The following is a 144,179-nucleotide window of genomic DNA, read 5'->3' as shown; positions in this document are numbered from 1 at the left end:
TCATCTTTTAGCAGGATGGTCCTTAACCTCCACGTGTTTGAAAACCTTTTGAACTTCTTCTTGTGGTTTAGTTCTCGTTTCAAAGCATTATGGTCTGAAAATATGCAGGGGACAATCTCAATCCTTTGGTATCAGTTAAGACCTGATTTGTGACCCAGTATGTGGTCTATTCTGGAGAAAGTTCCATGTGGACTTGAGAAGATTTTGTATTCAGTTGCGTTTGGATGTAAAGTTCTGTAAATATCTGTGAAATCCATCTGGTCCAGTGTATCATTTAAAGCTCTTGTTTCTTTGGAGATGTTGTGCTTAGAAGAACTGTCGACTGTAGAAAGCACTATATTCAGTCACCCAGTATAAGTCTATTATTATCTAAGTATGTCTTAACGTTGGTTATTAATTGATTGATATACTTGGCAACTCCCACATTCGGAGCATAAATATTCATGATTGTTAGGTCCTCTTGTTGGATACATCCTTTAAGTATGATATAGTGTCCCTCTTCATCTCTCACTACAGTCTTCGGGGTAAATTTTAGTTTATCTGATATAAAGATGGCTACCCCTGCTTTCTTTTGAGGACTTTTTGAATGGTCAATGGTTCTCCAACCTTTTATTTTCAGGCTGTAGGTGTCCTTATGTCTAAAATGAGTCTCTTGTAGACAGCATATAGATGGGTCTTGCTTTTTTATCCATTCTGAAACCCTGCACATTTTGATGGGGTCATTAAGCCCATTCACGTTCAGAGTTACTATTGAAAGATATGAATTTAGTTTCATCATGATACCTATTCAGTCCCTGTTTTTGTGGATTGTTTCCTTGTACTTCCTCTTTATAGTACAGAGTCCCCCTTAGTATTTTTTGCAGATCAGGTTTGGTGGTGACATATTCTTTCAGTTTCTGCCTATCTTGGAAGCTCTTTATCTCTCCTTCTATTCTGAATGAGAGCCTTGCTGGGTAAAGTATTCTTGGTTGCAGGTTTTTCTCATTTAGGACCCTGAATATATCCTGCCACCCCTTTCTGGCCTGCCAGGTCGCTGTGGAGAGGTCTGCTGTTATCCTAATGCTTCTTGTCTCTTGCTGCTTTAAGGATCTTCTCTTTATCTTTGGAATTTGCAAATTTCACTATTAAATATCGAGGTGTTGAGTGTTTTTTATTGATTTTAGGTGGGGATCTCTCTATTTCCTGGATCTGCATGCCTGTTTCCCTTCCCAAGTTAGGGTAGTTCTCAGCTATGACTTGTTCAAATACATATTCTGGATCTCTGTCCCTTTCGGCGCCGTCACGAACCCCAATTAAACGTAGGTTTTTCTTTCTGAGGCTGTCTTTTATTTCCCTTAACCTATCCTCATGATCTTTTTATGGTTTTTCTCTTTTTTCCTCAGTTTCCCTCCTTGCCATCAACTTGTCTTCTATGTCACTACTCTTTCTTCTACCTTGTTAACCCTCATCTTTAGGACCTCCAATTTGGATTGCATCTCATTTAATTGATTTTTAATTTCTGCCTGATTAGATCTAAATTCTGCAGTCATGATGTCTCTTGAATCCTCTATGCTTTTTTCTAGAGCCACCAGTAGCTTTATAATTGTGCTTCTGAATTAGTTTTCTGACATTGAATTGTAATCCAAATTTTGTAACTCTGTGGGAGAGAGGACTGTTTCTGATTCTTTCTTTTGTGGTGAGTTTTTCCTTCTAGTAATTTTGCTCAGTGCAGAGTGGCCAAAAACAAGTTGTACTGGAAAAAGGAGAAAAAGAGTGAAAAAAAAAAGAAGAAGAAAAGAGAAAAAAAGGGAGAGGGAAGCAAACAGAAAACAAAATCAAGGGGAATATCCTCTGATTCTATATACTGTAAATCCCTCGACTTACCCTGGAACTTTCCAGCGCTGATTGGTCAATAACTTTTTTTCCTCCTGTCCTTCTAGCTTGTCTTTGGGGAGGGGCCTGCTGTGCTGATTCTCAGATGTGTGTACCTGGGGGAGCTGCTCAGCCCCCTGCCAGGTGCACGGCTCAGTGGGAGTTGTTTATCCTGTGAGGCCTCTGCTCAGTCCCTGGTACAAGGTGACACCAGGAGGAACAACAACAGTGGTGGCGGCCAGCTCTCCAGCTCTGGAGTCAGCTCCCGCAGTAACTACTGCAGCTCTTAGTCTGCAGGGGCCTGGATGCTCTGGGGGCGGGGAGTGCGGATCTGCACAGTTCAGGGTTACCCAGCGGCAGGTGCGTCCTTGCTGTCCTGTGTCCTCCCAAGCCTCTGCCTGTCCCGGGGGGGAGTGCCGGATCTTGGGCTGTGTTCCCCAGCGCCCTGGGATCCAGGCCTGCACCGCTGGAATCGCCCTCAGAGGGCAAGCAGCCCCTTTTGCGTGAAGCCACCACGGGAGACGCTGCTCGAGCTGCTCCTGGGACCCTGCCAGGCGCGTGCTCCAGGCCTTTAGGGAGCTCGCCAGTGTGTGGCGCTCTCCCCTGCAGCGCTGTTCCCCTGTTAGTGCCCCTGGGAGCCTGAGGGCATCACTGCCCCTCCTAGGATCCTGCCCGAGCTCCCTGGGAGTGCCTTTCTGTCGGGGAAGATTGGTAATACTCCTGCTTCTCTGGGAGGGGGCTTTCCTGTCCTGGGGCACTCGCCAAGCGGCCTTAGCCCGGCTCCTCACGGCGGCCCCTCCCCCTTGGATTCTTTTTTATTTATTATTTTTTTCCGTCTTCCTACCTTGATAGAAGTGCAAACTCTTCTCACTGTTGCATTTCAGCTGTTTTCTCTTTAAATCTCAGACAGAATTCATAGGTTTTCAGGATGATTTGAAAGTTACCTAGGTAAGTTGGTGGGGACAGGTGACTTGGGGACCGTACTCTTCCATGATCTTGCCTCAGTCTGTTCCCTCTTTAAATCTCAGTTCAAATTCTTAGGTGTTTAGGATGGTTTGAAATTAAAAAAATAAAAGGATGGTTTGAAATTTATCTAGGTAAGTTGGTGGGGCCAGGTGAATTGAGGACCCCTACTCCGCCATCTTGCCCTGCCTCTCGAGTTGTGGATTTCTAAGAATATACTTTTAATATTTATTTTTTAATTTTAATTTTTTTCTTAAACTAATTTAAAGATTTTCTTTATTTATTGAGACAGAGAGAGAGAGAGAGAGAGAGAGAGAACACACCCACATGAGCAGTGGTAGGGACAAAAGGAGAGGGAGCGGGATAATATCCCAAGCAGACTCTGTGCTGAGCCCCACCCAGGGCTAATCGGACCCTGAGCTGGAACCAAGAGTCGGACACTTAACCAACTGAGCCACCCAGGTGCCCCTATCTTTAAGTTTTAGATATGCATTCTGAAGTATTTGGATATGAAATATCAGGAAGCCTAGGCTTTTTTTTAAAGTCCGTTAGGGGTCCTATCCCTCTACTTCCAGATCATTTTGGCCCTTTCTTTACTTCCTTTTCACTCTCAGGAGATCCTGTATTTCTAGTTTTTGCCTCCACAGGCTATTCCAACTCAAAGAAGATAGAAGAGTTTCGGAGATGGTGCAAAAGCTGTAGCAAGGTCATGTATCCTCTTGTGTCTGAGTCTGTGTTTGAGGACATGATTCGGATCCCTCACAATGAAAACCTCAGGAAATTATCCCATTTTGCTTTTTCACTTTAAAATGTAACTATCTGAACCAACAATACGACATCATCATTCAGAATTAAGTAGATAGGCTAGATGACAAGTGACTTCCGTAAACTCTTTCATTTGCCTTCCCCATCGGCAGGTAAGTAACAACTATTATTAGAAAGTTTATATATCCTTCCAGAGACATTTTACATATACATGGGTAGGGAGATATATATATACTTTCCCTTATTTTTTTAAAACACAAGTGGCCAAAAGCAGTATAGATGGCTTTGCATCTTCTTTTTTTGTTGTTGTGTTGTATCATAAAGATGGCATGAGCCCAGAGCCCACAGCAGAACTGAGGGAAAGGGATTCTGCTGAGCCCATTCTCAGTTTAAATTGCTATGGTCACTCAAAACCAGGTAAGTAGGATCTTTGACTTTTCTTCCTAAGATGATAAATCAGGCCTGCTGCTTAGGCAAAACATATTTTAAAAAACTTTTTAAGGGGCACCTGGATGGTTCAGTCTCGTAAGCATCTCCCTTCAGCTCAGGTCATGATCCCAGGGTTTTCGGATCCAGCCCCAAGTCAGGCTCCCTGCTTGGCGGGGAGTCTGCTTCTTCCTCTGCCTACCCCCTCCTCCACTTGTGCTCTCTCTCTCTCTCTCCCTTGCTCTTTCTCTCCCTCTCAAATAAATAAATAAAATCATTAAAAAATACAAAATGTTTTAAGACATAAAGTATTTTTTAAAGAGATGGATAGAATGTTTTACCTTGTATTTCCATGTTTTGTCTTTGTTTTTTTTTTTTTTTTTTAAATTCCATCCCAGAGATAGAATCTGTGTCCCAAAGGCAGAACCCTGGTTTACAGAAGGAACTGAGTACCTGGGGCCCAGAAGTTCTTAGGAATTGGTGGAGGACCCAAGGACATTTGAAATAGTTTTCCTGAATGCTTCTAAATTCAGGTCATTGAATTTAGGAGACTAAGTTAAAGAAGGTTGTAGCAAAATTCTCCAAGAGGCAGTGTGCTCCCTTTCACTGGAAGGTTTACAAGCTGCCATCTGGCAATGTAAGGTGACAGAATTTTTTCATTTTGTCTAATTAGGCTATCCCTTACTCACAGATTTATCATGTCCTTCTCCAACCATTAACCTTTGATTTTAATAGGATGAAACTGTAGCGAAATCTCTATTAGCTTCTCAGCACTCAGAGTAAAATCCAGAAGCACTTACCTTGGTTCACAAGATGTTATGGAATCTCCCTTATCTTTTCACTCCACCTCCTGCTACTCTCTACTTGCTTACTGAGTATCCTCCCCATACCCTAGAACATGTGCTTTCTGCCTCCCGACCTTGAGGTGTTTGCATTTGCTATTCCCTCTGCCTGAAAATGTCTGCAACCCTCTGCTCCTTGAGAACTGTAGAGCTTGCTCATCTTCCTCATTTGGGGCCCAGGGTGTTCTCCCTATACTTAAAGAAACACCATCCATCCCTTTGCTCTCTATCTCCCCATGCCTTATGTTATTATTATTATTATTTTTTACAATTCAGTGACCAACATGATGTCAAATTTTGTGATCTGTTTTTCTGTTCACTCTTTTTCTGCCACTCATAACAGAAGCCCACAGGTTCATGCATATCTTTTGTGATGCAGCAGACACTCAGTAAATTCATGTTGAATGAAAGCAGGATAGACACTGTATCAGTGTATGGTACACACTTACCCTGTTACACACCTCATCTCCACCTGCTTTGAATGGCTGTCTGTCTCCAATTCAATCTCCCTTTTCCTCTACAGCAGGAGTCCTTGATCCACAGAATGAGGACCTTGTTAACCGGGTTAAGGAACGGGGCAGCCCAGGTGGTTCAGCGGTTTAGCGCCTGCCTTCAGCCCAGGGCCTGATCCTGGAGACCCAGGATTGAGTCCCATGTTCGGGCTCCTTGCATGGAGCCTGATTCTCCCTCTGCCTGTGCCTCTTCCTCTCTCTCTCTCCCTCTTTCTGTGTGTGTGTGTCTCATAAATAAATAAAATCTTTTTTAAAAACTGGGTTAAGGAACTTAAAAATGTGAGCTCAGGGTCTTTGCTGGCTAGCTTAACTCAAAGAGAAGGGCCTGGGCTTTGAAGCTTCTGTTTCTTCATCTATATAATCTGGGAATGCTTGTTGAGCAATTTGAAATGAAACATTTTAAGAGGGAGTAGAGCCAAGTACTTTGCTTACTCAACATCTGTCTTCTATTCTCTGGCTTTGGGAAACAGAAAGCCAGTGAGGAGGTGAGAGAGGCATGTGCCCTGTGGAGACCAAACAGAAAGAAATAGATTCGTGTAAGTGGTGCAAAACGAACACAGAGAAGTTCCATGACATCTCTAAATCATAAATCCCCCTGTCCTCTCTAAACAGTTGGTTCCAGATACAGATTTTTCAGTGTAGTCCCCCAAACCCACTTAGGTATCCTGTCACCTCTCTGGATTCAGCTTCTCTCGCTCCCCTTCCACTCTGATGACAATGAAACACTCACAGGGTATACTCTCACCTTAAGGACTTTTCACTATCTGTCCTCTCTGCCTGTAGTGCTCTTCACCCTTGATAATCTAGATGTCCTCCTATTGCCTCTAATAATTCAGCTTTCAGCTCAAACCTCAGCTCCTTATAGAGGTCTTATCTTCCCATCTAAGCATCTGCCCTGACCTGATCATTCTCATTTCCCTTACCTTGCTTTTTTCTCTATAACCCTTATCCCCACCTAAATTGATATATTTACATCTTTGTTATCATATCTCTCCAATGAGATGTAAGGTTTGGGTAAAACCATGTTAATTCTCTACCATACTCATATGGCCATTTGTAAATGCCATGGCCTTTTAGGACTCACAAATATGGGCACACACAGAGGGGAAGGTTGGTTTTAGAGTGATCTTTACTAGGTAAAGGAGATGGGATAGAAGGAAGAAACTCAGGTATCTCCTGGGTCTGTACAAGACCTTTAATGTTACATCAAGTAAGTCCCTTTCCTGAAGTTGGAGTTATGGGGGGGCAGGGCAGCTTGTAATCCCTAGAGGCTAAAAGTGTCACTCTTTTTTCCAGTGAATCTAGAACAACTATGCCTAGAAAAGGTCTTGAGGGAAAAGCAAGGTATTTAATAGCTGTTCTTTCTTTCAATTCCTATGTGCATGTGTGTGTGCATGTGCATGCATGTACATGTGTACATGCTTCCAGCTAAGTTATGCCACAAGTTACTCTTCCCATAGTAGACAAATGAATCCTGTTGAAACATAAATCACATCCCTCCTGTAATGAAACGCTTTCCTACCTACAATCTCAGTCTTAGTAAACAGATATATCCTGCCAATGAGCTGCAAATTAGATGTTATCTGGGCCCTTTACCTCTCCATTTCACCTTTTACCACTTCCCTTGGTTGAGTTCACTCTAGTCATGCTAGCCTCTTCACTACCCAGACAGACATTCACTAGGCACATTCAAAAACTTCAGAGTCTTTGAATTAGTCATTCCTTTTGCATGAAATAATCACTGATAATAATTTCCATTAGTAATGACAGAGTTATTTGTATGTTAATGAACCTAATACCTGCTCCCCCATTAGTCTGTTGATTCCTTACTGATAATTAATCACCCCTTATAAAAGGGGTTCATTGAATTTTTACCAACCCAAGCCCAAAGTCTGACACATATATAGGCATCAAATAAATGTTTATGGAAATGAATTTGAATCAGTTCCTAGCAGGATAAAGGATTATTCTTTTTTTAACCCAGCCTCTCTGGAAGAAACAGCAAGAGGAAACCAAGGTAAGAAAGAAAATACATAGGGAGCCAGACAAGCCAAATCCCTGCAGGAATATAAGCAGCAGTATCCAATTCAGCTAACTATCCCTCCATCCATTTAACAATCCAGTCATCTACCAGCCATCTATTCACCCAATTTTCCATCCACACAACTATCTATCTATCCAAATTATCCAGTATATCCACTCTTCTATTTCTTCACCCTTTGCAACTAACCATCCATCTTTTCAACTATTTACCCATTCATCTTTTCATCTAACCAACAGTTGACCCTACCATCTATTCATCCACCCACCCATTCATCTATTTCATTATCCATCTACCTACCATTTATCAATTTAGTCATCCACACAGCTGTTTGTCTACCTATATATGTGTGTGTATATATATATATAAACATCATCCAATTATCCATCCATCTATTCATACATACAAAAATTCATACCATCATCCAACCAGCTACCTCCTTTTCCATCAACTATTCATTTATCCAATCATTAACTTGCTTTTTCACTAATCCATTTTTATATCTATCTATTCAATGGTCTGACATTCCCTTCATTCATCCAACCATTTATTCATCCATCTGTACATTCACAAATCCATTCGACAACCATTTGCCAACCCCAGACTTTTCTCAGAAGCTCACTTTCTCTCTCTCTCTCTCTCTCTCTGTATATATGTTTATGTGTGTGTGTGTGTGTGTGTGTGTGTCTGGTGTGTAAAACCTGGTGCCTCAGTGGCCAGGGTAAATGACTGTAGAACAAACTGCCCATTTCATAAACACTTATGGAGCTCTTGCTCTGTACCAGCCCATGGAAGAGAGCAACACCTATAGATACATACAGTCTATTCTGGCACCTGATGATTCTGTTCAGTTCATGCAAATATGTGGCAGTTGTACCAGGACCCTTACCATGTGCCAAGGCCAATAAGATGAATGAATAAAATACACGCTTGTTTTCTAGGGCCCCAATCTGAGCAATAGGGACTTTCAAGGAGGGATATAGGGTCAGAGGACCAGAATTCTTTTAAATTAGTTTGGCATCTTCCACCTAATAATATCCCCAAACCCAGTTCCTTCTGTGAACTCTCACAGGGCCTCCTTGGTTCCTCTCCCCATAGACACACTGAGGATCTTCCTAATTCAATGCAAAGGAAAAGAAAGTGAGGCCCAAAGGTAAGAGGTCTCCATCCTGCCGTGCTTACTTCCACAGAAAATCTGATACAGGTACAGAAGGAAAACTTGCAGCATCAACTGAGCCAAGTGTTTTATGAGAAGCACTATTCTGCACTCAGCAAAAGTCTCTTCTTCCACAGCAGAATGGAGGGAAGTTGAAGGAGGAAGTTGGGGAATGGACTGATGACCCCCAACCCTTGTGGCTGGCCTTCTAGGAAGCTATTCAAAGAGGAGAACAGGAAGGCAAAGGCATTACTGGAGGCAGCTTCCAGGCAAAACCAGCAACTGCAGCACAAGTGCAAGAGGTGGGCAGTGAGCATCCTTATAAAGGGCTATCTGTAAGGAAAGCAGAAAAGAGTCAGACTCAGACCTCTCCTGGGAAAAATGTCCTTGGGGAGCATGGACTGAGGTCCTCAGACATACAAAACCCATACCTTCAACCAGCCTTCTTCCTTCCCTTCTCTTTATTCTTCCTTTCCTCCTCTCTTATCTTTCTTTTCATCTCCACCCTGAGATTTTTTTCTCCATCCCTCTCCTTCTTCCCTTCCCCCTCAATATAGAATCCTTCCTTTCCTCTTCCCCCCTTCCATCACCTGTTCCCCCTTCTCCTCTATCTCCTTATACTCCCCCCTTCACTCCTAATCCTCTTCTATGATATTTTCCCTCCCACATTCCCTCACTTCTCTTCTCCTTTTCTCCTCACCTCCTATTCTCTCCTCTTTCTCTCTTCTTTCTTTTTCTTCTTTGTATAACCTTTATCTCCCTTTTACTCCTCCCCTATCTCACTATGTGTGCAGGATGATGGCAGAGATAAAGAAGCTGGGTATGCAATTCCTCAGAAACTTATATTGCCTCAGAAGGAGCCAACAAAGAGGTAGGGAGGCCAGGGAAGGAGGAGGAGGGCAAAGAAAGAAACAGGGAAATGGAAAGAATATGGTTTTGTGCCCCTAAGTGCATGGATCCCTGTGAAGGGACAAGCAGGCAAGCATGGAACTGCTACATAGGAGCAGAAGAGTTCATGAAAGCCTATCTGAGCACTTTGTGCAGGAAGGGCGTCCCTACAAGAGGACATACTGGTGCATAGGTACTGGAATCACTGAGGCACTGGAAATACAGAGAGGTGCTAATTTAAGGGTGTGAGTGCCAGGGTTCTAGGAGACTGCACACCCCAGAGCTCAAGGTCCCCACCTCACAACCCTCTAATTCCTTAGGTACAGTGCTTTCCACAGAAAATCCAGAAGCTCCCTTCAGGACCAAGGAGACCAATTCAGAACTGATCCCAGGAAGGGCCACTTACTTTCCTAGGAAGGGAGTAAAATAACCTCGAGTAAATGTAGTCAGGAAATTAATGACCTTTAAGCTGATCTGTAATGTAAATTAATGGCATTTTTCATGTAAATGACAATGCACTAATAAACAATCTTTTACTTGCATATTTGTACACATGTCCATTTATTTCCTTTAGAATAAATTGTTGAAAGGACACTGCTGATTCAGTGATTCTGCATATTTAATATTTGATGAACCTTGACTTCCATAAAGATTGAATCACCTCACAGTACAATCAGCAGTTTATAAGAGTGATTGTTTCACCACATTTACATCATTTTAGGATTTTCATATAGGTGTCATCATCACCTCCTTTCTACAGGTGAAGAAAGTATGGATTCCAGAGGTTTGGTAGCAATAACCAGATCACTCACAGGTTAGTGGAGGAGCCATACTTTTCACCATAGAAATGTTTGTGTCCAGAGCCTCTGAACTTCATTGAAATTCTGGGTGTCATTAATCATTGCTACTCTGAAGACCTAGGTTCACTCGCTCTTTATTTCAATGCGTCATCTCTTTTTTCATGATCTATCAACCAGGATTGGGATTAAAAGAGCAAAAGAAAACATAAGTAAAAGGTTAAGCAGTTTTCAGCCTTTGTGTGGGTTTTTCTGTACTGATAGTAATTCTCTCCTTATTAAAATGACCAAAACAAGAAATCCAAGGCCATCTTTCTGATCAGAGATGAGTCCTCTTTAAAATAATTTGATTTGATGAATCAGGTCTGCTAGAGATGGTTCAGCTACTACTTTCCCTGTGATATGAAAAAGTTCCCTCGCGTCTTTCTGACTACTCTGGACTTCTTGCCCTGATGTCACACCACTCTACCTCCACCATTTCTGAGCCTCCTGATGTTCTTCCCATAGGGCATTTTGGTTCCAGCCTAGTGAGCCTCAGCCATCAGCACTCAGGCCTCAACGGAGGGGATCCTGCTCTCTTACCTCCACCTCTTTACTCCAGGCATGGATTGGGACTTTTCCAGATCTCCCACTTCACAGCAGATACCAGGTTGTGATATTTAATGAGATGTTATTCACACTTCTTGCACTGTGGGGGAGAAGTGTAAAATAAATACTAGGACTTAAAAACCAACTTTTCATAGACCTCATGTCAATGGACCTGTTCAGACAGGTCCATTCTGGGATCTCTCACTAGGCCTGTTTCTTGCCTGGATGCCAGCTTGCCTCCAAATGGCCAGGGGCAGTTTACTACCCCACCACCAAGATGTTCTATGAGACTTTATACCTGGGAATCATGACCAAGCTTGCTAACAGCCCAAAAGAGAATGTTGGAAAAATTTCCTTATCTTGTATAAGAAGGGGGAATTTATAATACCCTCATTTTAGGCTTCAGGACTCACCTTCATCTAAAATGTGTAACAATAGACCATTCTTTTTCAGAAGAAACCCCATCCAGACACCTAACAGGTGGTCTGAGAAGATATTTACAAAATGATCTGACATATATTTTCCCATAGTTAGGTTATTACTGCTCTTAAATAACACAAAAGAGGTTGTTTCCTTCTTTTGTCTTTTTTCTCTATACCCCACTTATCATTCACTGAGCTTCTATATAAATGCCAGGTGCTAAGCATGATATTTTCTCTTATTCATTTTCAGGGAAAATCAGAAGGCACATTATTATTAATATTCTCTATGCCTTTTGTACCAGGTCGCATTAACCTTTCCAAAATAATAAAATAATCTGAGCATCTCTCCTATTCTAGCCATTGCAGTAGAAGCAGTGTGCCACAGTGGTTACAAGATTGGGCTTTGAAGGGAGACTGGAGGAAAATCCTGCTTTTGTTATTTGTGTGAATGACTATCAGTATATCATTGAACCTATCAATACCTTTATTGAGGAAATTGGAACTAATAGGGACTTTACTTTGATCATTAATTTATATAATTAAATATAATTTATTAATATAATTGAAGAATTTCGAAGTGTTTGTCCTATGGTTAAACATTAGCTATCACTGTACCACTGGTAAATATGTCTCAAATGTGTTATATTTCAGAGAATTCAACATTGCAGCACCATCTCCATGCCTCTTGGAATTTATGTGATAATGACCACTACTTTATTCAGTCCTTACCCTTGAAATGTGAAGCCAGAATTACCCCATGTGAAAAAGCTCCTTATATGAACATGTGCAGATGTGGAAGTCTGAGAGAAAACCCCAGAATGTAAAATCTTTCCAATGGGTGTTCTTAGGGAGGTGGCAACACTGAGACCTCAGGTAAATGTATTTTTTTCTCCAAATTTGAACTACAAAACCAGGGAAAATATTTTCAAAGTCTTTAAAACTTAAGAATAAAACTATTATCTTGATGAAGTCCCAATAGTTCATTTTTGCTGTGTCCAACGAAAGATGAATGGATAAAGAAGATGTGGTTTATGTATACAATGGAATATTACTCAGCTATTAGAAATGACAAATACCCACCATTTGCTTCAACGTGGATGGAACTGGAGGGTATTATGCTGAGTGAAGTAAGTCAGTCGGAGAAGGACAAACATTATATGTTCTCATTCATTTGGGGAATATAAATAATAGTGAAAGGGAAAATAAGGGAAGGGAGAAGAAATGTGTGGGAAATATCAGAAAGGGAGACAGAACGTAAAGACTGCTAACTCTGGGAAACGAACTAGGGGTGGTAGAAGGGGAGGAGGGCGGGGGGAGGGAGTGAATGGGTGACGGGCACTGGGTGTTATTCGGTATGTTAGTAAATTGAACACCAATAAAAAAAAATAAAAAAAAATAAAGAATAAAACTATTAAAATATTATAATAATTACAGAAAAAAATGATCAATCCCAAAGGTAAATATTTGAGCAACCATGGAAACAATTACTATCAGTATCAGTACCCATTCCAGAACTGTCCAGGGTATAAAAAGTCTTACCAAGGGGATTATGCATATGTCAGATCCCATTTGCAAGGCTTTAACAATTGCTAGATAAAAACAATGGGCTATTTTATCCTGATGCCATAAAAAAGGTAAATTATATGCAAATTTCATGTCAGCTGTCCCCTGGTCCTTGAAATCTGAACTATGGGATCATTTTCACTCTGCATCATTTTGATGGACCCAGGAATCAGCCATTTGTTAGGCATGGACACATACATATGCATGCACAGCTGCATTTCCCCTGCCCAAACACACCCACACATATACGCATACCTCCTTTCTCATAAGATCTTCTTTGGCTTTGACTGATTTAGGATTGAGCTTGCGTGGCCCAGTGCTGGACAATGCAAGCTGAAGGGAAGTCTGCTGAGGTGATTTCTGAATATATTTCTGTGATTTAAAAAAAAAAAAAGAAAAGAAAAGATGCTGTAAGAGACCAAATCTTTCAGCCTTTGTATACTGCCCTGTCTGGATTTAGGACCAGAAATACTGCAATCAAACCCTTAGTCCCATACAACTCAACAGCACAAATAAAATCATCATGGAAAGAGAGTGATATGCAGCAATATTTTACTTTGTGCATAACAGAAATATATCAACACTGGCATGGGAAGGTAGTTTATACACTATAAAATATCAGAATTGATAAGCTCATTTGTTTTTCAGATGAAAAAAAAAAAGCCTGGTCAGCTGTGTTCCAAAACCTTCACTGACACTTTATTTTAAATGCTGTGCTAGGAGTATGAAGGACACAGAGATGATACATAATGTGAGAAACAAAGGGAGAAAGAAAAATTAAATTTCCTTACTACTCACAGCCTATTGACAAGTCCTTGAAACAGGAGAGTGACATTCCTCTAGGAACTCAGCTGCCCCATGTTAATACTTTGCTAAGGGCAAAAGGCAATCTTAGCCCAACCTCAAGGATCCTGTAGGTCTTCTTTAACATATAAAAATTCCTTTCGAAACTTCCTTTATCTCTACTTCCCAAAATACATATTGGTAATCATCCCCCCAGCATATGGCCCACTGATATATGTCTGAAGGGTCTCATGACTATGGTTTTATTAGACAGTAATAAATAACCTTTCCCAACAATAGCTAGCCCTGTTGAGGTCCCGGAAACCTTGCTTCCAAAATTCCTTAGAGACTCATGCTATCCCCAACTCCCCTCTCAACTTGAAAGTATATAATGGGCCACTCCTCAGGATTCAGATGCATTTCCTTCTGCCCACGTGTCCTGTCTCTGTGCTTTAATAAAACCACCTTGCACCAAACACATCTCAAGAATTTTTCTTGGCTGTTGGCTCCAAACCCAACATCTTTCCTACATCAGTGCACACAGGATGTTTCTCAGGGAGCTCAATAATATGGAGGCATAACATAAATATCATTTCTATAATTTATAATGAATATTAATTGTGTGTTTAACTCTTTATGTTTGTTATTTCCCAAAGACCTAAGAGAAACATGTTATTATTCCCCTTCTACAGTTGAAGAAATAGGCTGAAATGAGTTAGGTAAATTAGGTAGTTAAGCAGTAGAACTTGGATTCATATTCAGACCTATTGAACTCCAAAGGCAGGCTTTTATTCATTCACCAGGGAAACACTACTTATGATATAGTTGTTGAGATGTAGATGTCATTTCTGAAGACAGAGTCATCTTCCTACCAACACTAAAAAGTTGTGGCATCCCTCAAAAGACCTGTGGAACTTGGGGACAGTTAAACTCCTGCTACCATACTAATGCTCTTGCTGTTTCCTTTGCAGTGTATAATAAACATGATTCATTAAGTTTGATTATCTACTTTTGGCACTTACCAATCTCTGGCAAGCCAATGTGATTTGTTGCTTGGCTATCTCCACTGGAATTTTGGTACTCCATGCTACTTTCTATAGGGTTAAGTGTATTCCCTGAAACTAACACTCTGTAACAAAAAACTTTGCTTTCAAGTATTTTTGAGATAAAGAGATAATTGCTATAATCTCATACTATTTACTAAGAATGATGGCTTCTGAGGGGATTTTTTGGTTCAAAGCTGGTAACTTAGTAAGAGAATGTAGATAGGAGATGAGAAAGAAAGCAGATTGTCATCTTTTAAAACAATATGAAGGATGATGTCTAGTAGGAGGATATTGGAGAGGCAACTGGAGTTAGAGGTGGTCAACGGGCAATGGAAGCTTTGGAACCAAATATGGGGTGGTGGACACCCAACAGAAGATCTTTATGAAAGAGATTAATTAGTCTGTTGCAGTTTTTTTTTAAAGAGATATACTTGCCTGGTGTTCACCAAATCTCAAGCACTATTCTAAGGACCTTAAGTCATTTAGACCTAATTACAATCCATTGTGTTAGCTTCCACTATTATCTTCATTATATAGATGAGGGAACTGAGGAGAGAGAGATTAGTACAATGGAAAATACACATTTAGTAATTGATGGGAAGAGAGAAGAGACTGAGGGATGCTGTGTGGAGGTGTGGAGTGTCAGAGCATGGAGGACTTTGTGGACAGCTGTTGCTTCATGAGGAATATTAGAAAGAGCAGCATTATGTTTAGAGGGGATTTTATGGAGGTTCTCCCATGGGTTATGTTCTGGAAATGCTCTTGTTCATTTCACTATAAAAGCCTACATGTGGATTAAATCTTATTTTTAAAATAATAAACAAATATATTGGTATTAAACAATAAACACAACAATTTTGTTCATGACCTGCTGGGCACCAATCATGGCTCACATGCTACCCTTTAAGCAGCACTGACTTTGTGAAAAGATAGCAGCTTTTGATATTAGGTAGAGTTGGGCTGGAATTTCAAGTCTCACATCTAATGCATTCAATTTTGTAATATCTATAAAAATGCTCATTCAGGCTAATGAAAATTTAGTGAAGGAAATGCATATACATCTATTAGCATACTTCCCAACATACATTAAATGTTTATATATCTTACTGTCTCTCTCTCCACTCCCTTATTTTCCATCTCACCTAAACCTATTTTTTCCTTTTCTCTCTTAGCTATATTGAACTACTCTGTAGGATTCCTAAATCAGATGCACTTTCTTTTATCTTTGTATTTTTGCATATGCTGTTCCCCTTCCAAGAACTCCTTCTTGCTATCTGCCACTTCTTCACTTGTCAATATTCCATATTCACCTTGCAGAACCAAATTTTTTTCTCTCCATTTAAGCTTTCCCTGATTCCTTCAAGCAGTGTGAGATGACTCCCATCTGTGCACTAATCCCTGTGTTTCTCATGTCTCTTCCTTGGGTATGAACCCTGACTCTAGTTATTTTACCTACGACCTACCCTGTCCAAACTCCCTTTCTTTTTTTTAAATTTATTTTTTATTGGTGTTCAATTTACTAACATACAGAATAACCCCCAGTGCCCGTCACCCATTCACTCCCATCCCCCGCCCTCCTCCCCTTCTACCACCCCTAGTTCGTTTCCCAGAGTTAGCAGTCTTTACATTCTGTCTCCCTTTCTGATATTTCCCACACATTTCTTCTCCCTTCCCTTATATTCCCTTTCACTATTATTTCTAGGGATGTGAAAGTGTAACTGGGCTAGGGTATCTGAAACCAAAACTGAGTCTGGGAAGGGGTAGACAGATTTTGGAGATTTTACTACTAGTTCCAGAGCATGCATATTGGGAGAATCTTAGGTGAATCTTAAGTTCAACAGCAATGCTGTGTTGATACCAAATAATTCCATCAATGATTGGTTTGAAGGGTCAGGACATAGAGGTGGGAGAATTAAGATTGAGCACTATAGTAGGCTAAATAATGGGCCACCAAAGATATCCACGTCCAATTGCCAAAACTTGGGAATATATTTCCTTACATGACAACAGGGATATTGCAGGTATAGTTTAGTGGGGAGATTATCCCGAATTATCCATGTAGGCCCAATGTAATCATATGAGTCCTTTTGAGAGGGAGGCAAGAGGCTCATAGTTAGATTCAGAAAAGGAGACCACAGAAGCAAAGGTCAGAGAAGAGATAGAATTGAATATGCTATACTACTGGCTATGGAGAAATGGCCCATGAGCCAAGGAATGTATAAGGTCCCTAGAAGATGAAAAAGAGAAAGGAATAGTTTGCCTCTTAGAGCCTCCAGAAGGAACACATCCCTACTGACACTTTGATTTTTATCCCAATAAGAGCATTTCTGAGTTCTGACCTCCAAAAATGAAGCAAAATAAACTTGTGGATTTTTTAAGCCATTAAGTTTGTGGAAATTCACCATGGTGACAATGGGAAACTAATTCAGGAAGGAACAATTGGGCACAGAATATAGGGTCTAAAAGTTAAAGGTAGAATCTGGGATGGGTCTCTGGAACTCTGTAGGTAGCAAAGTAGCTGTAGCTACTTTGTTTGTATGCTACAACTTGAACTGACCCAGTCCATCCAAGGTCACTTGAATGTGGAAAATAAGGGCATACACACAGACACACAGAGTATATGAAAACCATGGAAAATGCCAAAATGTGGCAGGTTCTCTTACATCAACTACCTAAGAGTCACACTATAAGAAGCAACAAACTCTCCTCTTCTCTGCCATCTGCCCAGCAGCTGCAAAGCAGCAACCATGCGTGAATGCATCTCCATCCACGTTGGCCAAGCTGGTGTCCAGATTGGCAATGCCTGGTGGGAGCTCTATTGCCTGGAACACGGCATTCAGCCCAGTGGCCAGATGCCAAGTGACAGGACCATTGGGGGAGGAGATCACTCCTTTAACACCTTCTTCAGTGAGACAGGTGCTGGCAAGCATGTGCCCAGGGCAGTGTTTGTAGACCTTGAGCCCACAGTAATTGATGAAGTTCACACTGGCACCTACCGCCAGCTCTTCCATCCTGAGCAGCTCATCACAGGCAAGGAAGATGCTGCCAATAACTATGCCTGAGGGCACTACACCATTGGCAAGGAGATCATTGACCTTGTCTTGGACCAAATTTGGAAACTGGGTGACCAGTGTATGGGTCTTCAGGGCTTCTTGATTTTCCACAGCTTTGGAGGGGGAACTGGTTCTGGGTTCACCTCCCTGCTGCTGATGGAATGTCTCTCTGTTGATTACGGCAAGAAGTCCAAGCTAGAGTTCTCCATCTACCCCACCCCCTAGGTGTCCACAACTGTAGTAGAGCCCTACAACTCCATCCTCACCACCCACACCACCCTGGAGCACTCTGATTGTGCCTTTATGGTAGACAATAAGGCCAACTATGATATTTGTCATGGAAATCTCGATATTGAATGCCCAACCTACACTAATCTAAATAGGTTGATAGGTCAAATTGTGTCCTCCATCACAATTTTCTTCCCTCAGATTTGACAGAGCCCTGAATGTTGATCTGACGGAGTTCCAGACCAATCTGATGCCCTATCCCCATATCCACTTCCCTCTGGCCACATATGCCTCTATCATCTCTGCTGAGAAAGCCTACCATGAACAGCTTTCTGTAGCAGAGATCACCAATGCATGCTTTGAGCCAGCCAACCAGATGGTGAAATGCGATCCTTGCCATGGTAAATACATGGCTTGCTGCCTGTTGTACCATGGTGATGTGGCTCCCAAAGATGTCAATGCTGCCATTGCCACCATCAAGACCAAGCATACCATCCAGTTTATGGACTTGTCCCCACTGGCTTCAAAGTGGGCATTAACTACCAGCCTCCCACTGTGGTACTCAGTGGAGACCTGGCCAAAGTACAGCAAGCTGTGTGCATGCTGAGCAACACCACAGCCATTTCTGAGGCCTGGGCTTGCCTGGACCACAAGTTTGACCTGATGTATGCCAAGCATGCCTTTGTTCACTGGTATGTGGGTGAGAGTATGGAGGAAGGAGAGTTTTCTGAGGCCCATGAGGGCATGGCTGCCCTGGAGAAGGATTATGAGGAGGTTGGTTGTGGATTCTGTTGAAAGAGAGGGTGAAGAAGAAGAGAGGAATACTAAACTTAAAAATGTCACAAAGGTGCTGCTTTTACAGGGAAGCTTATTCTGTTTTGAACATTGAAAAGTTGTGCTCTGATTAGTTAATTTGTATGTAGCAGTGTATACTGTCATAGACAATTACTGACCTATGCTTTAAAACACAATGCTTTGTTACAGACCCAAGCTGTCCATTTCTCTGATGGGTTTGAATAAAGTATTCCCTGTCTTAAATGAAAAAAAGGCCAAAATGTAATAACTGCCTCTATATGGAAAATGTATATTCTAGTAACAATTATAGGTTCCAGCACCACACACATGGAATTTTTGTTATATAGTATCTGTAGAATCCTTATGTATGACAGAAAAGTGATAAAATAAAACTTAAATAAAAAAGAAATATACCTATAATAGAGATTAATGATGGAATTGAACCATGCCACGGCATGTGATGGTGTTGAAGAGTTATGTGTGGGCAAGAATGGCTAGAGACCTCTCTACATTAAAAAGAACTTCCGTAATAGAAGTAATAACATGTAGAATATCCTCCCCAATGTGATGTCTGTCTTTAACGGAGAAAAGGATTTTATTGTATGGTTGTATGGGTGAGTGCTGGTGGTGGGCACTGGATAAGGTGGTGCACAGATAGTGGTTCAAATAACCACCATTTTATTACCTCTTAGATTATCTGCTGGTTATTTCTTTGGCTCCATTTGATATTGACTGAGTCATCAGTCATCCAAGGGCTTGGCCAGTCTGGAAATCTTACAGTTTATGTACACATCTGGGTCATTGGAAGGGCATAGTTGGAAACCTAGACTCAGTTGAGACTGCTAGGCCTTTCTCTTTTCATGTAGTCTCAGAGCCTCTCCCTCACTACTCTGACTCTCCAGTTTTATTTACAATAGAGTAGCAGAACTTCAGGCTCACAATAGTGTGAAATTGGAGGCTTCCAGGCTTTCCTAAAACTTAGACCTAGAAATGGCACAGCATCACTTCTTTATTCTTTAGTCATAAAGCTAGCCCATATTCAATGTAAAAAAATGACTATACAGAGCTGGGAAAACTGCCATAATTCATCAGAGGCTATCTTTGTAAACTAGTTAGCACAAATAGGAGACTGAGAACTAAGAGAAAGAGATATATGAAAGAAAATGAGTTCATTTATGCCTTCACTGAATTTGAGGTGCATCAAAGATATTCCAGTGGAAAAATCTTTGCAGTCAATTGGATATATTGGGCTAGAGTTGGTGGGAAGGGTTTAGCTGCTCAGTCTTCATCAAGGAATACCAAAGAATTGTAGCCTAGAGGAAATAAAAGAAGGATGTGGAGAGTGTCACCAAGTGTCAATGATTGCAGGGATTTTAACTAGGATGAAATGAGAGCTGATGAACATCCATTAGGATTTTTATGTTAGAGGTCATTGGTGGTGACCAAAGATGTATTGGTAACATGGTAGGTCAGAATTTATTTGATTGGGAAGCAGATATGGAATGACTACCAGAAATGTGAATTGAAGCAGGTAGGGTAGCCTGATATCTCAATCTTGAAAGAAATATAGAATAGTAGCAAGGGTGAAATGTGAAGGGCAAGTGAGGATTCTTATACTGGATTACCTATTTTCTTATTTTCTGTCCTTACTGTTAAAATGTTGGCTCATGGCCAACATTACTCTGATACCAAAACAGATAAAGACATCAGTGGGAAAGAGAATTATATGCCAATACCCCTAATGAACATAGATGAAAAATTATTGATAAAATACTAGCAAATTGAGTTCACTACTACATTAAAAAATCATTCACCACATTCAAGTGGGATTTATTCCTAGGTTTTAAGGGCGGCTTAATATTCAAAAATCAATCAATGTGATACATCAATAGGAGAAAGGATAAGAAACATGATCATAGCAATAGATGCAGGAAAAGCATTTGACAAAGTACAACATCCACTTATGATAAAAACTCTCAACCAAGTAGGTTTTTTCTTTTTCAAAAATTTTTAGGTTTTTAAAAAATTCCAGTTAACATACACTGTAATATTAATTTTAGGTGTACATTTTAGTGATTCAACACTTATATATGATACCCAGCACTCATGACAATAAGGGCACTCCTTAACTCCTGTCACCTAAATAACCCATTCCCCTCCCACCACCCCTCTCTATAGTTAGGAGTCTATTTCTTGGTTTTCCTCTCCACTCCCATGATTATTTGTTTTCTTTCTTAAATTGCACCTGTAAATGAAATCATATGGTATTTGTCTTTCTCTGACTTATTTTTCCTAACATAATACTCTCTAGCTCCATCCATATCATTGTAAATGGCAAGATTTCATTCTTTTTTTGGCTGAGTATTATTCCAGTATATCATTAAATATATATATATATATATATATATATATATACACACACACACACACACACATGCACAAGCACAAGCACATACCCCACATCTTCTTTACTAATTCATCAGTTGATGGACACTTGGGTTGTTTCCATAATTTAGCTATTATAGAATGCTGCTATAAACATCAAGGTGAAGTTTCCTTTTGAATTAGTGTTTCTGTACTCTTTGAGTAAACACCCAGCAGTTTAATTGCTGAATGGAAAGGTAGTTCTATTTTTAATTTTTTTTGAGGAAACCCCACAGATTCTCACAGTGGCTGCACGAGTTTGCATTCTCACCAAAAAGTCCTCAACAAAGTAGGTTTACTTTTTTTCTTAATTTTTTTATTGGAGTTCAATTTGCCAACATTTAGCATAACACCCAGTGCTCATCCCACCAAGTGACCCCTCAGTGCCCATCACCCAGTCACCCTAACCCCCCCCACCTACCTTTCCACTACCCCTTGTTCGTTTCCCAGAGTTAGGTGTTTCTCATGTAACAAAGTAGGTTTAAAGGGAACATACCTCAACATAATAAGGCCATATTAGATACATCTAACATCATCCTTAATGTGGAAAAAATGAACTTTTCCTCCAAAGTCATGAACCAGACCGGGATGTCCACTCTTATCACTTTTATAGTACCAAAAGTCCTAGCCACAGCAAGCAGACAACAAAAAGAAATAAAAGGAATCCAAATCAGTAAGAAAGAAGTAAAATTTAAACTGTTTGCAAATGACATGATACTGTATATAGAAAATCAGAAAGACCATAAAAAACTGCTAGAACTGATAAATGAATTCAGTAAAGTCATAGTACACAAAATCAATGCACAGAAATCTGTTGCATTTCTATATACCAATAATAAAGAAGCAGAAAGAGAAATTAATAAAGTAGTCCCATTTACAATTTTGCACCCAAAATAATAAAATATCTAGCAGTAAACCTACCAAAGAGATGAAAGACTTGTACTCTGAAAATTATTCAAAAATACTGAAAGAAACTGAAGATGACACAAAAAAGGACAAGACTTTTCTCATGGATTGGAAGAACCAATATTGTTAAAAGGTCTATACTGCCTGAAGCAACATACACTTTTAATCCAATCCCTATCAAAATACCAACATCATTTTTCACAGAACTAGAACAAACAATTCTAAAATTTGTATGGAACACAAAAGATGCCGAATAGACAAAGCAATCTTGAAAAGCAAAGCAAAGCTAGAGGTATCAAAATTCTGGGCATCAAGTTATATTTCAAAGCTGTAGAGATCAAAATAGTATGGTATTGGCACAAAAATAGACACACTGATCAATGGAACAGAATAGAAAACCCAGAAATGAACCCACACTATATAGTCAATTAATCTTCAATGAAGCACAAAGAATAACCAATGAGGAAAAGAAAATCTTGTCAATAAATTGTGTTGTGAAAACTAAACAGCAACATACAAAAGAATGAAACTGAACCACATTCTTTCACCATACAGAGAAATTCAAAATTTATTAAATACCTAAATGTGAGACCTTGATATCATAAAAATCCTAAAAGAGAACACAGGCAGTAATCTGACTGACATTGGCCATAGCAACATTTTTCTAGACATGTCTCCTAAAGTAAGCTAAAATAAACTATTTGGGGCCACATCAAAATAAAAATCTTCTGCACAGCAAAGGAAACAACCAACAAAAATAAAAGGTAGCCTATGGAATGGGAGAAAATATTTGCAAGTGACATATCTGATAAAGGGCTAGTATCCAAAATATGTAAAGAACTTAACAAAACTCAACACCCAAAAACAAATAACCTATTTAAAAATGGGAAGAAGATATGAGCAGACACTTCTGCAAAGAAGACATACAGATGACCAACAGATGTATGAAAAGATGCTCATCATGACTTATCACTAGGGAAATAAAACTGCAATGAGATAACACCTCACATGAGTCAGTATGGCTAAAATAAGAAACACAGGAAACAACAGGTGTTGGTGAGGATGTGCAGAAAAAGAAATCCTCATGCACTGTCAGCAATAAAAAACAATGAAATCTTGCCATTTGCAATGACATGGATGTAGCTAGTGAGTGTAATGCTAAGCAAAATAAGTCAGACAAAGAAAGACAAATACCATATGATTTCACTCATGTGGCATTTGAGAAACAGAATAAACAAGCAAAGGGGGAAAATGAGAGATTCAAACCAAGAAACAGACTCTTAAATATAGAGAACAAACTGAGGGGAGGTGGGAGTGGGTGAATAAAATATGTTATGGAGATTAAGGAGTGCACTTATCATGATGAGCACCAGATGATGTATGGAATTACTGAATCACTATATTGTACACCTCAAACAAATATAACACTATATGTTAACCACCTGGAATTAAAATAAAAGCTTTTTAAAAAATCAGCTTCATGAGTGGAGGAGTTACGTTTTTCTTATTATTTTCTAAGATATCCAGTGGTGACTGACACATAGTAGGTGCTTAATAGATATGTGCTGACCTCGCCTGCGCCCTCCCTGAGCCCGCGTCCTCCAACTCGCCCCACAGCCAGGGACACGTGCCGCACACCGACGCCGATGGAGCAGACATGGGCAGAGCGATGGTGGCCAGGCTCGGACTGGGGCTGCTGCTCCTGGTGCTGCTCCTACCCACGCAGATTTATTCAAATCAAACAACTGTTGTAACACTTTCAAGTAACTCCTCCCAGAGTACCTCGACTGCCCCAAATCCAGCAAATACTACCACCACACCAACTGGCGGTGCTCTGCTGTCAACAGCCAGTCTCTTCCTGATCTCGTTCTCCCTTCTACATCTCTACTGTTAAAAGACTCAGGCCAAGAAACGTCTATACTTCCCCATCTTCTAAACCCAATCCAAATGGCGTCTAGACATCCAGTGTGACAAGGAAAAAAAAACAGGTCTTCATTGAATTTGCTAATTCCACACCTTATTTTATTGACACAAAATGTTGAGGATCCCAAATTTGATTGGTTTGAAGAACATGTGAAGGGTTTGACTAGATGATGAATGTCTATTAAATCTACTGGAGTTTCATGTACAAGATGAAGAGACAACATCCAAGATTAGATAAGAGATAATTTCTTTAAATGTGGCTTAAGAAGTATGGACATGTAAAATTCTACCTTGAAAGTGAGAATAGATTTTATCTTACCTAGATGTAAAAGATGGGACGTGAACAGATTCAGTTTTCATTCCATTCATTAAATCTTTAAGGCCATAGAACAGTTAATACAAAAAGCTTCCATGATTCTATTTATATGTACATTAGAAGGAACTTCCAGGTGTTACTGTAAATCCTCAATGCATTGTTTCAGCAGTACTAATTTAATGCCTATGTACTCTAGATAAAAGTTTTACATTGTTAAGCTATCACTGTTTCTTGGGAACTGAACTCTTTCCTCTGAGGCTTTGGCTTTGACATTGAATTTGATTTTTTTAAATTTTTATTTATTTGTGATAGTCACACACAGAGAGAGAGAGAGAGAGAGAGAGAGGCAGAGACATAGGCAGAGGGAGAAGCAGGCTCCACGCACCGGGAGCCCGATGTGGGATTCGATCCCGGGTCTCCAGGATCGCACCCTGGGCCAAAGGCAGGCGATAAACCGCTGCGCCACCCAGGGATCCCACATTTGATTTTTTATAAAGTAATTGACATGTGCCAGGGCAATGATGGATTGGAATCTATCCCCAATTGTGAAGCATAACGAATAAATTTTGCTTAAATACTTATCACTTATTCCTATTGAAAAAAAATAGATATGTGCTGAATCAATACCCCCAAAGCAAAGGGGTTCATTAACTATCAAAAACTGTGGAATGTTCTACTATAAAGTGATTAAACAAAATGAGGTAGTTCTATTTGTATTTGAGAGTGATTAAGGCCAAAACTGTACTTTTGAGAAAACAAAAAATCAAACTGCAGAATCATGAGTGTAATTTATTTTTTTAAATTGGAATTCAATTTCCCAACATTTAGCATAACACCCAGTGCTCACCCACCAAGTGCCGCCCTCAGTGCCCATCATCCAGTCACCCTACCCCCACCCATCTCCCTTCCCACTACCCCTTGTTCATTACCCAGAGTTAGATGTCTCAAAAGTTTTGTCACCCTCACTGATATTTTCACTCATTTTCTCTCCCTTCCCTTTATTCCCTTTCACTAATTTTTATATTCTCAAAATGAATGAGACCATATTATGTGTGTCCTTTGCTGACTGACTTATTTCACTCAGAATAATGCCCTCCAGTTCCATCCACGTCGAAGCAAATGGTGGGTATTTGTCATTTCTAATGGCTGAGTAATATTCCATTGTATACATAAACCACATCTTCTTTACACATTCATCTTTTGATGGACACCAAGGCTCCTTCTACAGTTCAGGTACTGTGGACATTGCTGCTATAAACATCGGGGTGCAGGTGTCCTGGCGTTTCACTGCATCTGTATCTTTGGGGTAAATCCCCAGCCCTACAATTGCTGGGTCATAGGGCAGATCTATTTTTCACTCTTTGAGGAACCTCCACACAGTTTTCCAGAGTGGCTGTACCAGTTCACATTCCCACCAACAGTGCAAGAGGATTCCCCTTTCTCCGCATCCTCTCCAACTGTTGTTGTTTCCTGTCTTGTTCATGTTCACCATTCTCACTGGTGTGAGGTGGTATCTCATTGTGGTTTTGATTTGGATTTTGCTGATAACCAGTGATGCGGAGCATTTTCTCATGTGCTAGTGGGCCATGTTGATGTCTTCCTCTGTGAAATTTCTGTTCATGTCTTTTGCCCTTTCATAATTGGATTGTTTTTTTCCTTGCTGTTGAGTTTAATAAGTTCTTTATAGATCTTGGATACAAGCCCTTTATCTGATAGGTCATTTGCAAATATCTTCTCCCTTTTGGTCAGTTGTCTTTTAGTTTAGTTGACTGTATCCTTTGCTGTGCAGAGCTTTTTATCTTGATGAAGCCCCAATAATTCATTTTTGCTTTTGTTTCTATTGCATTCATGGATGTATCTTGCAAGAAGTTTCTGTGGCCAAGTTCCAAAAGGGGGTTTCCTGTGTTCTCCTCTAGGATTTTGATGGATTATGGTCTCGCATTTAGATCTTTCATCCATTTTTAGTTTCTCTCTGTGTATGGTGTAAGAGAATGGTCTAGTTTCATTCTTCTGCATGTGGATGCCCCATTTTCCCAGCACCATTTATTGAAGAGACGGTCTTTTTTCCAGTGGATAGTCTTTCCTGCTTTGTCGAATATTAGTTGACAATAAACTTGAGGGTCCACTTCTGGATTCTCTATTGTGTTCCATTGATCTATGTGTCTGTTTTTGTGCCAGTACCACACTATCTTGATGACCACAGCTTTGTAGTACAACCTGAAATCTGGCCTTGTGATGCCCCCAGCTATGGTTTTCTTTTCAATATTCCCCTGGCTACTCGGGGTCTTTTCTGATTCCACACACATTTTAAGATGATTTGTTCCAGCTGTCTGAAGAAAGTCCATGCTATTTTGATAGGGACTGAATTAAATGTGTAAATTGTCCTGAGTAACATTGACATTTTTTCAGTTATTAATTCTTCCAATCCATGAGCATGGAATATTTTTGCATCTCTTTGTGCCTTCCTCAATTGCTTTCAGAAGTGATCTACAGTTTTTAGGGTGTAGATCACTTACGTTTTGGTTAGGTTTATTCCTAGGTATCTTATGCTTTTGGGTGCCAATGTCAATGGGACTGACTCCTTAATTTCTCTTTCCTCAGTCTCATTGTTAGTGTACAGAAATTCCACTGACTTCTGGGCATTGTTTTTGTATCCTGCCACACTGTTGAATTGCTGTAGGAGTTCTAGCAATCTTGGGGTGGAGTCTTTGGGTTTTCCATGTACAGTATCATGTCATCTGTGAAGAGAGAGAGTTTGACTTCTTCTTTGCCAATTTGAATGCCTTTTATTTCTTTTTGTTGCCTGATTGCTGAGGCTAGGACTTCTAGTACTATGTTGAATAGCAGTGGTGAGAGTGGACATCCCTGTCTTGTTCCTGATCCTAGGGGAAAGGGTCCCAGGGTTTCCCCATTGAGAATGATATTTGCTGTGGGCTTTTCGTAGATGGCTTTTAAGATTCTGAGGAATGTTCCCTCTATCCCTACGCTCTAAAGAGTTTTGATCAGGAGTGGATGCTGTATTTTGTCAAATGCTTTCTCTGCATCTATTGAGAGGATCATATGGTTCTTGTTTTTTCTCTTGCGATATGATCAATCACATTGATTGCTTTATGAGTGTTGAACCAGCCTTGCATCTCAAGACAAATCCCACTTGGTCATGGTGAATAATCTTCTTAATGTACTGTTGGATCCTATTGGCTAGTATCTTGTTGAGAATTTTTGCATCCATAGTCATCAGGGATATTGGTCTATACCTTTTCGGTGGGGTCTTTGTCTGGTTTTGGAATTAAGGTGATGCTGGCCTCATAGAACAAGTTTGGAAGTATTCTGTCTCTTTATATCCTTTGGAACAGCTTTAGTAGAATAAGTATTGTTTCTTCTTAAACGTTTGATAGAATTCCCCTAGAAGCCATCTGGCCCTGGACTTTTGTGTCTTGGGAGGTTTTTGACGACTGCTTCAATTTCCTCCCTGGTTATGAGCCTGTACAGGTTTTCTATTTCTTCCTGTTCCAGTTTTGGTAGTTTCTGGTTTTCCAGAAATGTGTCCATTTCTTCTAGATTGCCTAATTTGTTGGCGCATAGCTGCTCATAAGTGTTTAAAATTGTTTGTATTTCCTTGGTATTGGGTTTGATCTCTCCTTTTTCATTTGTGATTTTATTAATTTGAGTCTATTCTGTTTTCTTTTTAATAAGGCTGGCTAATGGTTTATCTATCTTATTAATTCTTTCAAAGAACCAACTTCTAGTTCTGTTGATCTGTTCTACAGTTCCTCTAGTCTCTATTTCATTGAGTTCTGCTTGAATCTTTATTAACTCTCTTCTTATGCTGGCTGTAGGTTTATTTGCTGTTCTTTCTCCAGAAAATGAATTATTGGGACTTCATCAAGATAAAAGGCTTCTGCACAGCAAAAGAAACAGTCAACAAAAATAAAAGACTACCACTGCTATTCAACATAATACTAGAAGTCCTAGCCTCAGCAATCAGACAACAAAAAGAAATAAAAGGCATTAAAATTGGCAAAGAAGAAGTCAAACTCTCCCTCTTCGCAGATGACATGATACTCTACATGGAAAACCCAAAGAGCTTCTGCACATCAAAAGAAACAGTCAACAAAACTAAAAGACAATCTACAGAATGGGAGAAGATATTTGCAAGTTACATATCACATAAAGGGCTAGTTTCCAAGATCTATAAAAAACGTATTAAACTCAACAGCAAAGAAACAAATAATCCAATCATGAAATTGGCAAAAGACATGAACAGAAATCTCACAGAGGAAGACATAGACATGGCCCACAAGCACAGGAGAAAATGCTCTGCATCACTTGCCATCAGGGAAATATAAATCAAAACCACAATGAGATACCACATCACACCAGTAAGAATGGGGAAAATTAACAAGGCAGGAAACAACAAATGTTGGAGAGGATGTGGAGAAAAGGGAACACTCTTGCACTGGTGGTGGGAATGTGAAGTGGTGCAGCCACTCTGGAAAACTGTGTGGAGGTTCCTCAAAGAGTTAAAAATAGATCTGTCCTACGACCCAGCAATTGCACTGTTGGGGATTTACCTCAAAGATACAGATGCAATGAAATGCCGGGACACCTGCACTCCAATGTTTTTAGCAGCAATGTCCACAATAGCCAAACTGTGGAAGGAGCCTCGGTGTCCATCGAAAGATGAATGGATAAAGAAGATGTGGTTTATGTATACAATGGAATATTACTCAGCCATTAGAAACGACAAATACCCACCATTTGCTTTGACGTGGATGGAACTGGAGGGTATTATGCTGAGTGACATAAGTAAATCGGAGAAAGACAAACATTATATGATCTCATTCATTTGGGGAATATAAAAAATAGTGAAAGGGAATAAAGGGGAAAGGAGAAAAAATAAGTGGGAAATATCAGAAAGGGAGACAGAACATGAGAGACTCCTAACTCTGGGAAAGGAACTAGGGGTGGTGGAAGAGGAAGTGGGCGGGGGGTGGGGGTGACTTGGTGACAGGCACTGAGGTGGGCACTTGATGGGATGAGCACTGGGTGTTATTCTATATGTTGACAAATTGAACACCAATAAAAAATAAATTAAAAAAATAAATAAATAAAACTTTTGAATCTGAAAACAAAATAAATAAATACAAATGGCCCAAACGTATCAGTTAAAAGGCAAAGATCATCAGAAAAAATAAAAGTATGACCCAAATATATGCTGTTTACAAAATACCTATTTCATATATAATATATATCATATATATATATCATATATAATATATATCATATATCATATATAGGCATGATAGGAGCAATATGATAGAACGAAATAACCCATGCAAAAAAATTATCAGAAGATAATGGCAATTATATTAATACCAAAGTAGACTTCCAACAAATTACCAACAATAATGAGGTACATTTCTATCAGTCTAATGATAAAATGATCAATTCACCAAGAGAATATAACAATCTTAAATATATATTCACTGAAAAACAGAGCGTTACAATATATGAAGAAAAAAATGGCAGAATTGAGAAGAGAAATAGATAAATATACAAATACAGTTGGAGATTTCAACACTTTTCCATCATAACATAATTAACAAAGAGAAAATCAACAATAAGAAGAAACAATATGATTACGCAACTAGTTTTCATTAACAATTTTAAACACTACACCCAATAATAATAGAATACACATTCTTTCAAAGTGCATATGGAACATGAAATAAGATAGAACATATTCAGAGTCATAAAATAAGTCTTAATCAACTAAAAATAATTGAAATAACATGCAGAATATTCTTTGACCATAAAAGAACTAAACTAGAAATTAAAGAAGGATAATAGTAAAAATCTCATATAATGGGAAATTAAACAATATATTTACATTTAATTCATTAGTGAAAAAAGAAATCTCAAGGGAAATTAGTAAAATTTTAAAAATGAATGAAAGATACAAAAGAAACTTTGTGAGGCACAGTTAAAGCAGTACTTACAGGGGAGATTCATAGTAGTACATGACTACTGTAAAAAAAAAGTGTCAAATCAATATTCCACATTTCTAGTTTGAGAAGTGAAAGAATGAAGAGTGAAATAAATCCAAATTAAGCAGAACAATAAATGGAAGTGCAAAAAATAAAGAAAAAGATAATAGAAAAGAAATAGGATCAATATAACAAAAAAGTTTTGTAAATATGAATAGAATTGATAAATCTCTAGCAAAAATGACAAAGAGAAAATAAACAATGTATATAATATTAGGAAATGAAAGAGAGGATCTCATTTTAGAACCTTCAGACATTAAGGGGATAATAAGGGAATGCTATGAACAATCCTAAGTATATAATTTAATTGATGTAGATAAAATGGAGAAGTTTAATGAAAAACACAAACTACTAAAACTCACTAAGATAAAATGAATATTCCTATATATCTAAGACATTAAATTCATAGTTTACAACTACTCAAAAAAATTAACTTACAGGCCCAGATCACTTCACTGGTGAATACTACCAAATACTTAAGAAAGAAATAACATCAGTTTGACACGGTATACTAAAGAAAACAGAACCAGAGGAAAACTTCCTCACTCATTTTATAAGGAAAAATTGACATTGATACCAAATCAAAGATAACTGAAAAAAAAGGAAGATCATATCTCTAATAAATACAGAGATAAAAACACTCAATACACTTTTTTAATCTAAATCCAGCAATAACATAAAAATAATAATATAAGAAATACAAATTAAAACTACAATTACATATAATCTCACAAGGGGGAGGCGGGGCAAGATGGTGGAAGAGTAGGGTCCCCAAGCCACCTGTCCCAACCAACTTACTTAGATAACTTTCAAATCATCCTGAAAACCTACGAATATAGCCTGAGAACAGCTGGAATGGTACAGAGAGAAGATTTACCACTTGTATCAAGTACAACTTGTTTTTAGCCACTCTGCACTGAGCAAAATGACTAGAAAGAAGAACCCACCACAAAAGAAAAAAATCGGAAGCAGTACTCTCTCCCACAGAGTTATAAAATTTGGATTACAATTCAATGTCAGAAAGCCAATTCAGAAGCACAATTGCAAAGCTACTAGTGGCTCTAGAAAAAAGCAGAAAGGATTCAAGAGACTTCATGACTGCAGAATTTAGATCAAATCAGGCTGAAATTAAAAATCAATTAAATGAGACGCAATCCAAACTGGAGGTCCTAACGATGAGGGTTAATGAGGTAGAAGAACAGTGAGTGACATAGAAAACAAGCGATGGCAAGGAAAGAAGCTGAGGAAAAAAGAGAAAAACAATTGAAAAACCATGAGGAAAGGTTAAGGGAAATAAATGACAGCCTCAGAAGGAAAAATCGACGTCTAACTGGGATTCCAGAGGGCACCAAAGGGGACAGAGGACCAGAAAGTATATTTGAATAAATCATAGCTGAGAACTTCCCTAACTTGGGAAGGGAAACAGTCATTTAGATCCAAGAGATAGAGAACCCCCCCAAAGTCAATACAAATCATTCAACACCTCAACATTTCATAGTGAAAAGTGCAAATTCCAAAGATAAAGAGAAAATCCTTAAAGCAGCAAGAGACAAGAGATCCCTAACCTTTATGGGGAGAAGTATTAGGTTAACAGCAGAAATCTCCACAGAGACCTGGCAGGCCAGAAAGGGCTGGCAGGATACACTCAGGGTCCTAAATGAGAAGAACATGCAGCCAAGCATACTATATCCAGCAGGGCTCTCATTCAGAATAGAAGGAGAGATAAAGAGCTTCAAAGACAGGCAAGAACTGAAAGAATATGTGACCACCAAACCAGCTCTGCAAGAAATATTAAGGGGGACTCTGTAAAAGAAAGAGCAAGTCCAAGAAATAATCCACAAAAACAGGGACTGAATAGGTATCATGATGACACTAAATTCATATCTTTCAATAGTAACTCTGAACGTGAATGGGCTTAATGATCCCATGAAAAGGCGCAGGGTTTCAGACTGGATAAAAAAGCAAGACCCATCTATTTGCTGTCTACAAGAGACTCATTTTAGACCTAAGGACACCTCCAGCCTGAAAATGAAAGGTTGGAAAACCATTTACCATTCAAATGACCCTCAAAAGAAAGGAGGGGTAGCCATCCTCATATCAGATAAATTAAAAGTTATTCCAAACACTGTAGAAAGAGATGAGAGGGACACTGTATCCTACTTAAAGGATCTATCCAACAAGAGGATTTAACAATCATCAATATGTGGGACCCAGGAAATTTAACAAAATCCCCTACCCCTGAACAAGCAGAGCAGGGCTGACTCTATTTTGTGCTGCACCCACCTTGTGCTGACCTACTTATTACTTAGGGCACTGCCCCGCCCTAATCAAAGACCAGGGCACACCCTAATTGGAAATCCGGCTCAGTGGACCAGCATGACAGTGCAACTTTCTGTGTATCCCATTGGCCACTGGCCCCTATAAAGTTGCTAAGCCTCTTAGTCTCGGGGTCCAAGTCCCTGCTCCCGTACGTCGGGTATACTTGGACCCAGACTCGAGCTTGTAAATAAACCCTCGTGTGTTTGCTCCTTGGTGGTTTCTCGGATTCGCGATCTTGGGCACAAAATTTGGGGGCTCATCCGGGATCCAAGAAACCTCCAGGACCCCATCCGGAGGGTTGACTCAACTTTTTCCACCTTTTGTGGGCATATTTTCTGAGAGCTCTAAACTGTACTTTTACCTGTAGGAATTCCAATCTGTATTGGGTCGGCATTGGCTTAGGTGGACGCGCTGGTGGGCCGTCGACCCAGGGTCTTGAGGAGACGTCCCTTGCCCCTGCCTGGAGGACGGGGTCCTCATCTGTAAGGAGGGCCAGCTGCCATCCTTTCAGGTTACTTTCTGTTTTGTCTCTGCGGCCGCATGGAACGTTTGTTTGTCTGTTACCGTGTTCTTGTTAACTGTTTGCACATTTGTCTGTGTTACTATGTCCTTGTTAACTGTTTATGCGTTTGTCTGTGTTCTTGGGTCCTTGTTAATCATCTTTTTTTTTAAAATAAATTTATTTTTTATTGGTGTTCTATTTACCAACATACAGAATAACACCCAGTGCCATCCCATCAAGTGCCCCCCTCAGAGCCTGTCACCCATTCCCCCACCCTCCGCCCTCCTCCCCTTCCACCACCAGTAGTTCGTATAATTTTCCTTTTTTTTAATAAATTAATTTTTTATTGCTGTTCAATGTACCAACATACAGAATAACACCCAGTGCTCATCCCGTCAAGTGTCCCCCTCAGTGCCTGTCACCCACTCGCCCCCACCACCCGCCCTCCTCCGCTTCCACCACCCCTAGTCCATTTCCCAGAGTTAGGAGTCTTTAAGTTTTGTCTCCCTTTCTGATATTTCCCACACATTTCTTCTCCTTTCCCTTATATTCCCTTTCACTATTATTTATATTCCCGAAATGAATGAGAACATACAATGTTTGTCCTTCTCGATTCACTTACTTCACTCAGCATAATACCCTCCAGTTCCATCCACGTCAAAGCAAATGGTGGGTATTTGTCGTTTCTAATGGCTGAGTAATATTCCATTGTATACATAAACCACATCTTCTTTATCCATTCATCTTTTGATGGACACCGAGGCTCTTCCACAGTTTGGCTATTGTGAACATTGCTGCTATAAACATTGGGGTGCATGTGTCCTGGCGTTTCATTGCATCTGAATCTTTGGGGTAAATCCCCAACAGTGCAATTGCTGAGTTGTAGGGCAGGTCTATTTTTAACTCTTTGAGGAATCTCCACACAGTTTTCCAGAGTGGCTGCACCAGTTCACATTCCCACCAACAGTTTGAGAGGGTTCCGCTTTCTCCACATTCTCACCAACATTTGTTGTTTCCTGCCTTGTTGATTTTCCCCATTCTTACTGGTGTGAGGTGGTATCTCATTGTGGTTTTGATTTGTATTTCCCTGATGGCAAGTGACGCAGAGCATTTTCTCATGTGCATGTTGGCCATGTCTATGACATCCTCTGTGAGATTTCTGTTCATGTCTTTTGCCCATTTCATGATTGGATTGTTTGTTTCCTTGGTGTTGTGTTTAATAAGTTCTTTATAGATCTTGGAAACTAGCCCTTTATCTGATACGTCATTTGCAAATATCTTCTCCCATTCTGTAGGTTGTCTTTTAGTTTTGTTGACTGTATCCTTTGCTGTGCAAAAGCTTCTTATCTTGATGAAGTCCCAATAGTTCATTTTTGCTTTTGTTTCCTTTGCCTTCCTGGATGTATCTTGCAAGAACTTTCTGTGGCCAAGTTCAAAAAGGGTGTTGCCTGTGTTCTCCTCTAGAATTTTGAGGGAATCTTGTCTCACATTTAGATCTTTCATCCATTTTGAGTTTATCTTTCTGTATGGTGAAAGGGAGTGGTCTAGTTTCATTATTCTGCATGTGGATGTCCAATTTTCCCAGCACCATTTATTGAAGAGACTGTCTTTCTTCCAGTGGATAGACTTTCCTCCTTTATCGAATATTAGTTGACCATAAAGTTGAGGGTCCACTTCTGGATTCTCTACTCTGTTCCATTGACCTATGTGTCTGTTTTTGTGCCAGTACCACACTGTCTTGATGACCACAGCTTTGTAGTACAATCTGAAATCTGGCCTTGTGATGCCCCCAGATATGGTTTTCTTTTTTTAAAATTCCCCTGGCTATTCGGGGTCTTTTTTGATTCCACACAAATCTTAAAATACTTTGTTCTAACTCTCTGAAGAAAGTCCATGGTATTTTGATAGGGATTGCATTAAACGTGTAAATTGCCCTGGGTAACATCGATATTTTCACAATATTAATTCTGCCAATCCATGAGCATGGAATATTTTTCCATCTCTTTGTGTCTTCCTCAATTTCTTTCAGAAGTGTTCTATAGTTTTTAGGGGATAGATCCTTTACCTCTTTCGTTAGGTTTATTCCTAGGTATCTTATGCTGTTGGGTGTAATTGTAAATGGGATTGACTCCTTCATTTCTCTTTCTTCAGTCGCATTGTTAGTGTATAGAAATGCCACTGATTTCTGGGCATTGATTTTGTATCCTGCCACGCTGCCAGATTGCTGTATGAGTTCTAGGAATCATGGGTTGGAGGCTTTTGGGTTTTCCATGTAGAGGATCATGTCATTGACGAAGAGGGAGAGTTTGACTTCTTCTTTGCTAATTTAAATGCCTTTAGTGTCTTTTTGTTGTCTGATTGCTGAGGCTAAAACTTCCAATACTATGTTGAATAGCAGTGGTCAGAATGGACATCCCTGTCTTGTTCCTGATCCTAGGGGAAAGGCTCCCAGTGATTCCCCATTGAGAATGATATTTGCTGTGAGCTTTTCGTAGATGGCTTTTAACATGTCGAGGAAAGTTCCCTCTATCCCTACACTCTGAAGAGTTTTGATCAGGAATGGATGCTGTATTTTGTCAAATTCTTTCTCTGCATCTAATGAGAGGATCCTATAGTTCTTGGTTTTTCTCTTGCTGATATGATGAATCACATTGATTGTTTTACGAGTATTGAACCAGCCCTGTGTCCCGGGGATAAATCCTACTTGGTCATGGTGAATAAATTTCTTAATGTACTGTTGGATCCTATTGCTTAGTATCTTGTTGAGAATTTTTGCATCTTTGTTCATTACGGATATTGGTCTGTAATTCTCGTTTTTGGTGGGGTTTTTGTCTGGTTTTGGAAATAAGGTGATACTGGCCTCAAAGAACGAATTTGGAAGTACTCCATCTCTTTCTATCTTTCCAAACAGCTTTAGTAGAATAGGCATGATTTCTTCTTGAAACGTTTGATAGAATTCCCCTGGGAAGCCATCTGGCCCTGGACTCTTGTGTCTTGGGAGGTTTTTGATGACTGCTTCAATTTCCTCCCTTTCCTGGTTATTGGCCTGTTCAGGTTTTCTATTTCTTCCTGTCCCAGTTTTGGTAGTTTGTGGCTTTCCAAGAATGTGTCCGTTTCTTCTAGATTGCTTAATTTATTGGCATATAGCTGTTCATAACATGTTTTTAAAATCGTTTGTATTTCCTTGGTGTTGGTAGTGATCTCTCCTTTCTCATTCATGATTTTATTAATTTGAGTCTTCTCTCTCTTCTTTTTAATAAGGCTGGCTAATGGTTTATCTATCTTATTAATTCTTTCAAAGAACCAACTCCTGGTTCTGTTGATCTGTTCCACAGTTCTTCTGGTCTCGATTTCATTGAGTTCTGCTCGAATTTTAATTAACTCTCTTCTTCTGTTGGGTGTAGGGTCCATCTGCTGTTTTTTCTCTAGCTCCTTTATGTGTAATGTTAGCTTTTGTATTTGAGTTCTTTCAGCTTTTGAATGGATGCTTGTATTGCGATGTATTTCCCCCTCAGGACTGCTTTTGCTGCATACCAAAGATTTTGAATGGTTGTATCTTCATTCTCATTAGTTTCCATGAATCTTTTTAATTCTTCCTTAATTTCCTGGTTGACCCTTTCATCTTTTAGCAGGATGGTCCTTAACCTCCACGTGTTTGAGGTCCTTCCATACTTCTTGTTGTGATTTAGTTCTAATTTCAAGGCATTATGGTCTGAGAATATGCGGGGACGATCCCAATCTTTTGGTATCGGTTCATACCCAATTTGTGACCCAGTATGTGGTCTATTCTGGAGAAAGTTGCATGTGCACTTGAGAAAAATGTGTATTCAGTTGCGTTTGGATGTAAAGTTCTGTAGATATCTGTGAAATCCATCTGGTCCAGTGTATCTTTTAAAGCTCTAATTTCTTGGGAGATGTTGTGCTTAGAAGAACTATCGAGGGTAGAAAGCACTAGATTGAGTCACCAAGTATAAGTGTATTATTATCTAAGTATTTCTTCACTTTGGTTATTAATTGGTTTAAATATTTGACAGCTCCCACATTCGGGGCATATATATTGAGGATTGTTAAGTCCTCTTGTTGGATAGATCCTTTAAGTATGATATAGTGTCCCTCTTCATCTCTCACTACAGTCTTCGGGGTAAATTTTAGTTTATCTGATATAAAGATGGCTACCCCTGCTTTCTTTTGAGGACCATTTGAATGGTAAATGGTTCTCCAACCTTTTATTTTCAGGTTGTAGGTGTCCTTTTGTCTAAAATGAGTCTCTTGTAGACAGCAAATGGATGGGTCCTGCTTTTTTTATCCAGTCTGAAACCCTGCGCCTTTTGATGGGGTCATTAAGCCCGTTCACATTCAGAATTACTATTGACAGATATGAGTTTAGTTTCATCATGATATCTACTCAGTCCTTGTTTTTGTGGATTGTTCCACTGGACTTCTTCTTAAAGGGCAATTTTAAGAGTCCCCCTTAAAATTTCTTGCAGAGCTGGTTTGGAGGTCACATATTCTTTCAGTTCCTGCCTGTCTTGGAAGCTCTTTATCTCTCCTTCCATTTTGAATGAGAGCCTTGCTGGATAAAGTATTCTTGGTTGCATGTTCTTCTCATTTAGGACCCTGAATATATCTTGCCAGCCCTTTCTGGCCTGCCAGGTCTCTGTGGAGAGGTCTGCTGTTACCCTAATACTCCTCCCCATAAAAGTCAGGGATTTCTTGTCTCTTGCTGCTTTAAGGATCTTCTCTTTATCTTTGGAATTTGCAAGCTTCACTATTAAATGTCACGTTTTTGAACGGTTTTTATTGATTTTAGGAGGGATCTCTCTATTTCCTGGATCTGAATGCCTGTTTCCCTTCCCAGATCAGGAAAGTTTTCAGCTAGGATTTGTTCAAATACATATTCTGTACCTCTGTCCCTTTCGGCGTCCTTGGGAACCCCAATTAAACGTAGGTTTTTCTTCCTCTGGCTGTCGTTTATTTCTCTTAATCAGTCTTCATGGTCTTTTAATTGTCTGTCTCCTTTTTCCTCAGTTTCCCTCTTTGCCATCAACTTGTCTTCTATGTCACTCACTTGTTCTTCCACCTCGTTAACCCTCGTTGTTAGGACTTCTAGTTTGTTTTTTTTTTTTTTTTTTTTGTTTTTCTTTTTCTTTTTTTTATTGGTGTTCAATTTACTAACATACAGAATAACACCCAGTGCCCGTCACCCATTCACTCCCACCCCCCGCCCTCCTCCCCTTCTACCACCCCTAGTTCGTTTCCCAGAGTTAGCAGTCTTTATGTTCTGTCTCCCTTTCTGATATTTCCCACACATTTCTTCTCCCTTCCCTTATTTTCCCTTTCACTATTATTTATATTCCCCAAATGAATGAGAACATATAATGTTTGTCCTTCTCCGACTGACTTACTTCACTCAGCATAATACCCTCCAGTTCCATCCACGTTGAAGCAAATGGTGGATATTTGTCATTTCTAATAGCTGAGTAATATTCCATTGTATACATAAACCACATCTTCTTTATCCATTCATCTTTCGTTGGACACCGAGGCTCCTTCCACAGTTTGGCTATCGTGGCCATTGCTGCTAGAAACATCGGGGTGCAGGTGTCCCAGCGTTTCATTGCATTTGTATCTTTGGGGTAAATCCCCAACAGTGCAATTGCTGGGTCGTAGGGCAGGTATATTTTTAACTGTTTGAGGAACCTCCACACAGTTTTCCACAGTGGCTGCACCAGTTCACATTCCCACCAACAGTGTAAGAGGGTTCCCTTTTCTCCACATCCTCTCCAACATTTGTTGTTTCCTGCCTTGTTAATTTTTCCCATTCTCACTGGTGTGAGGTGGTATCTCATTGTGGTTTTGATTTGTATTTCCCTGATGGCAAGTGATGCAGAGCATTTTCTCATGTGCATGTTGGCCATGTCTATGTCTTCCTCTGTGAGATTTCTGTTCATGTCTTTTGCCCATTTCATGATTGGATTGTTTGTTTCTTTGGTGTTGAGTTTAATAAGTTCTTTATAGATCTTGGAAACTAGCCCTTTATCTGATATGTCATTTGCAAATATCTTCTCCCATTCTGTAGGTTGTCTTTGAGTTTTGTTGACTGTATCCTTTGCTGTGCAAAAGCTTCTTATCTTGATGAAGTCCCAATAGTTCATTTTTGCTTTTGTTTCTTTTGCCTTCGTGGATGTATCTTGCAAGAAGTTACTATGGCCGAGTTCAAAAAGGGTGTTGCCTGTGTTCTTCTCTAGGATTTTGATGGAATCTTGTCTCACATTTAGATCTTTCATCCATTTTGAGTTTATCTTTGTGTATGGTGAAAGAGAGTGGTCTAGTTTCATTCTTCTGCATGTGGATGTCCAATTTTCCCAGCACCATTTATTGAAGAGACTGTCTTTCTTCCAATGGATAGTCTTTCCTCCTTTATCGAATATTAGCTGCCCATAAAGTTCAGGGTCCACTTCTGGATTCTCTATTCTGTTCCACTGATCTATGTGTCTGTTTTTGTGCCAGTACCACACTGTCTTGATGACCACAGCTTTGTAGTACAACCTGAAATCTGGCATTGTGATGCCCCCAGATATGGTTTTCTTTTTTAAAATTCCCCTGGCTATTCGGGGTCTTTTCTGATTCCACACAAATCTTAAAATAATTTGTTCTAACTCTCTGAAGAAAGTCCATGGTATTTTGATAGGGATTGCATTAAACGTGTATATTGCCCTGGGTAACATTGACATTTTCACAATATTAATTCTGCCAATCCATGAGCATGGAATATTTTTCCATCTCTTTGTGTCTTCCTCAATTTCTTTCAGAAGTGTTCTATAGTTTTGAGGGTATAGATCCTTTACATCTTTGGTGAGGTTTATTCCTAGGTATCTTATGCTTTTGGGTGCAATTGTAAATGGGATTGACTCCTTAATTTCTCTTTCTTCAGTCTCATTGTTAGTGTATAGAAATGCCACTGACTTCTGGGCATTGATTTTGTATCCTGCCACGCTACCGAATTGCTGTATGAGTTCTAGCAATCTTGGGGTGGAGACTTTTGGGTTTTCTATGTAGAGTATCATGTCATCGGCGAAGAGGGAGAGTTTGACTTCTTCTTTGCCAATTTGAATGCCTTTAATGTCTTTTTGTTGTCTGATTGCTGAGGCTAGGACTTCCAGTACTATGTTGAATAGCAGTGGTGAGAGTGGACATCCCTGTCTTGTTCCTGATCTTAGGGGAAAGGCTCCCAGTGCTTCCCCATTGAGAATGATATTTGCTGTGGGCTTTTCATAGATGGCTTTTAAGATGTCAAGGAATGTTCCCTCTATCCCTACACTCTGAAGAGTTTTGATCAGGAATGGATGCTGTATTTTGTCAAATGCTTTCTCTGCATCCAATGAGAGGATCATATGGTTCTTGGTTTTTCTCTTGCTGATATGATGAATCACATTGATTGTTTTACGGGTGTTGAACCAGCCTTGTGTCCCAGGGATAAATCCGACTTGGTCATGGTGAATAATTTTCTTAATGTACTGTTGGATCCTATTGGCCAGTATCTTGTTGAGAATTTTTGCATCCATGTTCATCAGGGATATTGGTCTGTAATTCTCCTTTTTGGCGGGGTCTTTGTCTGGCTTTGGAATTAAGGTGATGCTGGCTTCATAGAACGAATTTGGAAGTACTCCATCTCTTTCTATCTTTCCAAACAGCTTTAGGAGAATAGGTATGATTTCTTCTTTAAACGTTTGATAAAATTCTCCTGGGAAGCCATCTGGCCCTGGACTCTTGTGTCTTGGGAGGTTTTTGATGACTGCTTCAATTTCCTCCCTGGTTATTGGCCTGTTCAGGTTTTCTATTTCTTCCTGTTCCAGTTTTGGTAGTTTGTGGCTTTCCAGGAATGCGTCCATTTCTTCTAGATTGCCTAATTTATTGGCGTATAGCTGTTCATAATAGGTTTTTAAAATCGTTTGTATTTCCTTGGTGTTGGTAGTGATCTCTCCTTTCTCATTCATGATTTTATTAATTTGAGTCTTCTCTCTCTTCTTTTTAATAAGGCTGGCTAATGGTTTATCTATCTTATTAATTCTTTCAAAGAACCAACTCCTGGTTCTGTTGATCTGTTCCACAGTTCTTCTGGTCTCGATTTCGTTGAGTTCTGCTCGAATCTTTATTAGCTCCCTTCTTCTCTTGGGTGTAGGATCTATTTGCTGTTTTTTCTCTAGCTCCTTTATGTGTAAGGTTAGCTTTTGTATTTGAGTTCTTTCCAGTTTTTGAATGGATGCTTGTATTGCGATGTATTTCCCCCTTAGGACTGCTTTTGCTGCATCCCAAAGATTTTGAACGGTTGTATCTTCATTCTCATTAGTTTCCATGAATCTTTTTAATTCTTCCTTAATTTCCTGGTTGACCCTTTTATCTTTTAGCAGGATGGTCCTTAACCTCCATGTGTTTGAGGTCCTTCCAAACTTCTTGTTGTGATTTAGTTCTAATTTCAAGGCATTATGGTCCGAGAATATGCAGGGGACAATCCCAATCTTTTGGTATCGGTTCAGACCCGATTTGTGACCCAATATGTGGTCTATTCTGGAGAAAGTTCCATGTGCGCTTGAGAAGAATGTGTATTCAGTTGAGTTTGGATGTAAAGTTCTGTAGATATCTGTGAAATCCATCTGGTCCAGTGTATCATTTAAAGCTCTCGTTTCTTTGGAGATGTTTTGCTTAGAAGACCTATCGAGTATAGAAAGAGCTAGATTGAAGTCACCAAGTATAAGTGTATTATTATCTAAGTATTTCTTCACTTTGGTTAATAATTGATTTATATATTTGGCAGCTCCCACATTTGGAGCATATATATTGAGGATTGTTAAGTCCTCTTGTTGAATAGATCCTTTAAGTATGATATAGTGTCCCTCTTCATCTCTCACTACAGTCTTTGGGGTAAATTTTAGTTTATCTGATATAAGGATGGCTACCCCTGCTTTCTTTTGAGGACCATTCGAATGGTAAATGGTTCTCCAACCTTTTATTTTCAGGCTGTAGGTGTCCTTCTGTCTAAAATGAGTCTCTTGTAGACAGCAAATAGATGGGTCCTGCTTTTTTATCCAGTCTGAAACCCTGCGCCTTTTGATGGGGTCATTAAGCCCGTTCACATTCAGAGTTACTATTGAGAGATATGAGTTTAGTGTCATCATGATATCTATTCAGTCTTTGTTTTTGTGGACTGTTCCACTGAACTTCTTCTTAAAGGGGAATTTTAAGAGGCCCCCTTAAAATTTCTTGCAGAGCTGGTTTGGAGGTCACATATTCTTTTAGTTGCTGCCTGTCTTGGAAGCTCTTTATCTCTCCTTCCATTTTGAATGAGAGCCTTGCTGGATAAAGTATTCTTGGTTGCATGTTCTTTTCATTTAGGACCCTGAATATATCCTGCCAGCCCTTTCTGGCCTGCCAGGTCTCTGTGGAGAGGTCTGCTGTTACCCTAATACTCCTCCCCATAAAAGTCAGGGATTTCTTGTCTCTTGCTGCTTTAAGGATCTTCTCCTTATCTTTGGAATTTGCAAGCTTCACAATTAAATGTCGAGGTGTTGAACGGTTTTTATTGATTTTAGGGGGGGATCTCTCTATTTCCTGGATCTGAATGCCTGTTTCCCTTCCCAGATTAGGAAAGTTTTCAGCTAGAATTTGTTCAAATACATATTCTGGCCCTCTGTCCCTTTCGGCGCCCTCGGGAACCCCAATTAAACGTAGGTTTTTCTTCCTCAGGCTGTCGTTTATTTCCCTTAATCTATCTTCATGGTCTTTTAATTGTTTGTCTCTTTTTTCCTCAGTTTCCCTCTTTGCTGTCAACTTGTCTTCTAGGTCACTCACTCGTTCTTCCACCTCGTTAACCCTCGTCGTTAGGACTTCTAGTTTGGATTGCATCTCATTCAATTGGTTTTTAATTTCTGCCTGATTAGCTCTAAATTCTGCAGTCATGAAGTCTCTTGAGTCCTTTATACTTTTTTCTAGAGCCACCAGTAGCTGTATAATAGTGCTTCTGAATTGGCTTTCTGACATTGAATTGTAATCCAGATTTTGTAACTCTGTGGGAGAGAGGACTGTTTCTGATTCTTTCTTTTGAGGTGAGGTTTTCCTTCTAGTCATTTTGCTCAGTGCAGAGTGGCCAAAAGCAAGTTGTATTGGGAAAAAGAGAAAAAGAGAGGAGAGAAAGAAGGAAAGAAAAGAGAAAGAGAAAAAAAAAGGGAAGAAAAAGAAAAAAAAACGAAAAAAGAAAAAAAAAAAGAAGAAAAAGAGAAAGAAAAAGAAAGGAGAAAAAAAGGGGGTGGGGGAAGGAAACAAATCAAAAAGCAAAACAAAACAAAAAAAACCAAAAAAAAAAAAAGAACCACAGGGGAGTATCTTCTGATTCTGTGTACTTTAAGTCCCTTGGCTTCTCCTGGAAGTTGTCAGTCTAGCTGGTGTTCTGGGGGAGGGGCCTGTTGTGCTGATTTTCAGGTGTTAGCAGTTGGGGGAGCTGCTGTGCCCCAGCCTGGTGCAGGGCTCAGTGGGGGTTGTTTACCCCGTGAGGCCGCAGGAGGAACAGCCCCAGTGGCGGGGCAGCTCTGGAAACCTGGATTCAGCTCCGGCAGGAACTCCGTCTGCAGGGCCTGGAGGCTCCGGGGCGGGGCCGCTGATCTGCTCAGCTCGGGGCAGGAGCGTCCTCGCTGTCCTGGGCCCTCCCGGCCTCTGCCTGTCCCGGGGGAGGCCGGATCCCGGGCTGTGTCCCGGCGCCCTGTGCTCCGGAGCCTGCGCTGGTGGATTCGCGCTCCCGGGCCGCGCAACCCCCTCCGCGGAGCCGCCGCCCGAGCCCCTCCGAGCTGCTCCTGGAACCGCGCAGCCCCCTCCGCACGGAGCCTCTTCCTCTGCCCGAGCCCCTCCGAGCTGCTCCCGGGGCCGCGCAGCCCCCTCCGCGGAGCCGCCGCCCGAGCCCCTTCTGCTGCTCCGGGTCCCGCCGGGTCCCGCCGTGCGCGCTGCAGCCCTTAGGGAGCTCGGCGCACTCTCCTGGGCGCGCAGTTGCTCTGTTACTGTCCCCGGGAGCCCGAGGGCCTCCTCGCCCTCCTGGTCCTGCTCCAACTCCCCACGAGCCCCTTTCCGCCCGGGAAGGTCGGTGCAGCTCCTGCGTCTCCGGGACGGGGCTCTCCTGTCCTGGGGACACTCGCCCCGGCCTCAGCCCGGCTCCTCGCGGGCCCCTCCCCCTTGGAGGCCTTTGTTCCTTTATTCCTTTTTCCCCGTCTTCCTACCTTGATAGATGCGCGAACTCTTCTCACTGTAGCATTCCAGCTGGTCTCTCTTTAAATCTCAGGCCGAATTCATAGATTTTCAGGATAATTTGAAGGTTTTCTAGGTAGTTTGGTGGAGACAGGTGATTTGGGGACCCTACTCCTCCGCCATCTTGCTCCTCCCCCCCCAGGACTTCTAGTTTGGATTGCATCTCATTCAATTGATTTTTAATTTCTCCCTGATTAGATCTAAATTCTGCAGTCATGAAGTCTCTTGAGTCCTCTATGCTTTTTTCTAGAGCCACCAGTAGCTGTATAATAGTGCTTCTGAATTGGCTTTCTGACATTGAATTGTAATACATATTTTGTAACTCTGTGGAAGAGAGGACTGTTTCTGATTCTTTCTTTTGAGGTGAGGTTTTCCTTTAGTCATTTTGTTCAGTGCAGAGTGGCCAAAAACAAGTTGTATTGGGAAAAGGAGAAAAAGAGAGAGAGAGAAAGAAAGAAAAGAGAAAATGAAAAAAGAAAAAAGGAAGAAAAAATGGAAAAAAGAGAAGAAAAAGAGAAAGAAAAAGAAAGAAAGGTGAAAAATAGGGTGGGGGAAGCAATCAGAAATAAAAAAGAAAAAAAACACGGTGGAGTATCTTCTGATTCTGTATACTTTAAGTCCCTTGACTTCCCCTGGAACTTGTCCATCTAGCTGGTCTTCTGGGGGAGGGGCCTGTTGTGCTGATTTTCAGGTGTTAGCACTTGGGCAAGCTGCTCTGCCCCTGCTTTGTGCAAGGCTCAGTGGAGGTTGTTTACCCCGTGAGTCCCCTGCAGGAACAACACCAGTGGTTGCTGCAGCTCTGGAAACCTGGATTCAGCCCCGGCAGTAACTCCGGAGCTCTCTGTCTGCAGGGCCTGGAGGCTCCGGGGTGGGGCCACTGATCTGCTCAGCTCCGGGCAGGAGTGTCCTTGCTGTCCTGTCCCCTCCCGGCCTCTGCCTTTTCCGGGGGGAGGTCGGATCCTGGGCTGTGTCCTGGCGCCCTGTGCTCCCGGTCTGTGATGTTGGATTCGCGCTCCTGGCCGCACAGCCGCCTCTCCGCGGAGCCTCTGCTCGAGCCCCTCCGAGCTGCTCCCGGGTCCAGTCGTGTGCGTGCTGCAGCCCATCCGGGAGATCCGCGCACTCTCCCCGGGGCGCAGGTGTCTGTTAGTGTCTCAGGGAGCCTGAGGGCATCCCCGCCCTCCTGGGGTCCTGCTCTAACTCCCTGCTGGTGCTTTTCCCCCCGGGAAGGTTGGTGCAGCTCCTGCTTCTCCGGGATGGAGCTTTCCTGTCCTGGGGACACTCGTCCTGGCCTTAGCCCGGCTCCTAGCGGGGCCCCTCCCCCTTGGATGCCTTTTGTTTCTTTATTTATTTTTCCCGGTCTTCCTACCTTGATAGAAGCGTGAACTCTTCTCACTGTAGCGTTCCAGCTGTTCTCTCTTTAAATCTCAGGCCGAATTCATAGATTTTCAGGATGATTTGAAGGTTATCTAGGTAATTTGGTGGGGACAAGTGATTTGGGGATCCTACTCTTCCGCCATCTTGCCCCTCCTCCCCCTTGTTAATCGTCTTTACTGTCTGTGTCTTGGTGTGGATTGGGGACATAATGGGGGAGACAGAAACCACTCCCTTATCTCTTATGCTCTCTCACTTCTCGGATGTTAGGGAAAGAGCTCGTATTCTGAGCATAGACATATGGAGACAGAGATTCCAAATTTATTGTATATCAGAATGGCCAACCTTTGATGTGGGATGGCCCCAGGAGGGAACTTGTCACCTACCTATTATCTTACAGGTTAAGACCATGATCTTCAGGGACAAACCGGACGGCCACTCTGACCAGGTTCCCTACATCCTGATCTGGCAGGCCATGATCGAGAATCCTCCTCCTTGGCTAAAACCATTTTTACCCCCCAAAGCAGGACCCACGGAGATTCTAGCCCTGCGGAAAGCCAAAAAGGAGACTGACTCTATGCCCGAAGCACCCCTTCATCTGGTCTTCCAGGATTCCTCCCCAGAGGACCTGATCCTCCCGCCGCCCTACTGGGCATCACCCCCCCCCTACCTTCCGCCCCTCCATTGGAGGCATCAGGGGCTGCAGAAGTGGCGCCACCCCTCCCTGACGAGGGAGTCCCTGTGTGCGGGCTAGCAGTAGGGACATGCGGTCGGACCCACCAGACGGCCCCACCTCTGAATGCGGCCGGCCAACTCCACCGCCTTTCCTCTCCAGGCCATGCCCCCCACCCCCATGAGACTGGCGAACAGCTAATGTTATATTGGCCATTCTCCAACAGTGATTTATATCATTGGAAAACCCAAAATGCAAAGTTCTCTGATAATCCGAGAGATCTAATTGGGCTTTTAGATACTGTTCTCTTTACCCACCAGCCTACTTGGGATGACTGCCAACAGCTCTTGCAGGTTCTCTTCACCACCGAGGAAAGAGAACGAATTCAGGTGGAAGCCCGGAAGTCTGTCCTGGGAGAGGACAGCCGACTCAAAACCCAGACCTCATAAATGCTGCCTTCCCTTTATCCCGCCCCGCCTGGGACTACAACTCAGCTGAAGGTAAGGAGAGACTCTGGGTTTACCGCCAGACTCTAATGGCAGGTCTCAAGGCTGCCACACACAAGCCTACCAATCTGGCCAAGGTCTATGATGTGAGGCAGGGTAAGGATGAGAGTCCAGCAGCCTTCTTAGAGTCATTCATAGAGGCTTTTAGGCAGTACACCCCTATGAACCCAGAAGCCCCGGAAACAAAGACCACAATTATCATGGCTTTTGTTAACCAGGCCGCTCCGGACATTAAAAAGAAGTTGCAAAGAGTAGAGAAACTGGGAGAGAAGAGCTTGCAGGACTTAGTGATAGTGGCAGAATGAGTCTATAATAATAGAGACAGTCTGGAAGAACAACAAACCAAGCTAAGTGACCGCAGACCTGAAAGCTGGCCAAGATCCTGCTGGCCACAACCATGGATGACCCACAGGAAAGACAGAGGCACCTCAAGAAGCTGGCTTCAGGGACAGGTAAGGAGGATGGCCCTAGTCCCCATCGGGAGCACCCTAAGCTGAACAAAAACCAATGTGCTTATTGCAAAGAGGAGGGCCATTGGGTGAAAAGCTGCCCTAATAAAAGATCTAAGGCCCCTGTCAAGATCTTAGAAATGGAGGGCCTGGACAGTTAGGGGAGTCAGGGTTCGGCACCCCTCCCCAAGCCCTGGGTAACTCTTAAAGTGGAGGGGCAACCTGTTGAATTCCTAGTGAACACTGGGGCACAACTTCGGTTTTATTACAACCCCAAGGGAAATTGGCAAACAAAACTTCATGGGTGCAAGGGGCCACGGGCACCAAACAATACTCATGGACTACCCAAACTGTGGATCTTGGCACGGGCCGGGTATCCCACTCCTTCTTGGTCATCCCTGAGTGTCCCTACCTGTTGTTAGGTCGGGATTTGCTCACCAAGATGGGGGCACAAATTTGCTTCCACCTCAAAGGGGCAAAAGTCCTAAACAAGAAGGGGCACCCAATTCAGGTGCTTGTCCTGAGTTTAGAAGACGAATATTGTCTCCACCAAATGCCCTCAGCCCCAGTGACTGACATTGACCGTTGGCTGAGGGAATTTCCCCAAGCGTGGGCAGAAACTGGGGGAATCAGGCTGGCCCAGCATCGACCAGCCATATACATAGAACTAAAGCCGGGGGCAGACCCTGTCAGGGTCTGCCAATACCCCATGCCTCTAGTAGCACGAAAGGGAATCACACCCCACATACGGCGACTACTGGACTCAGGCATATTAAGGCCCTGCCAATCGGCATGGAACACTCCCTTGCTGCTGGTTCAGAAACCGCACTCTAACGATTACAGGCCAGTCCAGGAATTGAGGGAAGTCAACCGGTGAGTAGAGGATATGCACCCTAGGGTCCCAAACTCATACACCCTCCTCTCCACCTTGCCTCCAGACAAAACTTGGTATACGGTATTAGATTTAAAAGACGCCCTTTTCAGCCTGCCTTTAGCACCCAAGAGCCAAGACCTCTTTGCCTTTGAATGGACGGACCCTGAAAAAGGCATCAATGGCAAGCTTACCTGGACTCGACTACCACAAGGATTCAAAAATTCACCGACCATCTTCGATGAGGTCTTACAGGAAGACTTGGGTGAATTCTGTTCTGAGCACCCTCATTTGACTTTATTACAATATGTAGATATCCTGTTGGTGGCAGAGGACCAGGACACATGCCTGCGAGGCACCAGGGACTTGCTCCAGACCATAGCAGCCCTAGGATACCGGGCCTCAGCTAAAAAAGCCGGGATCTGCAGAACAGAGGTGAGCTACCTTCGGTACAAATTAAAAGATGGACAAAGATGGTTGACAGATGCACGGAAGGAAACTGTCTTAAGAATCCCACAACCGCAAACCGTCCGCCAGGTACGTGAATTCCTGGGGTCAGCAGGGTTCTGTCGCCTATGGATTCCGGGTTTTGCCGAGATGGCCAGACCCCTCTATGAGGCCACCAGGCACCAGCAAATTTTTGAATGGACAGAGGCCATTAACAGAGCCTTTAATGACCTTAAAAAGGCCTTGCTGTCTGCCCCAGCCCTTGGGTTGCCCGTCTAGCCAAGCCCTTTTACCTGTATGTGGACAAGAAAGACGGGGTGGCAAAAGGGGTCCTTGTCCAGTACTTAGGTCCCTGGAAGAGACCCAGAGCCTATCTCTCCAAAAAGCTGGACACGGTGGCCGCTGGATGGCCCCCATGCTTAAAAATTATTGCTGCGGTGGCCACTATGGTCAAGGACGCAGCCAAACTGGGGGCAAGAACTGCATGTTACCACCCCACATGTTATTGAAGGGGTACTCAAACAGCCCCCAGACCGCTGGATCTGCAATGCCCGTCTGACCCATTATCAGAGCCTACGGCTAAACCCTACCATAATTTTATTTGAGCCACCAACAACCCTGAATCCGGCAACACTACTCCCTAACCCAGACTGGGACCCCCCTCTGCATGACTGTCAAGAAATTTTGGCACAGGTGCATGGAATCAGAGCTGATCTCCAGGACCAGCCACTGCCGAATGCGGACGTCACCTGATACACGGACAGCAGCAGCTTTGTCCAAGAAGGACTCAGATATGCGGGGGCAGACGTAACCATGGAGACGGAGACTGTCTGGGCAGAGGCACTGGCAGCCGGACTGTCAGCTCAATGGGCAGAACTGATCGCACTGGCCAAGGCACTGACCATGGGGGAAGGTAAACGAATAAACATCTACACCAAGAGCAGGTACGCCTTTGCCACCGCTCACATCCACGGAGCCCTTATTATAGGGAGAGAGGGCTTCTGACAGCAGAGGGAAAGACTGTTAAAAACAAAACGGAGATTCTTGAACTCCTAAAGGCCCTCTGGCTGCCCAAGGCCCTAGCCATCATCCATTGTCCGGGGCACCAAAAGGCAGACACACCAGTAGCCAGGGGAAACCGGTGAGCCGATTTAAAAGCAAAAGAGTTCTTCTGCATGTGGATGTAGCTTTTCCCAATATCATTTATTGAAAACTATCCTTTCCCCACTGTATATTCTTGGCTCCTTTGTCATAAATCATAATTCAATTGAAAAAAAAAAAAGCAAAAGAGGCAGCCCTTCTGGTGACCGAGGTCTTAGCTACCATGCTAAGATCCGGGGGCACCGACCCTGCCTGACACCCCCAACTATACTGATGCTGATTTACACTGGATCAAACGCTTGCCTATGACCCAGTGCTTGCGTGGCTGGTGGAGGGCCGCAGACTCCAGCATCATCTTGCCAGAGGAACTAGGACGGCGAGTCCTATCCAAAATTCATCGGAGTACTCACATGGGAACAAGGAAGATGGGAGACCTCATACACATGCAAAGATCACTATTAAAGACTCTCGAGCAAAGATCGAACAGATTGTGGCAAGCTGCCACACATGCCAATTAACAAATTCCTCTGCCCATGGATCTAACCCGGGCACCTGGCTCCAAGGGGACTGCCCAGGAGCCTACTGGGAAGTGGACTTCACTGAGGTAAAATCTGGAAAATACGGGTATAGGTATTTACTAGTGTTTGTAGATACTTTTTCAGGATGGACAGACGCATTTCCCACCAAACATGAAACGGCACAGATCGTGACCAAGAAACTGCTGGAAGACAACTTACCGAGGTATGGTTTTCCCATTAGAATTGGGTCAGACAACGGCCCAGGATTCATATCTAAGGTAACAAGGGATTGGCACTAGTACTTGGGGCAGATTGGAAATTACATTGGGCATATAGGCCCCAGAGCTCAGGACAGGTAGAGAGGATAAACAGAACATTAAAGGAGACCTTAACTCAATTAGCCCTGGAGACTGGCAGGGACTAGGTGACTCCCCTCCCATGCGCCCTATATAGGGTGTGGAACTCCCCATATAAGATAGGACTGACTCCCTACGAAATCATGTTCGGTCTTCCTCCACCTGTTATCCCCAATTTAAAACCTGAGGTGCTTGCTGAATTTGATGATCACCAACTTCTTTTCTCCCTCCAAATGTTGCAACAAACCCATGAGCAGGTGTGGCCTCTATGAGACTGGGCCACCCCCGGACTCCCATCGATATTGGCCAGGTGACTGGGTATATGTGTGGAGATACCAACACCAGACACTTCAACCTCATTGGAAAGGACCCTACCTCGTGATCCCGACCACTCCAACCGCTCTCAAGGTCGACGGGATTACTCCCTGGGTCCACAAGACACACGTCCGGCCAGCTGACCCACAGATCATTCTCAAGGACTTTGTTACAGAATAAAAAAGCCAACCAGACAAGGACAATCCCCTAAAGCTAAGACTGCGCCATTCCCACTTATTTCCCACCTCCAAGACTCCCTAGTCTGAGGTTGTCCTTCAAAATAGAAGGGGATTAGGATTACTCTTACAACAAAGGGTGTGTGTGTGTGCGGGGGGGGGGGGTTATGTGCTGCCTTAAATGTAAATGAGAGCGAGAACAGCAGCAAGTTTGGTGAGAATCCTGGTTTAATCATTCACCTGGCTCACTCTGAGAGCAACCTGGACCCATGATTGGGTCCTGCATAGGATCCTCTGAAAAGGGGTGGGATGTGGGACCCAGGAAATTTAACAAAATCCTCTACCCCTGGACAAGCAGAGCAGGACTGACTCTATTTTGTGCTGCACCTGCCTTGTGCTGACCTACTTATTACTTAGGGCACTGCCCCGCCCTAGTCAAAGACCAGGACACACCCTAACCGGAAATCCGGCTCAGTGGACCAGCATGACTGTGCAACTTTCTGTGTATCCCATTGGCCACTGGCCCCTATAAAGTTGCTAAGCCTCTTAGTCTTGGGTTCCAAGTCCCTGCTCCACTGCGTTTGGTCTACTTGGACCCAGGCTCTTGCTTGTAAATAAACCCTCGTGTGTTTGCATCAGTGTCGGCTCCTTGGTGGTGTCGGCTCCTCGATGGTTTCTCCGATTCGAGATCTTGGGCACAACACAATATTTATGCCCAGAATCTGGGAGCTGCCAAGTATATCAATCAATTAATAACCAGAGTTAAGACATAGATAATAATACACTTATACTTGGAGACTTGAACACAGTGCTTTCTATGATCAACAGATCTTCTAAGTACAACATCTCCAAAGAAACAAGAGCATTAAATGATACACTGGACCAGATGTATTTCACAGATATTTACAGAATTTTACATCCAAACGCAACTGAATACACATTCTTCTTAAGTGCACATGGAACTTTATGCAGAATAGACCACATACTGGGTCATAAATCAGGTCTTAACCAATACCAAAAGATTGGGATCATCACCTGCATATATTCAGACCATAATGCTTTGAAACTAGAACTAAATCACAAGAAGAAGCTTGGAAGGATTTCAAACCCTTGGAGTTTAAGGATCATCCTGCTAAAAGATGAAAGGGTCAACCAGGAAATTAGAGAAGAATTAAAAAGATTCATGGAAACTAATGAGAATGAAAATACAACCATTCAAAATCTTTGGGATACAGCAAAAGCAGTCCTGAGGGGGAAATACATCTCAATACAAACATCCACCGAAAAACTGGAAAGAACTCAAATACAAAAGCTAACCTTGCACCTAAAGGAGCTGGAGAAGGAACAGCAAATAAAATCTTCACCCAGCAGAAGAATACAGTTAATAAAGATTCGAGCAGAACTCAAAGAAAGAGAGGCCAGATGAACTATGGAACAGATCAACAAACCCAGGAGTTGGTTCTTTGAAAGAATTAATAACATGGATAAACCATTAGGCAGGATTATTAAACCAAAAGAGAAAAGGCTCCAAATAATAAAATCAAGAATGAGGAAGGAAAGACCACCACCAATACCAAGGAAATACAAATGATTTTAAACACTTATTACGAGCAGCTATACGCCAATAAATTAGGCAATCTAGAAGAAATGGATGCATTTCTGGAAAACCAGAAACTACCAAAACTGGAACAGGAAGAAATAGAAAACCTGAACAGGCCGATGACGAGGGAGGAAATTGAAGCAGTCATCAAAAACCTCCCAAGACACAAGAGTCCAGGGCCAGATGGCTTCCTAGGGGAATTCTATCAAATGTTTAAAGAAGAAATCATACCAATTCTACTAAAGCTGTTCGGAAAGACAGAAAGAGATGGAGTACTTCCAATCTCATTCTATGAGGCCAGCATCACCTTAATTCAAAACTAGACAAAGACCCCAACAAAAAGGAGAATTATAGACCAATATCCCTGATGAACATGGATGCAAAAATTCTCAACAAGATACTAGCCAATAGCATCCAATAATACATTAAGAAGATTATTCACCATGACCCAGTGGGATTTGTCCCTGGAGCAAGGCTGGTTCAACACTCATAAAGCAATCAATGTGATTGATCATATCAACAAGAGAAAAAACAAGAACCATATGATCCTCTCAATAGATGCAGAGAAAGCATTTGACAAAATACAGCATCCACTCCTGATCAAAACTCTTCAGAGTGTAGGGATAGCGGGAACATTCCTCAGAATCTTAAAAGCCATCTACGAAAAGGCCACAGCAAATATCATTCTCAGTAGGGAAACACTGAGAGCCTTTCCCCTAAGATCAGGAACAAGACAGGGATGTCCACTCTCACCACTGCTATTCAACATAGTACTAGAAGTCCTAGCCTCAGCAATCAGGCAACAAAAAGAAATAAAAGGCATTCAAATTGGCAAACAAGAAGTCAAACTCTCTGTCTTCACAGATGACATGATACTGTACATAGAAAACCCAAAAGCCTCCACCCCAAGATTGCTAGAACTCCTACAGCAATTCGGCAGTGTGGCAGGATACAAAATCAATGCCCAGAAGTCAGTGGCATCTCTATACACTAACAATGAGACTGAAGAAAGAGAAATTCAGGAGTCAATCCCATTTACAATTGCACCCAAACTAATAAGATACCTAGGAATAAACCTACCAAAGAGGTAAAGGATCTATACCCTAAAAACTACAGAACACTTCTGAAAGAAATTGAGGAAGACACAAAGAGATGGAAATATATTCCATGTTCAAGGATTGGAAGAATTAATATTGTGAAAATGTCAATGCTACCCAGGGCAATTTACACATTTAATGCAATCCCTATCAAGATACCATCGACTTTCTTCAGAGAGTTGGAACAAATCATTCTAAGATTTGTGTCGAACCAGAGGAGACCCCAAATAGCCAGGAGAATTGTAAAATAGAAAACCAAATCTGGGGGCATCACAATGCCAGATTTCAGGTTGTACTACAAAGCTGTGGTCATCAAGACAGTGTGGTACTGGCGCAAAAACAGTCACATAGATCAATGGAACAGAATAGAGAACCCAGAAGTGGACCCTCAATTTTATGGTCAACTAATATTTGACAAAGGAGGAAACACTATCCACTGGAAAAAAAAGACAGCATCTTCAATAAATGGTGCTGGGAAAATTGCACATCCACATGCAGAAGAATGAAACGGACCATTCTCTTACACCATATGCAAAGATAAACTCAAAATGGATGAAAGATCTAAATGTGAGACAAGAATCCATCAAAATCCTAGAGGAGAACACAGGCAACACCCTTTTTGAACTTGGCCACAGTAACTTCTTGCAAGATACATCCAGGAAGGCAAGAGAAACAAAAGCAAAAATGAACTATTGGTACTTCATCAAGATAAGAAGTTTTTGCACCCCAAAAGAAACAGTCAACAAAACTAAAAGACAACCTACAGAATGGGAGAAGATATTTGCATATGACATATCAGATAAAGGGCTAGTTTCCAAGATCTATAAAGAACTTATTAATTCAACAGCAAAGAAATGAAGAACACAATCATGAAATGGGCAAAAGACATGAACAGAAATTTCACAGAGGAAGACATAGACATGGCCAACAAACACATGAGAAAATGCTCTGCGTCACTGGCTATCAGGGAAATATAAATAAAAACCACAATGAGATATCACCTCACACCAGTGAGAATGGGGAAAACTAACAAGGCAGGAAACAACAAATGTTGGTGAGGATGTGGAGAAAGCGGAACCCTCTTGCACTGTTGGTGAGAATGTGAATTGGTGCAGCCACTCTGGAATAGTGTGTGGAGGTTCCTCAAAGAGTTAAAAATAGAACTACCCAACTACCCAGCAATTGCACTTCTAGGGATTTACCCCAAAGATATAGATGCAGTGAAACGCTGGGACACCTGCACCGCTATGTTTATAGCAGCAATGTCCACAATAGCCAAACTGTGGATGGAGCCTCGGTTTCCATTGAAAGATGAATGAGTAAAGATGTGGTCTTTGTATACAATGGAATATTACTCAGCCATTAGAAACGACAAATACCCACCATTTGCTTCAACGTGGATGGACCTGGAGGGTATTATGCTGAGTGAAATAAGTCAGTCGGAGCAGGACAAACATTATATGGTCTCATTCATTTGGGGAATATAAAAATTAGTGAAAGGGAATAAAGGGGAAAGGAGAGAAAATGAGTGGGAAATTTCAGAGAGGGAGACAGAACATGAGAGACTCCTAACTCTGGGAAATGAACAAGGGGCAGTGGAAAGGGAGGTTGGGGGGGGATGGGATGACTGGGTGACGGGCACTGAGGGGGGCACTTGATGGGATGAGCACTGGGTGTTAATGCTGTATGTTGGCAAATTGAAGTCCAATAAAAAATAAAATTAAATTAAAAAGATGTTAAAAAAAGGAAAGATACAAATGGCTAAGAGACACATGAAAAAATGCTCCACATCACTTGGCATCAGGGAAATACAAAGCAAAACCGCAAGGAGATACCACCTCACATCAGTAAGAATGGCTAAAATTAACAACTCAGGAAACAACAGATGTTGGTGAGGATGCTGAGAAAGGGGATCTCTCATGCACTATTGGTGGGAAATCAAACTGGTGCAGCCACTCTGAAAAACAGTATGGAGGTTCCTCTGAAAGTTAAAAATAGAGCTATCCTATGACCCAGCAGTTGCTCTACTAGATATTTATCCAAAGGCTAAAAAATATCTATTTAAAGTGGCAAATGCACCCCAATGTTTATAGCATCAATGTCCACAATAGCCAAAAGAAGGAAAGAGCCTAGATGTCATCGACAGTTGAATGGATAAAGAGAAGTGGTGTGTGTGTGTGTGTGTGTGTATGTATATATGTATGTGTGTACATATATATATAATTTTTATATATAAAAAGTTTATTTATATATCTATAAATTCAGTCATCAAAAAGAATTAATTCCTGCCATTTGCGATGACATGGATGGAAATAGAGGGTATTATGCTAAACAAAATAAGTCAGTCAGAGAATGACAAGTACCATGATTTCACTCGTATGTGGAATTTAAGAATCAAAACAGATGAACATGGGGGAAGGGAAGGAAAAATAAAATGGGTTGAAAATAGAGAGGGAGGCAAAACATAAGAGACACTGAACTCTAGGAAACAATTGAGGGTTGCTGGAGGGGAGGTGGTTGGGGGGAATGGATAATTAGGTGATGGGCGTTACGGTGGGCACTTTATGTAATGAGCACTGACTGTTATATGCAACTCTTGAATCACTAAATTCTATCCCTGAAACTAATAATACAATATATGTTAACTAAATTGAATTTAAATTAAAAATTTTAATAAATCAATTTTTAAAAGAAACAAAACAAATGGGCATAAGGGAGGGAGAGAGAGAGAGAGAGAGAGAGAGAAACCAAGAATAGACTCTTAACTATAGAGAACAGAGAACAAACTGATGGTGACTAGGGGGGAGTGGATGGGGAGATGGGTTAAATAGGTGAGAGGATTAAGGAGTGCACTTGTGATGAGCACCGAGTGTTGTATGGAAGTGTTGAATCACTATATTGTACACCTGAAACTAATATTACACAGTATGTTAACTAACTAGAATTTAAATAAAAACTAAAAAATGGATCCTAGACCTAACTGTAAAATGCAAAACTATAAAACTCTTAGAAGATAATATAGGAGAAGATCTAGATGCCCTGGTGTATAATGATAACTTTTTAGATACAATACCAAAGTCATTATCTACAAAATAAATAATTGGTCTTAATTAAAACAAAAATGAAAAAGTTCTGCTCTTCAAAAGAAATGTCAAAAGAATGAAAAGATAAGCCACAGACTGGGAGAAAATATTTTTAAAAAAACACACCTGATAAAGAACTATTATCCAGATGTAGTGAAACACCAGGACACCTGCACCCCAATGTCTATAGCAGCAATGTCCACAATAGCCACACTGTGGAAGGAGCCTTGATGTCCTTCGACAGATGAATGGATAAAGAAGATGTGTTGTGTATATATATATATTACTCAACCATTAAAAACAATGAATACCCACCATTTGCTTTGACGTGGATGGAACTGGAGGGTATTATGCTGAGTGAAGTAAGTCAATAGGAGAAGGACAATCATCATATGGTTTCACTCATATGGGGAATATAATAGTGAAAGGGATTATAAGGGAAAGGAGGGAAAATGAGTGGGAAAAATTAGAGAGGGAGACAAACCATGAGAGACTACTAGCTCTGGGAAAGGAACAAAGGCTTGTGGAAGGGGAGGTGGTCAGGGGGTTAGGGTAACTAGTTGACAGGCACTGAGGAGGGCACTTGATGGGATGAGCACCGGGTGTTATACTATATGTTGGCAAATCAAACTTCAATAAAAAAATAATACATACATACATACATACATACATAAAAGAACCGTTATCCCAAACACATAAAGAATTCTTAAAACTCAACAATAAGACATCCATTGTACAATGGATGTTAACCTATAGTTAACAATACAGTATTGTATGCTTTAAAATATAAGAGGATACATCTCATGTTAAATGTTCCTAACACCCCCCCACACACATACACACGAACCTACAAAAGAGCACAAGGATAGTTTTAGTTATGATGTATATATTTAGTACCTTGACTGTGGCAATGATACTATAGTTATATACCTGTACCTAAACTCAGAAAAATGTATAAATTAAGTATGCAAATTTTTCTATGTTAATTATGCCTCCATAAAGCTTAAAAAACAACACCCAACTTAAAAAGAGTAAAGGTCTGGATAGATACCTCATTAAAGAAGATATACAGGTGCTAAATAAGCATAAGAAGATATTCAACAACAATAAGATATAATTACACACCTATTAGAATGGTCAAATCCAAAACACTGGCAATACCAAATGCTGGCAAGAATGTGGAACAACAGAAATTTACATTCATTACTGGTGGTAATAAAAAATGGTACAGTTGGAAGATAGTTTGACAGTTACTTACAAAACTAAATGTGCTCTTAACACATAATCTAGTAATCATGTTCCTTGGTATTTACCCAAATAAATTGAAAATTTATACCCACACACAAATTTGCACACAAAATGTTTGTAGCAGCTCAATTCACAATTGCCAAACTACTGGAAGCAAACAAGATGTCCTTCAGTAGGTGAATAGATAAATAAATTGTGGTATATTCAGACAATGAAACATTATTCAGCCTGTGTGGCTCAGTGGTTTAAGTGCCTGCCTTCTGCCCAGGGTGTGATCCTGGGGCCCCGGGATCGAGTCCCATGTCAGGCTCCCTGTGTGGAGCCTGCTTCTCCCTCTGCCTGTTCTCTGCCTCTCTCTCTCTGTTTCTTTCTATCTCTCTGTGTGTCTATCATTAATAAATAAATAAAATCTTTAAAAAATAAAAGGAAATAAACTATCAACTTATGGAAAGACATGAAATAACTTTAAATGCATATTAATTCATGAAATAAGCCAAACTGAAATGGCTACATACTGTATGGTTCCAGCTAAATGACATTCTGGGAAAGTTAGAATTATGGATACAGTACAAGGATCAGTGGTTGCCAGGGGAAGGAAGGAGGGATAAATAGGCAGAGCACAGAGCATTTGTAGGGCAATGAAACTATTCTGTATGATACTACAATTATGGGTACATGCCATTACGCATTTGTCAAAACCAATAAAGTGCACATCAAGTGTGAACCCTAATGTAAACTATGGACTTTGGGTAATGATGCTGTGTCAATGTAGGTTCATTGATAGTAAAAAAAAAAAAGTAAATATTATGTGTATGTTACCACAATTTTGTAAATGACTGGAAAATTTTTTTCAATACATTAGATTCTTATTCAGGTAATAGGCTAAATTTGCATAAAAACACTGCTAGAAGGGTTGAGTTTTTCTAAGCAGCAATCTTCTTAAGAGTGAGTACACTTATTTATTTCTGAAATCAGAATGTATGAAAGAGAGTGAGCATTTAATATATGCCTTTGAATATGTGAGTAATTCATAACTAATTCATTTGACAAGTCTTTATTGAATACACACTATACTCCAGCCAGCGTGGTAAAAACAATGTTAGCTTTTATAAATGCAATCATATATGTAATTAGAAATAAGATAAATCTAAAAAATAAGAGTCTCCTGCCTGTGGTAAGAAATTAAGAATATAACAATATATATTAGAAAGAGGGAAAAAAACCAAAGTGCCACTGCTCAGAGGTGACTACTGTTAATATTTTATAGTGTAGCCTTCCATACTTCTATGTATAACACACATTCACTCATATCTTCATAAAAATTTCTAGAAATACCATATACTCTTTAAATTGTTATTTATGCTTGACATTAGCTACTAAATATCATTTCATTTCAAATAATGTGCCTACATCATCATCAAAACATTTCATTGTATGGTTTCACTCATACGGGGAATATAAAAATAGTGAAAGGGGTTATAAGGGAAAGGAGAGAAAATGAGTGGGAAAAATCAGAGAGGGTGACAAAACATGAGAGACTCCTAACTCTGGGAAATGAACAAGGGGTAGTGGAAGGGGAGGTGGATGGGGGGATGGGGTGACTGGGTAACGGGCACTGAGGGGGGCACTTAATGGGATGAGCACTGGGTGTTATACAATATGTTGGCAAATCAAACTCCAATAAAAAATATACAAAAATAATTTTTTTAAAAAACATTTCATTGAGGGATGCCTGGGTGGCTCAGCGGTTGGGCAGCTGTCTTTGGATCAGGCTGTGATCCTGGGATCAAGGATCGAGTCCTGCTTTGGGCTCCTGTGAAGAGCCCGCTTCTCCCTCTGCTTATATCTCTGCCTCTCTCTCTCTCTTTCTCTCTCTCTCTCTCTCATGAATAAATAAATCTTTTTTTAAAAACCATTTCATTGAAAAATGGCATCTATGAGAAAAAGCATGCAAATTATAATACATTTCATCAAATTGAACTGACATGTATAATTATTCCCGAGATCAAGAAACAGCACTTTTTATCCCCACTCTTCCAGTCATTATTCCCTCAGTGGTACCCAATATCTTGATTTCTAGCACATTAGATTTCTCTGTTTTTAAAAATTATATAAGTTGAATCTGGCCAAAATAAAGTAGCTCTTTTCTTCCTATGTCTTCCCTTTTACAACTAAAAACATACCATATAAGCATAACAAAAAGCAGACACTGAAAGACTCAGAAAAGTGGAAAGAAAGAAGACAACATAAGGACTTGGGAACTTGAAGAACACAGAAATGAGTTCTCTGAGTTTCCTTATTGCCTTACATATATCCAAAACAGAATGAACAGTATCATGTCATCTGCAAAGAGGGAGAGTTTGACTTCTTGTTTGCCAATTTGAATGCCTTTTATTTCTTTTTGTTGCCTGATTGCTGAGGCTAGGGCTTCTAGTCCTATGTTGAATAGCAGTGGTGAGGGTGGACATCCCTGTCTTGTTCCTGATTAAGGGAAAGGCTCCCAGTGTTTCCCCATTGAGAATGATATTTGCTGTGGCCTTTTTGTAGATGGCTTTTAAGATGCTGAGGAATATTCCCTCTATCCCTACACTCTGAAGAATTTTGATCAGGAATGGATGCTGTATTTTGTCAAATGCTTTCTCTGTATCTATTGAGAGGATCATATGGTTCTTGTTTTTTCTCTTGTTGATATGATCAATCACATTGATTGCTTTACAAATGTTGAACCAGCCTTGCATCCAGGGGATAAATCCCACTTGGTCATGGTGAATAATCTTCTTAATGTACTGTTGGATCCTATTGGCTAGTATCTTGTTGAGAATTTATGCATCCACGTTCATCAGGGATATTGGTCTATAATTCTCCTTTTTGGTGGGGAAAATTAACAAGACAGGAAACAACAAATGTTGGAGAGGATATGGAGAAAGGGGAACCCTCTTTCTCTGTTGGTGGGAATGTGAACTGGTAGAGCCACTCTGGAAAACTGTGTGGAGGTTCCTCAAAGAGTTAAAAATAGATCTGCCTTACGACCCAGCAATTGCACTGCTGGGGACTTATCTCAAAGATACAGATTCAGTGAAATGCCGGGACACCTGCACCCCGATGTTTATAGCAGCAATGTCCACAATAGCCAAACTGTGGAAGGAGCCTCGGTGTCCATTGAAAGATGAATGGATAAAAAAGATGTGGTCTATGTATACAATGGAATATTACTCAGCCATTAGAAACGACAAATACCCACCATTTGCTTCGACATGGAGGGACCGGGAGGGTATTATGCTGAGTGAAATTAGTCAGTAGGAAAAGGACAAACATTATGTGGTCTCATTCATTTGGGGAATATAAAAATTAGTGAAAGGGAATAAAGGGAAAGGAGAGAAAATGAGCGAAAATATCAGTGAGGATGACAAAACATGAGAGACACCTAACTCTGGGAAATAAACTAGGGGTAGTGGAAGGGGAAGTGGGCGGGGGGTTGGGGTGGCTGGGTGACAGGCACTGAGGCGGGCACTTGGCGGGATGAGCACTGGGTGTTATGCTATATGTTGGCAAATTGAAGTCCAATAAAAAATAAATTAAAAAAAATTTTTAAAAAAATTCTAATGGCATTTTTCACCGAAACAGAAAAAACATTCTTAAAATTCACAGGAACCACAAAAGACCTGAATAGGCAAATCAGACTTGAGAAAGGACAAAGCTAGAATATCACATTTCTTAATTTGAAACTGTATCACAAAGCTATAATTAGCAAACTAGTATATTAGTGGCATAAAAACAAATGTATAGATCAATGGAACAGAATACAGAAATAAGCCCTCGCACATGATTAACTGATCTTTGACAAATGCACCAAAAACACACAATGGGGAAAGGATAGTCTCTTCAATAAATACTGATAGGAAAATTGGATGTCCGCATGTAAAAGAATGAAACTGGACCCATACCTTATACCGCACAAAAAATAAATCAAAATTGTTTAAGGATTTAAATCTAAGACAAGAAATTATAAAACTCCTAGAAGAAACATAAGGAGGAGGCTCTTTAACATTCATCTTGACAACATTGTTTTGAATTTGAGAACAAAACCATGAGCACAAAAGCAAAAATAAACAAATGCAACTACTATGTCAAACCAGAAAGTTTCTGCTTAGAAAAGGAAACCATCTACAAAATGAAAAGGCAACCTGTGGAATGGGAGAAAATATTTGCAATATCTGATAAGGGTTTAGTATCCAAAATATATAGGAAAGTCATATTACTCGATAGAAAAAAAAATGATCTGATTAAAAATGGATAAAGGTCCTGAGCAGAAAATTTCCCAAAGAAGATATACAAATGGCCAAGAGGTACATGGGAAGGTGCTCAATATCACTAATCATCAGGGAAATACAAATCAAAACCACAATGAGATATTTCACACCTGTATGAGTAGCTATTACAAAAACTCCTAGAGATAACAAATGTTAACAAGGATTTGGAGAAAATGGAATCATTGTACACTGGTGGTGGGAATGTACATTGGTACAGCCATTATGGAAAACAATCTGAAGATTCCTCAAAACATTAAAAAGAGAACTACCACATGATCCAATAATCCCACTTCTGGGTATATATCCAAAGGGAAAAAAGATCACTATCTCAAAGAGATTTCTGCACTCCTATATTCATTGTAGCATTATTCACAAATGCCAAGAATTGGAAACAAGTAGCCATCAATAGATGAATAAACAAAGAAAATGTTATATATATTTATATTCAGCCATAAGAAAGAAATCATACCATTTATGACAACATGGGTGAACCTAAAGGGCATTATGCTAAGTGAAATAAGCCAGACAGAGAAAGACAAACACTATATGGTGTCACTTATCCTACAATTTGGAATACTTCTTCTCGGTTCATTTCTGCGGTCTATTAATTTATGTCCCTATTTTGGACTCCCATGGTGACCTGTACAGATTTATACTTCAGAGTCTAGAGTTTCTTTTCTATTTTCTCACTTATGTATCTGTCTCCAACCACAAGATTGTGAAATCCATGATTGTGATAGACCATGTTTCATTGGTCTTTGTATATCCAGGGAAATACTTCTGGAAATATGGTGGAAATAACTGAATTTTGCTATCACAAAAATAATATTTTATAGAGACCACACATAGTAAAAGTACCCACTTTTGTAGGCACCATTTGTATGGTTTAGAGATCAGATCCCAAGAAAATGCCTATGCAACTGAGAGGCTTTCTGGGATAATCTCAACAACAGAAAAATTTTAGCAGCTCCACCTTGTACCTAACAAAGTTCTCTTTATAAAGCCTGACTTTGCACAGCATTTTCAACAGCACCTCGGTCATTTATGCAATATAAAAATAAAGTTGACATGACACATGCAAAATCCATGCTAGTTATTCCATAACAATTCATATTGTATCATATTTTTCTTAAATCAGCATATTTCAAATGAAGTCATATAAAATTATTGAAAAAAATCCAGCATGCTTTATTGTGCTAGGTATTTTAAAAAATTAATTCAAGGAAATATAAAAGTTTAAAAACTAAGAATGAAGTATAAATAATAAACTTAATTGATTTCTTTTTAACTGAACACTCCATAAACACTATGTCATTCAATCTTTATAACTGCCCTTTTAAATTCTGTGTGCTGTTCAATTCATCTTGGTTGTCACCATTTGCCTGAATGTCACTCTGGAAAGCACAAACTTAGATGAAGAAACAAGCTCTTTGAAATTAGACAGACAGGATTTAATTCTAATACCGGCCATCTGCTGCTATCCAACATTGTAAACTATAAAAATCTCTGCCACTCTTCATTATAGAGGAATAAATAAATGCACAAAGCAACTAGCACAGTACCTAATAAAGAGCAAACTCAAAAACATCAGCTATGTTGTCATTATTGTTCAATAAAAGAAAAGAATATTAACGGTTTTAGATTTGATCTTTAGACCTTTGCCACACATTTTCTCAGATGCTTACTTCCCTATTTTCTTGCCAAAAACACTTAGTTCCAGAGAAGTTAAGTGACTCATTTTCCTGTGGGTCTTACTTTCTTATTTCTCACTGAACTCCCAGCCTATATTCCAGTCTATCTTCAGCTATCACAAACTACTCCAAATTCCCTGAACTCAGCAAGCTCTCTCTCACCTCCACATTTACTCTTCCTTCCATATACACACACACTGGATGATTCTCTCTCTGTTAATCAAGCTTTAATTTCTCTACCATTCTAAATTTTATAAGTCCCTTTGTTCATTGTCTGTCTCTTCACATTAGAACAAAATATTGATTGCAGCAGGGAATCTGACTGTTGTGCACTCAGCTGTATCCCCAAAGCCTGTAAGACCTATAGTAAGCAATCTACAAATATTCATTGAATTAATTACCTGACTCTTGAACCAATCTAGAATACCATCTGTATATATGGGGCTTCCACTTGAACTCTGGTAAAAATGGAAACTGGGCAGACTTGTCTTTCTAGGAAGGCCCATCATCCAAGGAGAAAACACAATAAAGCTTCAGGCTTTTAGAGTCAGACCAGGATGGAACTCTACCTTTAACTCCTACAAGTGTATGACTTTGGGGATGCTTCTCTACTTTTGTCAGTTTTAGTTTCTTCATTAGTTATCCTAATGAACTATCTGAAATTGCTCAACATATTATTTTTTTATTATTTATGATAGTCACACACAGAGAGAGAGAGAGAGAGAGAGGCAGAAACATAGGCAGAGGGAGAAGCAGGCTCCATGCCCCGGGAGCCCGACGTGGGATTCAATCCCGGGTCTCCAGGATCGCGCCCTGGGCCAAAGGCAGGCGCCAAACCGCTGCGCCACCCAGGGATCCCTTGCTCAACATATTCATTCATTCATTCATTCATTCATTCATTCATTCATTCATCACACACTTATTGGATGTTTCCTATACTGACAGGCACTGTTTTGAGGGTCAAGGGTAAGTCATAAACAAATTATATCTATCAGTTCACATTCTAATAAAGAGCAGACAAATAACTGTTTATAGCACAGTGGTGTTAGGGCCAAGATAAAAAAAAAAGTACTGGGTTCTAGTAGCAGGGCTTGTAGGAGTGGTTGATGTTCTTCATTTCATGTTGTTTGTCCCTAATATTGAAATCTGTCAGTCACAAGTCCGGAGGCCTGCTTCTGGAATCATTCTTCATGTTTCTATTCACATAGGCTCTTCAATGCTTCAGCTGGCTTTGACTTGACAAGACAAATATTGTAATCCTGAGATTTTCCACAGAGGTGGATCTTATCAACATCTAGAAGTATTTTGTTTTTTTGTTTTTTAAAAATTTTGTTTATTTATTCCTGAGACACACACACAGAGAGAGAGAGAGAGAGAGAGAGAGAGAGAGGCAGGCAGAGACACAAGCCGACTCCACGCAGGGAGCCGGACATAGGACTTGATCCCAGGTCTCCAGGATCAGACCCTGGGCTGAAGGTGGCACTAAACCGCTGAGCCACCAGGGCTGCCCCAGAAGTATTTGATAGTAAAAAAAATACTGATAAAAATAGCTACCACTCATATTTCAAATGTACTTACAGAATCTTATCTTATTCGTTGCATTATAATATTATTATTACTCATTGTGATGCTCAAATTGTCCCATTTAAAAAATTACCTGTGTGTCAAGCACTGTACTAAATGCTTTCTTTATTATGTCTAAACCTTGCACCAAACCCATGACAAAAGTCCTATTTTTATGCCAATTCTATATATTGGGTAACTGAAGTTAAGGGAAATGGAGGGAATTGTCAAGTCATAGTGCCAGTAGAAAATGGCAGTTAATATTACAGACTCAGTTCTAAACACCATTCAAGAAAATGGCAGTTAATATTACAGACTCAATTCTAAACACCATTCAATACTAAAAGAACCAGGGCTCCTTGGAAAAAATGGCTGATTCCAGGGCTGGCAAGGGAAAGTACCAAAAGAGTCTGGAACATCTTGCTGCATCAAAAAAGGTCTCAGAAGCACACATCAAACACATCAAAAAGACACAGGAACAGGAATCAAGGGGCTTCAAGTGACCAAATCTAGGCAAATTTGGGCATCAAAATAAATCATGATGGTAATGGGTTATTATCCAGTGAATAAAATATATATCCATGAACCGATACTGAAACAAATGACATGTTAATAAATAAGTGAGGGAGAGAGAAAAGTCCTTCATTGCAGAAGAATCTTCACCAGTAAATGGAGGAGAGTATTGGAGTTGAAAATAAATAATTTTTAAACCATCATCTATTAATGGATTCAGTTGGGAATCATCAATGGATGATAGAAGAGGATATTTCCATAGCTTCCAAGTATCTCCACACAAAATATTTAAGTGCATAATGGGAATACATTACCTTTACATTGCAGTAATCTGATGAATACAAAGATCTCTCTCTAAATCAAGAGATCAAATTTAATATCACCAATGATGGAATAAATGTATCATGTGCCAAATGATATAATATACTGGGAAGGATACAGTAGCATTTTGTGGTCTTCCTTGCAGAAATGTGTAAGCTGAAATTAATCATGGGAATAGAAAATCAAGTAAACCCAAGTTGAGGGACACTATAGTAAATGGTTCATACTTCTCAACACTGTTACAGTTGCATAACATGCAAATATTATTAATTAATTAATAATTGATTAATTAATAATTATTATTAATAATTTATTATTAATAATTATGCCATATATAAATAATTATTCTTAACTCAAATAATAAGTTTGAGAACTTATTCCACAGTGAAGAAGAATAAAGTGAAATAACAACTAAATATAATAAATGAGATCGGAGGGGCAAGATGGCTGAAGAATAGGGTCCCCAAATCACCTCTACCCACCAAATTACCTAGATAACCTTCAAATCATCCTGAAAATCTACGAATTCGGCCTGAGAATTAAAGAGAGACCAGCTGGAATGCTACAGTGAGAAGAGTTCCTGCTTCTATCAAGGAAGGCGGGGGGGGGGGGAGAAATAAAGAAACAAAAGGCATCCAAGGGGGAGGGGCCCCGCAAGGAGCCAGGCTAAGGCCGGGGCGAGTGCCCCAGGACAGGAAAGCTCCGTCCGGGAGAAGCAGGAGCTGCACCAATCTTGCCGGGCGGAAAGGGGCTCACAAGGAGTTAGAGCAGGACCCAGGAGGGGCGGGGATGCCCTCGGGCTCCCTGGGACACTAACAGACACCTGCGCCCCGGGGAGAGCGCGCCGAGCTCCCTAAAGGGCTGCAGCGCACCCACGCATTGACCCGGGAGCAGCTCGGAGGGGGCTCGGGCGGCGGCTCTGTGAGGAGGGGGCTGCGCAGCCGGGAGAAGCTCCGAGGCGGCTCCGGCAAAGGAAGAGGCTCCGTGCGGAGGGGGCTGCGCGGCTCTGAGAGCAGCTCAGAGGGGCTCGGGCGGCCGCACCGCGCGGAAGGGATGCGTGGCCGGGAGCAGCTCAGAGGAGGCTCCGGCAGAGGAAGAGCCTCCGTGCGGAGGGGGCTGCGCGGCTCTGAGAGCAGCTCAGAGGGGCTCGGGCGGCGGCTCCGCGGAGGGGGCTGCACGGCCGGGAGCGCGAATCCAACAGCGCAGACCGTGAGCACAGGGCGGGGGGACACAGCCCAGGATCCGGCCTCCCCCGGGACGGGCAGAGGCCGGGAGGGCCCAGGACAGCAAGGACGCTCCTGCCCCGAGCTGAGCAGATCAGCGGCCACGCCCCGGAGACTCCAGGACCCTGCAGACGGAGAGCTCCGGAGTTACTGCGGGAGCTGAATCCAGGGCTCCAGAGCTGGCCTCACCACTGGTGTTGTTCCTTCAGGGGCCTCACGGGGTAAACAACCCCCACTGAGCCCTGCAACAGGCAGGGGGCAGAGCAGCTCCCCCAAGTGCTAACACCTGAAAATCACAACAGGCCCCTCCCCCAGAAGACCACCTAGAAGGACAAGTTCCAGGGGAAGTCAAGGGACTCAAAGTATACAGAATCAGAAGATACTCCCCCGTGGATTTTTTTTTTCCTGTTTGGTTCCCCTACCCTTTTTTTCCTTTCTTTCTTTTTATTTCTCTTTTTCTTCTCTTTTTTCTTTTTTTCTTCCTTTTTTCTTTTTTCTTTTTCTCTTTTATTTCCTTCTTTCTCTCTCTTTTTCTCCTTTTCCCAATACAACTTGTTTTTGGCCACTCTGCACTGAACAAAATGACTAGAAGGAAAACCTCACCTCAAAAGAAAGAATCAGAAACAGTCCTCTCTCCCACAGAGTTACATTGAATTTGTACAATTCAATGTATAATTTTTGTACAATTCAATGTCAGAAAGCCAATTCAGAAGCACTATTACACAACTACTGGTGGCTCTAGAAAAAAGCATAAAGGACTCAAGAAACTTCATGACTGCAGAATTTAGATCCAATCAGGCAGAAATTAAAAATCAATTGAATGAGATGCAATCCAAACTAGAAGTCCTAACGACGAGGGTTAACGAGGTGGAAGAACGAGTGAGTGACATAGAAGACAAATTGATGGCAAAGAGGGAAACTGAGGAAAAAAGAGACAAACAGGCAAGCCCTGGTGGCGCAGCAGTTTAGCGCTGCCTGCAGCCAGGGGTGTGATCCTGGAGGCCCAGGATGGAGTCCCACATCAGGCTTCCTGCATGGTGCCTGCTTCTCCCTCTACCTGTGTCTCTGCCTCTCTCTTCGCTCTCTCTGAATGAATAAATAAATAAATCTTCAAAAAAAAAGAGACAAACAATTAAAAGACCATGAGGATAGATTAAAGGAAATAAACGACAGCCTGAGGAAGAAAAACCTACGTTTAATTGGGGTTCCCGAGGGCGCCGAAAGGGACAGAGGGCCAGAATATATATTTGAACAAATCATAGCTGAAAACATTCGTAATCTGGGAAGAGAAACACACATTCAGATCCAGGAAATAGAGAGATCCCACCCTAAAATCAATAAAAACCGTTCAACACCTGGACATCTAATAGTTAAGCTTGCAAATTCTAATGATAAAGAGAAGATCCTGAAAGCAGCAAGAGACAAGAAATCCCTGACCTTTATGGGGAGGAATATTAGGGTAACAGCAGACCTCTCCACAGAGAACTGGCAGGCCAGAAAGGGCTGGCAGGATATATTCAGGGTCCTAAATGAGAAGAACATGCAACCAAGAATACTTTATCCAGCAAGGCTCTCATTCAAAATGGAAGGAGAGATAAAGAGCTTCCAAGACAGGCAGGAACTGAAAGAATATGTGACCTCCAAACCAGCTCTGCAAGAAATTTTAAGGGGGACTCTTAAAATTCCCCTTTAAGAAGAAGTCCAGAGGAACAATCCACAAAAACAAGGACTGAATAGATATCATGATGACACTAAACTCATATCTCTCAATAGTAACTCTGAACGTGAACGGGCTTAATGACCCCATCAAAAGGTGCAGGGTTTCAGACTGGATAAAAAAGCAGGACCCATCTATTTGATGTCTACAAGAGACTCATTTTAGACAGAAGGACATCTACAGCCTGAAAATAAAAGGTTGGAGGACCATTCAAATGGTCCTCAAAAGAAAGCGGGGGTAGCCATCTTTATACCAGATAAACTAAAATTTACCCTGAAGACTGTAGTGAGAGATGAAGAGGGACACTATATCATACTTAAACGATCTATCCAACAAGAGGACTTAACAATCCTCAATATGTATGCCCCGAATGTGGGAGCTCCCAAATATTTAAATCAATTAATAACCAAAGTGAAGAAATACTTAGATAATAATACACTTATACTTCGTGACTTCAATGTAGATCTTACTATACTCGATAGGTCTTCTAAACACAACATCTCCAAAGAAACGAGAGCTTTAAAAGATACACTGGACCAGATGGATTTCACAGATATCTACAGAACTTTACATCCAAACGCAACTGAATACACATATTTCTCAAGTGCACATGCAACTTTCTCCAGAATAGACCACATACTGGGTCACAAATTGGGTATGAACCAATACCAAAAGATTGGGATCATCCCCTGCATATTCTCAGACCATAATGCCTTGAAATTAGAACTAAATCACAACAAGAAGTTTGGAAGGACCTCACACAGATGGAGGTTAAGGACCATCCTGCTAAAAAATGAAAGGGTCAACCAGGAAATTAAGGAAGAATTAAAAAGATTCATGGAAAATAATGAGAACGAAGATACAAGCGTTCAAAATATTTGGGATGGAGCAAAAGCAGTCGTGAGGGGGAAATACATCACAATACAAGCATCCATTCAAAAACTGGAAAGAACTCAAATACAAAAGCTAACCTTACACATAAAGGAGTGAGACAAAAAACAGCAGATAGATCCTACACCCAGCAGAAGAGAGTTAATTAAGATTTGAGCAGAACTCAACGAAATCAAGACCAGAAAACTATGGAACAGATCAACCAAACCAGGAGTTGGTTCTTTGAAAGAATTAATAAGATAGATAAACCATTAGCCAGCCTTATTAAAAAGAAGAGAGAGAAGACTCAAATTAATAAAATCATGAATGAGAAAGGAGAGATCACTACCAACACCAGGAAATACAAACGATTTTAAAACAATATTATGAACAGCTATACGCCAAGAAATTAGGCAATCTAGAAGAAATGAACGCATTCCTGGAAAGCCACAAACTACCAACACTGGAACAGGAAGAAATAGAAAACCTGAAGAGGCCAATAACCAGGGAGGAAATTAAAGCAGTCATCAAAAACCTCCCAACACACAAGAGTCCAGGGCCAGATGGCTTCCCAGGGGAATTCTATCAAACGTTTAAAGAAGAAACCATACGTATTCTACTAAAGCTGTAGGAAAGATAGGAAGAGATGGAGTACTTCCAAATTCGATCTATGAGGCCAGCATCACCTTAATTCCAAAACCAAAGACCCCACCCAAAAGGAGAATTACAGACCAATATCCTTGATGAACATGAATGGAAAAATTCTCAACAAGATACTAGCCAATAGGATCCAACAATACATTAAGAAAATTATTCACCATGACCAAGTGGGATTTATCCCCAGACACAAGGCTGTTTCAACACTCGTAAAACAATCAATGTGATTCATCATATCAGCAAGAGAAAAACCAAGAACCATATGATCCTCTCATTAGATGCAGAGAAAGCGTTTGACAAAATACAGCATCCATTCCTGATCAAAACTCTTCAGAGTGTACGGATAGAGGGAACATTCCTCGACATCTTAAAAGCCCTCTACGAAAAGCCCACAGCAAATATCATTCTTAATGGGGAAGCACTGGGAGTTTTTCCCTAATATCAGGAACAAGACAGGGATGTCCACTCCCACCACTGCTATTCAACATAGTATTGGAAGTCCTAGCCTCAGCAATCAGACAACAAAAAGACATTAAAGGCATTCAAACTGGCAAAGAAGAAGCCAAACTCTCCCTCTTCGTCGATGACATGATACTCTACATAGAAAACCCAAAGGCCTCCACCCCAAGATTGCTAGAACTCATACAGCAATTTGGCAGTGTGGCAGGATACAAAATCAATGCCCAGAAATCAGTGGCACTTCTATACACTAACAATGAGACTGAAGAAAGAGAAATTCAGGAGTCAATCCCATTTACAATTGCACCCAAAAGCATAAGATACCTAGGAATAAACCTAACCAAAGAGGTAAAGGATCTAGACCCTCACAACTATAGAACACTTCTGAAAGAAATTGAGGAAGACACAAAGAGATGGAAAAATATTCCATGCTCATGGATTGGCAGAATTAATATTGTGAAAATGTCAATGTTACCAAGGGCAATTTACATGTTTAATGCAATCCCTAACAAAATACCATGGACTTTCTTCAGAGAGTTAGAACAAAATATTTTAAGATTTGTGTGCAATCAGAAAAGACCCCAAATAGCCAGGGGAATTTTAAAAAAGAAAACCATATCTGGGGGCATCACAATGCCAGATTTCAGGTTGTACTACAAAGCTGTGGTCATCAAGACAGTGTGGTACTGGCACAAAGACAGACACATAGATCAATGAAACAGAATAGAGAACCCAGAAGGGGACTCTGAACTTTATGGTCAACTAATATTTGACAAAGGAGGAAAGACTATCCACTGGAAGAAAGACAGTCTCTTCAATAAATGGTGCTGGGAAAATTGGACATCCACATGCAGAAGAATGAAATTAGACCACTCTTTTTCACCATACACAAAGATAAACTCAAAATGGATGAAAGATCTAAATGTGAGACAAGATTCCTTCAAAATCCTAGAGAACACAGGCAACACCCTTTTTGAACTCAGCCACAGAAACTTCTTGCAAGATACATCCACGAAGGCAAAAGAAACAAAAGCAAAAATGAACTATTGGGACTTCATCAAGATAAGAAGCTTTTGCACAGCAAAGGATACAGTCAACAAAACTAAAAGACAATCTACAGAATGGGAGAAGATATTTGCAAATGACCTATCAGATAAAGGGCTAGTTTCCAAGATCTATAAAGAACTTATTCAACTCAACATCAAAGAAACAAACAATCCAATCATGAAATGGACAAAATACATAAAGAGAAATCCCACAGAGGAAGACATAGACATGGCTAACATGCAAATGAGAAAATGCTCTGCATCACTTGCCATCAGGGAAATACAAATCAAAACCACAATGAGATACCACCTCACACCAGTGAGAATGGGGAAAATTAACAAGGCAGGAAACCACAAATGTTGGAGAGGATGCGGAGAAAAGGGAACCCTCTTACACTGTTGGTGGGAATGTGAACTGGTGCAGCCACTCTGGAAAACTGTGTGGAGGTTCCTCAAAGAGTTAAAAAGCCTACGACCCAGCCCTACGACCCAGCAATTGCACAGTTGGGGATTTACCCCAAAGATTCAGATGCAATGAAACGCCGGGACACCTGCACCCCGAAGTTTCTAGCAGCAATGTCCACAATAGCCAAACTGTGAAAGTAGCCTCAGTGTCCATCGAAAGATGAATGGATAAAGAAGATGTGGTTTATGTATACAATGGAATATTACTCAGCCATTAACGACAAAACCCACCATTTGCTTCAACGTGGATGGAATTGGAAGGTATTATGCTGAGTGAAGTAAGTCAGTCGGAGAAGGACAAACATTGTATGTTCTCATTCATTTGGGGAATATAAATAATAGTGAAAGGGCACATAAGGGAAGGGAGAAGAAATGTGTGGGAAATATCAGAAAGGGAGACAGAACATAAAGACTCCTGACTCTGGGAAACGAACTAGGGGTGGTGGAAGTGGAGGAGGGCGGGGGGTGGGGGTGACTGGGTGACGGGCATTGAGGCGGGCACTTGACGGGATGAGCACTGGGTGTTATTCTGTATGTTGGTAAATTGAACACCAATAAAAAATAAATTTATTATATAAAAAAAATAATAAATGATATTAGATTGAAGAGAAAAATTATAAAATTTTCTATGAATGATGTTATTGAGATATTTTGCCACATTTGAATAAGGTCTGTAAATGAGATATATAATAATAGTGTACTATCAATGTTAATTTGTAGATTTTGGTAATTGTAGTGTGTTTATCAAAAGTTACACTAATGTGTTTAGGGGTAAGAGTACATGTCTGCAGCTCACTCTCAAATAGTTTAGAAAGATGTGTATGTATGTGTGTCTCTATGTGGTGTGTTTAAGAAGAAAAAGAAAGAGGAAGGCCCCTCATCCAAGGAGGCAATACAACTAAGGCTTCAGGCTTCTAGATTCAGACCAGGATGGAACTCTACCTCTATCTCTTATAAGTGTATGACTTTGGGGATGCTTCTCTATTTTTGTCAGCCTTAATTTCCTCCTCTTGTTATGCTAATGAGATACTTGAAACTGCTCAATATTTTCATTCATTCATTCATTCATTCATTCAGTCAGTCAGTCACTCACTCAGAACATACTTATTGGATGTCTCCTATACTGAAAGGCACTGTTTTGGGTATCAAGGGTAAGTCATAAACAAGTTACATCTATCAGTTCACGGTCTAATGAATGAGCAGAAAAATAATTGTCTGTTTATAGCACAGTGGTATTAGGGCCACAAAAAGGAAAGTACTGGGTTTTAGTGGCAGGGTTTGTTAGGAGAGGTTGATGTTCTTCATTTCATGTTGTTTGTCCCTAATATTGAAGTCTGTCAGTTAACAAGTCTTGAAGTCCGCTTCTGGAATCATTCTTCATGTTTCTATTCTTACAGGCTCTGCAATGCTTGAACTGGCCTTGACTTGACAAGACAAATATTGTAATCCTGAGGTTTTTCCCAGAGGTGGTAGATCTTACCTATAACCAGAAGTATTTAATAGTAAAAAAATAAAAAGATAAAAATAGTATACTTGTTTTCAAGTATACTTATAGATTCTTATTTTATTCACTGGGTCATAATCTATTATTATTATTACATACTGTGATGCTCAAATTGTCTCATTTTAAAACATCACCTGTGTTCCAAGCACTATACTAAATGCTTTCTTTACTATGTTTAAACCTTGCCACATACCTATGAGAAAATATCCTATTTTTATGCCAATTCCACATATTGGGTAATGAGTTAAAGGAAATGTAGGAGATTGTCAAGTCATAGTGCCAATAGAAAATGATGCTTAAAAGCAAGATTCCATTCCAAACACCATTCTACACTATAAGAAACCAGGGCTTGGGAAAATGGCTGAGTCCAGGGCTGGAACAGCCAAGTACAAAAAGAGCCTGGAACATCTTGTTGCACCAAAAAAGGTTTCAAAGAAAAGTGGACACATATCAAAGGACATGGGAACAGAAATCAAGGGGCTTCCAGTGACCAAATCTGGGCAAATTAAAGCATCGAAATCAATCATGATGGTAGTGGCTTATTACACAGTGAATAAAATATACATTCATGAACCCATACTGAAACAAATTAAGACATGAATAGTTAATAAATGTGGGTGAGAGGAAAGCTCTTCATTGCAGAAGAATCCTTAGTAGTAAACGGGGAAAAATGATAAAGTTGGAAACATATAATTTTTCAAACATCATGTGTTAATGGATTCAGTAGAGAATCATTAATGGATGATAGAAGAGGATATTTCCATAGTCTCCAAGTATCTCCACACAAAATATTTAAGTGCACAAAAGGAAAATATTAATTTTACTTTGGAATAATCTGATGAATACAACCTTAACCAAGAGAACAAATATAGTATCATCAATGATGAAATAAATGGATATCATGTGCTAATTGATATAATGCAATGAGAAGGATATAGTATCACCTTCTGGTCTTCCTTGCAGAAATGCATAAGCTGAATCTAATCATGAAAACAGAAAATCAGGTAAACCCCAAATGAGGGACACTCTAGTAAATGGTTCATACTTCTCAAAACTGTAATGGTTATGCAAGACAGTAAGTTTGAGAACTTGTTCCGGATTGAAGAAAAAAAGTGAAATAATAACTAGATACATTACATTACATTACATTACATTACATTACATTACATTACATTACACTGGAGAGAAGAATGGACAAACCATAAAATTTATAAAATTTTCTATAAATGACATTTTTTCAAAATTTTATTTATATTCTAGTTAACATATAGTGTAGTATTAGTTTCAGGAGTAGAATTTAATGATTCATCACTTACATATGACACCCAGTGCTTATCATAACAAGTGCTCTCCTTAATACTCATCCATCACTCATTTAGCACAACCCACACTAACGTCTCTCCATCAACCCTCAAGTTGTTCTCTATCACTAAGAGTCTCATGGTTTGCTTCCTTCTATCTTTTTTCCTTCTCATATGTTCATCTGTATTGTTTCTTAAATTCCCTGATGTTTATAGAAGTATTATCAACAACAGTCAGACTATGGAAAGAGCCCAAAATGTCCACCGACTGATGAACCTATCTATCTATCTATCTATCTATCTATCTATCTATCTATCTATCTAATGGAATATCACTCAACTATCAAAAAGAATGAAATCTTGCCATTTGTTATGACATGGATGGAGCTACAGTGTACTGTGGTAAGAGAAATAGATCAGTCAGACAAAGACAAAGACCATACAATTTCACTCATATAAATCACTTTGTTAAGATAATTGGCCACATTTGAATAAGGTCTGTAAATGAGATATATAATAATATGGTATCAATGTTAATTTATTGATTTTGATGATTGTAGTGTGCTTACACAAAAGAATATCCTTGTTCTCATGAAGGTACTCTAAGGTATTTAGGGGTAGAAGGACATATTTACAGCTTAATTTCAAATAGTTTGGAAACAATTTGTATGTATATGTATCAGTATACGGTGTGTTTAAGGAGAAGAAAAGGTAAGAGAGAAGACAAAGAGAGAGTCAGAGAGAGGGAAGGAGAGAGAATAAGAGAGCCAAAAATACACAAAATATTAACAACTGAAGTATTGGGGTCAAGTAAAACAGGAATTTTCTGTCCCTGGGTATACCCTTGAGGGTGTAGACGCCATATAAAGACACAATATTAGACACCATAACCAAAGGAATGAGTATAGGCAGAGAAGATAAAGGGACTAAGGGATTGAGTTCCAAGGCAGGTCAATGTCAGGAGGTCACAAGGAGAGGAAGAGAGCCAGCTAAAGGAGATTGAGGAGGTCAGAGAACAACCAGAAAAGTATTGTCCTGGAACCCAGGTGTATATATGTCAACTTGGCTTTGTTTCCCTAGCAAACCCTGAATAATATACCAGGAAAGAAAGTACTTCCAGAAGGAGTGAGTGGTCAACTCTGTCCAAAATTACTGATAAGTCAACTGAGGAGAGGACTGTGAGACAACCACTTGATTTAGAAATACTGATGAAAATGTTACCTTGACCAGAACAGTTTCACTTTAGTAGAAGGTGTGTAAGCTTGATTGGTATATGATTGAGACAGAAAAGGAGAGGAATTGGAGACAGCCAGTGTAGAAAACTCTCTCCCTGTGAGGTTTGATATCAGGGGAGGATACATGGTCTCACAGGTGGTAGAAGCAGTGAGTTTAAAAAAGGCTTTTTGCTTGTTTTGTTTTGGATTTTGTTTTGTTGTATTTCAAATACGAAAACAACACCAGTTTGTATGCTGACAGGAATAATCTAACAGAGGGAGGGAAAGTGATGATGATCTTACAAATGCCCTGAGATCATGGATTTCTTTTTTGGTTTAGCCAGTCTAGGTGAGAATTCTCTGATAGTTGTGACAAAAAGAATTATCACTAACCAAGTAAGCAATGTCTTGACATATCTACAACTTTGCTCTTTTATGCCTATTGAGCAGGTATGATTTTATTTATTTATTTTTAAAGATTTTATTTATTCGAGAGAGAGAGAGAGAGAAAGAGAGAGAGAGAGAGAGACAGGCAGAGGGAGAATCAGGCTCCCCCAGGGAGTCCGATCTGGCACTCAATCCCTGAACTCCAGGATCACACCCTGAGTAGAAAGCAGAGCTCAACCGCTGAGTCATCCAGGCATTGCTGAGCAGGTATAATTTTAAAAAGTGCTCTCATTCTGGCTCGGATAATAAATTTTACGTAGTTTGGATGATAAATTATATAGGCACATGAATTAGTTAGGAACATCAGTTCTGAAGCCATAGATTCCAAACCTGGGCCGGTCACTTACAAGCTGTCACAGTGGAAAGATTACCTAATTTCTGTATTCAAGTTCTTCATATAAAAATGGGGCTGTTAATGACACATATGTCATGGTATTGTGCTGACTAAATGAGGTAAAGCACCTACAGAGCTGACAAAAGAACTTGCCAAATATGGTAAATATTTCATAAATATTAGGTATTGTTAAATTTGCATGCAGCGTGATGCAAATTTCCCCTTTACAGTAAAGAATGTAAACTGCTTGCAGATCTGTTTTCCCTATCAACATATAAACTAAAACGTAAATAGTTAACATGTGACTAAAAGTGAGATCATTCACAGATGCATTTTATCATTGGGAAACATGGAAATAGAGTATTTAAGATACAAAGGAAATTTAAAAATAAATGTTAATCAATGGACTGTCAAGATGCTTGGTGTTATGTATAAATTTATGTGTCACCTTGACTGGGCCAAAGGGTGGCCAGATATTAGGTCAAACATTATTCTGAGTGTGTGTGTCTGTGAAGGTGTTTACGGGCAAGGCTAATATTTGCATAGGTAGACTGAGTAAAACAGACTGCCCTCTCCAGTGTAGGTGTCCTGTATCCAATCAGTTGAAGGCTACGTGGAACAAAAAGGCTGACTTTCCCTCAAGCAGGACGGAATCTATCCTGCCTGGCTGCTTGAGGTAGAACATTGTCTTTTCCTGCCTTTAGACGTGGAGTGAAAGATCAAAACTTCTTGAGAACTGACCCCAGCAGCTGGTGGATTGCAACTTAAAGCATTGCCTCTCCTGGTTCTCAGGCCTTTTGACTTGGGCTGGAACTACACTAGAGTTCTCCTGCCTCTTACCTTGCTGGCATAGATGTTGGTCTTCCTAGCTCCCATACTCATGTGAGCCAGTTCATCACAATAACACACACACAAACACACACACACACACACACACACTCTCTCTCTCTCTGTTTTTCTCTCTCTCTCTACACACACACACACACAAGCACACACGATGCTACTGATTCTGTTCATCTGGAAAACTCTGACTAATACACTTGGGAAGGCACAAGCCACTTGTTAAAAGTACAACTGCATGACAACATGATCTAAGTCCGTAAAGAGTGGGCATTGTGTTCATAGGACTCAGACAACCAGGGTCATAAAAAAAAGGTTTACATAAATAATCAAATGATGGTTATTCGAGGTTGTGGTAGGTAGACTTCTAAAACTGGTCTCCTAACATTTCCCACCACAATCTCAGATACCATGAATAAGATGAATTATCTTGTGCATATTTGTGTTGTTACATGGCTAAAAGGATTTTACAGGTGTACTGAAAGTTACTAAACAATGACCTTAAATAGAGAGATTATACAAAAAAGCCTAATCTAATCACAGGAGCTCTTTAAACCTTTCTCTGGCTGGCAGCAGAAGGGGAAGCAAGAGAGATTTGAAGCAGAAGAAGAACCTGACACACCATTGCTTGTTTGAAGATGGAGAGAACTGCAGGACGAGAACTACAGCCAGCCCCTCTAGAATCTGAGAGCAGCCCCAACAACATCCTGCTCCACAGGAGCTGAATTCCTCTAACCACCTGAAAGAGCTTGGAAATAGTTTCCTTTCCAGAGCCTCCAGGTAAGATCCCAGCCCAGTTGACACCTTGATTTCAGCCCTGTGAGACCCCAAGCAGAGAACTCACTAGATCCATGCCACACAACTGACCCATAGAAACTGTGAACTAATAAATTAGTGGTTAAGATGCTAAATTTGTCACAATTTGTTGTGCAGCCACAGAAAAACTGATATCAGGTATTTAAGTTATTACTGCATTGAACCTGTTGTGGTTAAGGTAATTCTCTGTATTATCCAACTTAATGGAGAGAATGGGACATAATTTCTGTCCCAGCCATAACCACATGTAGCTCTAAGGTGCAAATTAAAATAAGCACAGCCAAAGTCACAGTGCAGAGAATTCTAACTCTTGTGTAGTGAAGATTAGTTGTAATATAGAGGCAAGAATGGATAGCTTGAAGTATGACAGTAACAAGAAGGATATGTCCCAGTAAGATGCGTGCCATACTTAGTGTGAAGGAGTTCCATGCTGGAGCTGCCCACTCAGTCTCTGCCCTTTAGATAAGGCAGAACGTTCAGTTCCAAGGATATCTTATGGGGCAACAACAGACATGCACAGCCAGGGGAATTGTAGATAAGGGCTCTGAATTAAACTTAAATAAATTATTATGAAAAAGGGTCCTGGGGGCTCTTGGGGGGCACAGTTGTTAAGCAGCTGACTCTTGGTTTCAGCTCAGGTCATGAACTCAGGGTCCAGGGATTGAGCCCTGTGATGAGCACCATGATGAGTAAGGAGTCTGCTTTAGGACTCTCTCTCTCTCCCTCTGCTCCTCCCCCATCCTCCTCCTCCTCCTCCTCTTCCTCCTCTTCCTCTTCCTCCTCCTCCTCTTCCTCCTCTTCCTCTTCCTCCTCCTCCTACTACTTCTTCTTCTTCTTCTTCTTCTTCTTCTTCTTCTTCTTCTTCTTCTCTCTCTCTCTCTCTCTCTCTCTCTCTCTCTCTCCCTCTCTCTCTCCCCCCCCCAATTGATCAGTCTTTAAGAAGTAAAAGGGTCTGATGTCATAGACATTCTTTGAGGCTTGAGAGTCAGACAGACTGGCTCCAATACTCTGTGAGCCTAGTTGAGTTCCAGAATTCTAATTTAATGTGTGTGTGTGTGTGTGTGTGTGTGTGTGTGTGTGTGTGTAAAACACTTCCCTGATAAAGAATTTTGACAAATATTTACGGACCACTGGGGTTAAGATCCGCCTGTATGATTTTCTGTACTAAGATAGCTGGATCAGCTTGAATGATCCCTCTAATCCCAGAGCCTACCAAAGTGTGTGGTACATATGGATTATCTGACTTTCATCCCATTCCCTATGTTCAATAGCTTCCAGTACCAGTGTATTGCTGACCTCCTGACTTCATAATCAGTGCTGGCCTTTCTAATAATTTTTCAGTTTCTGAAATGTCCTCACAGTGGAAGAAGTTTTGAAATTCTCCTAGGCTTTTCAAATGCAAAGTGATCGATACACAGTATTCACACCTGTAAAGAAGTTTAACTGGAGAAATAAGTTAATAAATATAAGATTGGTAATGTGATTATTATTTGGTGAAATTTATAAACTTTCAAGAACATGGGATCACGTTGGTGAGTCCCCAAAGAGTGGAATTTTGAGGTACAGACATACGTGTTCATAGTCACGAGGACTCAGTTCTCCTGATCTGACTCCTGCTCCTATTGCGCTATTCTTTCTCAGTCCAATTCTTTGTCTCTTCTTCCTCTTTTCCTCTCGTGCACTGCAAGTGTACCCTATGGAGACCTCTAATTCACAAATTACATTCCGTTTTTTTGTTTGAAAAACAAAAGTACAGGGAAACCTGTGAGGTACTTAAGTGCTGGGACCATGTTTTGTTTGTTTTTTGCATATCCTGTATGAAGCAGACTACATGAAACGTGGTTTGTTGAATTCATCTATTTCATACAGAAACACTGACAACAAAAATGCCCACTTCCAATCTGCAGGTAGTACGGCCGATATTTTTCATAGCAGTGCTGTATGTGTGGCTTTTCAGTCTCAGGTGCCATGCAAGCCCTTCTAGAAGATAGAAGCCCCTCTAGAAGAGGTGTTGGAGGAATGGAAATCTGGTCTGTTTGTCCATGTGCCTCTATATAGCACATAACATTCTTTTCAGCAGCACACAATATGCCTTACAGTAACAACGCCAGGGGCCTTAGTCATGTATATGCCTTTTCATATCTGCCACTCCTGACTATAATGTCATAAACTCAGTATCTCATGTAAAGGAAAAGTATTATTTGCAAGAGCAAGACTCAAAGTAAATAGACTGATAACATAGCAATGGTAGAGAATATTTTAACTGACGTTGGTGACTTTCAAAAACACAGGGATTTATTTGCATTTTGTTTAAACGTCAGAATATGCTGACCAATGCAGGCAATGGTTGTGACAGGAGTCCTAAATCTCAGGTCTGCCACTTTCTAGCCATGCATCAGGGCCAATATATTTATCCTTCTGGGCCTTAATGTCCTCATTTGTGAACTTGGAATAATGGTACTTATGTTATAGGAATATTATGAAGGTGACCAGCAAGATATGCAAAACACCTGAAACACCGTAGGCCCTCAAAGAGCTTTTATTATCTCTTCTGATAGAGCAGTTAAAAAACAAACAAAAAAACCAAGAAGGATTCCTTTATGAGGATTTTGGGAATGACATACACCAGGAAGTTCATCCAGAGCAACAAATCTAGGATACTTCCTTTGACATGTAGGCTGGTAGAAAAAGCTATTTGACCAAAGTTAAAGTGAAGTTTAGAAACTAAGAGTCTAACTGGTGTCCTCTACTAGGAGATACAATATTGTATTTTTGGAATACTTCTAACAAAACCACTAATTTTCAAACTTGCCTTGAAATAGGTAGCCCAAAAGAAGACGGAAAACAAGAGAAGGAAAAGCTGTTTTCCTACCAATCTCAAATTCCAGGGAATGATGGATGCCTGGCTCAGAACCTTTGGTCATAGCTACTGCTTTGGTCATAGCTACATACATACATGGTGCTCACTAATGGTGCATCTTTCCAGAACAGGCTAATTCTGATCAAGGTACTTGAGGCTTTTACTGTGAAAGAAGGATTGCAGTTATTTTCCTTTTCCCAAATTGATACCAAACATCAGCTGTATGCGTCTTTATCTAAGGAGCCCGTGAAATTTGTGGAACAGCTTGGTGACCCTGAGAAACCTGTTTCGCCTCTGAAGGAACTGGTCTCATGGTGCCTGGGCCTGTGGGTGCGCAGCGTCATTGACAAGCAAACTATCTTCCTTCCTGGGCAGGTTGGATGCCTTTGTGGAAGGGAAGGGCATCCTGCCAAACACAGGATTCTCACACAAGGAAACCAGCTCTGCAACAAAGGGCCTTCCTTAGGATCCACAATCATCAAAAGTCACGAAGGAGTGGTAAGTAACAATTATTCTAGTCTTCTACAAGGGCTCAAAACCATCATCTTTCTTCTGTCACAGCCAGAATTAGTGTTGAATATATCAACATTTGGGCCCAAGGAACAGGGAAAAGATTTCTGGGATGAAGGGCTTCTGAAATTTTGGGAGATAGGATGAGATAGTGCAGAGCTGCACCAGCAAATAATGGAAGGGGAACCAGACAGGACTGCTGGGGGCAGGCCTATACTGCAGACTTTCTGGGGTGTCATCATCAATGAGCCCTGAGTTTCCACCTCGTGTACCTACCTACAAGCTTTCAGGTCCTGGGCAATTTCCACTATGTCCTTGATCTCAATATCCTCCCTTGTGAAGTGAAAATGACAGTATACCCCTGAAGTACTTTTATTAGGACTAAATGAAAGATTGATGAAGAGCCTAGTGTAGCGCCCATCATTATGTGCACTATTACTTCACATTAGCCTCAACATTTATTTCAACCATGTCAGCATATTGCTTTCATTTTGTCTGCTTAATTATATGTTTTATTCTCAAGGATACAGTTTTATTTTAAAAGAAATTAGGTAAATTATAGTATACGTCCTGCACAGATAAAATCATCAGGTGATGAATGGCTATCTGAAACACCCCTCTAAATCCTGCTGTGCAGAAAGAATGGTACCAGCCCTTTGAGGGATCCACAAAAAAATGGGTCAGACTTCTAGCCCTCAAATATCTCCCAGCTGCCTAAGATAGTTTGCACGGCAGCTGATACATACATGGTGCTGACACCGATGGCACCTACTAGAATAACTGCGGTTTGGAAACAGAATGTTTTCCCTATTAGTGTCACTTTCAAAAGATTAATTAACGGATTGATTCCACAGATATTCAGCGATGCCTTTCCATTTGAATGAAAAACTGTCCTGGATGGTGGATTGACAAAGACCAATAAAATGTGGCCCTTGCCTCTCAAGGGTGTCACAATGTAGCAAGAGAGACAGATATGCCCATTATATCAATAGATATGATGCAGATGACTAGAGTGTGTGCTCAGCAATGTTCTGGGCTGCTCGAGATATACCAGTGGGCAAGGGACAAGGATCCCTAAGATCAAGGAGCTTCTATTCAAGCAGGAGCTATAGTGGGGGTGGGGAGAGAAATAAGCAATAAGCATAAGAAAGAAGTAAATAACATAGTCTGTTAGGTGATAACTCAGGCCAAGGAAAAGGGGATCAGGAATATGGGGTGGGGTGGAAAAGGTGAGTGCACTTAGCAATATAAAATAGGGGTTGGGGGGTGCTTGTAGATTTTCATTAGCATTTGACTCTGACACATGAACAGAGGAGCACTAGAAAGGCTTAGGTGCTGAATGAGAAGTATGTACAGGGACAATGTCGGTGCAAAGGAGAAACATAGCAGTCAGGGAACTAGAGGGAGTGACCAAAGAAGCAGAAGAAATCAAGAAGTGCTGCCTCTCGGAGAGAATGGAAGCACTCACCTGGACTTGATATCCATTGATCTTTGTGTTCACACCCTTGGTTGCACACTGAGCCATTACTCACAAAACCACAAAAGTAAAAGGCCTGTATTCACCCTGTGATTCACTCATTAATCAAAGGGAAAACTTGGAGAGGTATTTCTTGCTCCAATCACTTTGTATTGGGGAAGATTTTACTGAATTATCTACCATAGACGCACTATGAAGCCAATTCTGTGATCCAGGGAAAAACAGTATCCAAGACAGACAAAGAAGCAACAAAATGGGGAGCATATGGAGAGTGATCTGAAGAACACAACCCATCCAACCTCCCCATGTGAAAAGATATATTGGAGATGCCTATGTTCACTCATCTTTCATTTTATATCGCTAATAATCAATTAACAGGTACACTAATCACTGGCCTTTGATCCATGTAACTTCCGTCAACATTTACACTCAAACAATATATTTTTAATCCTTCCTGGACACCAAGGTCAGGCACTGGCCTGATTCAGAGAGTATAGATATGTGTCAGGTTGGCCCCCAGCCTTTAATTTCTTACAAACATGCAGGCCAATTACAGAGCTCCTTGGGTAGAGCAGTGACAGAATTAAAGTCAAGGAAGCCTCAAAAATTAAAAAAAAAGGGGGGGGGGAGAGGTAATTTAATCTTAGTGTAAGTGGAGGGTGGGTACACATGGTCAGGAAAGCCCTTTCAGGCAAGGTGAGGTTAATGAGGTAGGTACTTTTATAATCCCAGTTTACAGATGAGAAATAATACAGTCAGAGATATTCCCTTGCTTCAGGCTGCAAAACTACTTGAGAGAGCCAGATTTAAATTCTAGGTCATTTGTTTGTAAAACATCATGTTTTCTCTCATTGACTATTGTTTGTAAAACATCATGTTTTCTCTCATTGACTACTACTAAAATCACTTCACCTGACTGTTCGCCTTTACTATCTCCTGAAATCCTCTCAGATATGTTGTGGTCACTCTCCTGAAAGTTGGTTCTGGCTGTGAATGCTAAAGGGCTCTGGGAAGGTCTCTAACATTCTCCCAGGGGAAGACATCTGTATCACAGGAATGGCATGGGCTGTGCATGTCAGCAACTCTCAACATCCATGACATGTGTCATAGAGAAGGGAAGAGGATTGCCTTTGGAGTCACACAGACCAAGGTGTGAATCTCAGCTCCCTCACTTACTGTCTTACTTAAGCGCATGTCAGCTGGTTTCTTAATCTGTTGAAGGGAGATTCTGATACTCATTGTTCAGATTTGTTGGTTGATACATATTAAGTATGTAAAACCAATCAGACCACCAATAGATCAAAATCAATGCCCAGAGTGATGATGAAACAATATCTTCTCTTCTGCATCACTTAATTCCATTTTCTGTGTGCAGAAGTTATTGAACTTCAAGTGGTCAAGTAACATGTCGAGGTGACACACTTGATTGGTGGAAGTGAGGTAGGCACTTAGGTGTTCTTTTCACTAGATTGTGCAGGAGAAGAACATCCAGATGAAAATACCTTTCTTTGAACCCAGTGACTCTTAGCAAAAGAACACCTCATGTAAGAAGTCAATTCTCCACATCATCCAAAAAATGACACAACAAACCATAGCTCCTGATAAAAATAATCTGCTGTAGAGACACGAAGACTTGAATTCAAATACAAACTCCACTCTAAGTCTTCTCTTCTATGAATTGCAAATAGTAATCTCCTCTCTAAGATTTAATGGGCTGTTAAACAGGATACAGGGGTCAACCCAGGGCTTGGCAAACAGATCGTATCCAACAAATGTCACACATCTTAACCTCATCCCTTTCCTTAAGACTCCAGGGAAAGTTCACTGTCAACTTTTGCAAGCAGAGGCTATATTTCTACTATGAAAAGTATTTTATCTATCTCCTATTTTTGGTTGGATTTTGATGGGTGGCAGTTACCAATTGTGCCAGCCAGATTTTGATGTACCACAAACCATCCAAAATTTAGTGACTTTAAACAACCAAATTCTGTTTGTAATTCTGCAGGTCAATAATTTCAGCTGAGCAAAGCTGAGTGGTCCTTTCGCTGTTCTCAGAACGCCTGCTTATGCATCTGTGGTGAGAGCCCCTGGCTCTGCTGGGGGCTAGATGGTCTATCATGGTCTCACCCACATCTGGCAGTTGGTTCACCATCGGCTGTGGTGGAGAGAATACATGGGTCCTGGGCCTCTCATCATCCACCTCACCCACACTTCTTCACATTGTTGTTCTCTGTGCCAAGAGCAGCAAGAGGGGGCAAACCGTGGTGTGCAAGTGCTTTTCAATTCTCTGCTGGCTTCACACTTGCTATGGTTCCATCGGACAAAGCAAATTCCATCGCCAAGGACAAGGGCAATGTGGGAAGAGATACAGGCCTGCATGCACAAATTACAGTCATTACTGTAACAGTCTACTGTTACCATACTTTGTGAAACAACCACGTTCATCATTAGAGAAATCGTTAACTATGGGTGACCCAGACAGTGGAATGCTAGTCTCCCAAAAATGATTTTTAATCTTCTGCAGAAAAATTAATAGCTATCTTGCCCTATTATCGATCTAATACATGAATAATATATTCATTGTATGAAATTTTGCCAAAAAAACAGTTTGAAATTTTCCTGGCAGTGTACCAAACCGTCAATTGGGGATCCCCTTATCCAGAAATGTGCTGTGACTTTGCCAGTAATAATTCTTCCTGAACCTCTTTCCATATTCTAATTTGCTATTCCTCTCCCTTCCAAAAAATATGGCCCCAGCAGAGACCTACTACATAGGCATCCTCTGATGTGGAAGTGATAGACTTAGACTGAAAAGCGGCCCCTCTGGTACAATGAGGAGATAGGATGTGGTAACTATAAAGTAGACTAGTGATGTGGCTAGGGCCTGGTTGGGCCACCCCTCCCCACAGACATCAATCCCACCTCCGGGCTTTGCTGGAATTCCTCTGGATTCATTCATACTATCTTTCAAAGCTGAGTCTAAGCTCTATCATTTTCTACTACAATATCCCAACTATATTGTTCAGGATTCCTTGGTATTTTATTTATTGTGTGATGGTTGATACTGCTACTCTGAATACTATCACTTCCCTATTATATTTTCTATATGATTACTACTGGAATACATGAAAGCATCCATACTTTAAATATTAATATTTCATTCTGCCATTGGAAAGAATTCATTTTTACATCATTTCTTAGGCTTTTTCCAAGAAGATATTCGTATCATTTGGAAAAAATGAAAATTTTGTCTTCTTTACTGTAACAATGCTTTTTTCTCTTTACATTCTCCTTACACTGGAAAGACCATATAAAGCAAAATTTAATCATACTGGTGATAATTTGCCCAGATCCTGATTGTAGTGGAATTTCTTCTAGTTGTTTAACATCGTTTGTGTATTTGTCTATTACACACACTGAAGAATACAGCCTGCTAACATCTATGTTCCTACTTTGTTTTTAATTACAGGATGTCACATTCCTTCAACTGTTCTTTGACCATCCATATAACATTAAAATATGGTCAATAGTAGTAGTATCTCTATTGGTTGAAGTCATTCTCTTTATGTCTCCATTTTATCATTTTCTTCATATGCAACCCACACGTTTAGTCATATTATGCTCTAGATATTGCAGGTGTCTGTTGCCACTGGGAACAGGATCGTTTTTATGAGCTATTCTGGGCATAAATGGAGTAGAACAGAACCTGAGAAGCTGATCCAACTTGTTATTTAAAAATTGAGCTGTAAAAATTGAGCTGGTAAGCGAAATAAGTCACTCGGGAAAGACAATTTTCATATGATCTCACGCATATATAGAATTTGAGAAACAAAACAGGATCATAGGGGAAGGGAGGGAAAATTAAACAAGATGAAATCAGAGAGGGAGACAAATCATAATAGACTCTTAATTATACGAAACAAACAGGGTTGCTGGAGGGGAGGAGGTGGAGGAATGGGGTAACTGGGTGATGGACATTAAGGAGGGCATGTGATATATTGAGCACTAGGTATTATATAAGACTGATGAATCACTGACCTCTACCTCTGATACTAATAATACACTATATGTTAATTAATTTAATTTAAATTTAAAAAGGGAAAATTTTTAAAATAAAAATTGGGCTGTTGGGGAACATAAGTGCCTCAGTCAGTTAAGCGTTCAACTCTTGATTCAGCTCAGGTCATGATCTCAGGGTCCTATCAGGCTCCACACTGGGCGTGTAACCTGCTTAAGATTCTCTCTCTCTCTCTCTCTCTCTCTCTCTCTCTCTCTCTCTTCATCCCTCTGCCCTTCCCCTCCCCATTCACGCACTCCCCTTCTCTCCCTCCCTCCCTCCCTCCCTCTCTCTCTCTTTCTCTAAACAAACAAACAAACAAACAAACAAACAAAAATTCCTTTGCACTTACATTTCAGATTCAATTTCCCTTTGATGAGGGATTATTTCCCTGGAAAAGTGAGTTTCCATGATCCTGGTTGCTTGATGCCAGCAGAGGGATTGTGGGTAAGAGAGAGACAAAGATGCCTAAGCTGCAGTATGGCAAAAGTTGGGGGACATCAGAGGTCTTCTCCATAAGGCTACTGTTAGAGCAGGGAAACAATAAGAAAAAAAAGAAAAAGAAAAGGTGAGGGAAGGCTTTTGGTTGTTAAAGTTTTACTGGGATGGACCACTTCTTGGCCAAGAGGACAGCATGACCAAACAGAGAGGTGGTGAGGGAGCACCAAGTGGCTTTGCTGGAGTCCCACACTAGGAGCCTTGTAAACATCAAACTGAAAACTATTAAGGGCTTTCCATAGGTATGTTTTCCAAAACCCAAAGCAGCACCCATCAGTGAGAAAGAGAGAGAAGGGTAGAGGGTGTGGAGGGTGAAGATTGTTGGGACTTAATAAAAGGAGACTTGGGGTGGTTCTGCAGCTGTTGGGTGAATGGGACTCCAAGTGCCAAGGGCTGATACAAGTAGGCGAGAAGTTTACTGTTAGGAAACTGAGGAACAGAGGTTAGGTAAGAGGTCAATAGGAGTTCAAGAAAAGTGTTAAGTTATGGGCTGTGCCAACATGCCCAGCAAGGCCAAGACCCTGACACCCTGAATAAAGGAGACCTCATTTCAAATGGAGTCGGGAGGCCAGCAGGGAGAGCTCTCATGCCCTACCACTGCAGGCCATTGCAGACCCCAACAAAGACAAACTGCTTGGCATTCCCAACAGGAAGAAGCTTACTTTCCCTACTCCAGCAAGAGAAAAAAAGAATTTCTCCTCGCCCAGCAACAAGCTCAGCCAATAGGAAAATACCACAACTGGGCTAATGAGAAACCGTCAGCACCTAGAACTGTTGCTGTCCTTTGTGTCGACTTTGCCTTCACAGCAGTCCCTCCCAACCACCTCCTTTTCCCCAGAAAGTTCCAAAAATCCAAAGATTCCTCTGGTCTCATCTCCAGACTGGCCTATGGGGTGCCATAGTTTGCATGTCCCGAATTGCAATTCCTCTGCTACACCCAAATAAACCCATTTTGCTGATAAACTATAACCGGCTGTTTTACCTTTTAGGTGGACAAACCTGTTGAAGAACTGAAAGGACTGATATGACTCAGCAAAGATTAGGTACTGCTTTGCCAAGAATACTGAGGACCATTTTGACGACAACGGGCCCTCATAAACCTTAAGTCAGTAGCATTCATTATGGGGCGATGATGATGCCCTTGACCTTATCGTCTGTAAAATAAGTGTAGGTGTTTCATGCAACTTGCTGAGGAGGATGAGGAGAAAGGTCTGGCCGCGCCACAGCCAAGTTCCACGCAAAGGCACACGTGGAAACGATCTCGGCCACAGTCACAGCGCGGGAATTGAACTCCCTGAGGAAAGAGATTCCCAGCCTGGGAGGTGCGGGGCGCCTGCGCAGTGGGCCCGAGGCGCCTCACGCGCTGCGGGAGCAGCGAGACCCCCGCCTCCGCCCCTCGCCCTCCAACGTGAACGCGCACGTGAATGTGGACGTGGACGCGGACGCGCACGCGAATGCGCCTCACCTCACTCAACCCCTGCCGGGCGGCTGAGGAGGGAAAAAGACGCCCACAGGAGCCGCGGGTGGGCTGTGTGCGGAGTGGCAGACCCGCCGCGACGGCGGCGGCAGGCGCGGGGGCGGCGGCGCGGGCGCGGCGGCGCGCGCGGGGGGCGGCGGCGCCTCGTCCACTCAGGCGGCTGCGCTCGGGACCCTCCGGCCCGCACGAGGGACGAGCTAACTGACGTACCTCGCCCGCCCCCGCCCCCGCCCCCGCCCCCGCCCCATCTCTCCTCGGGTTCCTGGGACTCAGGGCTAGAGCGCTTTCTCTCCTTGCACCTCTACTCAGCTCTTTCTCTCCCCGGCACCTCAGGCAGCAGCGGCAGCGAGCGGCGGGAGCGGACGGCCCAGAGGATGAAGTGCAAGCCGAACCAGACGCGCACCTACGACCCGGAGGGGTTCAAGAAGCGAGCGGCGTGCCTGTGCTTCCGGAGCGAGCGCGAGGACGAGGTGCTGTTAGTGAGTAGCAGTCGGTACCCGGACCGCTGGATTGTGCCGGGCGGGGGCATGGAGCCCGAGGAGGAGCCGGGCGGTGCAGCAGTCCGAGAGGTGTACGAAGAGGCGGGAGTGAAGGGGAAGTTAGGCCGGCTCCTGGGCATTTTCGAGCAGAACCAAGACCGCAAGCACAGAACGTACGTGTACGTACTGACTGTCACTGAGATTCTGGAGGATTGGGAAGATTCGGTTAGCATTGGGAGGAAGCGAGAGTGGTTCAAAATCGAAGATGCGATCAAGGTTCTCCAGTGCCACAAGCCCGTGCATGCCGAATATCTGGAAAAACTAAAGCTGGGCGGTTCCCCAACCAATGGAAACTCCGTGGCCGCGTCCCTGCCACAGAGCGATCCCTAGTATGTACGGCTCCTGCACAGACTTCTGCTTTCCGCCTATCTTAGAATACATAGTGCCCGGAGCACCTCTCATTCCTTTGCGGTCTCACGGGGAGGAGGGGGGCTTCTTTTGTTTCCTTGGCAGACCTCTGAATCACGCTTGCAAACTGTCTCGGTTGCCAGACACTGTTTTCAGACAATTTGCACGTTTTTCAGATGCTTTCAAAATTGCTGCTTGGTAGCACTGTAACAGATTTCCTAAATCCTAAACCACATGTTTTTTTTTTTTTTTTTTTTAAGGTGCCTTAACTGCTTGCCCAGCCCTTTGTGTGTGTGTGTTGATGCTGTAGTTTATTACATTGCACACACGTGTGTGTGTGCGCGTGCGTGTTTTTGGTACCAATCTTGTGGTTTGTTTTGGAGTGAAGGCCTTTAAAATCTGAACATCTTGGTTGTGTGGCATCTGTATTTTTTGCTTTCTCATTCGCAGCATTAGACCTTGCTAGCAAGCCCTTTTGTGATGGAAATTGGTTTAAAGATCAGATAGATATAGATCTATATATATATTTAAAGTATTTAAGAAATTTTACATCTTGTGGTCTTTCCACAGTGGGCAACAATTTTCGGTTCAGTAATGTGATCTAATTTGCCCTTTTCAGAAGTTTCTTTACCCATACGTACATGATTTCATTTTCTTTTCCTTTTTTTTTATGATTTCATTTTCAAAAGAATTCTGACCACTGGTCATTTGTTGCTGCATATTTGAAATGGCCATTTCCCATATAGCCCAAATGTAGTTTCAGATTATATTACTTTATACACTGAGTATCTTCTTGGGAAAGTATTGTTAGCCAAACATATCCTGATATGTACATACTGTCATGAAAACTGTATTCATCGAGTGTAATTTAGCGTGTTCAGCTTCCAACTCCATTGCCCATTTCTTAATACTGTAGAGCAACCATGGTTTTCTCAATATAAACTAGTCTTTGAAAGAAAGTTATTTCACATATTTGAATTTTGTGACATTCCAGTTAACCTTCCTGACTACCAGTAACCATAGGAGTGGAATTTATATGGCGATTACATCCCAATCCAGTGAGGAACCCGTCTTGCTACTCAGCTTTTACAGACTTCTTAAACTGTCCAAACCCCTGAACAATCTCTCTTAAAGATTTAGGATAATTTTTTTTGTGTGTCACAGGTCAAACTTTTGGGGGGCATCTAATTAAAAGCTCTTGCATTTGCTTCAGTAGTTGTTTGAAATCAGGAATCTTGTTTAAAATGCATAGGTCTGTCTTCTTAAACTACCTTTATTCTCTTAGCCATGTCAGCAGTTAGGTAGAAGTAAAACCTTTGTGAAGAGGGTATTAGGGATGGAAAGTTAATGCCACATATAACACTAAAACATTTTTAAAACATTCCAGTAGTTATTAATGAATATAAAGTAGAAAATAATGGTCATTTAAAATTTTGTTAGTCAAAATAACCTGTTTTAAACACAATTACTGCTGAAAATTTAAGTTACTTTTTCTTAAAAGTTATTATGCTGTTTTTCAACACACAGAGCGATGCACAAATCTTAACTGTACAGCTTAATCAATTCTTAGATAGTAAATACATGTATGTAACCAGAATTCAGATTAGGAAATTAACATTACCTGTAACTCAAAGGCAATTGCATTTCTCCTCCTAATTAGTATTTGCTTTCTTATCTTTTAAGACTATAGAATAGTTCTATTTTTGAAATTTATCGGTTGAGATTTAGATTATAAACTTTTTTTGTGCTGCCCCCTTGTGTTGTTTGTTTTACTTTTCGAAAGACTCAGTTTTTTCTCCATTTGGTTTGTACTGTAATTCTACAAATTACAATACGTTTATAAATTGGTGTTAAAAAGTGAGTTCTGTTGTACTTTCTTTTTTTGGAACTGTTGTACTGTCTAAAGAAATTTGATGCCACTATTTTGGAAACAAGTCTTGTTACAAATTTAAGCACAGATGAAGTACAGGTTTCAATTCACAAAATATTTTCCGTAGTAAAGCTATCAAAGTAAACTAAAAAATGAGTAAGTTTTTAAAACCAGTGACAGTTTCATCATCTGAATTATATAGTTTGATAAAATATGGCTATTTAATTTTTTTCTATTTTTTTTCTCTTAAAAAGTGTTATGTAGGGATGCCTGGGTGGCTCATCAGTTTAGCGTCTGCCTTCAGCTTAGGGTGTGGTCCGGGGTCCCAGGATGGAGTCCCAGATTAGGCTACCTGCATGGAGCCTGCTTTTCCCTCTGCCAATGTATCTGCCTCTCTCTCTGTGTCTCTCATCAATAAATAAAATCTTTTTTAAAAAGTGGTATGTATTTAATATCTATTTGAGCACGTTTAATTTCAAACAACCTCACATTGACCCTAATATATCTTTCCCCAGCAACCTAGTTATTCAAGAAGATTCTTAAGTTCTACCTTAACAGAGCAGACATGTTGGATTTTTATTTTATATATTTTTGTCAATGAAAACCCCTTCCTCCTGAAATGCTGCCACAAATGTCTTGGAGGCTTACTTAACTTGTACTTGTTTTTCATGGAGGTAATACTGCATTATTTTATTTGGTTCTTAAGTATGTAACAAAGGCAAAAATCCAGTGTTCATATTAACCTAATAGGTTAATAATATTAAGAATTATTAGCCTATAAACATGTTGTGAGCTTTTTTTCCTTCCTTTTTGACAAACATTTAGAATAAGTCATATTTTTCAGGATAGACTGTCAGGTTCATTTAAGTGGTTTTTGTGAAATACTTTCTGGAGCCTAGCCTTGTCAGAATAGTTAAAAGTTCCAAGGAGATTCTTTTTTTCTCTTTAAGACCAAGAATTTCAGGCCAAAACAGGTAACCAGAGTTAGTATATAGAAAATTTCCAACACCTCAGCACTCCAAAAATTGAGGCACAGTTTGGATTTCTTTTCCTTCTAAGATTGTTAAAAATTCACTTGAACATTGTTTGGTTTTTCAGCTCTCCCCTTGATAAAAAAGGGAAAGGAGTACTCCACAGATAATTAAGGCTGCAGACATGCATCAGAAATTTATTTTCTGCATGTTTTATAAATGGCTTACATTTTCAGCAGGTCAAATAGTTTATTCTTGTTAATGTTTTCACATTGGGGGTTAATATAGACACATTGGTGAACTGGAAATACTTGATGCTCTGTATATAAAGTGTACTTTTTTCAAGAAATGATGTGTGTATATATACACACACATGCATACACACACAGTATATTTGGCTAAGCAAGAGCTTTTACTTACAGGCATCCCATGTGGGAGAGCCACCAGGCACCACCAGAGTTTTTAAATATTTTCTTGGCAGCTGTCTCCTGATAAACTGTTATACTGTATTTAGCAGATTTTAAATGTTCCTGGGCAAAGAACACTATGAGAACTGGAAAAGTCACTATGATAACAAGTAAAACATGATATTTTTAGGAGACAGTTTGGTGTGATACAAACTACAGTTGTGGTTTTTAAGTTAGACAGGCTTAGGGTTGGAAACCTGGCTCCAGTTCTTGCTCACCCTAACTTCAACCAAGTTATCTAACTATCTGATGCTCAGGGTTTTTTAAAATGTAAAATTTGAGATAATAAAAATAGATACTTTATAAACTCCAATGGGAAGTCTTTCCTGACCACTGGATTAAGATACTTTCTTCTGTGTGTAATGGTTCATGGTTCTCACAGTTTACTTATTTGCATGGTTGTGTGGCTAGACCACAGACCTTTTGATGGGTGGGGACTAGCCTGAATTATTTCCATAAGCCTATAGTCCAGAACATGGAATTTAAAATTTTTTGTTTTACATGACTACCTATCTTTTCTGCAAAACTTGTAGTAGCATTGCTTTCCTGACTTTTCTGTTTCATAATATAACTTGGAACTCCCTCAGCTACTGATTCAGACTTAAATTGCACCTGCATTAGATTATTCTGTGAAGACTTCCCCAAGGCAAAGTGAGTGATGCAGATAATAGGCCCTTTATAAATTTGTCAATTGGAGGAACTGTTAAATTAGTATATATACCTGCTAATTATATGTTGGTTTGTTTTTCCAGATGAACAGCAAAGATTTCAGTATTGCTTGAAAGAATCATTGATGTGAACCATTGATCAATGGACTTTTCAAGTAGAGGTGAGCGTTTCCAAGGAGACAGCTCATCTGATTTTCCTCCTACATCTTGGGACACTCCTTATCCATCTATTCCACTGACAACTCTTGCCCTGGTTGTTATACTATTGTACATGAACACTCTTACTTCAACACCTATAGCCTTTTGTTGTGCTTTTTTTTTTAATGTGTCTGCCTTCTCCATTAGACTGATATCCTTGAGAGCAAAGACCAGGATTTCTTAATCTTTGCATATTCTGTATATGAAACACTACTTGAAATATGAGTGACATCACCGATTCTTTGATTCAATTCATATTTTGTTATCACCATATGGCAGAACATTCCTGTTTCAATCTGGTGCTAGTAGAATATATGCTGTCTAGGCATCATGTATGTGGCTTTCCTGTATCAGGTGTTTCAGAAACTTTTCAAGCCAGTTGTAAGATGTTCAAGGACAAGAATTATTACTCATATTTCTATGTCATATCACACAGTGGCTAGCACCATTTTGAGATTACCCTATCACATAGGGCAATATTTTGTAGAATCACTCATTTGTGTAACAACTTCAGTATTTTTGTACTGTTGTTACTTTGCTGAAATTTTTATTCGAAAAATAGCACTTGCTATAAAACTGCTATAAAATACAGTGAACACAATATTGTGAATTTTTATAAAAATAAATTTTAAGATAATATACAAATGATTTATTTAATGTTTTTGCAATGCCCTAAGCACTTATTTCATGTAATCTTAACATGCCTTTAGAGAAGATTGTTTTTCTCATTTTATAGGTTTAGTATAGTATACTGTATTATTTGATGCCAGAGCCAACAAAAACTGCAGTACAGGTAGTTTCCAAAGTTAATTATACCACTTATTTGCCTAGGTTTCTTTTGCGTCTCTTACTGATTCTGTTGGCCAATTTTCAACCCCTTTCCAACACACTTAGCTGGGTTCTCGTTCTACCTGGTCTCTGCATGTGAGAATATGGAGGACTGAGAGACAGCTGAATTGTTACCACTTAGAAAAGGCATTGAAGAAAAAAATTCCTGTCAGAGGTGGGAACAGAATATGAAGAATTTATATAGGGAGGACTTGGGTCAGCTGTCTCCAGAGAGCAACTTTAAGAAAAGGACAAAGATGTTTAGGGATAGTCTTATGGAGTTTTGCCATGGGATGTGTAATGTCAGCACTCTTACCCAGCTTCCTGCAAAGGTCTCAAAGTGGCTTTAATATGGTAGTTTTCTTTCCTTTGCATTTATAAAAGCAATTACATCAGAAAAAACATGAGTTCCATTTTAGGTGAGTGTTACACCCTCATGGTACCAGTGAAATATTTCACAAGATCCTCCTGACCAACTTTTTGCCCCAAACTGAGGCCCTGATGAAGGGGAAGTTGACAGAGGAGACCTGGAAGGAGCTGCAGGCGGCAGGAAAGAGTCCAGAGGACTTAGAGAAGCTGTTGCCACACAAGGTCTTTGAAGGAAATCGCCCAACAAACTCTATTGTGTTCACCAAGCTCACGCCATTCATTCTGGGAGCCTTGATTGCCATGTACGAGCACAAGATATTCGTTCAGGGTGTCATCTGGGACATCAACAGCTTTGACCAGTGGGGGGTGGAGCTGGGAAAGCAGCTGGCCAAGAAAATTGAGCCTGAACTTGATGGCAGTAGCCCAGTCACCTCTCACGACTCTTCTACCAACGGGCTAATCAACTTCATCAAGCAGGAGCATGAGGCCAGAAGCCAATAAACTCATGCCCGGCTGCAGTCCCTTTGTAACTGGTCCTTGTCTCTCCTCACCAGAGATGCGCTGCACAGTCTTTCCCAGAGCACCCTCTGGTTGCGGGCTTGGAGCACAAGCCCTTTGGGGGAAGCCGGTCTGGAATTGCCACCCCTGCCCATCCATGTCCGTGTGCCCGCTGTTTTATGATTGGCTGAAGTGTTCCAGTGCAGCTGATTTTTCTGACTGTGTTCGCTTTGTTCGTGTACCAGATAGAAAAATAAAGATGCCACAAAGGAAAAAAAAAGTTAACTAATTGTTAACTCAGTCCTTACAGAATTGAAATCACACATTTCCCAATTTATTGTTTTTTGTTTGTTTTGTTTTGTAGATGTGATATGGTACTCTGGTTATATTTTTTTTTAATCTTTATCTTTTAAAGAAACGTACCATAAATTTTACAGATGAAATGATATGCTACTGGTATTTGCTTCAAAATAATCTGAGGGTGGGGTAGGTGAGCATATAGATGAAATAAGATTGGTGGTAAGTTTATAATTTTTGAAGCCATGTAACAGATATTTGGGAGTTCATTATACTGTTCTCTATACTTTTGTATATATTTGAAATTTTCCATAATAAAAATTGAAAAACAATTCTTCATTGTCTATTTGTAGGCCCTTGCTATCCTTAAAACTTAAAGTAGGGAAGGCTGGTTAGAAGTCGGATCTATAGCCCAGATAGACACACTCACCCCTCCTCTTCAAAAACCTAAGTTTTGTTCCTGAACTAAACATATTGGTAGACTTGCTCTTCCTTTAATATGAATTATTTCCTTGGAAGTCTCCCAGTTCAACTTGCAAAAAGACTTTTAGCCTCATCAACACGCCAAACATGACCAGAAAACTTTGAACCCCAATGGTGGACATGAACTTAGGTTCCAGGTGAGACAGTACTCCCATTGTACAATTTAGCTTTTTTTTAAAAAAAAAAACTATTTTATTTATTTATTCATGAGAGGCACACAGAGAGGCAGAGACATAGGCAGAGGGAGAAGCAGGCTCCCCCCAGGGAGCCTGTTTTGGGACTCGATCCCAGGACCACGGGACCATGCCCTAAGCCAAAGGCAGATGCTCAACCACTGAGCTACCCAGGTACCCCTCTACAATTTAGCTTTAAAAAAACTAAATTTTTTCTGATTAGGAAATTAATTTATCTTAATTTCAGGAAATTTGGAGAATTCCCTCCAGAGCAAATTAATAAAAAATCACACATGATCCCCCTACCCAGAATAGCCATATTTGACAAATATATATCTATATATAAATATATTCCAGCCTTTTTCTCTTCAAATATATGTTACCCAAGCAGATGGCACAAGTGAGCCCCCTTCCCACCAGAATATTTTCAAAAATCCATGACCCCTTTAATTGTTAAGCATGTACCACATAGGTAGTAGCTTGTTCCTCAGAATTTTTTAGGCTAATGCTTAGGGCCATTACACCATTTTTTGCTACTTCTGTGCATGTGCAGCTCAAAACTTGAGTCTGAAATCCAAACCATGCCTTTTACTCCTGATGCATGACAGAATAGCCCTGTTTTGTTTTTGGTTTTTTGTTTCCTAATTTCCACATACACTTTCTGCTCACCAAACTGGTAGGAATGAGAGGCATCGATTCAGAGGTGGTGCCACTTTAATAAATCACACAGTTGCAATATATTGGCTAAAGTAGGCTTGCTACTCTTCTGTTTTCCAGGAAGTTCCTTCTATCTTCTCTGGATCCTCAGCAAGCTACCATATCACTATCTCTCTGTAGCCTCTGATCCTCATTAGGTTGCTGCCCCTCTGGGCACAGTGGTTTTTAACTGTTAAACAAGGACACCACTATTCTGGACTCTGGGAATGGAATCCTGTTCTCCCTCTTCTTTCTACTCCAAGATGTATCCTCATATTTCCCTAATTTCCTGCAACACACAAGAGACCAGATTAAATTTTAATAAGATTTTACTGAAGATTACCAGGTTATGTGAGGAAATGTAATACAAAAGCACAATTTATAACTATTTCATAGGTCATACATTTTCTAGGTTCCAATGCTAGACTAGTTCCCTAGCACTGGCTGACCAAATGGCCTAGGGACATCTTCCATCCCCCATTCCCCATCACTACCAAGAGCTGAGAGTACAATTTCAAATCTTGTACAAAATGATTACCATACCCATGGAGAAGGGAGAGCTTTTCCTGCAACTCAATCTCTAACCAGTACTTAAGGTATGTTAAATATATAGTCCCAGAATCAAAGAAGTGAACCTGAAATTAATGGAATGGATCAAGGAGCTGTGATGGGTTGGGGATGGAAGTTCAGTTTTATATTATTCCAAAGTTCATGTTCTATATTAAGAATAAACAAGACTGGGGAGGCCTGGGTGGCTCAGTGGTTGAGCGTCTGCCTTCAGCTTAGGGCGTGATCCTGGAGTCCTGGGATCGAGTCCCACATTGGGCTACCTGCATGGAGCCTGCTTCTCCCTCTGCCAATGTTTCTGCCTCTCTCTTTGTGTCTCTCATGAATAAATAAATAAAATCTTAAAAAAGATAAGACTGACAATATAGTGAATTTGGTGCTCTACCTTCTGGATGGTAAACATGGGGAACCAAAAAGCCCACCCACAGTACAAGAAGACTTAACACCTTTCCCTGTACAAGCCTACACAGCAGTATGAAGAAGCAGATCAGGACCTCTGGAAGTTTAGATTTATTTGGGGCCAGTGCTGAGGGTATAGAGGATTTAGAACAGGATTGGTAACAATTCTCTTTTCCTTTTGTCTACCCACTCAAACTTAGATCTTGTTTTTTGACTGTTAAAAAGACAAATAGACTGCAGAGTCATTCTTAGTATAGGTATCTTCCACTTTTCAAAAGTTCAGATTAGGCCCTTCTTTTTTATGAAAAACCTACAGTACAGTAGCCCCCCCCCCCATTACCCATGGTTTTGCTTTCTGAAATTTTATTTACCCACAGTCAACCATGATCCAGGAACAGATAATCCTCTGACCTATCATCAGAAAGTCAATAGTAACCTAATACTACATCACAATACCTGTATAAGTCACCTCACTTTATCTCATCATGTAGGCATTATTTTATCATCTCACATCATCACAAGAAGGGTAAGTACAGTACAAGATTATTTTGACCACATTCACATAACTTATGTTATAATTCTTGTATTTTATTATCAGTTATTGTTCATCTCTTACTGTGCCTAATTTACAAATTAAACTTTATCATATGTATGTATAGGAAAAAAACAGTATATGTAGGGTTTGGTACTATGCTTGGTTTCAGGTATCCACTTGGGGGCCTTGGAACATATTCCCTGTGAATAAGGAGGGACTATTGTACCTGTTTTTGCTAAATGAAAGAAATCTGAAGAGAATTCTTGCTTTTACCAAAAAAAAAAAAAGGCAGAAAAAAGCAACAATAGTGTTCAGTGTTTGTTTTGCAGCAACCCCTTATAGGGCAGTGTACACCCCAGCAGTGAGAGTGGCCCCACCAAGTTCCTTCCCTGGGAACTATACTCAACATTTCTGCATGAAGCCACAAATAGCTTTGAAATGTATCTGTGAGCATCTGTACTTTATTTCCATTACATTTATTAGCAAGATGTGTCTTAAGGTATCAGAAAAACCCAAGAGGTTATTTTTGGGTCTGGGAACACTCAAAAATTTTTCCATATAAATGAATGGTAATCTCTTCTCCACTTTCTGCCAGCTTATGAAAGATTTCATAGGAATGCTCTACCGTTGGATAGTGGGGGAAACCTGTATATGGTACCAGCAGTGACATCTATCTCCCTAGTGGACATTTTATGAATTAGCCCAATCCTTGGTGTATTCTATTTAGAGCAAAGAAACCTTTCCCAGGAACACTCTGCTACCTGAGGATACCCCACTGTCCAAATCTATTTTGAATTACCATATTCTAATCCTGAATTAAATATTAATATGTTGTATATAAGAAGAAAGATTCTCTAGCATGTTCCAATCAGTAAATTTTTAGTTCTTTAAGTTGTGTTTTTTTATCTAACCTGGTAGATAAATAGGAAAGTATTTGCATTTATATGGTATCTCCATCCCTACAACTGAGCTTTAGATGTGATAAACTAAACTATTCAGAACTATTAGAACTCTAGGCCAAGAATTCTGTTACTTCTAGAGGTACGTGAATTGGGCAAATCAGACATGGCCCCTGTCTTCATGGAGCTCTCACTGTATTAGAGAGACAGAAATCCCAACAAAATGTACCAAGTGTTTTTATGATAGTGGGGATTCTGTGGGCTCTGCCAGCACATAGTGGGGGAACTAACTTAGTTTGGTAAGAATATTCTCGGAGGAAACGCCATATAATTTGACACCTGAAGGATGAACAGGTCTTAGGAGAAATAGTTGGGGGTGGGGGTGTTCCAGGAAGAAAGAAGAGCAGATGTGAGGTTCTGGAAGCTAGATAAAAATATGGTGCTTTTAGAAATAGGAACTTTCTCATTATGTCTAGAACATAATCTGAAGGTTCAGAGAAGAAGAAAGGATCTTCTAGACATGAAGCCAGTGGGGTAAGGAAAAGCCAGATTATAGAGGGTCTGATGCAACTTTTTCAGGGATTTGGGGAAAGGAGACATGACATCAATTTGCCTGAAGAGTAGAAAATTGTTTGAAAGGGAGAGGAGATTGTGGTGATAGTATGGGTGAGAAATGATGGTGACCTGAACAAGCATGTTGACCACGTTGATAGAAATGACTACATTTTAGGGTTTAAAGGGGCATAAGGTGATTAATTGGATTTTGGAAATGAAAGAGAGGTAGATATCATTGATCTGTCTCACTGGAGGAACAGAGTTAATGATACCATTCCCTGGGGATGAAAAGAACATGGGATTAATTTTATAACTGCTAGTTTCTGGTAACCAAAGGATATTAACTTGGAGATGTCCACAAGGCTGGAAATACACACACACACACACACACACATGCAGCTTAGAAAAGAAGAATGAGTTGGAGATAGAGGTTTTGGAGTCATCAGTAAATGAGCAGTGGGTGAAAAGGTAGGTATATACAATGTCATCTAGGAGAGACTGTAGAGAGGGGACAGTGAAGTTTATGAACATTCAAGGATGGGTGTAGAACTTCCAGAAGGGTTCTGTGAGGATCTTGGTGGACCCATTCCCCTATGAAATACCATTTTATTGGCGACAATTACATACATACACACACACACACACACACACACACACACACACACATACATTTAAAGTCCCAAGAAGTTGCCATAAGGGCACACAGCAAGTGAATAAAGATTTGTTCAAGAAAATCTATTAAATCTCTATAAAAATCATGAGAATCTGTGGCATTTGAGCTATGCCATCTCCCCCAGCTCCATGTGACAAGCTCTACTCCAGATATGGATGTGCCCAAGAAGATGGGGGCTCCCAATCCCCCCAGCTGCTAGTCTAGGGCTATGCCTTCACTCCAGGACAAGGCCATCAGTGTTTCTGTTTCCCCGCAGCAGAAGTGCTGTTGCAGAAGTGATATTCCAAGCAAGCTTGGGCTAGAGGACAAACTCCCAATTACAGAATGATGTCTTACCCTTAGGCATGACATGCCAAGAATAGTGGAATCCCACTCTTCTCTGCCTCAGCACCTTTGTATGGCAAAGTTTCTACATGGAGACAGGCAAGCTGAAATAACCAGGGACTACCTTCTCCCCCTCAGTGTCCAGTGAGCTGTTACTGCAGGAGAAGTGGCCTCCTATAACCACCCTCTGTTCCAGTACAGTTGTCTGGAGTTTCTGCCTAGTTGAAGAGGCAAGTCATGAGAACTAAGCACAGAAGCTTTGCTTGTAGGGACTGAATTTATTTGGGAAAGAGCTTAGAAAAATTCATGCCTAAGAGCATTTTTGAAACAATGGGAATCTTAATGGTGAGTAATTAAGAAGGACCTGGTAGTTCCAGCTTACTAGTTTAAACAAGGGAACAATACTATAAAACAACTAAACTAACATACATCTAAAGACCACTCCACCAACAACAGCAAAATATTCATTCTGTCAAGTAGAGGGAACATTTTCCAAAACAGACCATAATGCTAGGCTATAAACATGCCTCAACAGACTTTAAAAATTGAAATTATACAAATTATGTTCTCTAACAAAAATGGAATTAAATCAGAAATCAACAATAGAGAGAAATGTGGGAAACTCATGAATATGTGGAAAATAGGCAATACATCCTTAAATAACCAATGGATCAAAGAAAAAAGTCACAATGGAAATTAGAAAAAAACTTTGAGATGGATATAATCAAAACACCAAAACTTGAGATTCAGCTAAAGCAGAGAGCTTAAAGGACAATTCATAATTATAAGTTTCTATAAAAAGAAGACCAAAGTAAACACAAAGCAAGCAAAAAAGAAGGTGATATACGGGGTGCCTGGCTGGCTCAGTTGCTAGAGCATGTGACTCCATCTCAGGCTTGTAAGTTCGAGCCCAACACTGAGTGTAGAAACTACTTTTAAAAAAAGAAGGCAATATAAAAGAACAGAATGAAAAATGAAAAATTATAAAAACAATAGAAAAAGTTGGCTCTTTAAAATGATCAATAATCTGGGGCAACTGGGTTGCTCAGTCAAGTTGAGTGATTCACGGTTTTTGGCTCAGGTCGTGATCTTGACCATGAGATCAAGCTCCACATTGGGCTCCACACTCAGTGCAGTCTGCCTGAGATTCTCTGCCTCTCCCTGTCCCTCTGCCCCTCCCCATGCTTGCTCTCTATATCTCTCTCTCAAATAAAATCTTTAAAAGTAAAATGATCAATCTTCTTTGTTTCTTAAATTCCACATGTGAATGAAATCATATCATATATGTCTTTCTCTGACTTATTTCACTTAGCATAATACTCTTTAGCTCCTACCATGCCATTGCAAATGGCAAGATTTTATTTTTTTATGGCCAAGTAATATTCCATCATGTATATATACCACATCTTCTCTATCCATTCATCAGTTAAGACACTTGGGTTGTTTCATAATTTGGCTGTTGTACATAATGCTCCTATAAATATCAGGGTGCATGTATCCTTTTGAATTAGTGTTTTTGTATTTTGTACTAGGTAAATACCTAGTAGTGCAATTGCTGGATCATAGGGTAATTCTTTTTTTGTTTGTTTGTTTGTTTGGGATAATTCTATTTTTAAAGATTATTTATTTATTTATTCATGAGAGACACAGAGACAGAGAGGCAGAGACACAGGCAGAGAGAGAAGCAGGCTCCATGCAGGAAGCCCTATGTGGGACTCGATCCCACGACTCCAGGATCACATCCAGAGCCAAAGGCAGATGCTCAACCGTTGAGCCACCCAGGTGTCCCTCTATTTTTGTTTTTGAGGAACCTCCATGCTGTTTTCCAGAGTGACTTCCTGGTTCGCATTCCCACCAACCATGCAAGAGAGTTCCCCTTTCTCCACATCCTTGCCAAAACCTGTTTTTTCTTATGTTATTGATTTTAGTCATTCTGACAGCTTCCAGCTTTGCTTTGCTTTTTAAAGGTTACTTTGGCTATTTGAGATCTTGTGGTTCCATATAAAATTTAGGATGGTTTGTTCTAGCTCTGTGAAAAGTGCTGTTGGCATATTAATAGGGATTGTGCTACATGTATAAATGTCTTTGGATAGTATAGACATTTTGAAAATATTTGTTCTTCCAATCCATGAGCATGGAATGTCTTTCCAATTCATTGTGCCATCTTCAATTTCTTTCATAAGTGTTTTATACTTCTCAGGGTACAGGTCTTCCACCTCTTTGGTTAGGTTTATTCCTAGGTGTCTTACGTGGTTTTTTCGTGCAATTGAAAATGCGAATGATTCCTTCATTTCTCTTTCTGCTGCTTCATTATTGGCGTATAGAAATGCAACAGATTTCTGTACATTGGCTTTGTATCCTTCAACTTTGCTGAATTCATGTTATGAGTTCTAGCAATATTTTGGTGTAGTCTTTGGGGTTTTCTATATATATAATTGTGTCATAGGCAAAGAGTGAAAGTATTACTTCTTCTTTTCTGATTTGGATGCCTTTTATTTCTTTTTGTTGTCTGATAGGACTTCCAGTACCATGTTAAATAACAGTGATGAGAGTGGACACTCCTGTCTTATTCCTGACCATAAAGAAAAGCTTTCAGTTTGTCCTCATTGAGGATGATATTACCTGTGGGTTTTTCATATATGGCCTTTATTATGTTGAGGTATGTTCCCTATGAACCTACTTTGTTTGGGGTTTTTATCATAAATGGATGTTGTACTTTGTCAAATGCTTTTTCTGCATCTATTGAAATGATCATACAGGGGAAAAAGAAAAAAGAGAGACAAATTAATGAACAGATTTTTAACTATACAGAACAAACTCATGATTACCAGAGGGGATGTGGGTGTGAGGATGGGTTAAATAGGTGATGAAGATTAAGGAGTACACTAGTGATGAGCACTGAGTGTTATAGAGAAGTGTTGAGTCACTATACTGTGCACCTGAAACTGATATTATACTGTGTGTTAACTAACTGGAATTTAAATAAAAACTTTTTTAAAAGATTTTATTTATTTATTTATTTATTGATGAGAGACACAGACACACACACACACACACAGAGGGGGTGGGGGGCAAAGACACAGGCAGAGGGAGAAGCAGGCTCCATGCAGGGTCCTGATGTGGGACTCAATCTCGGATCCCTGGGATCACACCCTGGGCTGAAGGCAGCATTAAACCGCTGAGCCACCTGGGCTGCCCCTAAATAAAAACTTTAAAAAATATATATTTTAGTTCTTTATTCATGAGAGACACAGAAAGAGAGGCAGAGACATAGGCAGTGGGAGAAGCATGATCCCTGCAGGGACCAGATGCAGGACTCAATCCTGTGATCCCAGGATCACACCCCAAGCCAAAGGCAGATGCTCAACCACTGAGCCACCCAGGCATCCCTAAATAAAAACTTTTAAGCGGGGTCAGTGAAGGATCTCAAGATGGCTGGGTGAAAATGTGCTCTAAAAACCATTGACTGGGTAGCATTTAGAGAGCTCACACCCCAAAACCAAAAGGGCATTGTGAACTCTCTGAAATCCTGGAATGACAAGCTTACCTCCAGGTTGACTACTCTTCCTGAGAAACCATCTGCTATCAACTGGGCTTACTACAAGGCCATGTGGCAAAGCCTGGCTTGGTAGATGATTTTGAGAAGCAGTTTAATGCCCTGAAGTTTTTCTGTGCTGGAGGATAAATACGCTATCCCAGTGGATGCTGAGGAAAAAGATGTGACAAGCTCTGCCGAGTTTTTGTTTCTCTCAAAGGCCAGGATTGAAGAATATGAAAAAGAGCTGGAGAAGATGAAGAAAATAATTCCATTTGATCAGATGACAATTGAGGACGTGAATAAAGTCTTCCCAGAAACCAAATTAGACAAGAAGTATCCCTATTGGCTTCAAAGCCAATTGAAAATTTATAAACTTGAGTTGGGTAGAAAGTTCTAGCCCTCATACTATAAATGCTAGACATTAAAAATAATGATATGGTGAAAAAAACACTTAAAAAATTAAATGAAATACAATCTGTACTGTATCCAGAATATTAGTGAACATTTACAAGTCAATAATAATTAAATAATTAAGTAAATTTTAAAAATCGGGAAACGATTTGAAAAGGCAATTCTCCAAGAAATATAGAAGTGGACAATAAGCACATGAAAAGTTGTCCTACAAGAGATACCTAACATTTATGGGGAGCAGACCTGCCAGGACATAAAGGGCTGGCAGGATAAACTCAGGATCCTAAATGTGAAGAACATGCAGCCAAGAATACTTTATCCAGCAAGGCTCTCATTCAGAATAGAAGGAGAGATAAAGAGCTTCCAAGATAGATAGAAACTGAAAGAATGTGTGACCACCAAACCAGCTTTGCAAGAAATATTAAGGGGGACCCTGTAAAAGAAAGAGGAAGCCCAAAGAAATAATCCATAAAACAAGGACTGAATATGTATTACAATGACACTAAATTCATATCTTTCCATAGTAACTCTGAATGTGAATGGGCTAAATGATCCCATCAAAAGATGCAGGGTTTCAGACTGGATAAAAAAGCAAGACCCATCTCTTTGCTGTCTGCAAGAGACTCATTTTAGACCTAAGGACACCTCCAGCCTGAAAATGAAAGGCTCCAGAACCATTTACCATTCAAATGGTCCTCAAAAGAAAGCTGGGATAACATTCCTTATATGAGATAAATTAAAGTTTATCCCAAAGACTGCAGTAAGAGATGAAGAGGGACACTATATCATACTTTAAAAATCTATCCAACAGGAGGACCTAAAAATCATGAATATTTATGCCCCAAATGTGGGAGTTGCCAAGTATATCAATCAATTAATACCCAAAGTTAAGACATACTTAGATAATAATACACTTATACTAGGAGACCTTACACAACACTTTCTACAAATGACAGAGATTCTAAGCAAAACATCTCCAAAGAAACGAGAGCTTTAAATGATACACTGGACCAGATGGATTTCACAGATCTCTACAGAACTTTACATCTGAACGCAACTGAATACACATTCTTCTCAAGTGCACATGGAACTATCTCAAGAATAGACCACATACTGGATGACAAATCAGGCCTTTTTTTTTTAATTTATTTTTTTATTGGTGTTCAATTTACTAACATACAGAATAACACCCAGTGCCCGTCACCCATTCACTCCCACCCCCCGCCCTCCTCCCCTTCTACCACCTCTAGTTCGTTTCCCAGAGTTAGCAGTCTTTACGTTCTGTCTCCCTTTCTGATATTTCCCACACATTTCTTCTCCCTTCCCTTATTTTCCCTTTCACTATTATTTATATTCCCCAAATGAATGAGAACATATAATGTTTGTCCTTCTCCGACTGACTTACTTCACTCAGCATAATACCCTCCAGTTCCATCCACGTTGAAGCAAATGGTGGGTATTTGTCATTTCTAATAGCTGAGTAATATTCCATTGTATACATAAACCACATCTTCTTTATCCATTCCTCTTTCGTTGGACACCGAGGCTCCTTCCACAGTTTGGCTATCGTGGCCATTGCTGCTAGAAACATCCGGGTGCAGGTGTCCCGGCGTTTCATTGCATTTGTATCTTTGGGGTAAATCCCCAACAGTGCAATTGCTGGGTCGTAGGGCAGGTCTATTTTTAACTCTTTGAGGAACCTCCACACAGTTTTCCAGAGTGGCTGCACCAGTTCACATTCCCACCAACAGTGTAAGAGGGTTCCCTTTTCTCCGCATCCTCTCCAACATTGGTTGTTTCCTGCCTTGTTAATTTTCCCCATTCTCACTGGTGTGAGGTGGTATCTCATTGTAGTTTTGATTTGTATTTCCCTGATGGCAAGTGATGCAGAGCATTTTCTCATGTGCATGTTGGCCATGTCTATGTCTTCCTCTGTGAGATTTCTGTTCATGTCTTTTGCCCATTTCATGATTGGATTGTTTGTTTCTTTGGTGTTGAGTTTAATAAGTTCTTTATAGATCTTGGAAACTAGCCCTTTATCTGATATGTCATTTGCAAATATCTTCTCCCATTCTGTAGGTTGTCTTTTAGTTTTGTTGACTGTATCCTTTGCTGTGCAAAAGCTTCTTATCTTGATGAACTCCCAATAGTTCATTTTTGCTTTTGTTTCTTTTGCCTTCGTGGATGTATCTTGCAAGAAGTTACTATGGCCGAGTTCAAAAAGGGTGTTGCCTGTGTTCTTCTCTAGGATTTTGATGGAATCTTGTCTCACATTTAGATCTTTCATCCATTTTGAGTTTATCTTTGTGTATGGTGAAAGAGAATGGTCTAGTTTCATTCTTCTGCATGTGGATGTCCAATTTTCCCAGCACCATTTATTGAAGAGACTGTCTTTCTTCCAATGGATAGTCTTTCCTCCTTTATCGAATATTAGTTGACCATAAAGTTCAGGGTCCACTTCTGGGTTCTCTATTCTGTTCCATTGATCTATGTGTCTGTTTTTGTGCCAGTACCACACTGTCTTGATGACCACAGCTTTGTAGTACAACCTGAAATCTGGCATTGTGATGCCCCCAGATATGGTTTTCTTTTTTAAAATTCCCCTGGCTATTCGGGGTCTTTTCTGATTCCACACAAATCTTAAAATAATTTGTTCTAACTCTCCGAATGTGGGAGCTGCCAAATATATAAATCAATTATTAACCAAAGTGAAGAAATACTTAGATAATAATACACTTATACTTGGTGACTTCAATCTAGCTCTTTCTATACTCGATAGGTCTTCTAAGCACAACATCTCCAAAGAAACGAGAGCTTTAAATGATACACTGGACCAGATGGATTTCACAGATATCTACAGAACTTTACATCCAAACTCAACTGAATACACATTCTTCTCAAGCGCACATGGAACTTTCTCCAGAATAGACCACATATTGGGTCACAAATCGGGTCTGAACCGATACCAAAAGATTGGGATCGTCCCCTGCATATTCTCGGACCATAATGCCTTGAAATTAGAACTAAATCACAACAAGAAGTTTGGAAGGACCTCAAACACATGGAGGTTAAGGACCATCCTGCTAAAAGATAAAAGGGTCAACCAGGAAATTAAGGAAGAATTAAAAAGATTCATGGAAACTAATGAGAATGAAGATACAACCGTTCAAAATCTTTGGGATGCAGCAAAAGCAGTCCTAAGGGGGAAATACATCGCAATACAAGCATCCATTCAAAAACTGGAAAGAACTCAAATACAAAAGCTAACCTTACACATAAAGGAGCTAGAGAAAAAACAGCAAATAGATCCTACACCCAAGAGAAGAAGGGAGTTAATAAAGATTCGAGCAGAACTCAACGAAATCGAGACCAGAAGAACTGTGGAACAGATCAACAGAACCAGGAGTTGGTTCTTTGAAAGAATTAATAAGATAGATAAACCATTAGCCAGCCTTATTAAAAAGAAGAGAGAGAAGACTCAAATTAATAAAATCATGAATGAGAAAGGAGGGATCACTACCAACACCAAGGAAATACAAACGATTTTAAAAACATATTATGAACAGCTATACGCCAATAAATTAGGCAATCTAGAAGAAATGGACGCATTCCTGGAAAGCCACAAACTACCAAAACTGGAACAGGAAGAAATAGAAAACCTGAACAGGCCAATAGCCAGGGAGGAAATTGAAGTAGTCATCAAAAACCTCCCAAGACACAAGAGTCCAGGGCCAGATGGCTTCCCAGGGGAATTTTATCAAACGTTTAAAGAAGAACCCATACCTATTCTCCTAAAGCTGTTTGGAAAGATAGAAAGAGATGGAGTACTTCCAAATTCATTCTATGAAGCCAGCATCACCTTAATTCCAAAGCCAGACAAAGACCCCGCCAAAAAGGAGAATTACAGACCAATATCCCTGATGAACATGGATGCAAAAATTCTCAACAAGATACTGGCCAATAGGATCCAACAGTACATTAAGAAAATTATTCACCATGACCAAGTAGGATTTATCCCTGGGACACAAGGCTGGTTCAACACCCGTAAAACAATCAATGTGATTCATCATATCAGCAAGAGAAAAACCAAGAACCATATGATCCTCTCATTGGATGCAGAGAAAGCATTTGACAAAATACAGCATCCATTCCTGATCAAAACTCTTCAGAGTGTAGGGATAGAGGGAACATTCCTCAACATCTTAAAAGCCATCTATGAAAAGCCCACAGCAAATATCATTCTCAACGGGGAAGCACTAGGAGCCTTTCCCCTAAGATCAGGAACAAGACAGGGATGTCCACTCTCACCACTGCTGTTCAACATAGTACTGGAAGTCCTAGCCTCAGCAATCAGACAACAAAAAGACATTAAAGGCATTCAAATTGGCAAAGAAGAAGTCAAACTCTCCCTCTTCGCTGATGACATGATACTCTACATAGAAAACCCAAAAGTCTCCACCCCAAGATTGCTAGAACTCATACAGCAATTCGGTAGCGTGGCAAGATACAAAATCAATGCCCAGAAGTCAGTGGCATTTCTATACACTAACAATGAGACTGAAGAAAGAGAAATTAAGGAGTCAATCCCATTTACAATTGCACCCAAAAGCATAAGATACCTAGGAATAAACCTCACCAAAGATGTAAAGGATCTATACCCTCAAAACTATAGAACACTTCTGAAAGAAATTGAGGAAGACACAAAGAGATGGAAAAATATTCCATGCTCATGGATTGGCAGAATTAATATTGTGAAAATGTCAATGTTACCCAGGGCAATATACACGTTTAATGCAATCCCTATCAAAATACCATGGACTTTCTTCAGAGAGTTAGGACAAATCAGGTCTTAACCGATACCAAAAGATTGGGACCGTCCCCTGCATATTTTCAGACCATAATGCTTTGAAACAAGAACTCACTCACAAGAAGAAATTTGGAAGAAATTCAAACACGTGGAGATTAAGGACCATCCTGCTAAAGGATGAAAGGGTCAACCAGGAAATTAGAAAATAATTAAAAAGATTCATGAAAACTAATGAGAATGAAGATACAACCATTCAAAATCCTTGGGATACAGCAAAAACAGTCCTGAGAGGGAAATACATCACAATACAAGCATCCCTCAAAAAACTGGAAAAAACTCAAATACAAAAGCTAACCTTGCAACTAAAGAAACTAGAGAAAGAACAGCAAATAAAACCTACACCAAGCAGAAGAACAGAGTCAATAAAGATTCGAGCAGAAGTCAATGAAGTAGAGACCAGAAGAACTGTGGAACAGATCAACAAAACCAGGAGTTGGTTCTTTGAAAGAATTAATAAAATAGATAAACCATTAGCTAGCCTTATTAAAAAGAAGAGAGAGAAGACTCAAATTAATAAAATCACGAATGAAAAAGGAGAGATCACAACCAATTCCAAGGAAATACAAATGATTTTAAAAACATTATGAGCAGCTATACGCCAATAAATTAGGAAATCTAGAAGAAGTGGATGCATTTCTGAAAACTCACAAATTACCAAAACTGGAACAGGAAGAAATAGAAAACCTGAATAGGCCAATAACCAGGGAGGAAATTGAAGCAGTCATCAAAAACCTCCCAAGACACAAAAGTCCAGGACCAGATGGCTTCCCAGGGAAATTCTATCAAATGGTTAAAGAAGAAACAATATCTATTCCACTAAAGCTGTTCCAAAAGTGAGAAGGGCATGTAATGCTTACAAACTCGTTCTATGAGGCCAGCATCACCTTAATTCAAAACCAGAAAAGACCCCACCAAAAAGGAGAATTATAGACCAATATCCCTGATGCACACAGATGCAAAAACTCTCAACAAGATACTAGCCAATTGGATCCAACAGTACATTAAGAAGATTATTCACTATGACCAAGTAGGATTTATCCCTGGGACACAAGGCTGGTTCAACACTCGTAAAACAATCTATTTGATTCATCATATCAGCAAGAGAAAAACCAAGAACCATATGATCCTCTCATTAGACGCAGAGAAAGCATTTGACAAAATACAGCATCCATTCCTGATCAAAACTCTTCAGAGTGTAGGGATAGAGGGAACTTTCCTCGACATCTTAAAAGCCATCTACGAAAAGCCCATAGGAAATATCATTCTCAATGGGGAAGCACTGGGAGCCTTTCCCCTAAGATCAGGAACATGGCAGGGATGTCCACTCTCACCACTGCTATTCAACATAGCATTGGAAGTCCTAGCCTCAGCAATCAGACAACAAAAAGACATTAAAGGCATTCAAATTGGCAAAGAAGAAGTCAAACTCTCCCTCTTCGTCGATGACATGATACTCTACATAGACAACCCAAAAGCCTCCACCCCATGATTGCTAGAACTCATACAGCAATTTGGTAGCATGGCAGGATACAAAATCGATGCCCAGAAATCAGTGGCATTTCTATACACTAACAATGAGACTGAAGAAAGAGAAATTAAGGAGTCAATCCCATTTACAATTGCACCCAAAAGCATAAGATACCTAGGAATGAACCTAACCAGAGAGGTTAAGGATCTAGACCCTAAAAACTATAGAACACTTCTGAAAGAAATTGAGGAAGACACAAAGAGATGGAAAAATATTCCATGCTCATGGATTGGCAGAATTAATATTGTGAAAATGTCAATGTTACCCAGGGCAATTTACACGTTTAATGCAATCCCTATCAAAATACCATGGACTTTCTTCAGAGAGTTAGAACAAATTACTTTAAGATTTGTGCGGAATCAGAAAAGACCCCAAATAGCCAGGGGAATTTTAAAAAAGAAAACCATATCTGGGGGCATCACAATGCCAGATTTCAGGTTGTACTACAAAGCTGTGGTCATCAAGACAGTGTGGTACTGGCACAAAAACAGACACATAGATCAATGGAACAGAATAGAGAACCCAGAAGTGGACCCTGAACTTTATGGTCAACTAATATTCGACAAAGGAGGAAAGATTATCCACTGGAAGAAAGACCGTCTCTTCAATAAATGGTGCTGGGAAAATTGGACATCCACATGCAGAAGAATGAAACTAGACCACTCTCTTGCACCATACACAAAGATAAAATCAAAATGGATGAAAGATCTAAATGTGAGACAAGAGTCCATCAAAATCCTAGAGGAGAACACAGGCAACACCCTTTTTGAACTTGGCCACAGTAACTTCTTGCAAGATACATCCATGAAGGCAAAAGAAACAAAAGCAAAAATGAACTATTGGGACTTCATCAAGATAAGGAGCTTTTGCACAGCAAAGGATACAGTCAACAAAACTAAAAGACAACCTACAGAATGGGAGAAGATATTTGCAAATGACGTATCAGATAAAGGGCTAGTTTCCAAGATCTATAAAGAACTTATTAAACTCAACACCAAAGAAACAAACAACCCAATCATGAAATGGGCAAAAGACATGAAGAGAAATCTCACAGAGGAAGACCTAGACATGGCCAACACGGACATGAGAAAATGCTCTCCATCACTTGCCATCAGGGAAATACAAATCAAAACCACAATGAGATACCACTTCACACCAGTGAGAATGGGGAAAATTAACAAGGCAGGAAACCACAAATGTTGGAGAGGATGCGGAGAAAAGGGAACCCTCTTACACTGTTGGGAATGTGAACTGGTGCAGCCACTCTGGAAAACTGTGTGGAGGTTCCTCAAAGAGTTAAAAATAGACCTGCCCTACGACCCAGCAATTGCACTGTTGGGGATTTACCCCAAAGATTCAGATGCAATGAAACGCCGGGACACCTGCACCCCGATGTTTCTAGCAGCAATGTCCACAATAGCCAAACTGTGGAAGGAGCCTCGGTGTCCATCGAAAGATGAATGGATAAAGAAGATGTGGTTTATGTATACAATGGAATATTACTCAGCCATTAGAAATGACAAATACCCACCATTTGCTTCGACGTGGATGGAACTGGAGGGTATTATGCTGAGTGCAGTAAGTCAATCGGAGAAGGACAAACATTGTATGTTCTCATTCATTTGGGGAATATAAATAATAGTGAAAGGGAATATAAGGGAAGGAAGAAGAAATGTGTGGGAAATATCAGAAATGGAGACAGAACATAAAGACTCCTAACTCTGGGAAACGAACTAGGGGTGGTGGAAGGGGAGGAGGGCGGGGGGTGGTGGTGAATGGGTGACGGGCACTGAGGTGGGCACTTGATGGGATGAGCACTGGGTGTTATTCTGTATGTTGGTAAATTGAACACCAATAAAAAATAAATTTATTATTAAAAAAAAGAATTGTTGCAGTAAAAGTGTCTATCTCTTGTTTTAGTCTTTGGTCATCTGTAGAATTATTCAAGAATAAGTTTGTTGGGGGGCGTCTGGGTGGCCCAGTCGATTAAGTGTCTACCTTGGCTCAGGTTGATCCCTGTGTCAAGGATCTAGCCCTGTGTCAGGCTCCCTGCTCAGTGGAGAGTCTGCTTCTCCCTCTCCTCCTTGCTTGTGCTCTCCTATCAATGTTCCTCTCTTTCTCAAATAAACAAAATCTTAAAAAAATAAGTGTTTTGGAGATCAAGAGACCACTGGCTGACATATGAGGTTGTCCTGGGAAATCAGAGGGTCCTACCCCCCAACCCCTAACCCCCTCTCCATCCTTAGAACACACGTTTTGCCAACCATTCCCACAACTGGAGCTGTTTTCAAGAATGCAGCCTTGAAGACCAAGGAATGTGCTGTCAAGACCATCCCGTCAGCATATGCAACTGAACCCAGTTCAGGACTCTAAATAAACTTTTAAGATTCCTGTGGGTAGGTAAGGAGATTTACTCATCTTGTGGCTGCCCAATACAAGCCTCATATGTAAGTTCCCTTGCTTATTAAGACTGCCACCTACCAATATGGAGTGGTCTTCCCCTTTCTGACGTCTGCTGGCCTTCTGTGTACAGGGTCCAGTTTTGTGAATCAACAAAGTAATGTGAGAAAATAAAAGCCTTAGAAATGTGTTACCCAAAATATTTCCTTTAGTTATAAATATATTTAGTGGAATTCCCAATCCTTTTTGTTCTGATTCCTAAATGTAGTTCTTTTATCCTTTTATTCCAGTTTAGTACAGATGATGGTTCCTGTTGTGTTCCTTTGAGAGCCATGAAAGGGTTGACTGTACACACTGTTATTAATAGATATTGGGACAACACCTAAAGAGGAGGTGGCATGTTTTTCAAGGAGGAAGGACACTTGGTGAAAAAGGTTCTCAGAAGATGGTGGTGGCAGTGGCTATATAATTTTTCAATCTTTCCAAACACATAAAAACAGAACAACTCAAGAGCAAAACCAGAATCCATAGATAATATTTTCAGCAAATCTAGGTTATAAGACATCCCTTAAAACGCCCAAATTCAAGTATATGAGGACAAGTCACCAACAGTCATGTTACCTACATGGTTCCAGTGTCTGTGCAGAAGGAAAAAAGAAGTGCTGGAATAGCATCTGCCTAACTTGCAAATAGAACCACAAAACAACTCACCAGAAAGATCAGCAGAAATTCTCAGAGTTTTTTATATCAGGTGAGTACAGGGGGCCCAGCTCAAGAGGCACTAGAGGTGCTAGAAGCATCAGAGCCTTTGTGAACTCTTAAAACTGGCACCTCAGGCCTCTCTTGACAGGAGCCCACAATTAGGAGAAACTACTGGAGGCAGAATCACAATTCAATAGGAAATGAACAAGAGAGACTAAGGAAGTGAGAAGGTTTAAAACTGCTGTACAGAGATGTCCACATTTGTGGCTATTTTGAGCACTTGAAATGTCCTAGTCAGAATTGAGATATACTGTATGTGTAAATTACATACCAGCTTCTGAAGATTTAGTAAGAAAATAAAATATCTCAATTTTTATATTGATTAAATTTATATTGAAATAATATTTTGGATAGATGGAATTAAGGAAACTATTAATTCCATGTGTTCCTTTATACATTTTTTTAATTTAGCTAGTAGAAAATGATAAATTACATGTGTGGCTAATGTTCTTTCTACTGGACAGAAATCCCTATTACCAATGTTTGTTATGCCTTTTAGACATCTCAAATGGAAAAGTCAATTACGTAGCTGGCTATCCATAACTGGAGTACAAGTGGATGGGTAGGAATAGATATACAATATTTTGATTCACCAGCTTAAAACAATATTTAGAGACATGAAACTAGATGGGATCTCCTAGGAAGTAAATATATATATATTTATAGGCAAAAAACTGAGGCCTTGGATATTCTAATACTTAAGAGGTGTGGAAAATGAGAAAAGTCTAGGAGAAAGTGGGGTGAACACAAAGAGAACACTCTTTAAAGACTAAGGAAGAACATGCATTAAAGAAAAGAGAATGATCAATGGTGTCATATGTTGCCAAAAAAGTAATAAGTGTCTGCCTTTGGCTCAGATGATGATCTCTGGGTCCTGGGATCCATTTGCCAGTTGGGCTCCCTGCTTGCTGGGAGCCTGCTTTCCTCTCCCTTTGCCCTACCCACCCTCCCACACTCCCCTCTCATGTGTACACATACACTGTAATGTATTTTTTAATCTTTTAAAGATTTTATTTATTCATCAGAAACACACACACACAGAGAGAGAGAGAGAGAGAGAGAGAGGCAGAGACACAGGCAGAGGGAGAAGCAGGCTCCATGCAGGGAGCCTGGTGCGGAACTCGATCCCAGGACTCCAGGATCACTCCCTAGGCCGAAGGCAGGCGCTAAACTGCTGGGATCCCATAATAAACATTTTTAAAAATTACCCTTTACATTTTGTAGTACGGAGGTCTACTCTGTGATGGCATTTGGTACTTCCATAAAGAGGGAGCATTAGAAGGACCAAAGGTCAAAAGAAGAGCCTGTAGTCAATAGGGGTATATGGATTTTGGTATGGTGAGCTTGGGTTAAGGACATTGGATTAAGGTCCACTCCCAAGCACACCAACTGCCCAGATATCTCCTAAAACACTAGCATGCAGTATGGTAGTGGCATCTCTTATTTAGCCCACTGAATGCCAGCTCACTATAGGAAGGAACCAGACCTAGTACCTGAACTAATGATTCCCTCAATATCTGAGATAAATAGGGGATGCTGTGTGGTCAGAGCCACCTCCAGGGACAAGGTATGGCTTCCTAGATATGTATCTATGGGGGTCTCTAATTCTCTGGGGCTAGTCTACAGAGCTAATTATATATACAGGCCAGTCACTAACATCTGCAGTGGCTAAAGTACAAATTAAGGCCCATGACCTCCATCTCTTCCCATTGCCAGCTATGTCTTATGACAAGAGGTGTCTTCCACCCAACCCTGAGAACATCTGTCTACATCAAATTTTGCATATCCTTTGCTTTTACAGTTGCCTCCTGGCAACATTTCAGGCCTAAGAGTATATATTCCACAGGCCCAGACCTCCCTTCCCTAGGAGAATAGGGCCTTACAGAATCTGGAAGCAGCCTTGGGGAATAAGGGAACCTAAAATATTTTCCACAAAAATTGCAGGGTGTTGGGACCTGGTGGGCATACCATTGTCTCTGTGGATTCCTAGCTTTGTAGTCCGAATACAGCATGAAGATGGTCTGTTATTAGAGAAGATGGCCACATATTAGAGGCAGAAACGTCTAATATGTGGGGCCCCAGAAAGAGGGCCCTTCTTGGCCAAGTCTATGCCAGACTTGGCCTTATACTAGAAAAGCAAAGAGAAGAGAAATCTGGCAAAGTAAGGAGAGGGAGTTCCTTTTACTGGTTTGGTTTATTTTTTCATTCCATTCCTTTCCTGTAGTCCCCCACTGTGTTTCCACAACTTCTTAAAAAACAGCTGAATTTCATTACAGAACTAGCAATATTATCAAGGTGTAAAATGTAGTACATAAAAGACCATGTCATTAATTATTCCAAAAACTGTATATATCCTATTCACAAAATGATGGTGCATGTCCATCCAGTTCTTGCCAAATAGATCTATACACACATACACAGACACACACACACACACCCTTACATACCTGCTCACAAATTCAGTCACAATTATTTTTTGAGATTATTCATTAACACATTTTTCACTAAAAATCCTATTTCATTAGATTATTAACCTTGAATCACCCTCCCAGACCTTGCTTTCCCTCACACAGACCTCAGGAGTTCCCTTCCCAGTATACAATTTTTTTCCTCTAGAAACTGAAACCTTTCCTCTTGGTACTCTTAACTCTTGCTGTTCTCCTCCTTTCTGAGACTTCTTTCCGGCACTCCCTACTTCCATCTGGGGAGTATTTCCCCAACACACACACACAATCATGTTCTCTTTCCTGACCCTGGATATCTCCATCACCCCTCCTTGGGCTGAATTTTGCTCCCTTTTCTTGTCTAAGTTTGCAAATCACCTATGGTAAGAGGGTATATATCACATAAATGGGAATTTCCTGGACAAAATGCACTTAGATAGTAGAAATAAATGATTGCTAGAATATTTTATTCCCTCTCCCTTCCAAAGAATTCAGCTAGCATGCTAACAACTTTTTTTAATCCTCTAAATCAGATGTAGGATCCAGGTTTTTGGACATAAAAAAAAACACTACATCTTAAAAATGAAGTCAAGATTTTTATTTTATTCATTCAAAAATTTCATTATCTAAAGGTAACATGGAAAAGGGAAATCTCAACTCAGGGGCAAAAGCAGGCCTCTTTGAGGAAAATGTGGGCCTGGAATCAAGGGTCAATAGCAAGTAAGTGCTAGGCAGTGCCATTATGGGAAGGAAAGGCTTTAAAACTGCGTCTCCAAACAATAGCATCAAAATTATGTTGGTTAATAGCTAGAACACTTGTAAACCTCACAGGTAACTGCAGAACAGGCACCCCTTTCAGGTTAGTGGGTGCATGCTAATTCCTATTGCAGCTGTCACACCACAGGACGTGTAGGGGAGGAAGGCATGCTCCCTGTTTCAGCCTGCTCTTCCGCAGAAAGAGGGCTCAGGGCATCAAGCTCTGGCAGCAAGGCACGCCTCAGGCTTGCAGGACTAGGAGTAGAAATGGAGCCCAAGCCACAAAACGTAGGGGAAGAGGGGCTCTGGCCAGAAAAATTAGTGGAGGAAGAGGCGGAGGAAGAAGAGGAAGAGGAAGAAAAGGAGGAGGAAGAGGAGGGGCTCTGGCCAGGAGACCCGGAGGCAGAGGAGGAAGAGGAGGAACTCCCACCACACTGCTCAAAGAAAGGAAAGAGCCTACCAGGAGGTGACGGAGAGGAGGCACGCATACGGACTGCATGCCAATGAGGTTGGGCAGCAAGGCTTGGAGCCTCAGGATTAGGAGAGCTTGACCTACTCTGGCAGACTAGCCTTCGTAAGGCTAACCCAGAGGAAGAAGGAGGACTCAGGCCAGCAGACACAGGTAGAGAGGCGTGGCTTCTAGGGGATGACCTCAGGATGGTGCGGCTCCGCAGGACAAAGCCTGGAGTCGGGAAGCTGTTGCGGAGAGCAAGGCCTATCTGGTTGGCTCGGCTTCGGAGGGCATGGCCGGACCCGGATGCACGGCTGCGGAGAGCAGGGCCTGGTGGGCTGGCGTGATTATTGACGGCAGGGCCTGGCCCAGATGCACGGCTACTGGAAGCAGGGCGGCTGAGAGCAGAGCCTGGAGTGGCTGCACCGCGGCGGTAAGCTGGACCCTGCGCGGCTGCACGGCGGTGGAGAGCAGGGCCCGACGTGGAAGCACGGCGGTGGCGGAGAGCAGGACCGGACTCGGAAGCACGACCTTGGGGAGCTGGGCCCGGCGCGGAAGTACGGCGGCGGAGAGCAGGGCCCGACACGGATGTGTGGCTGCGGCGGTTGCGGAGAGCTGGGCCTGGCGAAGAAGTACGGCGGTGGCTGCGGAGAGCTGGGCCCGGTGAAGAGGCATGGCGGCGGCTGCGGAGAGCTGGGCCCGGCAAAGAAGCATGGAGGCGGCTGCGGAGAGCTGGGCCCGTAGAAGAAGCATGGCGGTGGCTGCGGAGAGCTGGGCCCGTAGAAGAAGCATGGCGGTGGCTGCGGAGAGCTGAGCCCGACCCAGGCACATGGCGATGCTGGAGAGCAGGGCCTGGCGCAGATGCACGGGAGTGAAGAGCGGGGCCTGGTGCGGATGCACTACGGCGACGATAAGCAGGGCCTGGTGCAGATGTACGGTTGCGAAGAGCAGGGCCCAACCCGGAAGCATGGCCATGGAAGGCGGGGCCTGGCGGGGTGCCACGACTATTGACTGCAGGGCCTGGCCTGGCTGCTTGACTGCGGAGAGCTGGGCCTGGTCTGGCCTGACTTCGGAGGGCAGGGCCTGGCTGGGATGCGAGACCGCACAGAGAAGCCTGAGAACGGCGGCGGCCGTGGGGCTGAGACGTCGGAGAAGATGTTGGCACAGGCACGGGGCACTGAGGCCCAGGAAACAGACAGCGCCGCCGCGGAGGCTTCTGAGCTTGAGCAGTCTCCTCGTGGCTGGTCAGCTCCCTCCCATGGCCCTTCCCTGGGCTAATGGCCTGGGTCGGAGGCCCGCTGGCGGGGCCCACACCCCTCATAGCTTGCACCATGGTGGCCACGCTGCCCGCGTGTGAGGTCTGGAGACCTTGGCCTGCCTCAGGCACCACACATTTCAGCTCGGCGCGGGGACTGTGGCCACCCTGGAGGTTAGCTCGCTCCCTCTCTGGCACACAGCCCATAAAGGGCAGCCATGGGCCCTCGCCAGTGATCGAAATAGCACCCACGGCAGCCAGCGCGGAGGCGGAGGAACCTGCTGTGCCGCTGTGCAGGGCGCCACCACCTGATGGAGACAGGTCGCTCGAGACCGAGGGGACCGAAGCACCGGGATCAGGGTTGCTGACCCCGCAGGCATCGCCAGGAGCAAGGGCGACCTCATTCTTTGGCCCTGGGGGCACCTCACCCAGCTGTTGCTTCTGCGCCTTCTCCTTGGACAATGGGGTGGCCATAATGCTAGATTCTCGCTCAGAGACTCGAAAGCGTGGCTGCAGATGGCTGCCTAGGTAGAGTTCTGGCTGAAGCAGTGAGGAGGATGGGCGTGCCCTGGTCGGATTTTTGCTTTTGATTGGCCGGCTGGTTGTCACATGACTGTTGTCTTAAAGGGGGCGAGCCAACCTAGCTCCCGCGCGCCAAACCACAATAGTGCTCCACTATTGTGGGGGGTCGCTACTGCAGGCTCCACGATGTGAATTCCCCATCCATACCTTGACCCCTATGAGAGAGAGAGAGAGAGAGAGAGAGAGTGTGTGTGTGTGTGTGTGTGTGTGTGTGTCGAGGGAAGGGGTGGGGGCGGCAATGCTGTCTGTATAAACAATTTGAGTCACCCCAAATCAGTTCAGCTTGTCAGCATCACTCTGGTGGTTAAACTTTGAAGCAGTGGCTTGAAAGAAAACACCACACTGGCCAACAGGAGATACCTCTGTGCTGAGTGTCCCTCCTGGAATCCAGTCAAGACACTGGGCCCATGTGTGACTCCAGAATCGACAGTCCCAGAACGCCTCCCGGCTGGAGTCTTAAAAGCCGCCTGAAATCCAGAAATGGATGGGGCTCACTCTGTCATGCCTTGGGATGTTCAGCACAGCTGCCATGTACCAGAGGGGGAATTTGAAGTAACATGTTTCCCCCTGCCTTATCTCCTGAGGCTTGAGCTGGAGTTGCCCGAATTAAAGATAACATGGTCCTTAAATATACATCATCATTTGTATGGGCTGTATAGTAATCCACTGATGCATGTATATTAATTTATATGAGCCAGTCTCCATTCTTGGCTACAGTTCTCTATTATGCTGTGATGCACAGACTTAGAGTTTAATATTTAGACACTAATTTTTAGTCACTATTACAAAAATTATTACTGCGTACTCAGAAACCAAAACAGAAAAGCAAAGTGAACCTAAACTAGGATAACTAGAACCTAAATTCCCACATATCCATGGGTAAATATTGGTAATGTTTTAATTATTTTTGGTAGAGTGGCCATTTAAAAATAATTAGTAGTTATTGTTTCATAAAATGGAATTATTTATACATACTATTTTGTAACCTGTTTTTGGGTCTAGACAAGACACTTCCCATAACAAATAGGTTTCCACAAAGCCAGTTAACTACAAAATATTCCTTTTATGGAGGAAGCTTACATTTTCAAATACTGCTGTAATGATCAACACGTCTCCCAACTTTTTACTCTATAAACACATTAGTGTGAGACATATCCTTTTTGCTAAAAATTACCCATATCCTCAAATATGACCTCACTGTGAATAAATTCCTAGAAAATTCTAAAAAAAAAATAAAAAGAAAAAAAAAAGAAAATTCTTGATACAGGCCATACACACCTGTGATTCTTTGATAAAAAATATTGGTAACTGGTTCTCCTGAAACTTGCTGTTATAGCAATTTTCGCAGAGTAGAATGGATACTAAGTGGGACGGATGAGTAACTGGACTGAAACACAACTCAAAAATGGAATGGTATTTGGAATGTTAAATAATATAGAATGGAAAAGATTTGAAAAGGAATGCAGAATGGGACGAAGTGGAGACTGCAGTGGAGGTGAAATGGGAAATTGAATGGGATTGAAATGGAATGAAATATAATGGCAAAATGGAATGGAATGCCCAATAGAAATAAATATATAATAGCATATGGAATAACAGAAAAATATAATGTTATATGAAAAAGGAATGAAAAAAAAAAGAAAAAGGAATGGAGTATCATGTGAAATAAGTAAATAGAAGGAAATTGAAATAGGAAAGACTATAAAATGGAATAAAATAAGCAATGGCCTAAAATAAATGGACTATGAAATACTATAGATTTTGAAATACCATAAAAAGATGGAATGGAATATGGAATACAAGATTATGAAGGATAGAATGGAACTTGAATAAAAACAATGTGGAAAATAATGATGAAGTAAGGATGGACTTAAAATGAAGAATAAATGAATGTGTTCTGGTCATCTACCATTCTATAGTATTGTGGAGCAACATACATTTAATTATATTCATGGATTAAATAAAGCTAGAATTCAGAAAGGGTAGAGCAGGAATGGCTTGTTTCTGCTCTATGATGTCATTATCTGAGACCTCAGCTGGGAAAACTTAAATATCTGTGAGATCATGAGGGAAGGACAGCAATCTGTGATGACTCCTAGATTTTGGCCACAGTATCTGGGCAGACAGTGGTCCCACTTCCTGAAAAGGGAAGGCTTGCAGATTATGGACACAGTGGAGATTGGTGATCCTGTTCTGACCATATTGGCCACTATACCCTCTGTACTTGTCCCAGTCATTTAGGGTTATGAACCAACCTCACCTTATAGCCATTCTCTTAATTCTATAGGTCACCTTTCACTGGTTTCATAAGTCCAGTTTCCTCTTGGGAGTCATTTCAATTTACTCTCTGAGATCTTTTCTTTACTCTTTTCTGGGCTCTCAGGGCCTTAGTCATGATCCTAACTTAGTAATAATTAAAATACTCTCATCTATCCTTGTTTTCTTTATATATCATATATATATATATATATATATATATATATACACACACACACACACATACATATATCCTTTTATATATATCCTTTACATGAAAAATAATGTATACATAGAAAAATATATATAAAGGAGTCATATAATAGACATTCTGTTTATTGATTTGTTCTTCTCTAAAGATCTCAAACTTTATGTTAAGGAAGTCCCTAAATTCTCTTCTTTAGCTCCGTTGGTGTGTCTTCAGGGCCTTATCCTTCTTTCTCTGTGCTCTTGTTTAGAGATAGTGTATGTGTATGTATGTGCTCATAGAAAAAATATCTGGAAGGGTGAGTTTTATTCTCTCAACCTTATCTTCCAAATATTTTCAATGAGCATATTTCTTTAAAAAGTACAGCTGTTTGAACTTTTATTTCTTTTTGCTTGTTTGAACTTTTAAAACAATTTTAATGTTTGTGTTTTAAGCTGACTCTTAATTTCAACTCGGTTTGTGATCTCAGGGTCATGGGGTCTAGCCCCACATTGGGCTCCACACTCGGCACAGAGTTTGCTTGAGATTCTCTCCCTCTCCTCTGCACACACAGTTGCTCTCTCTCTCTAAAAAAATAAATAAATAAATAAATAAATAAACAAACAAACAACAACAAACAAAAAACCTTAAAAAAAGAATTAAAAGTCTTAAACATGTCCATTTAATGTTACAATTTCTCTTCTGGGGATTAATTCTAAAGAAATAACTTAGGGGCACCTGGGTGGCTGTGTCAGTTAAGTGTATGCCTTCGGCTCAGGTCTTGATCCCAGGGTCCTGGGATTGAGCCCTGCATCAGGCTCCCTGCTCAGTGGGGAGCCTACCTCTCCCTTTTCTCCCTGTGTTCTCTTGCTATTTCTGTTTTTCTCCTTCAAATAAATCTTTTTTTAAAAATATTTTATTTATTTATTCATGAGAGACACACACAGAGAAAGAGAGGCAGAGACACAGGCAGAGGGAGAAGCAGGCTCCATGCAGGGAGCCTGATCACGTCCTGGGTCAAAGGCAGGCGCTTAACCACTGAATCACCCAGGGATCTCCTCAAAGAAATATTTTTTAAAAATAAAATATTCATAGACTTACAATGTTATATGCTCAGAGGTGATTCTTATAGTGTTATTTATTTAAAATAATCTGAAACAATCTCACTTTGCAATAGGATATTGGATGTCCATTGAATAAACATACAGCTTTTTTTTAAGATTTTATTTATTTATTCATGAGAGGCAGAGACACAGGCAGAGGGAGAAGCAGGCTCCATGCAGGGAGCCCGACGTGGGACTCGATCCCAGGTCCCCAGGATCACGCCCTGGGCTGAAGGCGGCGCTAAACCACTGAGCCACCCGGGCTGCCCCAAACATACAGCTTTTATAGGATGTTTTTGAAAAAAAAATTTAATACCATGGGAAAATATCTTTGGTATACAAAAAGTACATGGTGTATATCTACTGATCTATATTTACATCTCTGTATTTTTTATCTACCAAGCTCTCTACATATATTAGAATTTCATTCACTATAGTGCAGTTTTTCTCAACCAGAGGCATTTTGCCCCTTGGGGGGAATTTTGAAAATGTCTGGAGAGAGGGAAAGGTACTAGTGGCATCTAGTATGCAGAAGAAAGGGATACTCTCAGTTAATTCAATGCATAGGAGAGTCTCTAACAACGTGCAGTTATCTGATGCAAAATGCCAAAGCTGTCCAGTTTGACAAACTCTGCTGTAGTGCATTTAGATAATTCAGAAAAGTTCAAGACAAAATTTAAATCACAATCTTTCTAGTGATTGATAACTATTATTAAAAATTTGATATGTGTATTTTCTATGATGATCTTATGCTTTTTAAACAGCAAAAAGATGCTTTTTGAAATTAATTCATTAAAAAAATCAAGCTACAGATGTTTTCACATGAAATATTTTAGTCATTGCTTAAGAACTTATATAACTTGGGCAGCCCTGGTGGCTCAGCGGTTTAGTGCCTGCCTTCCGCCCAGGGCATGATCCTGGAGACCCAGGATTGAGTCCCACATCGGGCTCCCTGCATGGAGCCTGCTTCTCCCTCTGCCTGTGTCTCTGCCTCTCTCTCTCTCTCTCATGAATAAATAAATTAAAAATCTTTAAAAAAGAACTTATATAACTTAATTTTAATTTTAATTCCTCGGGATCCCTGGGTGGTGCAGCGGTTTGGCGCCTGCCTTTGGCCCAGGGCATGATCCTGGAGACCCGGGATCGAATCCCACGTCGGGCTCCCGGTGCATGGAGCCTGCTTCTCCCTCTGCCTGTGTCTCTGCCTCTCTCTCTCTGTGTGACTATCATAAATAAATAAAAATTAAAAAATAAAATATTAAAAAAAAAGATTTAATTTCAATTCCTTTACATGGAGGAATATTCTACAAATAACAATCCATCTCCTCTATGACCTGATTCTCAACACTCTACTAAAAGCATTAATTTCTAAATATTTATATATTTTGCTTTAAAAAGTTGTGGGCATCATAATCATAATGTAACATTTCTAATATATAAAGGGCAATATGTTTGACTAACCAGGTCATGGTAATCTCACTACCACTCCAGTGACTGTTTTGCAAATGGATGTTTCCCAGTTGTAGTTTATAAGGTATAAATGTAAAATGCCTTGGGGTCTTTAGAGAAAGGTTTCTCCGCTCTTACCAAAAAAATAAAAAAATAAAAAATAAAATAAGATATAAATTGCTTACATAAAATTACTTAAAAATTATATATCATGTTGGAATTCATAAGTGAATTTGTACAATTGCTGGATATAAGGTTAATATTACAACATTGAGTAGTTTTTCTAAATATTAGCATAAAAATTATGAAGAAAAAATGTTATGCCTTTTATTATAGAATCAGAAAACATCACTAGGGACAAATCTAATAAAATAATCACAGGGGCAGCCTGGGTGGCTCATGGGCAGCTAGGGTGGCTCAGCGGTTTAGCGCCGCCTTCAGCCCAGGGCCTGATCCTGGAGACCCAGGATTGAGTCCCACGTCAGGCTCCCTGCATGGAGCCTGCTTCTCCCTCTGCCTGTGTCTCCCCCTCTGTGTGTGTGTGTGTGTGTGTGTGTGTGTGTGTGTATCATGAATAAATAAATAAAATGTTTTTTTTAAAAAAAAGGAATCACAGTTGGGCTCCCTGATAAGTGGGGAGCTTGCTTCTCCCTCTCCTACTGCCCCTCCCCCCTGCTTGTGTGTGCACATGCTCTATCACTCTGCTGTCTCTCTCAAAACAAAAACATCTTAAGAAAGAAAAAAGAATCACAAGATTGCTGCCCAGAAATCTGCATAACACTTCTGAGAGAGGGCAGCCCCGGTGGCGCAGCGGTTTGGCGCCGCCTGCAGCCTGGGGTGTGATCCTGGAGACCCAGGATCATGTCCCACATCGGGCTCCCTGCGTGGAGCCTGCATCTCCCTCTCCCTCTGCCTGTGTCTCTGCCTCTTTCTCTGTGTCTATGAATGAATAAATAAAATCTTTAAAAAAAAACACTTCTGAGAGAAATTAGAGAAGACCTAGGTGAATCAGAGATATATCATGCTTATGGATTAGAAGACAATATTATTAAAATTAAAGAGATTTCTTATCAAAATGTTCTAAGGCGTCAATATAATCCCAGTTGAAATTCCAGCTGGTTTTCTGTAAATGAAAACTGGTAAACTGATTCCAAAATATTTTTGGATATCAGTGATTTAAGAATAGCCAAAGCCATCAAGAAGAAATCTAATGGACTTTCACAGCCAGATTACATGGCCCATTATAAAGGCAAAATAATTAAGATAATGTGATTCGTGTACACGAATAGACAAATAGACTGATGGAACAAAGAGCCCACAGACACATATATGGTCACATATATATGGTCACCTGATTTACAACAAATGTACTAATGCAGTGGATAGTCATTAAAGTAAGTGGAGCTGGACTAATTGGCTATCCATCCATATGGAAAAAATTTAATTTGGCCAACTTATACACAAAAACTAGTTCCAGAAGACTATACACACACACTCATACACTCACATATAGTCTTCCCACATACATCCAACAAATATCTTACATACAGAAGAAAATAAGTGAAGAAGAAAAAAAGTAGATGCAATTAAACATTGGCACAATGTTAACAGGTACTTCACAAAATGGGACATCCAATAAAAATTGCCCAAACTCAGTCATCAAGGATATGCAAATTGAAATAATGAAATATCTATAAACATCTCCCAGGATACCCCAAATCACTACCAATATTGAAAGTTGGAGAAAATAGAAACTGGAACTATTAACTGCTGGTGGGAGTGTCGGTACTTCTGTGGGGGAAAACTGTTTGGCAGTATCAAAGCTGAGTTTATACATTTTCTGTAACCCAGCAACTCCATCTGTATTAGTTTTCTATTTCTGCATACTATATTACCACAAATGTGGTGGCTTAAAACAGTGTCTGTTTTTAGCTCACAGTTCTGTAGTTTCAGAAGTTCATGAGTGGCATGGCTGGGTTCTCTGGTCAGGGTTTTACAAGGTGAAATCAGCCTGAGAAATCAGTTGGCCAGTGCTACAGACTGAATGTTTGTGTCCTCTACAGTCTGCAAGTTCAAACCCTAATCCCCATTGTGATGGTATTTGGGGATGAAGCCTCTGGAAGGTAAATGGGTTTGGATGAGATCCTGAAGGTGTGGCCCCATGATGGGACTGGTGCCCTTATAAGGAGATGAAAAAGAACAGAGCCTGTGAGGTTACAGCAAGAGGGTGGCCATCTGCAAACCAGGAAGTGGGCTTTCATCAGACATCGAACTGCTGGCACCTGATTTTGGACTTGCCAGCTTCTAGAACTGTGAGAATGAAATGCTTTTTGTTTAAGTCACCCAGTGTATGGTATTTTGTTATAGCAACCCAAGCTGATTTAAGACAACCAGGCTGTGTTTCTTTTTGGGGGCTCTTTTGAAGAACACATTTCCTAGCTCATTTAGGGTATTGACAGCATTTAGTTCCATTTTTATCCCCTAGAGATTTCTCATAGTTCCTTGCCACATTCATCCCTCCAAACACCCCGACACAGATTAATCTCTCTGGAAGTGAACACTACATATTATACAAGGTCAAAGGTCATTAGGAATCATCTTAGATTAAAAAAAAAAAAAGGAATCATCTTAGAATTCTGCCTAGGACAGTGGGCCCTCTGGCCCCCAGGGATCCAGTCTGTCCCACATACAAAATTCATTCATCCCATTCCACAATTTCCAAATTTCTCATAGTAGTATGGCATCAGCTCAATTCCAAATGCTCACTGAAATCTCATCAGCTCAAAGTCTAGAATCTCATCTCAGTCATTTAAATCAGGCATAGATGAGTTTTCTGGGTAAAATCCATGCAGTACAACTCCCATGGCACAATCCCTTTCCAACTGGCCCTAGTGACACTAAAGTGACAAACAATTTTACTCTGACACACAGTGCTGGGACAGGCCTATAACATTATGATTTAATATGGGGCAGGGGGATGGGAATGGAAGGCAGAGAGGAGTTAAGAGTCCAAAGCAGTTTGGAAATTCAGCTGATTTCTACTAATAGTCTGTCCAAGGCAATCAGGGCTTTCTCTAAGGCCACTTAGGCTTTCTCTAGCATGCACCTCAAAATTCCTCCAGCCCTCGCCCACCATCCAGTTCCAAAGCCACGCCTACATCTTTAGCTGTTTGCAATGGTGGCACCCCACATTCAGGTACCAACATCTGTATTAGTATCCTGTTGTTGTGGAATAGATGATCACACCCATTTACTAGCTCACAGTTGTGCAGGTCAGAAGTCTGTGCCAGAGTGAGATGGCAGTGGACTTGCTGTGCTCTTTTCTGGAAGTTTTTAAAGGGAAGAGTCCCTTCCAAACACATCCATGTTGTCAGCTAAATTCGGTTCCTGGCTGCTAGAGGGCTGAGCCCCTTTCTTTCGCTGGCTTTTAGTCGGGGACAGTACTCCTCTCCCAGAAGCTGCTTTCAGTTCCTCACCATGTGGCTCCCTGTGAATACCTGCGAATGGCTCCAATCTCTCTTTCAGGTGGGGCCTCTGCCCTTGTAAGTGTTCCCCTGATTAGGTCTGGTCCACCAGGTACTATCTCCCTATCTTAAGGTTAACTGATCTGTGGCTTTAATTACACCTGAAAAATCCTTTTTACTATATAATTTCACATAATCATGGGAGTGCTAGCTCATCATCTGCACCCAATGGGAGGAGATTGTGCAAAGACAAGGGTCACTGGTCATCATCATAGAATTCTGGCTACCACCCAATCCATGTACGTATCAAACAGCATTGCAAACATGTTCTCCAAAACACCTGAATAAAAATGTTCACAGCATCATTATTGATAATAGTCATGAACTGGAAACAATCTGAACATCTATCAACAGCTGAATGAATACAGTGTTCTCTACTCATGGTAGACATACAGACACGAAACAAGCAAATATCCCTATATACATTAAATATAAACAGATTACCAAATCATAATAGTGGGTGAAGGGAACCAATTATAATTCTGTTTGTATAAAGTTTTAAAACAGGCAAAATGAATATATAGTGTCATAGGTCAGAATAGTGGTTAAGTCAGGTGTAATGACTAGATGAGGGCATAATATAGGTTTCTGGGGGTTCCAGTAATGTTCTATATCTTAATCTTGGTGATTCATGTTCTCACTTTGATTTTTTTAATAATAGTATTTTATACTATTTTTAATTTAAATTTTAGGTAGTTAACATATGGTGCAATATTGGTTTCTGGAGTAGAATTTAGTGATTTATCACTTATGTACAACACTCATCCGAACAAGTGCCCTCCTTAAAACCCATCACCCATCTAGTTCCTCCCCTGCCCTCCTCCTTCCATCAACCTTCAGTTTGTTCTCCATCATTAAAAGTCTCTTATGGTTTGTTTCCCTCTCTCCTTTTTTCTCTTTTCCCTCTTCCTATATGTTCAACTATATTCTTTCCTAAATTACACATATTAGCGAGATCATATGGTATTTGTCTTTCTCTAATTTCACCTAAAATAATGCATTCTAGCTCCATCCATGTCCTTGCAAATGGCAAGATTTCATTCTTTTTGATGGCTGAGTAATATTCAATTGTATATACATATATACCTCCTCTTCTTTATCCATTCGTCTATTGATGGACATTTGAGCTCTTTCCATAATTTGGCTATTGTTGATAATGCTGCTATAAATATTAGGGCGCATAGGGTGCTTGCTTGTTTTCACTTTGTAAAATATCATCAAGTTGTTGCCTATTATAATTTATGTACTCTTCTTTTTATATATTCTACTTCATTGACAAATAAAAGCTAATGTAAAAGGAAAAACCTTATAAAAGGCAAGAAGAATGGACATATACTTCAGACTCACAATCCCTTATAGGCAATTTTAAAATTGAAAATGTTTTGATAACTAATTTCCTGGACTCATTTGCCCATAAAATTTGACCTGAACTGGCATGAAGCTATTTGCAATCTTTATATATCTTAGTGATTATTTATATGTTTCACTGCAGAAATATTGTTGTATTAGATGTAATAGTATTATTCCAGATCCTGCTCTGGATCTTATAGAATGTATGGTGTATGAATTCTGAAATATTTAGTCCCAAGACTTTTAGATAAGTATACATATATAGTAGTAGAGAATTTTTACATTATTCTGTCAGCTGATGACAGATCAAGAACTGAACAAGAACTAAGAAAAACTGCAGTTTGAATTTATCGAATTCTTTGTTCAGCACTTAAGATGATTATATGATTTTTCTTGTCTTATTGGTATAATGGATTGTTAAAAGGTTAAAATATTCCTAATATTACACCATGCTCTCATGACCAGGAAAATACCAGGGTATGGTAGATTTTTACATATTGTTGAATTTTATTCAAACTTTATTGATAAAAATTTAATCTATGTTAATAAGCAAAATAGATCCATATTTCTCTATGTGTATAGAATATTATGACTTCCAGGTTTTGGAATCAGGGGTTGGACTCCATTAAATAAATTTGGAAGATTTCTATCTTTTCTTCTAGCTTCTAAACAACGTTTTTATTGTTTTAGGGATTTGTGATCCATTAAAAGAATGGGATGACATTATTCAACTTTCCTTGTGTATTCAACAGAAATTTTGGTTCCCAAGCCCAGTGAAAGAATCACACCATTTTCTGACAAAGGGGTAGGTATCAGAAGATGTGTATTCCAGGAAACAGAGAGAGAGTTACTACTATAAATAACATGGATGCTGACCTCAGATAGATTTGGGTGACTGTCCCCATTCCACCACTTACTTAGTGTATGACTTTCTTTTTTTTTTTTAGATTTTTTCTTTTTTTTTTTTAGATTTTATTTATTTATTCATGAGAGACAGAGAGAGGCATACATAGGCAGAGGATGAAGTAGGCTCCTTGCAGGGAGTAGGATGTGGTGCTTGATCCCAGACCCCAGGGTCACATCCTGAGCTGAAAGCAGACGCTCAACTGCTGAGCCACCCAGGCATCCTTGTGTATGACTTTCAACAAGTTAATCCTCTAAGCCTGATTTTCTTCATTTGGGAAATAGGAATTTCCTCTTGCATTGCTTATCCCAAATTTAGCCAAGTGTAATTTTCTCATTATTACTGAAGTTAATGAATACGCAAACCTGATGGAATCAAGAGTAAAATGTGTGGGGTACCTGAGTGGCTCAGTCAGTTAAGCATCTGTCTTTGGCTCAGGTCATGATTCTGGGATTCTGGGATCCAGTCCCACATCAGGCTCCCTGCTCAGTGGTGAGTCTGCTTCTCCCCCTGCTCATACTCATTCTCTCAAATAAATAAATAAATAAATAAATAAATAAATAAATAAAATATTTTTTAAAAAAGAGTAAAACGTGTTAATTTACAAATATTCACAATTAACATCAACAAGGGAGAGACAACCTCACATCTGTCAGAAGGGCTAAAATCAACAACAGAAAAAAACAACAACAACAGGTGTTGGCAAGGATGTGGAGAAAAAGGAATGTTTGTGCATTCTGGTGGGAATGCAATGTGGTGCAGCCACTGTGGAAAAGAGTAGGGAGGTTCCTCAGAAATTTAAAAATAGAACTACTTTATGATTCAGCAATTGCACTACTGGCATTTACCCAAAGAAAGCAAAAACACTAATTCAAAGGGATATATGCACCCCTATGTTTATAGAAACATTACTTTACCATAGCTAAGGTATGGAAGCAGCCCACGTGTCCATTTATTGATGAATAGATAAAGAAGATGTGGTATACTTTTACAATGGAATATTATTCAGCCGTAAAAAGAATGAAATCTTGCCATTTGCAATGCCATGAATGGAGGTAAAGAGTATAATACTTAGCGAAATAAGTCAGAAAAGGACAAATACCATATGATTTCAATATCATATGTGGAATTTAAGAAATAAAACAAATAAAGGTTAAAATAAGAGAAACAAATCAAGCAACAGACTCTTAATTATACGGAACTGATGGTTACCAGAAAGGAGGATGGTGGGGGATGGGTTAAATCGATGAGGATTACGAGTGCACTTGTGATGAGCACTGGATGATGTATGGAAGTGTTAAATCACTAAATTCTACACTTGAAACTAATATTAATATTAAACTGTACGTTAACTAACTGGAATTAAAACAAAAACTAAAAAAAAGGGAGGCAATAACTTTTAGGAATTGTATGCACGTTTAAGCAGTTAATTTTCCTGAAATTAAGCTGATTATAATGTATTTTTCTACATAGAATTTCTATATACTATTTTTATATAAAATGCATTACCTAGACTAATTTTCTCAAAATAACATACACACAAGATCTTTATTTTTTTAAGATTTTATTTATTTATTTAAGACAGAGTGAGAGAGAGAGGCCATTAGAGCAGCGGGGGAGGGGCAAAAAGAGAGGGAAAGGGAGAAGACGACTCCCCGCTGAGCAGGAAGCCAAACAGGGGAGTCCATCCTAGGAGCCTTCGGAGATCATGACCAGAGCTGAAGACAAATGCTTAACCAACTCAGCCACCCAGGCGCCCCCATACAAGATTTTTAAAGTTAAATAGTGACTCTAGCCTTTCATGAAATCACCCCCAGCCCTACACACCTCACTTCTGCTCTAGCTGAGACTTTCATCTTTTCTGTCTCTCCGAAATTTACCATATTATTTCTAAATCATAGCCTTTTTTTTAAATCATAGCCTTATATTGATTTTAGCATACTGCAAAAAAAAAAAAAAATGGCCACAAATGAGGACTTTTGGTTTCAGCGCCCTTGTGTGAAGAGGCTGGAAATCATCACCCCCTTTCCTATAACAAGAAGACTTTGTACAAACTGAATCAACTTTTTTTTTTAACCCATTGGAAAACTGAGGTTGCAGGGCAATCCTTAAAAACAGATTTAACAACCACGATTTGCTTACTTGGAGCACATGCGTCTAGAGCCATAAACATAGAACACTTAAATGATAAATTTGCTTAATTGTTTAAAGCTGAGCCTGTACTGCTAGGATAGTAAGGGAGCCTCCACGTGTTTGTAGGCTTTACCTCCAGTAAAAATGTTTCCTTGTCCAGGCAGTGCGGGGCGACGCCGTAAATGCCGGGGTCAGAGACAGATGCGTGGAAACTCTGCACGCCGCACCTGCTGCAGAAGCTGTGCAGCGCCGGGTGCGTGTGGGACCGATACGTGAGGATGCTCTAGGCGCCCAGCAGCAGAGTGAAGCGCGAGGCCGGGACGAGGAAGTGTCGATGCTGCTTCTTCCTGCACAGCCTGCAGCTGCAATCCACCATGCGCAGGTCTGCGGGCGCCCAGACCGCGAAGCGGACCGCGCCGCAGTGGCAGCCGCCGGTGCGATACACCAGGCCGGGGTACTCGAAGGTGTCCAGCAGGAACTTGGCGGCGCCCTCGCCGATGAGGCCCCGCCGCTTCCTGAACGTCTCCCGGCGCTACCGCTGCGCGCCCAGGTCCAGCTCATTGAGGGACTGGGAGGGCGCTAGGGCGGAGTATATGGCAGTGTTCTTTGTAGCCCTCTTCACTGGCCTGCTGGCTTTCTTCCAGCCGTGTTCTTTGCCACAGCCAAGCTGCTGACCCTGGCTTGGACTAACAGGCAGCCGTGCGCGCCAGGCGCCAGGACCCGTGGCTGAGCTGGTGAGCTGTAGTGAGGGTGAGGGTGGAGGTGGGCAGCGGGGAGAACCCGGAGCAGGGATCCCTGGGTCACTCTGTTGTGCGGTTGGGGGGCAGTCCTATTCCTTATCCTGAGTGTGGCATCCTCAGCCATAAATGTAAATCTGGCTAAGCTGTCACCCTGCAGTGCTGGCTGGAGGACAGAGGGTGGGGGGATGGGGGGTGGAAGTCCAGGGGAGTGCTTGGGTTCTAAGAACTTTTGGGGCTACCCTTTTGTCTGCATTACCACGGTTGCCCACTTGTTAAAAATGAGGCCAAAAGACCCTTCCCCTGACCCTAAAATAACTTTATTGGGATAACATGTTGGTAAGCTGTATTCATAGCCCCTTCTCCTAAGAGATTTTTTTTAACATGGTCTGTAGACACTGGAGATTGCCTATATCCTTGCTCAGTTTGTTACACATACCTGCCTTGGAACCATTGACATGACCCTGCAGTTTTCTGAATCCCAGTAATCTTCTATGAGAAAAAGGTAATTAATACACTATATGTCGAGTGTAGGGGGCAGTAAATTCAAGAACATATTTTAAGTATTTAATACAGCAGAAAAGAATTAGATTTATTATATCTATGTTATTTCTAAATTCGTTTCCCAATATTTTCCTTAGTTTTAAATTTTTTTATTAGATTTATTTTTAGTTTTCTTCTATGCTAAGATTTGGGAAGTATTCTGGATGCTGGATGGGAAAAAGCCCGCATAATCTGATCCTTCTCCTAAAGCATCTCAATTTTTAGTGTATAGCAAACAGATAAATTACATGAAAGGGTTTACCATGAAGAATTATCAGTCTTTTAGGGGTATTATGAGAATGTAAAGTAGAGACACAAAGGAAGAAGCTACATACTGGGATGGACTGGAGATGAGTGGCCAAAGAAGAAACAGGATACCAGAGAAAGCCATATCCTTATATGTGTGAAGTGACAATTCCACTTATCTTTGAGTTCATGTTCTTGATTCTATCAGTGTAATCCTGAAAAATATCTGTGCCTTTCACCCAAAAAATAAATAAAAAGAGCAGGGGGCTCTAGGAACACAAATGAGGACCATTTGGAAGTATTACTAAGTTTATTTTTCAAATGAGGGAACTGAGACACAAGATGGTCAGAATTTTCCATGGTCCCACTGGAAGTTAGTAATAAAGCTGATATGATCTAGATAATCTGACCCACTCCCCCATCTCTCCCCCTCCCCCCACTCCCCCTTTCCTCTCTCTACCCCTTCCCTCTCTCCTCTTCCCCTACCTCTTCCCCTTCCCCCTTCTCTCTCCTCCCACTCTCTCCCCTCTTCCACACTATACCCCCTCCCCCTCCTCTTTCCTCTTTTCCCCTCCTCCCTCTCTAGCCTGCCCCTCTCTTCCCCCTCCCTCTCCTTCCTTGCCCTCCTTCCTCTCTCCTCTTCTCCCCTCTCCCTCTTTCCCTTCCTCCCCTTCCTCCCTCCTCTCCTCCCTCTCTTCCATTCCCCTTTCCCCCCCTCCTCCCTCTCTCCCCCTTTCCTCTCTTCTCTAACCCCATCCCCCCTCTTCTTTCTCTCCTCCTCCTCTTCTCTCTTCCTCTTCCTCCTCTCTCTCCCTTGCCCCCCTCCCTCCCTTTTCCTCCCTCTGTCTCATCCCATGGTGCCTTGGCATGTCTCCTCTTTACTGGACCTTCTGCCTACCTTTTATAAGGACCCTTCTGATTACATTATAACCATCTGGACCGCCCAAGATAACCTCCTCATGTCAATATCATTAACTTATTCACATTTGCAAAGTCCCCTTTCCCATATAAACTAATGGAAGGATTAGGATATGGAAGTGTTTTTACATTTTACCATAATTTCTTGTCCCAGAGGCTAGCAAACCCTGGGCATTTTCACTCTCAGACTTGCCAAAGGTACTTCTATTGTCTTAGCCAGACTGAGATCAGACTTCCCCCTGCCAAGCCTTCCCATAGCCAGAACCTGACCCATTGGGATAGATGTGTCCTATGGGGAAAAGGGGAGTTTTATCCCAGTGTGATAAATAAGCTGGAATCTAGGTTGTATTTGAGAGTGGTGGGTTATTCATCCAGATTCTTACAAATCCTGCCCCAACAAGAGGCAGGGTTCAAAGGAGAAATATCCAAAGAGGACTGGCTCTCATATGTGGGGAGTCCTAATAACTACTTTCTTGGGTGCCCCTTACACTTTTATACCTCTTTTTCTTTCTTTTTTATTAGTTTCAGAGGTAGAATTTAGTGATTCATCAGTTGCATACACAGTACTCATTACATCAAGTGCCCTGCTTAATGCCCATCACTCATTGATCCCTTCCCCCACCCACTTCCCCTCCAGCAACCCTCAGTTTGTTTCCCAGAGTTCAGCATCTCTTATGATTTGCCTCCCTATTTTCTTTTTTTTTTAAGATTTTTTTTTTATGATAGTCACACACACACAGAGAGAGAGAGAGAGAGAGGCAGAGACACAGGCAGAGGGAGAAGCAGGCTCCATACACCGGGAGCGCGACGTGGGATTCGATCCCGGGTCTCCAGGATCGCGCCCTGGGCCAAAGGCAGGCGCCAAACCACTGCGCCACCCAGGGATCCCTGCCTCCCTATTTTCATCTTATTTTATTTTTCCTTCCCTTCCCTTATGTTCATCTGTTTTGTTTCTTAAATTCCACATATGAGTGAAATCATATATTTGTCTTCCTCTGATTTATTTCACTTAGCCTAAAACCCTCTATTTCTATCCACATCTTTGCAAATGACAAGTTTCATTCTTGTTGATGGCTGAGTAATATTCCATGGTGTGTGTGTGTGTGTGTGTGTGTGTGTGTGTATACATATATATTCATTCCACCTCTTCTTTATCCATTCACCTGTCAATGGACATTTGGGCTCTTTCCATATTTTGGCTATTGTGGACATTGCTGCTATAAATATTGGGATGGATGTGTTCCTTGGAATCACTATGTCTGTTTATTTTGGATAAATACCTAGTAGTGCAATTGCTGGGTTGTAGGGTATCTCTATTTAACTATTTGAGGAACCTCTATACTGTTTTCCAAAGTGGTTGCACCAGTTTTCATTCCCACTAACAGTACGAGGGTTCCCCCTTTCTCTGCATCCTTGCCAACATCTGCTATTTCCTGGATTGTTCATTTTAGCCATTCTGAGAGGTGTGAGGTGATATCTCATTGTGGTTTTGATTTGTATTTCCCTAATGGAAAGTGATGTGCAGCAGTTTTTTCATGTTTCTATTTGTATGTCTTTGGATAAAGATCTGTTCGTGTCTTCTGCCCAGATCTTGACTGAATTTTTTGGTTTTGGGTGTTGAGTTTGATAAATTCTTTATAAATTTTGGATACTAGCCCTTTATCTGGTAAGACTTTTGCAAATATCTTCTCCCATTCCATAGATTGCCTTTTAGTTTGTTGACTGTTTCTGTGTAAAAGCATTTTATCTTGATGAAGTCTCAATATTTTTGCTTTTGTTTCTCTTGCCTTTGGAGAAATATCTAGCAAGAAGTTGCTGTGGTCAAAGAGGTTGCTGCCTATGTTCCCCCCTAGGATTTTGATGGATTCTTGTCTCACATTTAGGTCTTTCACCCATTTTAAGTTTATTTTTGTGTGTTATACCTCTTTCATGTTTCATTCAAGTCTAAGCTTAGATCTCATTTCCTTTAGGAAAACTTTCATGGCTCCCTATCTGAATCTTGGATTGGTGCCCCCCATCAATGCCCACATCCTCTATTTCCTCTATCATACTCCTAATACCTATTACTTATGTTTTTAAAATGTATTTAAATTATGACATAGTTTTATTTTCAGAATATTTATTGATTATATATGTTACCCATTTTTGGTAAGTAGTTAACTTGGCTGAAATCAAATGGAAAATTCCATCTCCACTGTGGTGTAGTAAGTGCTCAAATATCAGTTCAGGTTTTTTTTTTTTTTTTTTGACCCTCCTTTTTTTAAAGCATTATTTATTTTTGACAAATAAAAATTATGTATATTTAGGGTATACATTGTAATGTTTTTATAAATGTATGCATTGTAAAAAGATTGCCATAATCAAACTAGTTAACATACTTATCCCCTTCCATAATTAACTTTTTTGTGGGTAATGCAAACAGTTGGGATACTCCTTTAGCAAGTTTCAAGTATATAACACATTATTATTAACTATAATTGCCTTGTTATACATTAGATCACCATAGCTTATTCATCTTATAACTGAAAGCATGTACCCTTTGATCAATATCTCCCTTTTCCCCTTACCACCCAGACTCTGGTAACTACCATTCAACAGACTGTTACTATAAGTTAAACTTTTTTCTCCCTTTTTTTTTAAGATTTTACATATAAGTGAGATTATGGAATATTTGTCTTTCCGTGTCTGAGCTATTTCACTTAGCTATTTCACTTCCAGGTTCAGATGAACCTGTTGTCCCAAGTGCAGGATTTCCTTCTTTTTAAAGACTGGATGATATTCTATTGTATATAAGTATCCACATTTTTTCATCTATTCATCTCTAGATGGACATTTAGGTTTTTTCCCAGACCTTGGCTACTGTAAATAATGCTACAATAAATATGGAAGTATAGCTATATCTTTGAGATGGTTATTTTATTTCTTTTGGATATATACCCAGAAGGGGGATTGCTAGATCATATAGGAGTCCTATTTTTAATTTTTCAAGGAACCTCCATACTGTAGTCCATAATGGCTGCACCAACTTACATTCCTACCAACCATGTACAAGGGTTCACTATATCCTTATCATTACTCCATACCCTCATCACTACTTACCTTTTGAATTTTTGCTAATACTGTATGAAGTGTGAGGTGATATCTCATTGGAGTCTTCATCTGCATTTTCCTGAAGATTATTGATGTTGAGCACCTTTTCATTTACCTATGCCTATTTTTCTTTTCTGGAAAAAATGTGTATTCAAGTCCTTTGCTCATTTTTAATTGGGTTACGTTTTTTTAGCTATTGAGTTACATGAGTTCATTATATATTTTGGATATTAACCCCTTATCAGATTATGGTTAGCAAATATTTTCTCCCATTCTATAATTTGCCTTTTCTCTTTTTTTAAAAAATGATTTATTTATTCATGAGAGACACAGACTGAGAAAGAGGCAGAGACACAGGCAGAAGGAGAAGCAGGCTTCTTGCAGGAAGCCCAATGTGGGACTCAATCCCAGATCCCGTGATCATGAACTGAGCCGAAGGCAGGTGCCCAACTGCTGAGCCACCCAGACGTCCCTACCTTTTCTCTCTTTTATTGTTTCCTTTGCTATTCAGAAACATTTTAGTTTGCTGTAGTCCAACCTGTTTATTTTTGCTTTTGTTGGCTGTGTTTTTGTTGTCAAATCCCTCCAAAAATCATTTCTGCATTTGGGTACTCATTTTAGTTTTCTTTTAGGTCTTTCAAATTTTCTGTAAGTTTTTTCTGTAAATTTGAAAATTTTCAAAATTAAAAGTTGGAGGTAGATATTTAGTTCAGTTGTCTGGCATCAGCTATAATCCAACAAACATAGAAACCAATTATCTACTAGTTTCCTAAATATTATATTGAAACTTATGAATTGTTATTAACAACCTCAAAGATGCATCACATGCCAAGGCAGAAAACAAAGAACACACGAAAAAACTCATGTATGCAACTTGGATAAATGCAAGTATTAATGCTCACTCTAAAAGAAGGGATCCCTGGGTAGCGCAGCGGTTTGGCACCTGCCTTTGGCCCAAGGCGCGATCTTGGAGACCCGGGATCGAATCCCACGTTGGGCTCCCGGTGCATGGAGCCTGCTTCTCCCTCTGCCTGTGTCTCTGCCTCTCTCTCTCTCTGTGTGACTATCATAAATAAAAAATAAGAAGAATTATTTATAATTTAATAGTGGAAATAAATGTTTCTAAGTAAATAAGTACATTATTTTCCCTTGGGAGGAGACATCCTCTTAAGAAAACAACTAAATATAAAACTTTAGAATGTAATTTTTACAGAGTTATCCCCTGATTTACATATGTCTCCTGGAATCTCAGAATCAAAACTAGAGTGTTTTTGTACACTCATCTAGTGTTTAGTCAACCCATGCATTAGAAAATTATTTACTTCTTAATCTGTGTACAATGATATACTCAGAACACACATATTATTTTTAGCCATTTTGTGAAGGTAAACAAGACTACCAGTCTTCCACCAGTTAGTTGAAGTCCAGATTGAAGAATGTTACTCCTTTTTCCACATTTCCTCACCCTCACTTTATTTATTCTCTTGAGTTATACTAGTTTTATAACTATTTATGATTCCTTGGACCAAATACCTCAATTACCACAGCATCAAGTCTCCTTCATCAATTCGTGCAGCTTCTGAAGACAGGGTAAAGCTTTATTGGAGAGCAGTGAATCCTAAAGGCAGGTCCTAAGTCAAAGCTTTAGTTTGCCAGATAGATTTCCCTGAATTTATAGTTTCCCACAATTCAGAATATTTCCCTCTAGGTCAGGGGTTCATAAGGCCATTTCATGGGGTTAGAGAGGTCAAAATTATTTTTATAATAATACGAAACATTAGTTGCCTTTCCATCCTTACTCTCTAATGGATAGCAGATTTTTCCAGAGATGAATGGACCTGTGATGACACCATCACTCTGACATTTAATGGAATGTGTGTTTGTATATTCGTGTATTTGAAAAATTTCTCCATTTTAATTTCTAATATAGTAAACATCAATTGATAGGACTCACATAAGCTAAAGCACTTTAACATCCTCAAAAAATTCTAAGAGTATAAAGGATTTCTGAGACCAAAATGTTTGAGATTCATTGCTCTAGTTCATTCATTTAAAAAAAATTATTTAAAGCACATCATTTGCCATGTAACAGGCTTTGTGACATATATAGGGAATACAAAGATATCTCAAAATAACCATTTTTTAGAAATATTTTATTTATTTATTTGACAGAGACAGCACAAGCAGGGAGAGTGGCAAAGAGAGAAGCAGGCTCCCTGTGGAGCAGGGAGCTGGATGTGGGGCTCAATCCCAGGACTCTAGGATCTGACCTGAGCTGAAGGGAGATGGATGCTTAATCAACTGAGACTCCCAGGTACCCCTCAAAGTAACCATTTATAAAAATCTATGTAGTACATACTGTAAGTTGGGAGGTTTATGTACCTTATTCAATTTTAACCTCCCAACATACCTTTAAAATAGGTGTGGTCACCTTCGTTTTACAGATGAGGAAAGTTAGTCCTTAAGACCAAGTCTAAAACCCAGTAGTGTCCTATCAGAGTATGAAACCAATATAAATTCCACTTCATCGGTGGGAGGGGCAAGATGGCGGAAGAGTAGGGTCCCCAAATCACCTGTCCCCACCAAATTACCTAGAAAACCTTCAAATTTTCCTGAAAATCTACGAATTCGGCCTGAGATTTAAAGAGAGAACACCTGGAATGCTACAGTGAGAAGAGTTCACGCTTCTATCAGGTAGGAAGACGGGGGAAAAAGAAATAAAGGAACAAAAGGCATCCAAGGGGGAGGGGCCCGCGAGGAGCCTGGCTAAGGCCGGGGCGAGTGTCCCCAGGACAGGAGAGCCCCGTCCTGGAGAAATAGGAGCTGCACCAATCTTCCCAGCGGGAAGGCTCCCGCAGGAAATTAGAGCAGGACCCCAGGAGGGCGGGGATGCCCTCAGGCGCCCTGGGACACTAACAGACACCTGCGCGCCCAGGAGAGTGCGCCGAGCTCCCTAGAGGGCTGCAGCGCGCAGGGCGGGACCCGGAGCAGCTCGGAGGGGCTCGGGCGGTGACTCCGCGGAGGGGGCTGCGCGGCCGGGAGCGCGAATCCAACAGCGCAGACCGGGAGCACAGGGCGCCGGGACACAGCCCAGGATCCGACCTCCCCCCGGGACAGGCACAGGCCAGGACGGCCCAGGACAGCAAGGACGCTCCTGCCCGGAGCTGAGCAGATCAGTGGCCCCGCCCCCGGAGCATCCAGACCCCTGCAGACGGAGAGATCTGTAGTTACTGCGGGAACTGAATCCAGGGCTCCAGAGCTGGCCTCCGAGACTGTGGTTGTTCCCCCTGGGGCCTTACAGGGTAAACAAGCCCCACTGAGCCTCACAGTGGCCTCACCGGATAAACAGGATAAATATTACTCACTGAGCCCTGCACCAGGCAGGGGGCTGAGCAGCTCCCCCAAGTGCTAACACTTGAAAATCACAACAGGCCCCTCCCCCAGAAGTCAAGCTAGAGGGACAAGTTCCAAGGTAAGTCAAGGGAATTAAAGTATACAGAATCAGAAGATAACCCCACCGTGTTGTTTTTTTTTTTCTTTTTGATTTCTGTTTGCTTTCCCCACCCTTTTTTCCTTTCTTTTTCTTTCTCTTCTCTTTTTTCCCTTTTTTCTTCCTTTTTTCTTTTTTCTTTCCTTCTTTCTCTCCTCTCTTTTTCTTTTTTTCCAGTACAACTTGTTTTTGGCCACTCTGCACTGAGCAAAATGACTAGAAGGAAAACCTCACCTCAAAAGAAAGAATCAGAAACAGTCCTCTCTCCCACAGAGTTACAAAATCTGGACTACAGTTCAATGTCAGAAAGCCAGTTCAGAAGACCTGTTATAAAGCTACTGGTGGCTCTAGAAAAAAAGCATAAAGGACTCAAGAGACTTCATGACTGCAGAAAGACACCTACAGCCTGAAAATAAAAGGTTGGAGAACCATTTACCATTCAAATGGTCCTCAAAAGAAAGCAGGGATAGCC

The 144,179-nt window shown here is 40.8% G+C and overlaps 1 protein-coding gene, 1 long non-coding RNA gene and 3 pseudogenes across 5 annotated transcripts; 3 read left to right on the top strand and 2 right to left on the bottom strand.

The window, feature by feature from the left end:
* Positions 1 to 17,390: 17,390 nt before the first annotated feature.
* LOC144307623 (tubulin alpha-1A chain pseudogene) lies at positions 17,391 to 18,533 on the top strand (annotated as a pseudogene).
* LOC144308922 (tubulin alpha chain pseudogene) lies at positions 18,334 to 18,719 on the top strand (annotated as a pseudogene).
* A 55,665-nt stretch (positions 18,720 to 74,384) lies between these two features.
* LOC144309004 (uncharacterized) lies at positions 74,385 to 128,939 on the bottom strand. 2 transcript variants are annotated; one of them, XR_013375155.1, is made up of 3 exons: positions 128,710 to 128,939; positions 88,804 to 88,975; positions 74,385 to 74,571 (listed from the first exon to the last, which is right to left on the bottom strand). It is a non-coding gene; the product is annotated as an uncharacterized LOC144309004 (long non-coding RNA). The 2 variants fall into 2 exon arrangements; XR_013375154.1 differs by lacking the exon at positions 74,385 to 74,571 and adding an exon at positions 82,071 to 86,767.
* NUDT11 (nudix hydrolase 11) lies at positions 89,959 to 97,462 on the top strand. 3 transcript variants are annotated; one of them, XM_077889993.1, is made up of 3 exons: positions 89,959 to 89,992; positions 90,760 to 91,294; positions 95,374 to 97,462. In XM_077889993.1, coding segments are annotated over exons 1-3 (555 nt in total). In that variant the 5' UTR covers positions 89,959 to 89,973; the 3' UTR covers positions 95,375 to 97,462. The 3 variants fall into 3 exon arrangements, with proteins under 3 accessions (XP_077746119.1, XP_077746118.1, XP_077746120.1); XM_077889992.1 differs by lacking the exon at positions 95,374 to 97,462 and having other exon boundaries at positions 90,760 to 93,630; XM_077889994.1 differs by lacking the exons at positions 89,959 to 89,992; positions 95,374 to 97,462 and adding an exon at positions 90,349 to 90,472 and having other exon boundaries at positions 90,760 to 93,630.
* Positions 128,940 to 134,317: 5,378 nt separating the features above from the next.
* Positions 134,318 to 140,292, bottom strand: LOC144308919 (centromere protein V-like protein 3; annotated as a pseudogene).
* Positions 140,293 to 144,179: the final 3,887 nt, after the last annotated feature.

The sequence above is a fragment of the Canis aureus genome, chromosome X (assembly GCF_053574225.1).
Source record: "Canis aureus isolate CA01 chromosome X, VMU_Caureus_v.1.0, whole genome shotgun sequence".
Classification (NCBI taxonomy): Eukaryota; Metazoa; Chordata; class Mammalia; order Carnivora; family Canidae; genus Canis; species Canis aureus.
The sequence above is the reverse complement of the archived record's forward strand: the minus strand, read 5'-3'. Positions and strand labels throughout refer to the sequence as shown.